General features: G+C 41.2%; 6 protein-coding genes across 9 annotated transcripts; 3 read left to right on the top strand and 3 right to left on the bottom strand.

Annotated features, from left to right (window-relative positions):
* Positions 1–9,034: 9,034 nt before the first annotated feature.
* On the bottom strand, positions 9,035–42,309 carry nnt (nicotinamide nucleotide transhydrogenase). The gene is made up of 22 exons (XM_041960775.1): positions 42,221–42,309; positions 40,524–40,739; positions 36,200–36,429; positions 34,779–34,996; positions 34,167–34,254; positions 33,965–34,053; positions 33,317–33,504; positions 32,836–32,969; positions 32,548–32,739; positions 31,332–31,485; positions 30,188–30,349; positions 26,484–26,594; positions 23,489–23,634; positions 23,028–23,223; positions 22,171–22,404; positions 20,977–21,137; positions 18,865–19,044; positions 17,918–18,077; positions 14,682–14,763; positions 13,231–13,349; positions 12,589–12,704; positions 9,035–11,793 (listed from the first exon to the last, which is right to left on the bottom strand). The coding sequence occupies exons 2-22, from the start codon at positions 40,675–40,677 to the stop codon at positions 11,644–11,646; spliced, it is 3,264 nt and encodes a 1,087-aa protein (XP_041816709.1). The 5' UTR covers positions 40,678–40,739; positions 42,221–42,309; the 3' UTR covers positions 9,035–11,643.
* An 8,604-nt stretch (positions 42,310–50,913) lies between these two features.
* Positions 50,914–57,384, top strand: ccdc80l2 (coiled-coil domain containing 80 like 2). Of its 2 annotated transcripts, XM_041960476.1 has the most exons (13): positions 50,914–51,046; positions 51,150–51,552; positions 51,636–51,724; positions 51,872–52,045; positions 52,191–52,342; positions 52,706–53,029; positions 53,218–53,458; positions 53,667–53,823; positions 54,689–54,825; positions 55,154–55,305; positions 56,133–56,236; positions 56,317–56,397; positions 56,619–57,384. In XM_041960476.1, exons 2-13 carry the CDS (start codon positions 51,270–51,272, stop codon positions 56,951–56,953), a joined length of 2,229 nt encoding a protein of 742 aa, XP_041816410.1. In that variant the 5' UTR covers positions 50,914–51,046; positions 51,150–51,269; the 3' UTR covers positions 56,954–57,384. The 2 variants fall into 2 exon arrangements, with proteins under 2 accessions (XP_041816410.1, XP_041816411.1); XM_041960477.1 differs by having other exon boundaries at positions 50,934–51,552.
* A 2,388-nt stretch (positions 57,385–59,772) lies between these two features.
* fybb (FYN binding protein b) lies at positions 59,773–73,288 on the top strand. Of its 3 annotated transcripts, XM_041960673.1 has the most exons (19): positions 59,773–59,985; positions 63,337–64,342; positions 66,549–66,675; positions 66,785–66,867; positions 67,257–67,279; positions 67,494–67,546; positions 68,368–68,494; positions 69,076–69,235; positions 69,488–69,608; positions 69,947–69,966; positions 70,093–70,165; positions 70,347–70,433; positions 70,935–70,975; positions 71,592–71,673; positions 71,853–71,952; positions 72,205–72,367; positions 72,490–72,523; positions 72,652–72,683; positions 72,789–73,288. In XM_041960673.1, the coding sequence occupies exons 1-19, from the start codon at positions 59,983–59,985 to the stop codon at positions 72,809–72,811; spliced, it is 2,358 nt and encodes a 785-aa protein (XP_041816607.1). In that variant the 5' UTR covers positions 59,773–59,982; the 3' UTR covers positions 72,812–73,288. The 3 variants fall into 3 exon arrangements, 2 of the variants coding, with proteins under 2 accessions (XP_041816607.1, XP_041816608.1); XM_041960674.1 differs by lacking the exon at positions 70,347–70,433; XR_006007824.1 differs by lacking the exons at positions 71,853–71,952; positions 72,205–72,367; positions 72,490–72,523; positions 72,652–72,683; positions 72,789–73,288 and having other exon boundaries at positions 70,347–70,450; positions 71,592–71,671.
* Positions 73,289–77,227: 3,939 nt separating this feature from the next.
* pde6b (phosphodiesterase 6B, cGMP-specific, rod, beta) lies at positions 77,228–89,968 on the bottom strand. Its single transcript, XM_041959633.1, has 24 exons — positions 89,838–89,968; positions 89,479–89,744; positions 89,015–89,326; positions 87,616–87,768; positions 86,946–87,035; positions 86,659–86,799; positions 86,482–86,556; positions 85,743–85,807; positions 85,413–85,479; positions 85,263–85,310; positions 84,993–85,142; positions 84,701–84,844; positions 84,496–84,561; positions 84,200–84,349; positions 84,015–84,122; positions 83,730–83,839; positions 82,464–82,551; positions 82,268–82,368; positions 82,065–82,172; positions 81,925–81,988; positions 81,760–81,834; positions 80,102–80,185; positions 79,748–79,901; positions 77,228–79,593 (listed from the first exon to the last, which is right to left on the bottom strand). Exons 2-24 carry the CDS (start codon positions 89,635–89,637, stop codon positions 79,535–79,537), a joined length of 2,571 nt encoding a protein of 856 aa, XP_041815567.1. The 5' UTR covers positions 89,638–89,744; positions 89,838–89,968; the 3' UTR covers positions 77,228–79,534.
* Positions 89,969–95,403: 5,435 nt separating this feature from the next.
* Positions 95,404–97,432, top strand: rbp4l (retinol binding protein 4, like). The gene is made up of 5 exons (XM_041960315.1): positions 95,404–95,494; positions 95,865–95,987; positions 96,072–96,208; positions 96,711–96,823; positions 96,909–97,432. The coding sequence occupies exons 2-5, from the start codon at positions 95,871–95,873 to the stop codon at positions 97,130–97,132; spliced, it is 591 nt and encodes a 196-aa protein (XP_041816249.1). The 5' UTR covers positions 95,404–95,494; positions 95,865–95,870; the 3' UTR covers positions 97,133–97,432.
* Positions 97,433–103,327: 5,895 nt separating this feature from the next.
* si:ch211-243g18.2 (uncharacterized protein LOC559906 homolog) lies at positions 103,328–112,966 on the bottom strand. The gene is made up of 10 exons (XM_041960346.1): positions 112,920–112,966; positions 111,195–111,467; positions 110,909–111,034; positions 110,326–110,408; positions 109,923–110,079; positions 108,454–108,621; positions 107,739–107,864; positions 106,440–106,657; positions 104,923–104,951; positions 103,328–103,926 (listed from the first exon to the last, which is right to left on the bottom strand). The coding sequence occupies exons 2-10, from the start codon at positions 111,456–111,458 to the stop codon at positions 103,811–103,813; spliced, it is 1,287 nt and encodes a 428-aa protein (XP_041816280.1). The 5' UTR covers positions 111,459–111,467; positions 112,920–112,966; the 3' UTR covers positions 103,328–103,810.
* Between the last annotated feature and the right edge of the window lie 6,145 nt (positions 112,967–119,111).

Below are 119,111 nucleotides of genomic sequence, written 5' to 3'. Positions count from 1 at the left end.
TATTTTCTGTCATAAAAGAATATGTTGAAGAACAATGTAAAGTGCCAGCAGTAGAAGCAGGAAATTGGACAAAACGTGGGGCCAACTTATGTCAGAGGTCAATTCATATTCAGAAGAATTTTTTATGTTTGTACAAGGGAGCCCACAATTATTTTTTTAAGTTTAATTAAAATTTTAATTATTTATTTCTGCATGTGCAGACAATGTTTTTAATCTAATTAAGTGCCAATGTTTATGTTTTTATGCTGCAGTGTTATTTTAGGCAGTATTGGCAGTTTTTTGCCACCAGGTCGTGCCTGTGAGTGAGTAGCAAGATAAAAAGTAGAGGTTGGAGAAGCAATATTCTTCTGTTTTTGTTACCTGTCATTTTAGCAAGAAGATAAAGTTTTACTGACAGCAGAGGAAATGTGCAGGCAGACTTAAGGGTGGGAATATATGTTGGTTTGTTTTGTTATGTACAGAAATAAAATTCACACAAGTCAAACTGCATACCAGCATCCACCGTGCCCCCATTTTCACACTCTCTGTTGTCACTGGGATGGTACTTTTTAAGATGATGGAAAAGATCTGATGTGTTTCCCACCTTGGTTGGCACCAACCAACGGCATACTTTGCAGAACATCTTTATCTGCGCTTTGTTGTTTTTGAGTTAACCAAACCAAAAGCGAAGTGAACTCGCATTATCCTCAAAAGCTGAGGAAATTGTTGAGAAAAAAGGTAACACAACGTCAATTAAGTGGACTTAAGCAAAAGGTAGAAAAAAGGCAACACAATCAGTTCCACTCACTTCCATAGAACATTCACTTTCACATCCACTCTCTTCACCCGTAGCTAAATAGATGCTTTGGAGTAGGAAATGGGCACTTTGACAAATTTTATCATGATCTTGGCACCACTCAGCCCGATCTGTTTGTTTGAATAAAAGCGTGCTGACAACTCTTGAAAAATTAAAAAGCTGGCCCATATACCCTCTATCCTCCTCATTCTAACCCACCACTGACAAATTATTTGATAATCATATGTGTCTATTTTTCATATTAAATTTTGTTAACAGCACATTCCTCCCTTCCTCAAGGTGAGAGTCACATCGCCACAGACAAGTCTTTTTTAATGGACAATAATGAATTATTGGCATATTTTTTCCTGATTTGCTCAGAGAGTTCAATTTAAAGATATTATAAAATCAGAAAACAACAACATTATGAAGGAAGCCAATTCATGTCTTTTTCTTTTACTCATCTCATTTTAGATTGTACAGTTTTTATTTATTTTTTTTAATATATGTCCTGTCACAGAGGTTGAAGAGTAACACAATTTCAATTCTCTGTTTGTCCTGTACATACTGCAGAATTGACAATAAAGCTGACTTTGACTTTGACTTGACTTTGATCTATACGCCTCACTCAAAAAGCTATAATAATATGTAACAAGGAGCAGGTGAATGAGCAAAGGGGTGAACAAGCGGCAGCGACTAGCGGAAGTCCAAGGAAAACACGTGAGAAAAAGAAGATGAGAGATGTAGTTATGTATTTGTAAGATATCGCCCGCTCAATTTCATTCTAACGAACCCTTAGGGGAGTCCCGGGGAACCTTTTTATTGTTAGGGTGTCCTCGACTGCCCTGACGCAAAGGTGAATGCATTCTGTAACCAAGCCCACTCAAGTCCATATACCAAAACATGTAGAATTAGACCACAGCCAGAAAAAGCTAGAAAAGGCTTCATAATTAATAATTACGTGAACGTTTTTCCCAGTGCCATGTGATCGAGGTAATTTCTGTCCATAAGAAACCCATATCAAGCTTAGTGTACAAAATACAGTCTCTTGCTGTTAGAGGCATTTTGCCACTGTCTGCTGGAACAGCTGTGAGTGTATATATGAGTTATGTTAGTCTGCAAGCAGGTTTAAATCTCATAACTATGTGTCGTGCTGTGGCGTCAGATCATCCAGGATCAAAAAATATTTGAACAGACCAATGACACGGGCTGCTCCAAATATTGAACGGGGACCAGCTGGACCACAGCAGTAACTACTGAGCCTGTGTTTCTCTCTGTCTGCATACATCAATAAAAACAGATCTGTTCTAGGTCACACACGACCACCCTACAGATGATCCATTTTACAACCGGACTGGCCCATGTTCAGAAAGTCGAAGTCAGACTCCAGCCTCAGACTATCCTATGTCTGTGTATGACTATGTTTTGCTTTGTGGGTAATTTTTGATCTTTAAAGCAATGACTATAAAATAAAAGTACGTTCCCTCAAATGAAACAAAACAAGTGAATCAGTTTGATAAATATTAGCACATTTAGCATGGAATACAGCCTTGATAAACCACAAATCTACATTGCTATTGTTTTACTTCTTCACATTATAAAAATATTCATCTTTAGCCAGCATACAGGATACAAACAGTGCATGTCTAATAAAACAGCTAGTAAAACAACAACTTCTACCACATCCACTGTATATAGTATGACACTGCAATGACAGCTGCTTTCTTTTCCAGCTCACTCCATAGACTGTAGGAAAAACCCACAAAGAAACACACACACACTTCTGGGTAGGCATGGATATGCTATGGAGACACATACAAGCACATGTTCGAAATAACAAATACATCCTAATTGTGTCTCAAGACCTTCATTTAAGATCCTAATGAGTCAGAAGTCTCACAAACTGGGTAGGTCTTCTTTCACTAGAGTGAACTTTCAAAGGAATTTTATGAATGTTTGACTTTTCCACACAATGCTGTCTCATTCTTTTTCATATGTGAACAATTCAGTCATTACTGTTATATTTTAATGTCTATAAATGGGCTTAGGGTGACCAATATGAATCTGACCAAGAACACTCATGTGTTCATAAGAGAAGTTAAGAAAATGTCTTAAAAACACTATATGTATAAACAGTAAACACTCAAGGAAAGACTACTAGTCACTTCTGGTCACTAGTAACACTGCAGACAAAGAGCAGCTGATAGAAAGAGATCATATTATACAGAGAAATATTAGCTTTTTCTGGGTAAATAATTGTTAATGTTTAAGGGAAGGTAAAACCAGGGCAATGAGAATTAAGTTTTGAAGTTTACCAAGTGTTTCTGTGGAGGTGTAAAACTCAAAAAATATATATACAGTATTTGAATTAAATGGAAACTCCCTTCGAAGGGGCATTATGGCCACATGTCAGGGCATGCATGGCACTGGCTGTTTGGCCGAGGTATAATTCCTGCCCTGTGAAGATTATGATTAGTTGCAACCCTATTCAACCCATTAAGTATAGTAATCCCAAGTGAGGGGTGAAATAAGTAGAATTTATGCTGTCAAGACAGACAGACAGACAGACAGACAGAGACACAGACAACCTATTATGATGACAACTTGCTGAAAACAATAAATGATAACAAGCAAATCAAAAAATACATACTGAAAGGCACAACGGTTGCATAACAGACATGTTTTCAAGGATTTCCATTCCAGTGTTTGTGTCTGACAGCCACAGTGAGGCTACATCAGCTTCAAAGCCTTGTAGTGTGATCCCCCTTAATTTGCATAGGTTGGGTTTCCTAACCATTCTGCATAAATACAATTTGTTTCTTTTTGCATTTCTTTTTGCCTCACAACTCTCGCCTAGCCACAAGACAATAACAAACTGATGCCAAGTGGTCTGAGAAGATGTTTCACTAAACATTTTGTTCCTCTGAATTTTGTGATGCTATGCTTTAATGATACATATGCACAAACATACAGATGCAGGGAGATATACAAACACAGAAGAACCACTCTAAATGATTCCTGCCTTACTTCAGAGAAAATCTCATCCCCTCACTACTTACCACTACATTAACCACCCCCTCACCTCTTTTCACCCCCGCCTTACTTCCCTCTTCTCTCATCCTTCCATCCCAACCTCTCAACAATTTACATCCAGAGGTTAAGAAGCAGCTGGACAATAAAGGCAGCTTAAAAGGACACACTCCCACAATGTTTATGTTAGCCAGCCTTGAGCAGCCATGAAACTGAACAGTAAAGAGGACAGTTGTGTTGCTTGCTGGCCAGGTTAGTGTGTCTACATTTATCTCTGGCTGTCACAGTCAAAATGGCTTTAGGACAGTCTGGGGCAGACACTGTGTATGTTTGTGTGTGTCCATGGCACGATGTATCCAAGAGGCCTGGGTCTGGGGGCTTTTAAGATACCGCTCAATAACACAGTTTCTCCAAACAAGCTGTTAGGACGATCAGATTAGACACTAAGGGAAGGAACAAGCTTGAGATCCAGGATGAAAGAGATTCTTCTCGTTGAGAGGTCCACCATTCTTACTACACTGATGATACAGCATCACTTTACCTCTGGATACAAGACCAGTGCTGTAGTGATAGATTAGGATAATGGATCTCCTATTTGATACATCTTATAACCTTTACTCAATGACACTAAAACACATCATACAAGCAAGAAGGCTTTATTTTCAAAGCTATACATAAATGCACTGTTTTATTTATTTTTATTTACCCTTTTTTTTAAAAGGCCACTTTTTGTCGGAGTCCTATTTAGCAGGGGAAATCTGGGAAGAGAGCAGCATAATAAATCTTGGACAAAAAAACATGGGAAAATAGAGTCCATAAAGACAGATAATATTTGACCAAAACTTGTGTTTGTCCAGGATATTGAAAACTTCCAGCAAACTTCCATTAGTTGAAAATGAAATCTGGGTCAAAACTGAAATGAGCAACAACACGGTTTAGCACATTCTTTTATTTGTATATTTTTTAAAAATGTTGTTTCAGTCATAATATTGCCATATTTAAGCTTATGATACACCTATGCTTTTACTGTGTTTGATTTCTTCAGCTATGGTTACTGTAAGCGTGAAACTGAATTACTGGGCCTAATCCCATCAGCTGTGTGCATATTTTTGTTGAGTATGAAAATAAAGAGTAATAATGAAGTTTAATGAGCCTGTGCCATTGGGTCACAAGAATAGATTTTTATGATTTGGGACCTAAGTTAGAAACATTTAACCACGCCCCCTGTGGTGAGGTCAGGCTGTATGTCTGTGGAGCAGCAGGTACAGGATGTAATTCATGTTTAGACTGACAATTAGTAGGAAGACCCGTTAACCAGATGTTGATCCTGGTATAAAGGCTTACTGGAAAGGTTTCATCTTGTAGTGCAGCCACATCCTCTGGTCTGATTTTCTTTTTTGCTCACGCACACACACACACACACACACACACGCACACACACAAGCACGCACGCACACTCACACACACACTTGTGGTGGGGGACCCAGCTACAAATCTCTCCAATCACACATAGTTTCATCTGCACGCCTTTCAACAGGGATTACTTCATGTACACAAGGCTGTGTGTTCTCTTGCTCCCTCGCTCTCTCTCTAACACACACACACACACACACACACGGCTAACTAGGGTCTGTGGGTTTGGAGATGCAGATAGTTTGAGGGCTGCGGGGTCTGAGGTTGGCACTCCTCACACGATCAAACACAATGCAGAGACTCAAGTCTGTCTGAGCAGCACTGATTTAAAATGTGCTTTTTGAACTACCAGTGCTGGAAACAGCGTGGTTCCTACAGTGGTGACTGAGGCAGAAGATGAGATGTTGCTGTAGCATTCTATACTATTTGCCCACAGTTTTAGGGGACTGAAGAGTAAGTTCTGTCAGCCATCTCACAAGGAAACCCATGTTTTTATGAAAATTCAGAATGTGCACATACTAGATATTTGGTGTCTAGGCTATAACCTTATCATTACCCACAAACACACAACAGACTAAACACAGAAGAGATTGGGGGGGAGAACAGAATACTTCCCCCTGTATGTGGCTCATTCCCAAACACAGCACCTGCCAACACTGCATGACATATACAATCAAGAGAATTGAGTCAGAAACATTTTAAACCCAGCAATCTACCTGCTAGGCAGCATCTGGTAAGACAAATCAGTAACATAGCAAATCACTGGCTTGGAGCCAACTACCCCCTTTTGAAACTGCATGTGAAATTACAAATATCAGATTATCATCAGTAGCTGTATGCACTTAAAGGTTGGGATTGAGAGAAATTGAATGTAGCAGCTTAAACCTCAGAAGAAGAGGTCAGCATAAGAGGAAGTGAAGTGAAGCAAATTAACAGACACAACATTTCTTCCGAAGTGAAAGATGTCACCAATGCTCAGCCGCATATTAAGCATACAAACTAAAAAAAATTAATGTGAAAAAAGCCATGCTGAGTCGTTCCAATGAAGCAAAGGGAAACCAACCGGCCAAAACAACAAGGACAAAACCAAGTAAGCCCATCAAATGTATAATACTCAACCACTATGAGTATTTGTGAGATCAACTGCGTCATAACGCACACATCAAACAACAACCACAGGAAAACTGAAGACTACTCCACCACAAACGAAACCTCCATACATGAAATTAATTCACAATAACAGCATTGGCAGCCAGCGGGTGTACAGAGCAAACACACGTTAGCACAGTCTACAAACAGCAGTTAGCTTACCTTAGCTAGCTACTTAGCTAGGTGACAAGGAGGGTCTTTGGCATCTCAGGTAGCTTAGAAATCCTTCCGGAAGGCTTCAAAAAGCGGGACAAGGAACTCCCTCGGCACTTGACGTTACAATTGAGGCCCACGACGGATAATATAAACTGTGTGAAAAATATTATTTATCTACAAAGTCGTCCGTAAAGCAATAAAAACCAACGGACGGAATCTGACGTCCCGCGTTAGCATCTTCACTGAACGCTACTGGAGCTGCTGCGTAGCAACATTAGCGCAGTTTCACAGCGGATTAATTAGCTACAGGACTTCACGCGCAATTCAGCAGCACTGACCCCAAAAGAGTGGGCGGAGCAATGACGGTTTAAATTTGCCGCCTTTTTGCAACAAGTTAAAAAAACCTAAGATGTGTTTGAGAAACACACACTTTTTAACGATATTAGTAGCACCTATACAGGCAGCCGTAAACACATATCTATGTACTACAGAGGTCTAAATACAATAATCTGAAATAACATTGGCCCTAAGGCAGGTTCTTGGTTGTTATCTGTCTTGTTGCCAGGGGGAGCCAAACAAGGAGTCAATAGGAGCCCATAGAGCATTTTTGCCTCAGGCCCCCTATCATGTGTAGAATTTAATGAGTATTTTTTACTTTCAATTCTCATGTATATAGCCAATAACACTGTACTTTATTTCATTTTGAATGCAGGGCGTATTGTGCCATTTCTACTTTTTAAGCAAAATAATCTCAACACTTCATCTACAACTGCATATTTTCTTCACACACACATTCCTGCTTATTGACCTTATCAGACATGAAATCCATGTGTGTCTCATCATCAAATAGATTCAAAAGCATTCACTCACCATAACACGCCCTCGTCATAAATAATTAAATACCAAATTGCATGCGAGACCAGGCAAAACAGTGTTTTTTGTTGTTTTTCTTTCAGAGAGGACAGACTATCCCAGCAGGCAGGAGGGATGGAGGTTTATTGTGGCTGGAACATGCTGGCTATCCTTTAGTGCTCTGGGTAAATACTGGCAGTGTGACAATAGACCAGCTTGAGCTGAGGAGGCTGTCACCTCAGCACTTATCAGACCATGGATCTTCATGCTGTCTTTTCCACTTATCACTCACTCTCTCTCTCTCTTTCTCACACACACACACACCATTAGGACATACATGACCGTTGTTAGACCTCGAAATCCTCTAGATGCATGTTCCACAAGAAATAAATATCTGCAAGTAGTAACTTGGATAAAGAATTTACTTGTACTCTCATTCAAGAAGGTAATCATTTGAACATAATTTGATAATAATTCCTCACTCTTTTGTCACTATCGCTACATCTTGCCTCTGCTGTGGGAGTGACAGTTCTCCTCAGATCTCCTCCAGCCTGAGAGCTGATAACAGCCTGTCTGAGTGCTACTTGTTACAGGATGAAGCCACCCTCATCGCGCACGCATGCAATCCCCATCCTCATAAATCTATCTACGGTCTAATCTACTCCATCTCTATAGGCACCACTCCCCTTCTAAGTACCTCCAGTTCACTCTCCGCTGATGAAAAGCAATCAAGTGCTGCTTGTAGGTGAAAATGTTGCCCAAACAGATATTTGCGTTTGAGTCATTATCACAGCCCTCATGACGTACTCATGCAATCTCATTCTGTTGCACAGGGACACTTTGAGGTTTCAGCGGTGGCTTTCTTAACCAGCGTGCGCGTCTTCTCCCCACTATCCCTCATCAAGGCAGAGCTATTGTGTCCATTGTCTACGTTCATTTTTGGAATAGAAGAGATGCTCATTGCATGACACTGGTTGCAGGAAGGCAAAAAGAAACCCCCTCCCAGGTGTGCTTCAATGGCTTATCCGTGACTGGCTTTAACCTTAAGTTTTGGTATCTTTTGGAAAAAAAACATGCTGTAGTTGTACAGTTATCTTGAACACTTCAGCTGTATTTAATTACTGTTTCAGTGTGATAACAATTTGGAAACAGGAACATGATGCTATACAGTGGTTCCTACAGATAAGCCTCCCTGAAATATTTGGCCTTTGACTGTATTTCCTTTCTACAGTTAAAATAATTTATTTTTCCTAGCAGATTCACCTGCACTTTTGGCATGTTTTAAACCCCATCTTTGCCTCATCTTCTCAGCTTTGAAAACTCAACTATCAGAAGCACTGATTGCCAAATATAGCTCAAATTCTTTTGCACAGTATTTATTGTATAAAATCCCTTTCCTCTGTAAAACATCACTGCGTAGAAAAAGTATGTGTATGTGTGTATGGGTTGGGGCACAACTCTTTCCCCTCATGATCATCAAGGTAATTGCTGCAAATATTTGTGTTTTCAACCCCACCGTTTAAAACTGAACTGGTAACATTGCCATCAAAGCTGAGGTAGACCTCAGGGAAAACCTTGCAGATCAACTTGTTTATCATCAGGGATTTCAGTTGCACCTTTAAGAGTGTGAGGCAAGGAATGAGAACCTCAGGCTACATCTAGTGTAAATACACATTTATTAGGGATGAAAATGTTCCATGACAAACAAGAGGGGGGAAAACATTCACAGTACATCTCATCTCCCTACATGGTGCATTGAAACGTTGTACAACTTCAAACCCCCTTTGTTGCTCTGCACAAATAGCCTCTTTACAGAAAAAAGATAAGGGCACAGCGGGGCATATTGGCCATTGCAAAATTTGATTTTCCACCTCCCTTAAATTGATCAATACCTATACAATACAAAAAAATGGCAAGAATCTACAACTATTAAGCAGACATGCCAATCTAATAATCCCTAAAAACTGTATTTGCTTGTGTTAATTGACATGTAAGAACAATAACCCCTCGTGAGCAGTAATGACATCTGCAGCTCTTCACTTGCACAACATACAGTAAACTAGCCAGCAGCAAACTGAGGTCTGATGGTTTCAAACACAACGTGAACACACAACAGGAGGCAATTGGTCAGGTTAAGGACACGTTAATCAAGGTGTGTGGTGGTCCGTTACACATTCTGTGGTAGATTTCAAAGGTTATTGGTCAAATGAAGGTCCGATGGAAAGTTATTGGTCATTTTATGGAGAGGTAGGATAGTTGTCACGGTCAATGTATCAGGTCCCAGAATTAAACTATAATAACTTTCTTCTAACAGTACTGACTTAGTTATTATTAAAGTACTTGAATAGATATTAAAAGGTGTCAAAGACTGCCGACCTGTCACCTCATGAGCTATTGTTCCTCAAACCATATACCAGGAAAATGTGTTACCAATTCATTTACTGTATCATGATCATAAAAACTCACAGGATGTAAAGTAATAAAAAGAATGGCAGAAATCCTGAGCCAAGAAAAATTTCACTCGATGGACCTAAGTCTCTGGTGTTTTAGTTCGGTCGGCTCAGCTGTGTAAAGACAGATGTAGAATGGAGCTACTGCTATTGTGTCAGTGATCTTTCAAGAGTTAGCCACATGGTTATACAACAACCAATCAATCTATATTTGTGCTGTGGAATCTATCAAGACTGAGTGCAAAAGGGGACGTTTTGGCACACGTTAAGGTTTATGGCAAATGTTGGAAGGAAAGAAAAGAAAAGAAAGGAAAAAAACATTTAGGACTGCACACATCATAATAAAGTTGAACAATTCATGTATTCTGAAATGTGGCAAAAAAATGTAATTAACTGCATTGTAGCGCTAGACTCTTAACTAACAGTCAGGTTAACATCTGGCCCTACTTTACAAACAGTAATCCTTCATTTCTCTCCAGAGCAGTAATGAGGACACACATATTGGAGTGGATGAGCCACATTCACTTTAAAAAAAAGCCCCCTTTCTTTACCGTAAAGGCCGGCGGCTAGCTTCACATGTACTGTGATATCAGCACCACACAGGATGATGGGACACACCTGGTTCAAAAACATCATAAAATCCATTCAGCTATCAGAGCTACAAGAGTGTTTGTTTGTAGGGGTAGTGCAGCCTTTACTAGCCTCACAGGACAGCTGTGGCCCCATACTTAAAAGAGCCATTTGGTTTATTGCATTAAATGCTTGATAGACGAGGTTTGAATGGATTTTTAACTGTTTTTGGATCCATGTGTGATTGCTGGACTAGACTCATAAATGGAGGACACAAGACACACTCAAGTGAAAAGAAAAAAAAGCAAATAGCATGACTAGATTTCAATAACTGGCTATGGCTTCTAAAATGTGATCACACTAACATTTTCCAGGTTTCTGATAATTACTAGACTGTATACAAAAAGCTCTTAATACAGTATAAATCTGGAACTGAAAGAACTTTACAAAAACTTTACATAAACTATTCTGCTTTTTTTCTTTTTACTTGTACAGAAATGGAAGGCATGACTTTAACATTTCAGCAAATAGATCTATCAAAGGGAACATCAAATAATCCTACTAAAATAAGAGCAAACAGGGGCAAAAAAGGGGAAAGAACAGTCTTTACAGTGTGGAAAAAAACATTAGAGCTTAAGTGTCTCACACCGGTTCACCTTTACATATCTCTGCTTTTGTTCCTTTTCAATTCCAATGCACCTAAGATTTACTTTTCAACTGACTATTGACTATTTCCTAAAATGTCCTAACAGTGAAATTTAACACATCTAACATCTTAATGCATCTATATTTCTGATTGTTTTCCATTAATATAAGTGCCTAAAATGAAGACGACACTGTCAGATGCTCTCCAGATGACTGACCACATGTGCATGGTTGATCTACCCTTCCTTTGATTTCTAGAAATAAAAGACGTGTCAGAGAAAAAAAGAATCTGTATTTAGGTACACTGGGGTGGGAGCACTAATAGAAAAACTGCTTTCTGCATTGATTTGCTCCTACTGCACAAGTGTTTTTTGTTTGTTTGTTTTTTACAACAGACATTACAATTTCTCTTATCTACAGGTGATGGGAAGGGTGTGCCAAAAACCTTTTATCTTAGTGATCATCTTTGCTCAATCGGCTGACTCACAATCGGACAAAGAGGATCTTCATGCTGAGATATTTTTGGAATAACTTTGACTGGTTGTTTTCTACCTCCATGAGTGCTCTAAACGGAGGCATCTGCTAGCCCTGGAGTCCCCAGCCTTACTGGCTCTGGCTCTCGCGGACCTTGGCTTGAAGGGCATCGCAAGTCTTCTTGGCGTCGCCAAGCAACATAGCAGTGTTGGGCTTGTAGAAGATGGGGTTGTCAACAGCTGCATATCCCACACCCAGGGAACGTTTCATCACAATCACCTAGAGTAGGGGGGGACAGTCACATGCACACACACGTACACTCATTAGCCTCTAACTGGATGATCAGAAATGACAAACTGAAGAAGCCTTTTAAAAGAATGTCCGGCAGATGCAAACTAAAATAAAACCAGAAATGTAATGCAGATAAAGATTCTAACCCGAAAACCCTTTATGGTTTTTCTGTCAATCATTTCAATAAAAATTAGTTTTACTTTAGTTTCACTTCAACAAAAGTCTGAATGTGGTGTATGTGGAAGTAGTACATGTTCGTGTGTGTTCTCATGTGACTCATGCATGCATCACAGGGTACTTATAAATGCCTATTTAAAAGCATTTCATATTTCTTTTTTCATACACCCAAATTGTTTTACCCAAATAATCTGTGCACGTATCACTGTGTACATCTGTACGAGAGCGTGTGGTTAGGTCCGCTTTGATTTCCCCGGGGGGACAGTGGGTGGAATCTAGTGGGAGCGCCGTATAAATCCCAGATCTCGGAGCGGTGCCAGTGGGATGCTCTGAATGTCGTCATTCCAACAGCGACACAGTCACCGCTAATGGGATCAGGATGGGACTGCACCTGCAGCTGGAATTGTGTCTATGTATGTGAGCCTGAGCACATGTGTGTGCGTGAATGTGAGTATGCATTTCTTCTGTGCCTTCGAATGGAGGCCCCTCCACGGGTGTGGACAGCGATAAAAAGCAGTCCAGTTGTTGTAAAATCCTCCATTCCTCTTATCTTTTTGGGCTTCAGGACAACCTCATTATCACACATGAATGCACCAGATGTCTCACCTGCTTAGACTTCCAGACCTCCAGCACAGGCATACCAGCAATGATAGAGTTGGGATCTTCCTGGGCGGCTGAGTTCACTGTGTCATTGGCACCGATCACCAGGGTCAAGTCAGTGTCTGATTGGACAAAAATTAGAAAACATATCAAAAATCCTTTAACCTCATGTGCATTGAGTTTAATTAGTCTCAGCCTTGATCTCCATGATGTTATATCCTATCCAGTCTTTCGCTTTTCAACTCACATCTTATTTTGTCACACATGGGCCAAGCCCTAAAATAACAGTGCCTTTTAATCCTTTGAGAACTTCGACAACATGCCAAATTGCTACCGCTAGCAGCCACTTAGCTAAGCTAATTTTAGGTTGTGATGTTAACTTTGCTAAAGTAGGCAAGCTAAACTAATTCCATCTTCCCATCAGCATCTCTAAGGCTCACAAATAAATACGTTATATCTTGTACAAATCTATACAAATCTATACACAAAACCTATACAAATCTAAGTGCTAAAATGACAAGTTCATGCTAAGCTAACTGTCTCCTGACACTTTAGAGTGGACGTGAGAGTGGCATCGTCTCATTTAACTTTTGTTAAGCATTTCATAGCAGGTACAGTATGTAAAATGGAGAGAGGACTGGATCTTACCAGCGAAGTCTTCATTAATCTCATCCATTTCCAGGACAATATCATACGGGACACCAGCTTCAGCCAGAAGAACATTGAGCTGACCAGGCATACGACCGGCCACAGGGTGAATACCAAACCTGTGGAAACAAAACTGAATGAGTCCTGTAGAACAGTCCCTCCTCTAAACAGCAGATCAGGTTATTGACCAACATTAAGTAAAACCTCACTTTCTTAAATCAACAAGAAAGATGTGAAAAAGAGAAAGAAGGTCAAAATAACCAGTTAGAGAAAGAGACAAGAAGATGGGGATTTTGGAGAAGTGGAGTTGAGAGATGTTGTTGTGATTTAAGTCTGGTTACTCACACTTCCTACTGCACTACTCCACCATGTATTATTTCTCAAGTGTGTGCACATGTGTGTTATTGGGTGAACATAGCTCTCAAACTCAATTAACCATGTCATGTAATCAGTGTAGGAAAATTAACACCAGCCACTGAATCCTGGTGGCTGTCTCTCGCTCGAGCACTCTCGTTCCTTCTTTAACCTTCCCGCAGCTTTGTCGTGTGACCGTCAGACAAAGCTGTTGGAGATTTATTTTCTATTTGTTTGACGAGTTTAGGAGGATACACAGTGCAGATGGCCCGTCAGTTCTGGGATCTATTTGTGACTGTGGCTGCCGATTGAAAAAGTTAGTTTCTTCCCTTCATGTAATCCAACACAGTCTACAAGCATCTACAGTGGGAGGATGCAGAGGCTTCGGTCTTGTGCTTCCAAACTTCATACTGCTAATACACGGTAGTGTCCGAGGAAGAGGATTAAAATGGTGTGTAGTTCATTACAAAGGTGGAAGAGGTATAGAATGATCACACAGGCAGGTATGAAGAGTAAGAAGCAACAATCAAGAGAATGCATTGGAATACAGAACAGAGAAAAAGAGAAAATAGGAGAGATCAGGGTGAAGGTTTTTTTTCTGACCACCCACTTTCCTCTAATCAAGCACAAATGCTCTAAGTAGCAGCAGCTGCAACAGCCAGGATCAAACGACTGAGGCAGGACAATTACACAAGCTTCCGCTGTACCTTGTCCTTCCTCTCCTCTCTTTCAATTTCCCTTTTCTCATTCTTTCATCATATGTAAGTCTCTTCCTATCTATACTATCCCATCTTCTCCTCATCAAGCCCTAAAACCTCTTCTTTTCTGTCCTTCATGGTGCAGTTTACATCTTGTATTGAATAAAAATGTTTTACTTTGTTTCCTTCCCTCTCTCACGTACATGTGCATTCATCTATACTGTCTATATCTACATGTATACATACTGCCTATATCTATCCATCCATCTGTATTAATAATAACTTTTTTTATGGACATGTCTCAAACTACATTTATCACAACTGTTTACCTGAGACGCACTAGTTGCTGCAGTTTCTTTCCATTTAATGCGAACGACTACATTTTTATGACGCCTTTACCTGACTGTCTTTCCAGCATCTGTCAGCAACTTCACCAGCTCGGCGATGGGGTACTGGGCCTTTGCAGCACAGAGTCCATAACCTGAACGAAAGTTTAAAACAACAACAGGTGAAAATGAGTTCAACTTCTGCCACGATTTGACTGTCCAAGAAAATTTTGAGATGTGAGAAAAAGCACTTGTGTTGATGCCGATTTGACAGCAGGTTGTCTGGTGCCAGACATGACTGCTTGACCTCAGTGTACCCCACTTTAAAATATCTTCATGCAATGCAGTACAGTGTCTGAGCTGCAACAGTTGGTGATTAATCGAGTTGTTGATTGACAAAAAAAATAAACACCTTTTTCTGATAATTGATAAATCATTGGCTAAAATGCCAAATATACTCTTGTTCCAGCTTCTGATATGTGAAGATTTTCCTGATCTTATGGGACAGTAATGCCATTTAAATTTGTCACCTTCAGTGCGGAAAATCTGTGATGGACATTTTGCACTATTCTGTGACATTCCATTGACAAAATTAATTAAGAAAATAGTCTGGGGACAAATCGATAATGAAAAAAAATGGTAGTTGCAGACCTAGGCTGCACTGTTGCAAAGAAATGGGGTAAAACGCTCAACAGCACACAGTGAGCAAGCACATAAAATAAGCATAGTTACAAATGCTTTCTAACCTAAATTTAAAATGCTATCTTGAACAAATGCATTGTGATATGCAGCACAGCAGTCTGATTGACAGAAATCAACTTTCAACTGGACAACCAAGGTTGAAGCAGTTGTTTTAGCAAGGATTTAACCTACTGATGTGTCCTTGAGTAGAAGCTCAGGAGTCCTGTCCCCTCACTCTTTGAGCCTGCTCCGTGACGCCTCCTGCACCTTAATATGTTTTAATCATCACGCCATCGCTTCTGCGTCCGTGGAGCTAGACAGAGCTAGTGTGTGTCTGACACTTTACACATTTAACACATGATCCAGCTGGCTTCAAAAGTTGGGAAGTAATGTCTGTTTCTAAATAAATAACTAAATAAATCCTTCTCAAATATATATTTATTTCAATGAACTATTTATTAAATTATCTATTCATTTTTCTAACTTTATTTTTGTGATTTTGGTTATGGCTGCTTTCATGTACTTTTAAACACATATTTCATATGAAACATTTGGATTATATACATACATAAAATCATGCTACTTGCCTTTTAGTATAAAGCTGGCACTGAATTCAATACACAGTATATGTGTTTTTTCTCCAAGCCTCAGACCTCTTTCATGTTTAATAATGCTGGTGTGTGGTACTTGATTTTTATCACACATCACACACACAAACACACGTCAAACGGTCCAGTGGTGTTTACTAGCCTTGTCACAACAACCAGTCAGAAAGTGTCTTGTTACGACACACCAATCAAAATGACAAGGTTTCAGACTCGGCGCGGAGAAAGAAAAAAAAACAAAACGTGGTTTCAAGCACAACGATTTAATGGTTTTCACTTTTTTTCCCTCTCCATCATCACAATTCTTTCATTCCTTGTGCTTCCAATATTCTCTCTGGAGTTTTTCTTTTCTACAAGAAAAACAAGTGGACCCAGACCATGTGGAGATGGGCCAGACGAAGCCAGGAAAACACTTATGTTTATCAGGCAGAGTCTTAACCGTTTCCACAGATGTCAATCAGGCAAAGTGACTGTGACGGCTCCAATTAGGGCGAATGGTCAAAATGGAAACAAGGGGACTGACTGAAAGTCGAAGCTGGGTAACAATAGCATAGTAGAACTTAGCTACAGAGAAGAACTACACATTTAGATGGTACGTACTCTGAAGCTGATGTCATTTGCAAAGATTGCCTGTACACACCTTCTGATGTGATGTATGAACTTTTAACAAATATGCTTGGCATGTCATTGTATCAAAGACTGTGTAATGTCATATAAACTTTGCACTGACATTTCATACAATTGTTGTGACTACAGAGGGAAACGTCTCGGTAAAGTTATAACACTGCTGCACCCGGATCTAATCCCATATCAACAAAGTCTTAAGACCAAGTGTGTGACTTTCATGTCCTGCTTTAAAGGCTTTGTGATGCCCTGACTGACCTTCAGAGCCTGGGTAATTCATAAAAGTACTTTGACAGGTTCTATTATGATGTGTTTCTGCTTATTCTGATTCTCATATTTCACTGGTTTAAGTTTTTCTATAATCCTTCAAAAAAATGTCTGGCATTTTATTATTGGTCTTGTCTTGGTGTGGTATTGTTTGTAGACCATTTTGAGAGAAATCTTAAAAAAAACATAATTTTTCATTTCCACTCTTTCATTTCTCCCACTCTTTCCAACTCAACATTTCTTAGGCCTATTTTCTGTGTTTAAGCTTTTGTGTTAGTCTCGCAAAAGTAAGAAGGGAACAAAATGTTATCCACATTGGATGGTGTTCCATGCATCACTTCTTCTTCTCAGTCACGTCACCACTTTAAGTTTGCAATTCTTGTAAATTGCAGAGGTTTCCTCTGAAGAGTTTTTGTATATAGGCACTCAGCACTGTGACTGGAATCACCAATTTGCAGGCCTTTAGTCTGTGTTTACATGTACCCACGTGAGTCAAACAACTCCATGGAACTGCTGGGGCTAGTTCACATCAGTCTGGCGAGAGGACTGAAATGTCACAGGGCCACACAATGATGATTTTAGGACAGCAGCACCAAGGACTTTCGTCATCGTCCGAGTGGGAGGTTCAGACATGTATTTATGGTCAAATACTGAAAACATGTGAAACGGGGAAAAGCATGAAGCTGGAACAAAGGTTGGACCCTGTGCTGTAACCCCCAAAAAAGGAACTAGAAGCCAATTTTGAACGTAGTACTTGAATTGTCAACAAAAACCCAGCATGCCCTCATTCCATCTAATTTTCCCTTGACCTTGCATATATATGCTGCACTGTAGAATGTCTATTTACCAGGGACTGACGACCACACAGAGACCCAAGAGGGTGTGTGTGTGTGTGTGTGTGTGTGTGGCCACTCTACCCATGACTTGTCAATTAGCCTAGCAAAATGGTGATGTAACATGGTTCAGGAAAAGGTTAAATAAACAGAACACACACTTTGCTAATGCTGGAAAAAAAAGTGACTGGCAAAGTCAAAGTGCCATGTTTTTCCACTTGCATACAAGACGTTTGAAGTTTGTGTGTGTGTGTGTGTGTGTGTGTGTGTGTGTGTGTGTGTGTGCGTGCATGTGTTACCTGGAGTGATGATTATGTTCTGGGCCTCTTTAATCATGTCGACGGTCTGATCCACGTTGACCTCTGTGTGTGTGCCCGTGATCTCCATTGGTTTTCCTGTGCCAGTGGAGGATGTGCCGTAACCTCCCAAGATCACGTTAGCCAGTGAACGGTTCATAGCCTGAGAGGGACAGAGAGGTATTTTGTATTTCCTTTTGTTTGACTGTTTCACCTTTTGCTTGCACTTTATTGACTGTGTGCAGCAAAACAAAGCAATCAGAAGAAATTTGAGAGGAATATTTCCTCAAAAAAAGTGGGACCTGAGATTTTACTGTCCAGCTTCCAAAAACGCTGGGGCACTTTTGAACAGATTGTACAGAATGCAATCATTTGCAAACAAACTGTGTTTACCGACAGTGGTAGTCCATGAAGTTCTATCCTTTATCCACAAAGTGGTGAAGCTCGCTCCATCCTTGCTCGTGAACGACTGAGCCTTTCCAGGATGCTCCTTTGATACTATCACCTGTTACCAATCAACCTGTTCCAGACAGGTGTTTATGGAGCATTGCACAACCTCCACAGTCTTTTGCTACTCCTGTCCCAACTTGTTTGACATTAAATTCAGATAAGCAGATATTTACAAAAATCAATGAACTTGATTAAATATATTCTCTTGGAATGGTTTTCAATTGAGTATATGTCAAAAAAGGATTGGCAAATGATCATATTCAGTTTTACTTATGTTTTACAACAGCGTCCAAACTTTCTGGAATCAGGGTTGTAGTCAGGATAGGGGCTATACTATGGCAAAGTTAGAGTCCCTCCTGGTGGACAGCAGAGGAACAACCGCACAAAACTGTGCGCTGATCTACAAAACACATCAAATGCTTCACTTTAGAATTTTGAACAGTGTTGCTGAGCCTCAAGGCAGCGGCACTACGATGTATGTTCTTCAAACTGAGACTCACCACACACATAATATACGACAGGATGGCTCCAGATGAACCAATGAGAGCTCCGACGATGGTCAGCAGGTTGTTGTTGAGCAGGAAGCCTTCGGCACACAGGGCCCAGCCTGAGTAACTGTTCAGCACTGTGATCACCACCGGCATGTCAGCACCTCCGATAGCTGCTGTCAAGGTTATGCCCTAAAAGGATAGAAGAAGAAAACAGGATCTGAGTTTTCATCTACTGCTGTAATCAGATTAGCTATAAAAGAAGAAGAAGAGGAAAGATTAGCAAAAAGTTGAAAGAATTAAGAAATTCTCCCTCCAGTGATGCACTGGTTGACCTTCATAAGGATGCCTTTAAAAAAATATTTCTCTTCCATGAGAGAGAAATCAGCCTCTCCAGCTTCACTTACATTTTTCATAATCAAATCCACTTGTTCTCTGTCCCTCCATCATCTGTACACTTTTTGTTTAACGAGGGCCAACTGTAGTTATCAGTTACTTGTTTCAGTGCGCACAGGTGCACATCATCGATTGCTCTCCTTGACACACTGTAGACTTCTTTTTAGGAACGTGTGCAAGTAAAGACACATGCACGCACGCACGCACGCACGCACGCATGCACACACAGTGGATGATACATTATACTGCAATCTAAAGTCTGATTAGAGATCAGACAGCTATTTTAAACCAGTTCATTTACAACTGAACAACACGTGGGAATATGCAGGTAAGCAAAATGCTGAAACAGCAACACATTACTGCATATTCTATTTTCAGAGGCTGTAAAAGTCAAAAATTTAACATGAGCAGGGATAAACTACCAACGCACATCAAGACTACAGAATTTCGCAAGAAAAACCTTTCCTGATCTGGTCAGTTGATGTATTTTCTTCTGATCCCACAGTGTAAACTGATGGCTGAATCACTGATGACCTGTCATGTTCAATGGCGACGTGACTGCTATATGCAAAGTTAGGAAATGTTGCTTCTTTTTAAAATTCTCTTTTTTAATGTTAATGTATAATCATATTTTTTGTATTCTGCAGATGCCATTTTTAATTGTCTACTGCAGAAATAGGGCTACATGTCAAAAGTGGCTGAAGTTGAAGTAGCAGAATTGCAGTTTAGTACTACTGAGGAAAAAATATCTGCATTGCAATGTTGGATGTGGACATCTTTGTCCGTACCATGTTAACAAAAGTTTAAGTGCCCCACCAGTGGGAAATGTGTTTTTTTTCTTGTTCCTACAGTTGTTTAAGCTTCACTGTGCAGGTTGATGTTTTTGCTGAGTTTGACACTAGAAGCCTGTTGTCACTGTTAAAGTCCAAATTTTCTTTGTGCTCATTGAAATTCTGCTTTCAAGAGGCGGGCCCACGAGCATGATTTGTGACATCATAAATGGTTTGGAAGCCAATCCCCGGTCCAACATTCAGCATATGCAAGTATGGTGTGGAAACATGAGGCCTCCACATAGCCACACACACTGAGAGTGCACTTCACAGTGAAGCAGGAGACTTGCTGTGCCCTGCAGTTAAACTTGTGAAATGAAAAATATTTGTATATTCATATATTCTGGAATTTTTAATGAAGGAGAAGGAGTAGGTGTCATTTTAAGGATTTTAATGTGGTGATAATACTTTTTTTTATGCAAAACCCATGTCAGACACACATTGGACATTTTTATGTGTGTCTTCATACATGTGTGGAGGGGATCTTTAAGCATGACTCAACAAGGGTGGAGACCAATATAAGTGTCAAACACAAGCAGGAACTTGGCAGTTTTACAAAGTCCAGCCTGTTTGCCACCATAGCCACCAGACTATTAACAGCTCTGTGCTCAACTGACTGAATTTCTGGGCAGCTACTGTTACCGTTGCAATAAGCCTCTTGACTTGTTTTTTAGTTTTACTGTCGCTTTTCTCACATATTACAACCTGGTCTGTCTTCCAACATAATTTTTTCTGACTCTTTTATGCCTTTTCCCCTTCCTGAAGTCTTTTAACAACACATGTTCTGGCTGTCAGCATGTAAGAAAATTCCAATCTGCAATATTTACTAAAAGTTCAGATTTTTCTATTGACGGGTATCACCGAGTGCAAAAACAGACTCCAGACACACACGCCATACCATGACAGTGGAGAGAACAGAGACAGATCCGAGACAGGTGAGGCCTGTGGTGTAACTGGGATCCAGCATGTAGGGAATCATCCCACCAACGCTGGCTGCCATAAGGGTGGCGTTCAGAGCATGACGAGCAGGGAGCATCAGGGGAGCGCTATTCAGAATACCTGCATGGAGAGAAGAGGGCGGGAGAGCAAGGATGAAAGGGAGACAAGGGAAGAGACTAATAACTGTGAATAAAAATGTTTAGCTATTTAGCATTCAGCTGTGAACCTTTCTTTGAAAGCTATAAATCAAAACAGATGACAAAAGCTAATTTAGCTTGTACATTGAGCATTCCTCTTCAGATTTATCCTTCAACAGCCACCGCTTCAGACTTCTCATTACCTGCATGTCAAGTTCATGCATAATTTGCCCTTGTGAAACACTTGCAGCCTACATGGAAATTGTAGTGTGGATGGCCAGGACTGGTGCCAGCACATGAACTTGATGAACCCTTTTTTTTTTTCCTCCTTTTCCCTTCACAGCAGGGAGAAGTGGGTATGAAGCATCAGACCTTCTCTTTTTGATAACTACAGTGTAGTCAAGCTGATACATCAGCCGTCTGCAGCGCTCTTAAGAAATAAAGTATGTACTTTAAATCTAGTTTTGAGGCTTCACATTGACAAAGATAGTATGCTGCAGTTATTACCCCTAAATATTAAAGTATGGTGATCTGTACAGCTCACTTAACTGCTGGTAATGGACTGGACAAAGAATCCAAAGATTACACCAAATAGATGTTTGCAATTGTTCAGACAAATAAAATACAATGAAATACCAAGTTGGAATGAGCTACAACCATAACCAAGGATGCATCACACTAAAAAAAAAAAAACTGTCTTGGTTTGTGAAAACACAACTATAGTAATGAGAAGAAGAGAGACAGACATTTTGAGAATTTCAATCGAATTCCCATCAAAGGTTTTCCCAATGTGTATCACGCAATGTAACATCTGTAGTATATAGAGTCAAACAGCAAATTTATAATGGGCTATATTTGATAAGCACTTTAGGCCTTCTCTTTGTCTTCCTGTGTCATCAACTATGTGGTGAATGTGCCTCAATACATGTTTGTCTGTATGTCTGTATATTAGTATACTGTAAGTGTAAAAATGTTTGCTTTCAGGGGAATCTGAAGTCTGTACAACTGCGATTCACCTTGCAGTTTGCCATATGCCACCAAAGAGCCACTGAAAGTGATTCCACCGATGTAGGTGCCGAGGTACGCGACTATCTTGGTGAGGTTGGCTGCAGGGTCGGTGGCAAAGTGCGGGTACTCGACCATGTATTCGGCCACACAGGTGAGCACGGCAGCCAGGCCCACCAGGCTGTGGAAGGCGGCAACTAGCTGGGGCAGGTCAGTGATCTGGATCCTCTTAGCAATGGCCAGACCTAAAGTGAGAGAGAGGGTGAGCGAGATAGCAAACAAATAAAGTGCAGTGGCCCTGAAGGACACAAATAACATGCAAATCACAAGCATGTGCACACACACTCAAGAGGACTGCTCGGAAGAGGGTCCGTCTGAGGAGCCAGGTGTTGCTGATGAAGCCTGTTCGGGGAAATTCCATGTTTGTGAGTGGGTCTGCACTTTGTGCGTGTGTGTGTGCTGTGGGAAGCCTTACAACATTACTGTATCTGGAAAAGAGCATTATTATCTGTGTGGATAGTTTCGTCTAGGTTTCAGCTTTGTTACTGGAACAATTAGCATTACAATGATCAAACTGTCCTGTGCGAGCGAGAGAAAGTGAGTAATACATGATGATGACCATTTCAACAGACCTCCTGGGTCTAGCGGCTAGTTAGTCATGTTGCGTTTGATGAAACATCAGAGTCTCTGTGCTCTGCACACCTGTTGCTTAATCTGGCCAAGATTGGAATACATGCACACACACACACAAACTATGCAAAACCAGCATCCATTAATTTACATCTGCTGCAACACATGTCTGGAAGTATTAGAGTTTGCCTGTAAGCCTGCCTTCTCCTACGTTCGACATGAATCCATACAGACTCACCGGCAGAGCCACCTACAGCCATGGCTGCACTCATCTGTGCCAGGAGCTCAGGACTCGGCTTGAGGGCGCCCAGAGTGGCAGCCAGCCCCCCTGCAACTCCCATCATACCCAAAGCGTTACCCAGGCGGGCTGTTTTCTGGTTGGAAAGGCCAGCCAGGGCACCGACACAGAACAGACCTGAGCCCAAGTACATCATCTGGTGAGAGAAAGAGACAGAACGGAAAAAGGGTGATTGCAGACAAGGATTGAGGGACCACAGAATGAGAAATAAGGCCAAATGATTTACTTGGATGTTCTTGTACAACATCTGGGCAAACAAAGAATACATTTGGAGGATAATTAGCTGACTTTTAAATAGTCGTGGGCTCGTTTGCGCCAATTCTGAGAAACTAAGAGAGTATTGGTACGAAACCACAAATACACACACAATATGTGGACACGGCATAAACATCCTCTCACACCTGCTCAATGTTGTATCCTGACTGCAGAGCAGCAGCGTAGCCACCGACAAAGACACCACCAGGAAGCAGATAAAGGTAGTTGTACTCTGGAGGATCAGTAGGACGCTTGAACATGTCCAACATCTTCTTAGTTACAAGGAAACCACCTGGGTGAGAGAAAGAGAAAATGAATACACCTGTATGCACAGTGGCACTAAATCAGGTTTAACGCTGCTTTACAGAACAAAAGGAGCAGCAATATGCAAAAAAAGATTAATGATAAAGTGCAAGATAGCAACAAATGAGAGTAAGAGGTGTTGAGGCAGAGATGTAAAGGCCGGGAGTCAAGGCACATGAAGGACATGAAAAATATCTATTTTTAGACAACAGGTGTTTTAAAGCCAATGGCTAAAAACAGTTGCCAAGCTCAATAACCAATGTTAGGAATTTAATGAGTCTACTTCACGTCAGTGTAAATATTTCAAGAAGAAAACCTCAAAAGTGTCAAACTGGGACCAGACGGTGTCTCACTGCTTTACAGGAGGAGATCACATTACCGTGTGTATGTCTCTCTTTTTCCCCTCTGGCACGACTGCAGCCTCGTGCGCACACATGCACCCATACGTACAAGGGTGAATCGGAGGCTAGCACCTGTTTCTTTCCAGTTCGTGTAATTTTAGTACTAGACTGTTAAAACATGTAATAATAATAATCTGAATATTATTGCAGACCAATCTGAGTCAATATATTAATATGGAGGAATGTCCACGTATTTGAACAACGCAAAGGCAGTATACTCTCATTTCTTTTGGTTATTTATTTATTTATTCTTTTAGCTTTACCCAGAATGGGTCTGTTGACACTTTGTTTGGAAAGTTCTTAGTTTAGACTGGTCACATGCTAACATTAGCTGAGGTGAGGGTGATGGGGATTACCTGATTAGTTTTCATCAGGTATTTGGTCATAAAACAAAGTCACCTGACGTTAAAAAAGTCAGTGCTAAAATTCAGCTTGATGGTGACATCAATGTCTGTAATTAATGGCATTCCATTTTTTTGTTAAGACTTCTCCCTCAAAATCACCAATGTCAATCTGTTGGAGGGTCACCAAACTCATTAGCATTAGTCAGCTGCAAACTATGACTAACTATACTAAATAATGTCAATGTGTTTTTTACGGTTATTCAGTTCATATTGTTTATTCAGTTCATTGGGGATATTTTAGAAGTACTCCTTTTCTCTCAAACTTCTGACGTTATCGGTGCATCTAATGGAGTTTGATTGACAGTAATTTAAAAGTTTGAAATGAAATGATTTGATTGTAGATTAAGATCATTTTATCCTATAACCATAGACTGAGAACTTATGGCTTTTCATGCTATAATACACAGTGGACGGAACCACCGGGGCCATCCATTGGTTTGTGCACTACTGTTCTGAAGCCTCGAGGTTGGCATAATGGCTGTCACCATCTTTTGGAGCCAGATGTGAACATATTTGAACAAGAGGGCGGAGATGGGGAGGATATGCATTGCTATACCTCTAGTCTGATTGGATCTGACTGAGAGGCTGAGAACACCTTGTCAATCACAAGGTAGCCACAGTTTTATTAGGGTTTTTTTGCTCTAAATGGAACAACAACTTACAAATGAACTTCATGTTAAGGAGACTTGCAACTGAGACCATAAACTCATTAGGAAACTGTTTACTGAGTAATAAATCAGGTGAGATGTTGGGTCATTTTCTCATAAGCTTACATACAAGTAAGACTTCTTGTTGCAACCTGTGGAGTCGCCCCTTGCTGGCCGTTACAAAAAATGCATGTTTGAGGCATTTCCGCATTGACCTGTATGCTACGTTCACTTTTTCTACTGTCTAAGCATAAAATATACAACTCTTCCTCTGAGGTTATGATTTCTTCTCAAAGGAGAGCACAGGACATGTGATTTACAGAAAACATGCATGCTGGAGCAGAAAAAAAAAACATGCAATATCAAAAAATATAGACTCTGATGAGACCTGATAGCGCACATTGACATTTGGGTTATGAGAAACTGAACATATTTAGCTCAAGATATTCAACAGACCCAGGTGTTTTCCATGCATTCACACATCTTACTACTGTGGAGACACGGAGGGAACAAGAAGCTATGGCCAGGGACCTGTTCCTCAAAACAGACACAAACCGAAAAATGTCAGGGTCTGTTTTATTAGAGCCAAATTTCACTATTGTGTTTTGTCAATTTCCATGGAATGAATTTTTCTGTTCCCAGGGGTTTATGGGTAATGTGGCAAACCACTTAGAAATGTGCGTGTGGAACCAAACCCATGGAGAACATCAAAAATGAAATTAAACCACCGGTAAGAAACTAGGTATGTCTATAAAGGCTGCAGTATTTCAGCATGCTTTTGTTAACGGTAAATTTAAAGAAAACCTTAAAAAAAAACTAATAGGTGGTTTGTAACGTCACAGAGCTTAGAGGGCCAAAGACTTGCGGCAGGCTTCACAGCCTTGTCTCGAACTTCAAACTGCAACACTCACACATAAAACTCAAAGACGCTTTTGGTGCATTTTTAACAAACAAGCTGAACTGCTCGATTAAGCAAGTTAACTTTGTTCGCTTACATCAAAGTCTCCCCTGGTGTCTAGCTGTGAGCTAATAGGAGAAATTAAAACAAATTTGTGGCTCGGCCCTGGAGGAACACTTGGTTTCCCAGGACCATTAGAGAGTGATGAGTATTATAATGACTCCAGGAACACTTTGTCATTATAATGGGAATTATTCAGGGTAATAGCAGGAATGAATGTGTGTGGTCCGAGCCAGAGCCACCGACTCTGGTGGGAGCAGGTGGGTAAGACAGGGCAGCTGCAAAACTTGGGTTTCATGTAATTTCATGGGTTTTTTTTCGATCAATATAAAACCCTTCAATCTTCAGCCCAAGTTGATATTTTGCTGGCTAAAGGTTGCTGTAACTGGCAGGGATCACTGTGAGGTGTCTATGTGCAGGTGACTCACCAGCAATGTTGACTGAGGAGATGAAGGCAGCCAGCAGAGCCAGTGTCTCAGCAGTACTTGTTGGGGTGTAGCCACCTCCCATCAGGGACAGACCACCCACAGCTGTCAGACCTGCAGAATGAGGCTATTTTAGTATTCATGAACCTCCACTTTCCTAATTTATTATACAGGACATTGAGAACTGTGGTGAAGAGGTTACAAAATCAACACGGAATGCACATCTACAGACATTTTATAGTTGTCGTCTTAAGCTCAGAGGACTCTGTTTGTTTCCCAGATTGGAAACAGAAAGAAATAGGAAGATTTAGAGATAAAGAAAAAGAGAGGGAGAGAGAAAGAGAGGGAGAGTGTTTACCAAAACAGGCTTAGGAAACCTTGATAACATCAGCCCTGTAATGACTTACAGGCAGTAAGATGCAATACACAGCACCCTGGGAGCCTGCATTCACACGGAATCGTGTTTGTGTACAATTTAGGTTGACTAGCAGGTACATAGCGTGTATGCATGTTTTAGGTATTACACATACCTTTATAATGAGGCAAATGTGAAGTTTGACCTTCTCTCGCTAGTTTCCTTTTTTCAAGCTTTAAAACCATGTGTGCATCACAACTCCTAAGCAAAGAAAGTTTCAAATCGCTGCCAAACATCATTTCACAACTTCTACTACGTGAATACCATGCAACATGAAGCCAATTGAAAATTCCTATTGTTCAAAGGCAAAAGCAGCAGGAAACATGCATATTATTGTGATGAGCATATAAAAAAAGAGACTTCACATGAAAAACAAGTTTTCATTTTGTTTCAGTTTGGTTTCTGACATTAAAACACCTGAAAATATGTCCGGATGCCATCAATCCACTCTTTTCTCCTCTGACTACTATTAAGTGTGTTTTGCTCTTTTTCTTTGATACCAAGTTCATACAGATGCTAGTGTGCCAACGTGCATTGGGTCAACTCTACCTGTCTACTCACACACAGCTCACATCCCATCTGCAGCTTGTTCAGTATGCTTTCAAAAATACAAGTGTTTTTTGGTGTTCAGTAGCTGTGCTGCCTTCATTTTTTTTCCGGTAACTAACAACCTGTTTGTAAAAGCATCTAAAAAGATTTTAAACATTTACAGATGCCCATCCAATTTCAACTTTAATTGCATCTTAAAGATCAAGCATCTCCTGTCCAGATATCTCTTGTGTTCTAGTTAGAAATTATCTTTATCCTAAGGCATCTTTGTGCTTTTATTAGATAGGTAACGACATGCAGCAAAGGTCCCCTCTGGCGAACTAAGATAGTACCTGCACCTTAAACCCCTCAGCAACAGACTCACTGTGTTTTTATCTGCATTGTTTTCTTTTCTTTGCTGATTTTTGTTGTCAATGCAACTGATGTCAGTAAGTCAGTCCCTATGTTAATGTTGAAGCCTTCAAGTGTTGGACAAAGAGCTGTGCTCTGTTGAATAAACACAGTAGACACATCTCAACAAATGTGATTAATAACGTTGCACAGACAGATAAATGGCCTCATAAAACTCAGGGCTGTGGGCTTGGACATTCGGATCTTCATGTTCTTTTTGTATTTATTTTTGCACCTCTGATCTCTGAATACGCTGCTTGCTTAATAAATATCAAGCCTTTTGTGTACATTTTAAAGTCACATCTGTATATACTGCTAAACAATTCTTTCTTTAAGCCTCCTTTTGCTAAATGATAGGGAGTTTAAATTAACTGAGAAGGTTTGGCTTGAAAAGTGTTCTGACTGAAGGGAAAAAAAAAGACTAGAGATATCCTGATCCAAGTTTTATTAGACCCTGACCTCCCTTTCTGAGTCCATTAATATTACGGGTCTCTGATACAGAAACCAATCTGATACTTAGATTTACCTAAATGTTGAATAGATATGTATCTGACTCCATAAACTAACAGGTGTCACCACCAAATTTGTCACATTTTATTTTTCACGAGCTACTTGATCCCAAAGAGAAATAAGGTACAGTTACAACATTTAGGAGGAGATGGAGACAAGGCTGGCCACCACAACACACAGACTAGCCAGAAAGAAAGCCAGCAGGCATCAGCGGTCATGCACGCACACACCTACTGTGACACATACACACATTATTATACTGGGTGGGCCAAAGTCCTGTAGGTGCGCCTCTGTGACAAACATCAGCTGCCAGGCTGCAGGCGGACCGCCACGGTGAATCAGTGCTCTCAAGTAGATTAAAGCATTTCTATCAGACACCAGATATGAAGCCACTGAAGAATTTAAGATGACCCACCGGTCACAGTCGCTACTGCTTGTAACATTATAATCTCCCCATGAAGAATATAACTGTCCCTCACTCAAACCCTAAATTCCAAAATGATTCCCTAATGTCTGAGTGATTGTGTGCGTCTTTATGACGCCTGGCACAACAACAACAGAATTCTGTTGGCCTCACTGTTTCCATAACCACAGTCAGTCGGTGACAGACATAAAAAAGGGTAATAAAGGCCATGCCAAGTATAAAGGAAAATACCTGGACAGGGAGGAAAAGGAGAGGAGGACAGATGGAGGGCAGAGAACACAGAGAGAGGAAAGGAAAACCTTCAAATGAACTTCAATGCATCTTCATTTCTTCAATTTGTTGTTTCAAATTCTATTGATTAATGATGATCTAATAAACTTGCGTATTTTGGAGTGGAAAAAATGTGTGTGTGGGGGGGTCACGTTTATTGTTGGAATTTGTCAAATTTAACAGATTTGCAGACAGTGAAATTTAAAAAGAGAGAAAAGAGGGTATAAGAGGGTGGAAAATAAAGGGGAGCAGACCCAGAGGAACAAAAAAAGTTGTTGTGAGGATGGGAATGTGAAAATAGAGTCTAGGTGTAAGTAATAAAGTTTTAAAAGGATGTGAAAACTATCTTAGTTGTTGTAGACCTCTTGTGTCCGGCTGTGTGCACGTGTAAACGAGCAGAAGACTTCCCTGACCCTCAAAGATCACCGACGGTGTGTTACTTCCTACCCCAGAGTGTGATCAAAGCCAGAAGAACACACACGCGCACACACTTACATCTCTAACCTCTTAACCCCTCTGTGTTAAGCAGCAGCCGACAATAAGGACACAATCTTTAAAGTTTTTATTTGGCCTCTGACTGCACAGACCTGCTGGACTGACATGTGACATGTTTGATCCTCTAGCTAGATCTTTGATTTATTGGTTTGTTCTGCATTTTTTTCTACAAGCGCACTATGTGCAATGCTGTTTTGGTACAGTATTTGTTCAACATGTTTCATGTTGCTGTGCTCTTTTTCTGTTTCGGTGAGACAATTAAGTTGCATTGTCTTCTTTTTGAAGAGGAAAATGATGCTATGTGTAAGTTTGATATAATTAAACAGGCCACATTCATCCTGAAGTCCAGAAACTGGACATATTGCCATTAATCCAGAGGAATACATAAAATTTAAGTAAGCAGGAGAAAGGGAATTCAAACTGCTGATGTATTATTAAAAAATAAAAAAAAAACTTACTGATATAAAGACCAATGTGACACTTCATTTCGATTTATAACATACCTTGTGCCTGTGGCTGGCAGTATTGGATTGCATTATACTGAAAAGTGTTTGTAAAACTTTGCCCACAACCCTTTTGCTCAGAGTGACGCATTCATGTGGAATCACTACTCAAAAGCTGAACCGTGTAAGACGCATTAAACACACAACTAACCTGAGATAGCGTTGGTTACAGACATGAGTGGAGAGTGCAGAGCAGGAGTGACTCCCCACACTGTGTGGTATCCCACGATGCCGGCCAGGCCGAAGGTGGTGACGATCTGAGTGAAGGCGGCGTTAGGAGCGCACAGACCGAGACCCAGCAGGGTGGCAGCGCCTGGTGCAGAGAGGGAAAGTCTTTAGTGGCTCTTGTCTCAACTTGTTTGAAGCATGTTGCTGGCATCAAATTCAGAATAAGCAGATCTTTACAAGGATCAATGAAGCTGATGAGGTAAAGCATTAAATTTATTGGTTGTACACAGGTCTCCATAACACAAAAGAAAACATTTACTTGCAACACATTGTCCTGGTTGAAGTCATCCATGAATTCAATAAAGTAAAAGTAGCACTTTAAACAGTATAAATGAGTTTGGATATAGTAGATTTCCCCAACCCAAGTTGACTATAAAATGCGGTAGGCACTTGACCACCCATGTTGTCCTTACTTCCTGTTGTGAGTATAGTTATCAGTCAGACAGCAATTTGTCTGGTTAGACTTGCAAGACCGGTGACAAACGTTCTTTTACAATCTAACAGCTGTAGCAAAAGAAGTTATCTATGTCAATCACAGTCAATCTAAAATGATTAAAATGACTACGTTAAATGACACGCTAATAAACATGCAACCAGCATGAAGCAACTTCACACTTGAGCTGCTAACTTGAGCAGCTGTGTGGTGGTGATAAGTAGGAAACTACTGGATCACCTAAACAATGTGTGAACCACATTAACTGCGTGTGGTGCACTTACACAGAGCGCCGTGTGGCACCATGGGAACCACTCACTCCAGCACGACTTCAAACACACACTCAGTGTGACACTGTTTTTACAACGCACACTTCCTGAAACTAACTGAGTGTCTGTGTGTGTCACTTCTCGCCTCCTGTGCACATTCCAGCGGTGACCTGAAAGGCTGATTATTAACCTGTCCTTCACCTTATGGCAGACCTCAACCCCCTCCAAGACCCAATGTGGACAATTAACGAGAACACACCTTGTGAATGAGCACATTTCACAGACAGAGCAGCTTCCTGATTTCTCTCCATAACCAGAAAATCAAAATTTAAATGGCACATTTGGTTTCAACCACATCAACTAACCTCCGGTGTACGCGCTAGCAGTGGTAAGTGTAGCCTTGAAGGGGGAGATTTGGGTAGCCTTCTCCTTCTCCAGCTCCTGGACGGACTTGGGTTTAGGAGGAGCTGCAACGGGCAAATTGTTGGGCTGAGGAGCGGGGAACAGATTCTTTCCATTCTGGAGGTGACACAGTGTGGATGTGAAGGGAAGAACAAACAAAGTTTATATCAATGCTTCCAAACCATCATGTTAACAGCTGGAGCTTTGGTTATCTACACCTTACAAAGAGAGAAACACAGAGGAGAGAGAAACAGCTGCAAAAAGTGATAGAAATGAGGGTAATTGTCAGTTATATCAACTAGATCAAATGACACTTATTAAGAGCTGATTTGATGTCTGCTTTTTTTCCCTGATCTCATTGCCGGCTGATGTATGATGACCTCTGCCGCATTCATAAATCTGTGAAATATTAGACCATGCTGTCAAGATCAAAGTCAGCAAACTAATGATCCGTAGGTACAGTATGTAACATCTGAATTTCGGCATCATTTATAAGATGAGTGACCATCATTGTGATCAGATATTGGTCAAATTACTATTTGTAACCTCAACAAATGAACACAGCTTGAGTGAGACTGATTAAAGGAAAAATAATCTCCCCAAAATACGATGAAGATCTATGACCGATATGAGGACTGATAAATGATATGTCTCCACCTTACCAAAAAAAAACAAAAACAAAAACAAAACATGTTATTAAAGAAATGAAGCCAACAGTAATACTACAGTAGCTGTGATGGTGGGCCATCGCTGCCTGGCACACTTAGTAATGATGCTTTGCTTCTATAATTAACAACAAGTTTCATTTTTATATTACCACATAATATAAAAATGAACATTTTGATGAGAATCCCTTTAATTTGATTAACTGTACAAGATCTGGACTGAGCACAACATTTTACAGTTGAAACTTTATACAGAAAATGCATCCATCATCTATAATCGCAGATGCTGAATTTGTTGGCACATTAACAGAGTAAAATTCAATGACTCCCTTGGCAGCTGTTAAGATTATCTAAACAGAGAGAGTGAGAAGAAAAGTTTGTCCTTAGGGTGACATCTAGTGACTGTGAGAGGGAGCTGCAATGCATTATGAATGATTTCCTACAGGACAGCATGGATACTCAGGTGGACATGTATGTATATTTGTTGGGCTGCTGGCCACGTGAGACCTCATACCTGCATGACAACACTTCCTCTGACAACGTGGTCCATGGTCCCGTAGTCAAACACCTCCTTGACATCGAGGTAAAAGTTGTCCTTGTCGGGGCTGATTGCTCGTACCAACTTTGTGATGTTGTTGGAGTACAGAGTGCTGGACTGTGTCGGCAAACGGCTGGGCAGGTCTGTGTAGCCAATATGGGTCACTCCCTAAAAATAACAAATAAAAAAGACAGATTACACTAAATTGGAAGAGAAGTTCAGTGACTTCTTGGCATGGGTGTGGGCATGTGTGCATGCCCTGACCTTGTGTACTGAAAGCTCTCCAGGTACTGTGGTCTCAATGTTTCCTCCAGCCTCAGCAGCCAAGTCTACCACCACTGACCCATCTTTCATGCTCTCTACCATTGGTGTGGTGATCAGGATGGGTGCCCTTCTACCTACGATGTGACAATGGAAACACAGACTTGAGCCACAAGAGGTTAAATACGTTCACTAAGCTACTGCAGATAAATGACCCCAGAGTAATGGAACAAATGTGAAGCTGTTGAATATGTTCTGGTACATTCCGGTAAAGTTATTTTTAATGTTTTTAAATTCTGTGACTCCTTGTTATTTCTAAATTCTCCGAGTACCTGCCCAGAATTCATGTCTCACATTCTTTGATATTCCAGATATTCCACGACCATGTGACCTTCAGTTTGAGGATGGTCTGCCTGCATTCTTTACTTTTTACATATATGGTCGGTGTCTATGTTTACACATGAGTGTGTGCTTCTGTGCATACCAGGGATAAGAGCAGTGCTGATGACAATGTCCACCTCCTGACACTGTTTGGCGAATAGCTTCATCTCTGCCTCTATGAACTCCTTTGACATTTCCTTGGCATAGCCTCCCTGGCCCTCTCCTGACTCCTTTATGTCCACCTCTAGCGGCTCTGCGCCCAGAGATTTAAACTGCTCCAAAGCTGCAGCTCTGGGAGAGGAGGGAGAAGTGATTTCTTAGTCAGGCAGAGGGAAAATATCTCTGACAGAACAAGAGAACACAAGCTTCAAATAATATTAAAAATCTCCATTCTCCTAGAGTCTCCCGACTCCACCAAAATCACGGCTAATGCAAAAATGGGCAAAGAGATGAAGGAGAATGGGTGGAGCTGAAGCAGGCTGCTAAAACTAAGCATTAAGGCTTAAAATAATGCATCATTTTGAGCCTTAATATAACTTAAACGAGTGAGTTAGATAAAAATTCACCCCTGTAGCCCATCAGAGACTGCTGCTGCAGATGTCTGTCTGTCCTATGTAATTTAACAAAGCTGATCATATGATCTGATGAACAAGACAAAAACCCAATTCTGCACTTTTGCTCAAATACAATCTTTCAAAGCCAGTGATCAGTTCAGTCGATTCAGACATGCAGTATAGAATCAAAAACAAACCTGGTGTCAAATCCTCTGACAATGGCTCCCATGGCCCTGGCAGTACCAGCTGCTGCCAATCCAGCCACACCGCCTCCAATGATCAGAACCTACTCACATGAAACAGTTTGAGATGGCCATTACAGTGATTTAGCAGGTTAAAACTGGCACAGATACATTCACACGCTCTATCTACAGAAAGACACACATGCATACTACACACCTTTGCAGGTGGCACTTTGCCAGCTGCTGTGATTTGTCCAGTGAAAAAGCGACCAAAACTGTTAGCTGCCAGAACAACTGCCTTGTACCTGAAATGAGAGAGAAACATGAGACAGGAAATGACAGAAAAAAATGTATATCAATCAGTAAAACATGTCCAATTTGGACATTAGGAAATCTTGTTTTAATATTTGAATACACTTGGAGGTGGGCAAGATATATGACTACAAGTTGTGTTTACACCATCAATGCCAAGCAGACTCACTAGAGTATGCACATGTACAATAGATACAGTATGCCTGTGTTTTCATGCATTCTGTTCCCTCCTCCTGCTAAACTTTAGCCGATTGCATGTATGTGGCTGCTGCTGCCTTCAAATACAACTTGTCACTCAAGAGATTTAAGAGGGAACGGGTCAACAACAAAGTCAGTTATTGAAAAGTCCCAATTTAACTTCTACGCACTCCAACATTTGTAAGACTTGAGTCATGACACATGAACTTCTGCACTTTGTGAAGAAAGTTGTGAAAATCAAATCAGTGAGTAACGCAAGTAGACTTTTGGTCATAAACACAGTCAACAAGACACCTCTTTGAAGACGCCGTGTACACACCCTGCGATGTTTGCCATGGAGCTAAGTGCATCATAACCCTGGGCGATGGTGACTCGGGGCACCTGGTCCATAGCCAGGACGGTGGCCTTCTTCTGGGACAGCATGTCCATCAGCTCTGGGTTCTGAGCTGGGTAGATGAAGCTGATTAAAGTGGATGCATCCTTCATCATGTCCACCTCGTGGACGCCCAAAGCAGGGTTGAAAACTGGAGCGCGGACCTGGAAGCAGAGAAATTGGTTGAAAAAGATAAGGACATGGGAAAGCATGAGAAAGAAACCTTCATATTCAGCTAAAAGCTGTACATGTTAAAGCGTATTCTGTTCATCCTGCTTTTCATTTTCTGCACTTTTCATTCCTGTCCCTTTCCCCGCTTTGACCACCATATTTTAAACAAGTCCTTTTCACACATGCACTGCAACCCTGAATTTTATCTAGAAGTTAGATGTGACGACAGTGAGAGAAGCTACTGTTTGTTTGAAAACAACAATGGCGGCTCCTACAGAGGTCAGTATAGATGTTGCTATAGCATCAGTTATATCAGAACTGGAGAGTATTTCTTCAAGAGGAGCAAATACCAGCACTAAAGGCTTTTCTCAAAGGAAAAGATGCTTTCGCTCATCTCATGTTTATCACTGTGATAGACAGATGACGAAAGCGCTTGCCGTTTTCTGAGCAGTTCCCATGGATGACTGTGAAACAAACATGGTTTCTGTGTAATAAACCATTTGCCGGGTCAGATTACCCTGCCAGCTCCCTGGTACAAAGTCCATCTAATGTCGACTGAGCCCACGTGTGAATAGAGCAGGTCATTATCTGGAGAATTCACAGTGAGCGAGAATTAATAAATGCAAACACAGCCATCATTACAGATGAGTCCTCCTCATCCTCCTGCACGCTCTACCCAGATGCAATTCCTCGCTTAAGCCAAACAGAGTATCTCCAGTAGGCCAGAACGCATCTGACACAAACAGTCTCCTGTCATGTCCATCCAGACATGATTCTCTGGACTCTGGATTCAGGATTGCATATAAAAAAAGGAGCTATGGAGACATACTTGACAGTTAATTGTCGTTCTGTTCTGGGAGCACTGATTCTATCCAACATTTCAGAGTTTTCCTCCTGCACCTAACAAGGCAAAAAAGCAGACGAGGTGCAAAAAGCTGCTGCTGTCTTCAAAAACGCTGACTGGCCCACCCTGTACCTTCCTTCCCTTTCCCTCTTCCGTCCATTATTCCTCATTATCTCGTCTTAAACCTTAACCAGCCCTTCAGAACAAGAGACATCTGGCGTTTTCAACTGCTTGCAAGGTTGTTTGAATCATCCAACCACCTAATTTACCTCCTCCTCCCTCTCTCTGGCCTTGGTGAACTATTAAACAATCCACTTCTCATTTCCCCTTCCGCACCGCACCTAAATCCTACCTTCACCACCACATCAGAAGAAAAGACATCTTTAATGTCTTTAATTGTTGCTCCAGCCTGGGCGTACTGTTCGTCTGGGAACTTGGAGGGCTCTCCGGCTCCGGACTCCACGACGACATTGAAGCCCTGCTTGATGAGCGCCTGGACACCAGCGGGAGAAAGCGCCACACGACGTTCACTCTGGAAAATTTCTTTGGGTACACCGACTGTGAGCTGTTTGTATGGAATACCTGCAGAGGCGAAACAATACAGGAGCATGTGACAAAATGTTGGATGCTTTAATGATAACTAATGAATTCATGCCAGGCTAACAAACACTAATGTTTTTTATAACAACAGCCTATAAAACCAAAGTACTGTTAACACAGTCTGGGTTATCAAAGGGTTTTCCACAACATATTATACAAAGTGTTCTAGTATATTTTAAAGAATACCACAGACATGATAGAAATGTGCGCAGTGTTTTGTGTGTGTTAAGTGTGTATCTTGTCCTGGTCCAAAACAATAAAAATCTACACAAACATTACTCAGGATAATAAACTGCTGTTTTACTGAACGAATGCATCATCACATTGTTTGTTTTATTAGAAAGGTCACCTCAGCACAGAGCACAATACTTTTTCATGCAAATCTGTCCTCTGCAGTGTCAAGGAGAGTCAACACCATGTTTACCATAAATACAGTACAGTGTATGCATTGGCCTTTGTAGACAGACGGACAAGGTCAGTGTCCTGTAACAACACCTAGAGATTACAGCTATGTCACTGGCTCTGTGAGGCTGTACTTCAGCTGGTTAGCGTGCAAACACTTGCTATCTAGTACTAAATACAAAGCACAGCTGAGGCTGATGGGAATGTCTTTAGTTTTGGAGGTATTTGACCCTAAACCAAAGTAATGGGCAAAGTGAAACGTCACCAAAGTCATTAGGCAATGATGAATGCCTCTACCAACCTTTGTGCCAATTCATCAGGTAGACATGAATATTTTTCACTGGATAATTGAAAACTGTGAAAGTCTGACCTGCTCTTGGCAAGAGAAGAAAAGTCAGACAATCATCAAAGTCATGAGGATTTATCCTTTGAGGACCACATACAAAATTTAATGGCAATCCATCCAATAATTATTAAGATATCATAGTCTTGACCAAAGTATTTAACTGACCGACTGACATTGCTCTCCCTCAACCCCACAAGCAGCAAGAAAGGAAATATTGCAGTTCTGCAGAAGCCGAGTTTGCAATTACTCTTTTTTAGTGCCATTATCTCAAGATCACAAGTTAATCACTGCATTATCTCGGGTTAACGATCTATGTTATCTAAATATAACAAGATAATCAACCCATTTTCACCAGAAAACAAAAGAGTGCTTCCTCTTATTACTTCTGATGTTTATCAGAGATCTGGACTGTCATGCCAGCATGCATAGATGGCATCTCGACAACTGCGGCTACTGATTTAAGATAAAAATGTTAGATCAAGGAATATAATTATTGATCAATGCATCAGACTGTACTTCAGTCTTATTTATATACATGCTTTACTACACATTCAAACACCCACCAATATGGTAGTTTCTTTTCCAGTTTCTCTATACCAGTAACATCTGCTTCAAGTTGACCACTGCATACAAGCCTATCTCATACAATAACTAGCTATTATGTAAATACCCTCATATGAAATCACTTGGGAAAATGTTCTTATAATAAATGGAAAAGGTTCATAAAAAGTTCATATGGTTTGTTTTGAGACTTCCAAACCCACCCACAGAGCAGTGTGTGTACGTCATTGGTCCACTGTGATGAATCTTATGAAGTCTTTTTCTCATAATAAATTATTTTGTTATCTCAAGAAACTGGCCTTTTGTTTTCTCAGGGAGAAAAGAGCTTTGTTATCGAAAGAAACACAGAGTCCATGAATAGCCAAATAGAGATGCAGTGGGTATGACAAAGACACTGATCTATTATTAGTCTGTGTCTTTTTGTAGTGCTCTTAATCAAGACTAGTGTCCGAGCGACAGGCAGGTCACATGTTGCGTCCTATGGAAAATTCCACTGCAGCTCTTTCCCTCCGTCTCCTCGTCTATACATAAACACAAGAGCATCTGACAGGCTGCCTCTCCTCTCACTCTGCTGCGGTGGCCTGTCCTCTAACAACCTCTGCTTTACGATAAGCTCTGCAACACAAGACAGCCAACAAACTACAGCATAGCGCTGTATGTGCCGTATGGCCCATTTGTTTCTGCCAACACATCCAGCAGTCAGGTAACAATCAAGAGATTAGAGCCAGAGAGCTGGGCATTCTATCCCACGGCTATCATATTGCTGAGCAAAAATGCAGTTTAGATTAAGTTCAAAATGAGGAGACAGCAGCAGATACACCCGACCACCACCATTACCCTAAAAACCCTCCTCTGGTATACTCATTAATACTGCAGTTATTACACTGTAGTTATATATATATTGTAGTATGATGCAGATTAAATACTCTAATTGTTCTTATTTTCTATTTGCTGTACTTTCTCTATGCTGTAATATCTTTCTTCTTTCTTTTTGGTTTGGCTGGGAGTTTGGTAGAGTCAGGCACTGCCAAGATGACGACGGCCGGAGCCACTGTCACTGAGCTTTATAATGGGCATATATTCCTGGAATATATTTCTCTGCTTTACCAACACAGTTGTGGTGCTGTTTCCAGCGAGCGTTTTGACACAATGTGAATATTGACAGATCTGTGTAGGTGGCATCTGCTAATCATGAAGCATAATTATATGCTAATTATATTATAAATGTCTTAATACTCGTCCCACCAATAAACATCTTCAGCACATCTAAGTTGGTAATGCTTCAAAGTTTGAGATTGCCAATAACACCGTGTTCAGAAAGCACCAGCTATGTGTCCAGGTCACAGTTCACAAATCCAGTTTCACATCAACACGCTGCCTCAGCCTATACTGTACTTCTATAGGCGCCCCAGAGGCCACGTCCATATGAAGTGTGTGGTGTGGTCCTCCTCTCGCCTGCAACCCTATACGCTGACACTCCTCTGTCCAGAATAGACGCTGCCAGCTGTTACTGAAGCCAGCTGAACTGCAGAGATGTCTCCGTGAACCATGACACAAGCACCAACACCCTCGACATACAGAGAGACCTCCAGCACAACTGTGACCCAGCACACCCAGGCATGAGGCACCTGCAACCAGCTGGTACTGGTTTTCAAAGCTCTCACACATGTAGACACCCACACACACACTTCTGCCTGGTTACTGAAACAGAGTGAGGGCATGGAAAATGGAAAATAATGCCTGAGGGCTGCAGTATCCTAAATGTGACCTTGGGACTGAAAGCAACAGCAGCTAGCAACACTGACCTCCACAATAAACTTTTAAGACAAGTTAAAGGAAAAGCTACAACATGGAGTTACAGGATGTCCTCAGTTTGGTTTAATTTATCTCTATTTTACCTAAACAGGAGATTATCTTCTTCATAACAATATATACTGACATAAAAAAGGAATAAGCATGCAAAAAAAATTGAGATATTAATGAATGTGCAGTGCTCTACATTGCAGCATATTCAGATCACAATGACAGATTTGTTTCAACAGCTGCCAAGGCCAATGATATGAACAGATTACTTGTCTGTCCATTCTAATGCTAAGTAGTACCACTCCATCAGTGTTTATGTAATGAGTATGTTTGCACCTGCCATGTTGCACCTGATGTACACGTACATGAGAACGCACACAGAAGCTACAGGTGGTGTTGCTATCAGTAGTAAAACCTTAATCTATCAACCTCAACAGCTGTGTGTCTGTACAAGTTATTTAAGTTGAGATCCCAACAGGAGGAAAACCAGACTGGTACTCATGAATTAAATCATTCCTTCAGGGTCTCATATTTGTCTATGTTAATACTTCCGCTATAAAAAAACATAGCGTGAATACTGACAAGTCAAACTGCCGTCAAACTGGGACAGAGTGTGTTACCATCATCACCTCTATGCTTTCTATTAGGGCTGAACAATTAATCGAAATATTGTCAAAATTGCAATATGAGCAAGCACACTATCCAAATCGCAGGAGCTGCAAAACTTTAATGAAGGTCAAATTCACACTTCACAGAAACAACACTGTGCTGCTTTCTCATGAAAGTTTGATCCCTTCAAACCAGAATTTTCATGCATTGTCTTACTTTTACTTACTTTACTGACCATTTGTAAACGAAATGTTAAATTATCACTTGCACCAACTGTAGCATTAGAAGTTTCCTGCAAATTACTTATTATTATTATATACGCTCATGAAATCACCATGTGTGTACCGTGCCTTACCTGGACTGGCACAACGTCCAAGAGCTTGATGGGTCCTGAAAAAGCGAAGGCATGACGATTTGATAGCATGGCCGCTCTGCAGCTTCACACAGGGAACGCCGCTGAACACAGGGGCCGCGCAGCTGGCCGCCACAACACGTAGGAGGCTTGCCATGGTGCACACACACCCGACACTCACACACCAGGAGGAGCTCAACAGGACAGACAGCACCCCTCCTAGGGAAGAGACGGGTGGGAGATAAGGGCACCAACAGACAGAGGGGGGAGGGGGTTATGGGTAAAGAATATCAGGAGGGTGAAAATGGGAGAGGGAAAATAAAGTGTGTCAATATTTCTCCTTATCATTATCAGCTAACAGTTCCACTGCACATAATGTCACGTTTTTAAAAGTATGTACTAGAAGATGTGGCTGAAAGTTCAGAAATATGTCCTACCCTGTTCCCTGGATCAAGCACCCACTATGGCCTATGTTTATGCAACAGGTCACTTTCACTGAGACAAGACTTTCCTCCATGCATTTGTACCCAAATCAACACAAATTCTGGCTGTTCGAGCCACATTATGACTCATCCATAGATTTTTGCTATGATACAGGCATACGTGCATGTTTGCCCATTTTCAGCAAAGATCATTTTGAACAAATCTATAAATGAGTAAAATCATGGCCAACCACAGCCACCTCTTTAAATTGCAGCCCAGTGAGTGACTCTGAGGCAGTAAACAGCATGAGGGACACTATGTTTGCTTTCAAGGGAGATAATGGAACTGGGATAGACTGGGACAGCTGGGTTGGTGTAGTAGGGTTTAAACTAGAATTGGCTGGCAATAAACTCTGCCAAGCTGTGAGCACACAGCAAAGAGATCATTTTAGTTGAAAGGTCAAAAGCATACACCGATTTGAGAGTTGACTGGAATGTTCCACAGTAGTGCAGAAAATAGGGCTGAAATGAGTCAATGAATTGAATATATTAAAACAAACTGACTGACTTTCAGCAGTATGTGAAGGGGACTACTGAGGACCGTTATCATGGAAACAAGTCCGCTGTAGACCGGACAGTGTGCTGTGTTCAGGACTCAGGAAAAAAAAAGAAAAAGAAACTACCACGTCACCAAAATTGATCCTTCCTCAAAATGTGGAGTTAACATTTAACATTAGCACATAAAACCCTTGCTTAAGGATGACCACGGAAAAAACTGCAAACCTTTGTTACTTGAATATGACGGGTTAAACACGGGTCAGGACTTCAACGACTGCCATCATAAACCGCTGGCATCATTACCGTAATGACCCAATAAATCACCACTAAAACAACGTTTAATTCAATGACGTTCATTCGACATCAGTCTCACAACTTCGTGTCACCCGGAGAGGCTGTAACGTAAAAAGTGAAGGATTAAATGTGTTTTCCGTAGGGCCAGTGCTCAGTGCAGTTTCTCTATGAGTCAGACACCAAAAAGATTCATCCAGGCGGGCAGCACTTCTCTCTTTTGTCTGCGCTCACAACAAAAATCTAGCGGGGTGAAAGCTAACCTCAGCTAGCTAGCGCGCTAGCAGGCAGCTAATACACATCTGTTTTGTGCGGGAGGGCGACGTATGAGTCAAAAAGCCCTCACACACACGCAGGGAGATGCACACAGAGACAAATGCATGTTGGAAAGTGGGAGCAGGAAAGTTAACGGCACTTAATTCGACTGACCTTTGCAAATAGTCCTGGCTCTGTGCAGCACAGGCGAACTCCGTTAACCCGGAAGATGTCTGGACAAGCGGCCGGCATAGGAATATTACTGGATCATATGAGACGCATCAGAGGATATCCGATGACTTTTAATGTGCTGTCACTGAAGAGGCATGGCCGGCCATGACAAAAACATAAACATTGCATACATATGTGTCAGAGTAACATTCATCTCAGCATTTTTTAGTTGACAGAAATATTAATGTTTGTATTTTGTATTTTTTTATCCGATTTCCTTTCAGACTTAATTAAAGCACACGTTATGTTTGAAGCTTTTTGTCGGAAGCATGCACACCAGTAGATTTCCAGGTTTACAAGCTACAACTACACACAAACGCATGTGCAATGATAAAGAAATGAATTAATGAGCACATTTACGTGTCCACTGCTGTATCAGATATGGCGTCCCAAAACTGAAACACACTGGAGATGCATTTCTGTATACTTTCCACTGAGGGGCGCTCTTTCACCATTTTATATCCACCATTGCGCTGCTGGATGAAAATGTGGTCTTATTGTGGATCTATTCAGGATTAATTTTCCCTCTACGCCAACATTACTTGCAGGGTACCAGGCCCCAAGTTCGCAGTGTGCTAATTTGATTATACAAGTTAATTTAGGAATATACAACATCCACATAAGCATTATTTATACCAGCTTATCCTTTACAGAGTTACAGGGGACAGGAGCCACCTGACACAGTGTGTGGACAGGGCCTAAGGATTTGTTAATATTTCGGGGTATTTTTTTAAATTCAAATTAACAGTGACATGAGGTGATGTTAAATCTAATCTAAATAAATAAACATTCTGCTGTGATTATTACACTCATTCCCTTTTTCAGCATTGCTTTCATACACACATTAACGTCTTGTCGTAATAAGAGCACGATACTAATCCTTGAACGACCAAAGCATTATGGTGTTTGATGAGTTCAAGTGCACTATTTCATTTTGTTCCTTCCTAATAGAATTTATTTTCTGTGTTTCTTCTCTGTAAGGTCACTGGAAGGAGCCTTTGTATCAGTAGATGTTAGGGTTAGGGTCTGTGTAATCTCAAGCATCACGTCATAATAAACAGATGTGGGCTAAACTGCCTATAGTCCAGGATTTCACCCCTAGTTGACCTGTGGTTGGTCCCCTGTGGCCCTCCTCATGAACTAATCATCTCCTTTCACCATACTTGCAATAGCACATGGGACACATGTGGGACTCACATTTCACATTTCATACATATATATATACACACACACACACACACACATACTGATCATCTGCTTCTCTTTATCAGGCTCAGAGTGGAATGCATTGTTGCTACGCCTGGTTCTCATTTCAGCATTTCACCCTAAAAACTCATCTAATTGACTTTCCTTGTACATCTTTCTTCTATAATCTCTCTTCGTTTCTTCTTCTTCTTCAGTGATATTAAAACTATAAAGTTAACCAAAATTTGTCATTTTTAGGTCAGGAACAACATTTCAAATTGTAACGCCACTTGAAAGACATTGTTTTCAGTAGTTGCATATCATTTTTGTTGAAAAACAAAAACAACCCTGTCTGCTCTCTCTTTCAGGATGTGTGTTTTTCTCATGTTATTATTTTGAAAATTAAGAATGGAATAAAGACCCTTTACACTCGTCAAATGTTGTTGGAAATACACTTAAAACTGCCACCCTGTGACGAGGCTAGGGAGCTGGACCCAAATGCAAACAAACAGACGTTGGAAAGGTGACTAGGTGAAGGTTTATTGAGGCTGCGGTGAGGAGGGAAGCGTAGGTAGAGGTGGTGTCTCCAGACACAGGGAAGACTGGGGAGGCAAGCAAGCAGGCGGCGAGGGAGGTAGGCCGTGTGGCACAGCGGTGGCTCGAGCAGACTGGTACAGGTGCTGGGTGGCTTGAGGGTAACGAGCTGGATCCTGAACATAGAAAACACAGGTAAGTATGGGAAATCGCAATCGAAAATTCTTTTGAGCACTAGCATACGATCTACCACAAAGCGGTGACAATCTGGCAGCGAGAACACAGGCAGGCCCGCCTTAAGTAAGCTCCTGATGAAGATCAGGCACAGGTGTGTGCAGCCAGCTCCTCCTCCAGCCCGCAAGCCACACCGATACTGTCAGAGAGAGCACACACAAAACCCAACCCCCAGCCTCACCTACACACACACCACAGTACCCCCCCTCTAAATGACGCCTCCAGGCGTCTTCCCAGGCTTATGGGGAAACTCACGATAGAAGTCCTTCAATAACTGTGGGCTCAGAATGAGTCGCCGAGAAATCCAGGATCGCTCCTCCGGACCATACCCCTCCCAGTCCACGAGGTACTGAAAACCGCGCCCCCGACGTCTCACATCCAAGATCTTGTGCACCACGAAGGCAGGATGGCCATCAATGGTCAGGGCGGGGGGAGGGGGTTCGGCCGGAGGGCTAAGGGAGCTGGAGGATACAGGCTTAAGCAGAGACACATGGAATGTCGGGTGAATGTTCATAGACTCAGGTAACTTCAGTCTCACCGCAGATGGGTTAATAACCCTCTGAACTTCAAACGGACCAACATAGCGGGGTGCGAGCTTCCGTGACTCCACCTGCAGGGGGAGGTCCCGTGTGGATAACCATACCTTTTGCCCAGGCTGATACTGAGGAGCTGGGGAGCGATGTTTGTCTGCCAGCAACTGGTTGCGCCGGATAGAGCGAGTAAGTGCTGCTCGGGTGGCTTTCCACACCTCTTGAACTCGGCGGAGGTGAGCACGGACCGAGGGCACTGCTACCTCACGCTCCTGGGTGGGGAACAGAGGTGGCTGAAAACCATTAGCTGCCATGAATGGTGACATACCTGTGGCCGAGCTGACGAGAGAGTTGTGGGCATATTCAATCCATGGCAGCTGGAAACTCCATGAAGCGGGATGTCTGGCAGAGACACACCGGAGGGCTGCTTCCAAATCCTGGTTGGCCCGCTCTGTCTGGCCGTTAGATTGAGGGTGGTAACCAGAAGTTAGACTGGAGGTCGCTCCGATAGCTCTGCAGAAAGCCTGCCACACTTGAGAGGTAAATTGGGGGCCTCTGTCAGAAACCATGTCCACTGGGATACCGTGAATCCTGAAAACTTGTGACACAAGGAGGTCAGCAGTCTCGAGAGCAGTGGGTAACTTAGGGAGGGGAACAAAATGAACAGATTTAGAGAAACGGTCTACTATAGTGAGGATGACAGTGTTACCTCCAGATGGTGGTAGACCAGTGATGAAGTCCATGGCAATATGTGACCAAGGACGGCTCGGGATGGGTAGAGGATGTAGCAGACCAGCTGGAGGACGATGAGAGGCTTTACCTCGGGCACAGACAGAGCAGGCAGCCACAAATTCCCTAGTGTCCCGTGTCATGCCCGGCCACCAGAAGCGCTGCTGGAGGAATTGAAGGGTTCGCTGAAACCCTGGATGGCAGGTGAGTGTAGACGCATGTCCCCATTGCAACACTCGGGAGTGAACTGCCTCGGGAACAAATAGACGATTAGCCGGGCCACCACCCGGATCAGGGTGGGTCTGTTGGGCTGCTCTGACCACGGACTCAATCTCCCACTGCACTGCTCCCGCAAAACAAGAGGAGGGAAGGATGGGTACTGACTCTTGTGAAGATGAATCTGGGGAGAACTGGCGAGAGAGAGCATCAGGTTTGAGATTACGGGAACCTGGACGATATGAGAGCATGAAATTAAAGCGGCTAAGGAACAGGGACCAGCGAGCTTGACGGGAATTGAGACGTTTGGCAGAATGAAGGTAAGCCAGATTCTTATGGTCTGTCCAGATGAGAAAAGGGTGTTCAGCTCCTTCCAGCCAGTGTCTCCACTCCTGTAATGCCAACACAATAGCCAACAGTTCCCGATTACCAACATCATAATTTTGTTCTGCCGCAGAGAGTCGCCTGGAGAAAAAAGCACAGGGATGAAGTTTGTTAGTCTCTGGATCTCGCTGAGAGAGGACAGCCCCCACTCCTAATTCAGAGGCATCCACTTCCAGCACAAACTGTCTGGAAGGATCAGGGTGGAGGAGCACCGGAGCACTGGTAAATAATCTCTTGAGTTGAAGAAAAGCCCGTTCAGCTTCAGCAGGCCATGTGAATGTGACATTGGAGGAAGTGAGTTGGGTCAGAGGGACTGCTACTTTACTGTAATTTCTAATGAATCTGCGATAGAAATTGGCAAAACCAAGGAAGCGCTGAAGTTGTTTGCGAGAGGTGGGGGTTGGCCACTCTGCCACTGCTCTTATCTTGGCTGGATCTGGTTTGAGCTGACCTTGTGCCACAATGTAACCCAGGAAAGTGACTGCCGACTGATGAAATTCACATTTCTCTGGCTTTACATATAACCTGTTCTCCAGGAGGCGCTGCAGAACGAGGCGGACATGCTGGATGTGATCTTCCTGTGTGCGAGAAAAGATGAGAATATCATCCAGATAAACAAAGACAAAACGGTTTAGCATGTCACGGAGGACATCATTGATTAGGGCTTGGAAGACAGCAGGCGCATTGGTGAGGCCGAAGGGCATCACCAGGTATTCAAAGTGGCCTAATGGGGTGTTAAATGCCGTCTTCCATTCATCTCCTTCACGAATCCGGACCAAATGGTAAGCATTGCGGAGGTCGAGCTTGGAGAAAACTCGGGCATGACATAACGGTTCAAAAGAGGGATCAATAAGGGGAAGAGGATATTTGTTTTTTACAGTTATGTCATTTAACCCTCGGAAGTCAATGCATGGGCGTAGAGTTTTGTCCTTTTTCTCCACAAAGAAAAAACCAGCTCCAAGTGGGGAGGAAGAGGGACGGATTAGACCAGCTGCCAGAGAGGAGTTAATATATTGCTCCATGACCTCTTTCTCAGGACGGGACAGGTTGTAGAGACGGCTAACGGGGTATTTGGCACCGGGGAGGAGGTCTATAGCACAATCGTAGGGTCGGTGGGGAGGGAGAGACAGAGCCAGATCTTTACTGAAAACAGCTGCCAGGTCATGATACTCAGGTGGAACATTAGATAGATCAGGAGGAGCTGGTGGGGGTGACTGGGGGGAGCTGGAGGTAGGGACGGCAGCGTGGAGACAGTAGGAGTGACAGTGTACACTCCAACTGATGATGGAAGATGTCTGCCAATCTATATGGGGGTTATGAAGTTTTAACCATGGGAGACCTAGAACCACTGGCGTGATGGGAGAGGGCAGAACATGCAGCTGAATTTTCTCATGGTGGTTGCCAGAAATAGTTAGCGACACTGGCTCTGTGCGGTGAGTCACCGTGGCTAACAGCTTGCCATCTAGTGCATTTGCAATTAGGGGCTTGACCAGAGGCTCGAGAGGGATTTGCAACTGAGTAGCTAATTCACAGTCAATGAAATTTTCATCCGCTCCAGAATCCACCAAGGCTTGGAATGGGAGGGTCACACCTACACAGGCAAGAGAGGCAGGCACACTTACTCGAGGAGGAGAGCTGTGCTGGGACGTCGTCTGGCTCACCAGGGCGCTCTCGATCACTGGTGAGCCCGGCCTTTTGGTGTCTGGGGGCAAGAGGCGATAAAATGTCCCGCCAGGCCACAGTAGAGGCAAAGTCTGGCTTGCATCCGCCGTTTACGTTCATCCGGGGTTAGACGAGCTCGTCCAACCTGCATGGGTTCCTCAACAGAGAGAGAGGGGACTCTGCCAGGACTGGAGGGACTGACTGGGGAACTTGTAAGAGCCAGAGATTGGGGAGGAGGGGGGGAGGGGCAGGCACTCACTCGGGCCTTGCTGGTTCTCTCTCTGCTTCTTTCCCTCAGCCGGTTGTCTACCCTGATAGCCAAGGAGATAAGCTCGTCTAATGAGTTAGGCTCATCCCGAGTAGCTAATTCGTCCTTTACATCATCGGAGAGTCCTTTAACAAAAACAGCTTGTAATGCCCTGGTGTCCCACCCACACTCTGCGGCTAAGATACGGAAATCTATGGAGTAGCTAGCAACAGATGAGGACCCCTGATGTAGGGACAGCAGACGTTTTTCTGCTTCCCGGCCCTGGACAGGATGGTCAAACACTCTGCGTAGCTCGGAGATAAAAGAACCATAGGACTCTAGGACACTGGATCTGCCCTCCCACAATGCAGTTGCCCACTGACCCGCTTTCCCTCTAAGTAAATTAATTATATACGCTATGCGAGATTTATCAGAAGGATAACTAGAAGGTTGCTGATTGAAAACCAAAGAGCACTGTAAAAGAAAGCGGCCACATGAGCCTACATCGCCTGAATAATGCTCTGGGGGAGGAACAAAAGGTTCCTTAACGGCTGAGGACGGGTGTGTTTCGGCTGGAGTGGGGGCAGGGTTACTCACTGCTACCGGGGGAGTCCGAGTGGACAGCTGAGAGGCAATTGAGGCCACGCTGGAATTCAAATCCTGCAGGGAGCTCATGACATCAGCAAGTAATCGGTCATGCCTTCCAAGCAATATTCCTTGGGTGGTGAGGGCTTGCTGAAGAGCGTCTTGGTCTGCTGGGTCCATAGTTGGCCAGATTGTTCTGTGACGAGGCTAGGGAGCTGGACCCAAATGCAAACAAACAGACGTTGGAAAGGTGACTAGGTGAAGGTTTATTGAGGCTGCGGTGAGGAGGGAAGCGTAGGTAGAGGTGGTGTCTCCAGACACAGGGAAGACTGGGGAGGCAAGCAAGCAGGCGGCGAGGGAGGTAGGCCGTGTGGCACAGCGGTGGCTCGAGCAGACTGGTACAGGTGCTGGGTGGCTTGAGGGTAACGAGCTGGATCCTGAACATAGAAAACACAGGTAAGTATGGGAAATCGCAATCGAAAATTCTTTTGAGCACTAGCATACGATCTACCACAAAGCGGTGACAATCTGGCAGCGAGAACACAGGCAGGCCCGCCTTAAGTAAGCTCCTGATGAAGATCAGGCACAGGTGTGTGCAGCCAGCTCCTCCTCCAGCCCGCAAGCCACACCGATACTGTCAGAGAGAGCACACACAAAACCCAACCCCCAGCCTCACCTACACACACACCACACACCCAAATGCAACCGTGATCATTATAGATACCTGATTTTTATGCTACAGTAAAAAAAAAAAAAAAAAGACAAATTCAACATGGATACAATACCTTCTATTACACCCCACATAAAAACATATTTTCTTTTCATCTAAGTCTTATTCAACTATAATATGGCTGGAAAAAGACAAGGATTTTTATACATCAAAGGCCATCAAAAGGTGGACTTCTGGACATTGACTCTGGGCTTAGATCGAATAAGAGTAAACAACAGGATAATGAATAAGTCCTGTTCCCATATGAATTTTATGAGAAGTCAGTTGATAATCTGACTCTAATGAATGCTGCTGGCAACTTTAGATGTTTTTGGTTTGCTTCGTGTTAGGGTGCTCTTGAGATGCTTCTATTCTTCTATTGGTTACAGAATTAATTCGAGGAATTTAAAATGCAATGTAAATATGGAACATTATTCATGTATGTTTACTTCTGTGCCACTTGATTAACAGTTGTTTGCCTTGCAGGCCTAGAAAGCACCACATTTTGGACATCCAAGTGTTTGAGATTACTAACAAGCATCTTGGCTGGAATTAATTATTTTGTCTGTCAAATTTATGGTTACATATGGCCAGTTTTGTGGTGCCTCGTGGTTTTATGGCAATAACAGCTGTTTAAAGGGACAATTGGTTTAATGTGGTTCAGATTTTAGTCAGTGCAGGAGGTAGTAGGAGTGATGAACACCTCAACCTTGGCAGAAGGTCTTCAGGGTTTCACACCAGTTCAAAGTTTCACGACTTTGAAATGTGTGAACTTTCCTAACCTGCAGCGTCTGTCAGGCTGTCTGCGTTATTTATGGTTGCTGCCATTTCCCTTCATTTAAAAGCCTTAACTCCTGTTGAGCAAATGGCTTTGAGCTGAACTGCTCTACTCCTAAACTCCCACTTTTACTCCCTTATTCTGTCAACACCCAATGTTTTTAACCGCTTTGCTTAGTTGTTTTCCCCTTCATGTGTGAGGTAGCCTGCAACAGTTTGTGATTAACATCACTCAAGTTGGAGTCACTCATGTTACAACTGTCAAATACAATCAAACCTGGTATAATAATGCAAATTATTTGATGTTGTACTAATCCTCGCAAGGATATTTCTTCTTCACTTGCCCTTTACTAGAGGCAGGTATCACAACAGTAACCCTGATGAGGGTAGAGATTTAGTCTGTTCATCAAAGACAAAGTAGGTCAAACTGTTCTACTAATGTTATGTAATGTAACAATGAGTGTATTTTTGCATGTGTGTGTGAATGCACACAGCTGGGTTCACTGGCATCCATGTGCGTGTCTGTATGTGAGCTTGTGCTGTTTATATGTGAGCGATTGTTTTTCTATTGGTAGAGCACACCAGAGCAGTCAGCTGTGAGACAAAGCAGCAGCACAAGCACACACACAGTGAATGTGTGTGTGAGAGAGAGAGACAGACAGAGAGAGACAGACAGGGAGAAACAAAGAGATTTTTCAGCGATAAAATGCTTTGAAGTCACAGAAAATTCCAGGAGTTTCCTGTTAACAAGCCTGGGGTATAATGTGAACCAGGAGTGTGTGTGTGTGTGAGTGTGTGTGTGCGCACACACAAGGAGAAGAACTCTCTCCAGTCAGTCTGCTGTGCTGGTGAGAGGGGTTAACATCACTGCAGTTAGTTGTCCTTTTACCTTTGAGATTCATGGCAGATTTAGTCCACCTGTTTTCAGGGATACACAACACTTCTACCTTTAAAGAGGTTTTCAACATGGATTCAAAGTATGGAGACATCTCAGCTGGGAGTTTTCTGACTGACGATCGAGATCTTTTTAACTCTTAAATCACTTTTAAACTGCTGGCGGTTCCATCTTGTCTGTTTCAGATGCAACGCTGCTGCCGGAGAGTGGTGAACACAGTGCTACAAAGATCCAGGGGAGGATTTGTGAGCTGCTAGCCAGTTCCAGCTAATCAACAACCCAACCCCTCAGCCGTGTCAGTGAGGATGTTTCATTTCTGTAACTCACGCTGGCCTCTGCTGTTGTTTGCTGCCCTGTGGAGCCTCAGCTACCCGAGTTTGCTCACAGCCTGGCCGGGCATCAGTCGCAGCAAGCCCAAGGATCATCTGGACCCTAATGTCAGGGACTGGGGGGACTACTCAGACCTGCCTCCAGGAGTCGAGCAGGGGTTGGGGTTGGACAAAGACGGGGAACATGGAGACAACAGGGGAGCTGGAGAGTCATTATCAAGCCTGGCCCCAGAGATGGATTTCCTGGCTGACTTTGCAGGCAAGGCGAATGAAGTGATCAGCTGATCTGCTATTTGTCTGTCTACCTCCTGACAGTGCCCACACGACCCTTCTTCCTTCCAGGTAAAAAGCGTCTGTGGGTGATAACAGCCCCATCATACAGTGACAACTACCTTCGTATGATGGAGAAACAGCTGGAAGACATGGAGCAGGTACTCTATATACACCATATTGATTCAGAAGCAGATTTCTTGGTCATATTTGTTTATCAATTTGAGAAAATATCAGGAATTTCCCTTCTATCCCTCCTGTTACTCTTTTTTTGTCTTTTTTCTCGCGTTTCTCTGTCTCTCTCTCAGAAAGGGCTGAACTGCCGTCTAGCAGAAAGAGACACATTTATCATCACCATCATCCAGAACGCTATGATGGAAGGTCGAATCCAGAAAACAACTTTCCAAGGAGAGGCCACAGTAGAGAACCTGGACCCTGACACAGTTACCAAACTGCTGCACTACCTCGAGCTCACTGACCAGGTAGCCATGTTTATCTCTCGACAAGATACAAACAAGTTACCGAACATTTGGATTATTTCTTTCAATTTAGAAATTCCAACAATTGTCTGTTTCTCCTCTGTGGGCACCTTGACTTGTAGTTTTTATACCACACCAACTGTTTCAGGAGCAAGGGTTCACCATGCTGGTTCTGAAGAAGAACCTTCTGGTCAGTGAGCGCTTCCCTTATCCGGTCCGGGTGGAGGCAATTTTTGAGCTCATTGATCAATTCCCCATGAGGAAGCTGGAAAAGATGACCAGAAAAGGATCCAAGTTGAGGTTCCATTATGTCCCTGTGTTGTTCACTTTACTAATAGAAAACTGAGGCAGGATTTCACAAGTTCGTTCAGCCCACTTTCAATTTAAATGGTGTTTTTGTTGCAGGAAGAACAACCAAATTTTCAAAGAATATAAAAAAAGTGAGCAAAACTGTGCTAAACTATAAACATTTACCTGATTGTTATGCGTGGCTATGGGTGTACTATTGGGTGTGATACGGTGTAAAATTACATGTCAAGTCACGTGGGGCTTCACAATCAGAGCAAAAGACACCCCTTGATTTGGAAAACTTGTGTTGTATGGGTCCTATGTTATAAAGCACAGGCTCAAACCAAACTTGCTCCTTCATGTCTTTTTATTCAGGTGTAAAACCACTAAAAAGAAGGTTGTGGTGACAAGGAAAAAGATGAAGAAGAAGATGGTGCTAAGTCCTCAGAGGCGAGGGAACGTGACATCTGTCATGGCATTACAAAGAAAAAATCCCCTGCACAAAAAAGCAGCCCTGAAGAGCAAGATCCAGGATATACTGAGTGGACGGTCGAGGTTTGTTATTCGTAAGGTGCCTGCAGTGGGGTCCACTAGGGGAAAGGACTCGAGCGGTGGTGGTCGGGCCTCTTCTGACAGACAGGAAAAAGTGCACAGTCCTCCACTTGTGTCGAAGAGCAGTGACGACATGAAGAAAAACAGGTGCAGTCCTCATATGTTTTGTCAGTTTTTGTCAGTCAAATGAGAGTGTGGATGTCTGATTTTACTCAAACCCATCTTAGGTTTTGTGTTCCCATCTGGTGCGTCATGCCTCCTCATCCCCTTACACAGATGTATTTTTTTAGTGCTGGATGAACATCAAAGTGTTTTTTTTTTCTGTTCTACCGCAGGCCTGAGTCCACTGTTGAAGAGGGAAAGAAAAGACATGGGGGGAAAAACAGTGAAGATCAAAAAGCGGAGAATGTAAAGGAGGATATACAGGAAAAACAGAGCTCTAAGAAAAAGGGCAAAGGGAAGAAAGGGAAGAAAGGGAAAGGCAGAGGGAAAAAATCCAACAAAGAGGCCAGTGAGAAGGATAAAACAGCTCTGAAGGAGTTTTTGGACAGTTTGAGGGGAACGAGAAGGTTAATGGTGAGAACTTTCTCTTTTCTTTTGCCTGCATTATCCCTAATCCTGATGTACAGTATGTAATATATTACAACATGTCATACATCCACATTATACTAAATGCATGCAAAACACTGGACTTTTGACACAAATCTGCTCCTGATCTGCTACCTTCCCATCATTGACCTGGAGCGATGCATCTGCTTGTGTGTGTGTGTTGTCCTGGTACCAGCTGATGTCAACACCCAGCAGAGATGCAACACTGTACATCCAGCAAAAAGAGGAGAACGAGAAGCAACACTGTGACCTCGCTATCAGGAAGATCACAGTGGCGACCATTGTGGGTGAAGGTGGCGACGCCACGCTGACGCTGCAGCACCACCAGCTTGGTAGGGAGTGTTTGTACGTTCCTGTGTGTGTGTGTGTGTGTGTGATGTATGTTTGAATATTTGCATCTGAAACATTTGGTTAGGTTCTCTCCAGGGGTGATCCAACTAAAATATTGTGCAGATATTATCTTTCTTTTACTACTGTTGGAATAATTTAAACCAAAAAGAGGAACACATTGTATTTTTTACTAAAGCATGACCAAAGGCAAACATAGTGCTTCCATAGTTACAGCAGTGGAGGTTTAATGCATTGTGAAGTGCAACAGTCTGTAACTGTTTTAAAAAGGATCATGCTGGTGTTTTTCATGCTTTATCCTCTTTACTTATTCTTTAAAAGGTCTGCTGCAAACTGCTCTGTGATTGTGTTGCCAACATTTGTTATTGTGCTGTGTTGAGTTTATACGCTGTGGGTACCTCTGACTTCCAAGACTTGAGAGGCAGCGGCTGAACAGCAGCTGTTTTAATGAAAAACAAGACTGAGTCTAAAGCCATGCTAGAGGCTCTATGAGGTTGTCCTTTGGCACTACAACCACAGTGGTGCTTGAACTAAATGGCACCACATCTTAGTTTAGCGTGTCAGCATGTTAACATTTGCTAATTAGCGGTAAACAGGGACTACAGCTATGGCTGATGGGAATGTCAGGTCGTTAACCAAAGTATTGGAAATCCAACATAAAATTATTGCAATAAATACTGTTCTTGAATGTTCAAACTTTGTGCAGAAGTCATTCAACTTTCTGCTAATTTTGCAGTTGTTGTGGTTGTTCTAGGTTACACTACAAGGTGTGGCCGTTATTTTGTCTGACCCATTGACGTCTATTCACACACATTCATTCATATATGTTGTATGGTGTGTGTGTTTCAGAGTCGGAGCGTCCACTCAGCGGCCAATCAGAACATTTCTCAGATGGAGGCCTGATCTCTCTGTTGAGAGCAGAGCTCGGCCTGTCGTCATCAGACCTCTTTTCCATGACTGTCTCAGACTACGACATGAAGCCCAATGTAAGAAAGCCTTCTCTGCACTTGTTCTTGTCCTTTTATTTGAATCTGATAAGCGCTAATAAATGTATATAAATATATATTAGTTATAAATATAAACTATATAAACTAAATAATTGATAAACATGTCTTTTATTCCAGCTGTCTAATAGATGTGCTTTTACAATGTTCCTTTCTTGTTGTTGTCAAACACTCTGTCAGAAACAGTTGCTGATGTAGGCTTGCAAAGACCACTGAAATGTAATCATTAAATAACAGGAACAGAAATAAACTTGACTAGGCTTGTTTCTCTGTTTTTTTCTTGCCTAATTAGCTTTTATCTTTCCCCCAGAGAGTCTTTGAGGCTCCTCCATCAAGTCCTGCTCTGTTCGAGTACATTGACAACTTTCCCTCAAGGCGCTCAGAAAAAGAAAAGGAGAGGAAGAGTCCTCCTGCTTGCTCCAAAGGAACGCAACAGCCTGGAGCAGAGAATTCACTGCTCAGGTAGAGGACTGTGATTTAGTGCTCATTACTACCAAATACTATATGGAGACTCTTCAGAAATCATATAACAGATTTTTCTCTCTTTAATATGCCCCGATGTTATTATTTTCCAAAATTGAATTCCACGTGTCCTCATTATTTGTGGACTATTGATTAGACCTTTTTTGCCCTCCAAAGCCAAAACTAAAACTACATATTTAGTTAAGACTGACTTGTTGACCTTTATTTTGCAATATAACATTTTTTTCATGCCATAGGATAATTCAAGAATGTGACGTTACATCAAAACACAGCTAAAAAACAAACCAGACGGTCAACTACTAAAGCCAGTCCTGTTTAAGATAGCTAAAGCTAGCTTTGATTAAGCTGGCCTAACTGGTGTATATATATATATATATATATATATATATATATATATATATATATATATATATATATATATATATATATATATATATATATATATATATATATATATATATATCAATCTCTCTGAACATCTTGGTAATTTAGATTGATATCCCAAATAAGTAAAGCAGAAGTTGAATAGCTAAACTAATCTGACTAAAAAGTTAAAAATATTTCATCCTACCCACTTATCCAGTTAGCTTAAACCTTATTCTCTCAACTTCAGCTTTCCTGGAGTTAATGTTCTCTGTCTTTGTATTGGCTAATAGTAGTCATAGTAATAATAATAGTAAGATACGTTTAGCTTTTACTTGTTTATAGATATTACTACACAAAAAGTGTCACATCATGTCTGAATAAAAGCCATGACCTTCACCGACTCAAGCCACAAACACATCACCCTCTTTCTCACTGTCAAGGTTCATGTCTAAGAGAAGACTGCTCCTCATCTCTGCTCCCTCTGAGGACGAGTACTCCTTCCAACAGCAGCTCTCTGCACTCAATGGACAGGGGTGTCACCTGGGTCAGTAACATACCACACTTACATCTACAGCTATTTGTCACTTGCATTTACCCAATTAGCATGTTTGGATGCCTCCTCAGGTATTCGCCACTTTGCCATGTTGAAGCTGACTGGAGTTGGAGACAAAGCGTCAGGAACTGTTGAGCTTTTTCCCCTAAATGGTGAGTCCCAGTCATGAGGGGCAGTCCAGGTGCATGAGACAGTGATGGAAACTTTATTGCCATTGTTGTGCACATCGTAACTATACTACTACATAACATAAATACATAGAGATATGTCCATCTTTTGAAAAATCTAAGGTTGAACTAGTCTATTTTAATCACTTTTTACTGTGTTTTGCAAAGTGCACTACATAGTTTTCCTGCTGTTGTTCTTCTTCCAGGTCGTAGTCAGAGTGAAGTAGAGCTGTTATCCCGTGACACGGTCAACAACCTGAGAGAGCAGCTAAAGATCAGTAAGGACTATTTCAGCATGCTGGTTGTGGGGAAAGACGGTGATGTGAAGGCGTGGTTCCCATCACCCATGTGGTCCCTGGAAAACATCTACGACCTGGTGGACTCCATGGAGCTCCGCCTCCAGGAGGAGAAGCTGCAGAAGAGACTGGGCATCCACTGCCCTGAGGACAGAGGGAAAGGAGGCAGCGAGGGGGGGCATTATGGCGGTTATGATGAAGATGGGACTGAGGAGACGTACTTGTACCACCGGTCAGAGAAATGATGAGAAAGAAGGAGGAAGAAGCTGCGGATTACAAACTAATAAAGACAGAGGAGGAGGACACAGGATTCAATTTATGCATAGATGGTGATGATGCGCAATGATAAGTTGAATATTTTATGTTTGCAAGTAATAAATATGAAAAGTAGAGCAGAAAATATCGGAATGTTTCATTCAAGAACATTTAATGGAAGCATATGTTCACCTGTCCACTGATTTGTTTTTTTAATTTTGTTTTTCCAGATAAGTTGGTGCTCCGTTATTATTTGTTGATTACAGCATCGTTGTAACAGGAACAAAGTCCATCCATCCACTTCTATCCTCTTTTTCAAACACAGTCAGAGTATACAAATGGAAAGTTCCTCTGTTGAAATGTTGTGACGCAGAAATTGAAAGTGTATTCAAAGGAAACAAATGTTCTTTTCTTCAACAATGAGCTAAACATCTGTTTTTTAAAGAGCTGCAGTCTTCAGACACCTCAGGGTCAGTAAAACAAAGAGTTATTGATGGTCGACTCACTACATGCCTCAGGACATTCTTTTATAAGAGTTCTTTAAAAAACATATAATTTAACTCATCTGCAAAGGCTCCAAATGGTTGAAAAAAAAGCCCCATACCATCTGCGTACCCAAAAACTGTACCAGATCTTCTGCAGTCACTTTAGTTTCACTGCCCAACCAGGAAAGGTTTGGTTTTAAAGCAATGCTTTAGTACAACATCAAGATGAGAAGATATGCAGACTCAGTTCAGGGGAAATGCATCTGTGTGAAAAAAAACAACCACACATACGCATAAAAGTGGTTGTTAGTTTCTGCATGTAGAGCAGCATCTTAAAGTAAGAAAGAGGGAAAGAGAAAATCTACATTTTTTCTTTTTGTAATTACAGGAAAATATGGAATCTGTTTGTCCAAGGCATTGACCTGTACAACAAATTTTGCAAAGTAATAATTATGAAAAATTATTATCTGGCAGCTCCCCCAGATAACTGTAATAATGTTGTGTGGAGGAAGGTAAGCAAAAGCATAACTTGGAGTAAATGTTTACAGCAGAGAGTGCAAGAACTGATGCTAAGAAGGAACAGGGAATGTGTGAACATGAAATAAGAGAGAGTAAAAGGCTTCAAATACAGGAGAAAGAGACAATAATAGATGTCTTCACAATAACGCATGCATGTATGCATGAATTCTACTGCAGGCTTGGCTACTGACATTCAAACAGCTTCGTGGAGAGTGACGAAGTGAGAAGTGGAGACATGAGTGAGACTGGATAAGAAGAATTGAGGGGTTGGAGTGAACACCTCTTTGTGTCAAATTTGCATGCTGGTGTGATGTACCTCCCACAGTCCAACTAAATGGCAGCCGGGCAGATTAGAGACTTCAGACTGTGTCACGTCATGGCCCCGGTGAGTACTCTCCACCCAGTGCATTCTGGGAGAGTCTGCACGCTACAACCTGCTGTGGGCCACAGTCGGTTTATGTGGCTGGCAGCTGCTCAGCTCTCTTTAGGTCCACTGAGGTTGAGATAGTTTCACAGAAAGCATCTGTCAACAACTGCCCTACTGTTGTCTGTTTTTTCTCTTCATTCACAGGCATCAAAGCAGTCTGATGCTGATGTATTTTTGTATTGATCGTTGCCACCTGATTTCCTCTTGCCCATCCTTGTACCAAATATGCAATTTAAAATCCCAAAATATAGAAACATTTTCCTTGATAGGAAAGAAAGTTTTATTGAGTTGCAGCATATGTCGTCATTTGTCGTGAGTTAATGGTGCCTGCTCACAGTGTGAAGAACCGACAGCACTTCAGCCCTTCGTGTTTCTTTTGCTCAATACCGCTCAACGTGAGGGAGTCAGATGAAGTTTCAGATGTGCTACGTGCAAACAATGCAGGCATGAGCATAGCCCTACTAGTTACTGCTGTGTACTGCCGGAGCCAACCAACACTGAAATCTATCTTCCTCTACGTCATTAAACTTGGATTTGTACCCACCATAGCTCATTCCTAGCTTGTTTCCTTGCTAGCAACCATGACTGAAGATAGCTGAAGGTAGCCAACAGAACGTAAAACTTTTAAAAGCAGACTTTAAGACTTTTTAAGGAGCTGCGAACCCTGAGACTGAGCGCCAGATTCATAGCTGGCCCCCAAAGGATGAATGAATCTCAACAACTATTGGATTGACTATTGGATGGATTGCAAAGAAATTCAACCCAGACATGCACATGCTGGTCAGGAAGAATCCTAATGACTTTGGCGATTCCAATGACTCTTCAACAAGTGCCATCATCATCAGTTTTAATTTGTCAAATACTTTCATTTATGACCACCATCACTTTACAAAGCTTTCCCATCAGCTGCAGTTGTACATAGGGCAGAGTGCTAATTAGGAAATGTTAGAAAGCTAACACTCTAAACTAAGATGGTGAACATGGTGAACTTTTTACATGCTAAACATGAGCATGCTAGCACTCTCACTGTGAACATATTGCCATGCCTGCGTTAGCATTTAGCTCAAACCACTGCCGTGCAAAGGTACAGCCTGACAGAGCCGCCAGTTCTGTCACATTCGTGTTTGCCATAATCGCTTAATCATATTTACAGTGTTTAATGTGGTTGCTAAGGAACAATTCTCGCCGTGGTTTGTCTGTCGATCTGAAGTGAGTGAGCATCAGTTGTTACGCACGGAGCGGGAACTGCACGGAGTTTGCCAGGGATAGGCAAATGCATGAGATGAAAACTCACAGATAACAGAAAGCTGTGGGACTCACACAGAACACATACTACTAAGAGAGGAAGTTGTCAAGCAGCCTGCTTATGTCACTGACAGAACTGGAGTATACATCCCCCTCTCTCGCTTACAAACACACAGACTCACACACTCAATGCTTTGTCACGCTGTTTGTTATTTGCAACCCCTTGTCACCTTTCTCTCTTCGACAGAAACTCACACAGATACGCAGAACAAACACACTCTCCACCACTTTTTACACCAGCCATTTGGACATAGCAGAGACGCCGGGGAGCGTCGTCCTCAATATGGTGAGTACAACTTAACAGCCAGCTAAAACTATGTGAAAATCAGTCTCTAGATATTCAGTCATTCATTCCTGCACACATGAATTTGACAGTACCATTTGTTTGAGCAAGTTGCTGCATGTGTGATAAGAGTGAAAAGGCTGTTAAATTTGTACCCTTGCATTCAACAGAACATTAGCGACTTGTGGGCTGGCTTTTAGTCACCAAGGTTTACCATACTGCTTAAAAGCCATGACATTGTTTTCATCTAATGTTTGATAGTCAAGGCGTTTCTTCACATATATTGTATGAAAACAGGAAAAGTCACCTTCTTTCTGGTTTTGTGATTGAGCAAGACAACTGATCTCTACTTTTCATCACACTGGAAACTGAAATCATGGTTCCTCTTTGCTCTGACCAGAAGACGCCTCTCAGTCACTTCAGAGCAGGTCATTGCACTTGAAATGTACTTGTACTGAATAACTGCAAACACATCAGCATTAAAAGCGAAACAAGCTCAACATCTCAGGGGCTGACAGTGTGCTGTGGTTTGCGCTTTTACCAATAAAGTTTCACATGATAAAACTGACCCTGCACTAAAACACTGGTTTGTATGCATGTAAACCCTTCTAAACCTATACTGTACTTACACAGAATGTACAGTCAGTTGCCAGGTTGTTGGGTGCACCCAGTTAAAACCGATGTAGTCTAACACAACAGCCCTGCGAGAAATCCTACGTTTATGAAGGTTATAATGGTGGAGTTTTGAAGTGTTGATTATACTTATGACTGTATTTTATGGTACTGTTGAGTTGTTTCGCGTTATTCTGACAGGTGTTTCCAAAAAAACATTTAGAGAAGCAGTAATTGCAGCTGCCGGGACAGAACATATTGGGTAATTTTTAGTTTGCTGTGGTTGAGAAACAGAAGCGTGATGAGGGAACTTTCCGCAGTTTCTTGACCACTGATTTCATATTCAGCAACATGTCAGGCTCCTTGTTAACACACTTCGTTGTGCCACAACTGCAAAATGTTACTGGCACCATTAAAGCGATACGCCGTCCAATCTCACTCAGTCTCAATACTGTGGTACAATCTACTGTTTAGAACAAATACTCATTAATGGCGAGGAGTCAGCGAAATAAGTAACATGATTCTATGAGTCACCCTGCGGGACAGTGAAAGAAAATACAGCTAAAATCAAAACAGAATGGGAGAATGATGTTGGTGTTGAAATTGAAAATGAGGAGCGGGATGATATGTGGCTCAACTTGTCTGGTTGTTTTACCACTCATAGCGCAAAGGAACTACAGTTTAAGATAAATCATGGACTACAATTTAACCAATGAGACACAATAAAAATTAACACAGATCTATGAAGATCTGTTCTATGGACTGTGTATATATTCACAAATCCTGGAAAGATTCAAGAAATCAGTGTCATCCAGAAATGCATTCAGCAGTGGTCTTTGCTCTTCTTTCAATGAAGAAATACTCAAGTTCTGATAGAACTGATGCTATAGCAGCATCTACACAAAACCTGTTTAGGAGGTGGCATTGTTGTTTTCAAAGTAATAGTCTCACTATCATCACATCTAAACAAGCCTGCCCTAGCTGCCAGTAGTTCCTCATTGGACGCTGTCTGGTCCAAACAAGGTTCGGCCATAAGTGCAGAACTTCAAGCCTGGCGAGAGGGATTCTCGTGTCACGAGATTTTGCGTAATGTTGCAAGTCTAGAGGCCTTGCAAAGAAAATCTTTTAAAAAAAACAAATTCGGAACCTCAGTTCTCTTAAATTGGCTGTCACCTGCTGAACGAAGTGAGCAGCTGTGGCTTGTACAATATTAAGTGAATGCATGACGGTTACAATGGATTCAAATGGTGATAATCAGAACTTCTAAAACCGACATTATCCACCTCTCCACTATCCATTCATTTGCCCAGTATGCTATAATATATTTTGCTAAACTATGGCAAAAATAAATAACTTCTGGGTTACATCAATGCCCATACAAAGCTCAGACACTGGTTTAACGTGCCACTTCACTTCATACACTTTGTCCTTTCCGTTGTACAGCTTTCCCTCACTTTTACTGCTCTGCTGTTATGTGTCCTCGTGCTCTTATCTCCACTTCCTGGTATGGCGTCTCTGACTCCAGTCAAACCAGCCTTATTAAAATAGGTGTGGCTGCTACTTGGTCAGCCCATTGTAACACTCTCCTGCTGTGTAGTACTGGATCAGACTTGCTGTTTTGGGCATATTTGGGACGTAACTTGTAGCTAGTGGTGTAACTCTCCCAATATTGGGCCATTTAGCACACCTCTCGGTGCTCAAACTTTTAGATGCCAGATGTTTACATAGCCCATCTATTCATTTTATAGACAAAGCAACTCTACAGACTTTTTCTATAGATTCTATAGACTTCTTTTCAGTGTAATGCACTGCAGTACACTATATACGATTTTGTTGCCAAGGTTCACCCTCAAAACAGGAAGTTATAAATATCCATTGCCCTCTTCTTAAACAACAATCACTTGAGAAAAAGCACTGTTTGTTTACTGACACTGGAGAATGTGCACAAGGTATATAATCAACCAGTTTGTCTACAACAAAGATAAACAAGAAAGTCAATACAAACTGTGGTCTGAAAGGTGATCAAGCTCTTTATGTTAGTTGATTGCACAGTAGTAAATGCTTTCACTCCTGAGTTTATCTGTTTTATGATACTGTATAATTATTAGAATTTGCTTTATGGGGTCTTAACTTTTATTGTTCCAAATATCACATTCACTTTTCATTACACGAATATTCCCCGAATAATTTCAAATGTTTCGATATCATAGAGGAGAGCTAGTTCGATAAATGACCAGACTCTGAAGAGGAATTTTTGCTCCTTATGGTGCTTTGAATGATTTAATTCCAGGTAATTAAGTAATGAAACATAATAAATTCTGTCATTTGTTAGCATTATGGGAAGCTCCTATTTTATACAGTCATGTAAGTGGTGAGAATATTACTTTGCTGCTAAAACCAAAGAGAATGTAATTAAAATTGATAAATGACCATATTTTTCTGATAGAGGCTAATGTGGCAAAAACACCAGCCCAAACATTTTTCCATTATTACCAGAGTGACACACACATACAATTTACAACTTTCCGTTCCTGTGTGAAATTTGAAGTCAGTCTAACGAAGTGTGTACTCTCTTATTCCTCTTTTGCTTTTGTCCAGCAATTTCTATTTCTGTTGTTTGGGTTTTGTTTGCTGACGTCCTTTTATATTCTAGCACGCACAGCACATCGTATCTTTATTTTAGATTTTGGTTTTGTATCCTGGTTATTAACAATCTCTCTCGGCCTCTTCCATTCTTTTCAGCAAAACAAAGCTGATGTAAAGGCCATCATGGCTCGCTTCCAAGCAAGTGGGGCAAGCACTGACGAGACCTCTTCCACACCTGCTGGACGTACCAAACAGCCCCTGCACTCCACCCTCTCCTCCGGCCCAACCATACCGACAAAGAAACCTGTATTGGAGAGCCTCTCAGGCAGTGCTATAAATGTTCCTCCTAAAGCTAATTTTCTGAAAAATACAGTATCAACTAAAAGTGACACAGACGCCCATGAACCAAACAAAACTAAAGCCCTGGCTAACAGGTTTGCAAACAACCAGGATGACATCACCAACAGCAAACCCTTCATTGCTAATAAACAGCACATAGCCTTGAAACCACCTCTTTCACCAGCTCCTGAAGATAAAGGCCCTGGACAAAAACCCCCTCTAAACAAGCCCTCCCTCAGCTCTACCCTGTCTGACTCCAAACCTGCTTTCCCTAAACCCTCTCCAGCAGCCATCTCCAAACCCAGCTGGGTGAAAGAAGACAGTAGTGAGGGTGGAGCCAGCTCCATACCACCCAAAATACCTCCTTTACAGCAAAAACCGAGCAGCAGCATTTCGAAATTGCGTCAGCAAAATGAAGAGCTGGCAGGAGCTAACACGGACAGCACAAGCAAACCTTCACTTCCAGCAAACTCCACCTTTAAGCCCCCCTCCAACTTCAGGACTGCTCAGAATATGTTCAAGGAGAAGGACAAGACTGAGCAGTCAGATAGTGGCATGAAAGCCGATGGAGCCACCAAACCGGCCCTCACTGCTACTAGCTCCATCCCTCCACCCAAACCTCCAGCCAGTAAAAAACCTAGCTTGAAGAAGCCAGCAAAGCCATCTCTTCAGACCATCAGCGTAAACGGTGATGTCACTTCAGGCCCCAAGCGCAACCCCCTGCCCAACAGCTTAGCTTTGGGCCCTGCTCCTGCCAAACCCAACCGACCCCCAAAAGTCAACCTGGAGAACTTTAAAAGAGGTGCTGAGGCCTCTGATGAGGGTAAGTTGGACTTGTATTAACAGCTTTGTTTGTATAATAGTGACACCACATGCTTATGACCAAAAACTGAAACTGATTAAAGGAAGGTGAAACCACAACCAATCCAGTGAGTGAAAATATATCAGTATTTACACAAATTAAATCAATCATCAGTGTGATGCAATGCAATGCGAGTGTCAATCAGGCACAATCAAAATAATAACGGCTAGCCATTTGTTTATTTATCTGCCTAATTTCACTGAGTCTTTTTGGGTATTACTGGATTCTAAACAGGCACAATGGTATAAAGTTCAGGCCTTGAAATTTAACAGATTTGGATAAAAAAAAAATGATTTCTTAACTGCAGAGACACGTTGCAACAGGAACAAACTGCAACACACTAGAAGTTTGTGACACTAAATCCTCTTGAAGTGATGGTGTCTATATGTAATTTGTGATGACTATGTGCCATTGAGGACACTGAAGACAAGTCCTCTGTTTTGTTTCAGGGAATTTAGGGTTTTCATTAACCTCAAAAGACTGATTTTTATTCTTCTGATCTCAATGGCAAATTTATATCATATTATATTGTGAGTTTAAATAAAATAAGTATAATATTTATACGTATAAGTATATTTTATGGGTTTTTCAGTAGGAAATGTGTTGAACAAATGACTTAAGTTGCTGGGAACAGCTGAAAGATGGAGGGTGAGACAGAGAAAGTGGGTTTTAGGAGAGGAATTCTGGCAGCCAGACGGGACACACATGTGGCCCCACAGGCAGGAATACTTCAACCTAATCTGGCTGCATTTACATCATTTGTTTTCCATTTAGCATGAGATGTCATTGATCCCCAGCTTCCAATAAGGATGCCGAAAACACAGTAAATCACACACTGCAAAACACGATGGCGTGATTTCTTTTCAAATAAACAAGCATCAACATTTTAGATAATCAACACACTCTCTAAGTTACGCCAGGGCCTTGTTGTCAAGAGGATTCAATGACAGAGGGCGACAAGCAGGTCTTGTTACAGTCTGAAAAAGAAGGGGTTTCTCTTTTTTGTTGTCTCAAGTCCATTTCCTCTCTATCACGAGCAGCACAACTTTGTACAGACTGTGAAAGCTTGTCAGAAGTGTGAAAAACACTGTGAAGCCAATGTGGTTAAGTGACATTGGCAATGTGTGGCCAGCAGTTTACTTTGGGTTATCTAGCCAACGCAAACAACTTCTGTTCTTGCATGATAGCACTAAAAGTGCATTCATTCCAACCATTTTAAGATATATATGCATGCAGCATTGGAATTTGTATCTCTTACATTCTGTGCAAAACTAGTGTGAGTTGAGGAAAAGCTGGTGTACGGTTGTTTGGAGCTTCAGATAAGAGACCAAAGTCGCACAAACACACTTAGTTCCTCTATTTCCCCCAGCCAAGTTCCCTGTCCAGTTTCTCCTTTCTCCTCCCCCCTCGCTTTCTGCACTGACAGCTGAGTTTGCCTCATGACACGGGGAAGTAAGTCTAAGCAAACAAGGATAGTCTTGAGTGAGAGGCTCTATTTTTAATCATATACCTGATCTGAATTGTTGAACTGATTTCTAGACACAGGTAAGGATGACTGTTGGCTGACATGCATCATAAGTGTTGCACTTTGTCTCCAATTTTTGTCTCCAATTTTTTTTTCTCTGGACCCATACTGTTAAAAACACCTGTTTGGATCATTCCACAGGTAAACAGGTTGATTGGTAACAGGTGATAGTATCATGATTGGGTATCCTGGAAAGGCTCAGTCGTTCACAAGTAAGGATGGAGCAAGGTTCACTTTGTGAACACGATTGTATAAAGGATGTTACTACATGGACTCAGGAACACTTCGTAACACCATTGTACGTAAACACACAGTTCGTTTGCACATTGCATTCGTTTTATTTTTCTTCCCGTGTTAGACAGCATCCCAACTTTTTATGAAGCCGGGTTGTATTTTCTTCTTTATTGGGTTTTTGTTTTGGGCGCATGACTTGTGACTTGGCATTTTACTGGTGGGAAAATTGTTATGGCTGCTAATGTAGAATGTAATAAAGTAAATTTACAAAAAAAAAAAGTACATTTTGTACATTTTTGAAGTACTTGAAGAGTCTGAAAAAAAACAAAATGTGGAAAACTTGAAAGGGTCTGAAAACCTTCCGGATGCACTGTAAATCTATTTTAATGCAAAGCGTCTTTGTTACAGGTCCTGGCGCCTTCAAGAAACCCATCATCCCAACTCCTCTGGCCCTTCACCCCAGTAACCACGTGGCCCCAACTCCACCCCCTCAGACTGCAGTTCCTAGTCTGCCCCCACGACACCCTGGAACCATGCAAGTCACACATTCACGCACACACAAACACATTTACAAATGATATATTCTGTATGTTTCCTGGATAAAGCTACTCCAGTTAACAGCAGAAAAATCCTGTGCTTCTCAGGATTCAGCAAGATGACTTCTATGATGACGTGGATGAATTCAGCAGAATTCCGCATTCTCCTCCACCTCTACCACCATCCACAGGTTCAGTAACGTCACTATTTGATAAAATAGGTTGTGTGTTGTCTACTGCGTTGCAAGCCGTTAAAGTTTTTAGCATCACAGGAAGACAGAAGAAGACTGTGTGGTGCTGAACCTTGTACCATATTTACAAATTGGTTGGTTATGGTTATTTTGGTTTGTTACTTATTATTTTTCAATAGTTGTCTAGACAGCCTAGTTTATTTCTCCCTGTATGCAATTTATCACATAAATGTTACTTTACATAACTCAGAAAAATGAAGAGATAAAATGTTTGAGCAACTAAAATACTAAAAATAGTCTGATCTGAAGCATGAGTCAGATCATGATGGCTGTAGCTATTCCAAAAGGATGACATTCTCTTGTAACATTGATTCATTGTTTGTCTTTAGGTCACCCGAGTCAGAGGGCCAAGGTGAGACATGCTGAATTATTTTCACTTACATAATAACAAGCACTCAGACAAGAGCAAGCATGTATAAAGACAGATGTTCAGTACATGTACGAACAAATCTCTGTCGACGGTTTTTCAAAGTGAACCGTTACTACTGAATCACCGTTGACTCACTGACCAAATCCATAACTAACTAACTTTATTGCTGCTTTCCCTCATGTCTTCTCTGGCCCAGGAGGAAAGTGATGATGATGACGGAGAGACGTATGAAGATCTTGATGAACGATGGTGAGACAGTCTTCCTCATTAAACATTGACATGTTCATCCCACACCTCACTGACTCTGCCACTGACACTTCTTAGATTCAAACTTATTTCTGCATGTATAGACTAGCGGAGTGCTTACTCCATATTTATGCATATCTATGTCCAAAGCTGAAAATAACTACACTTTCAATGTACTCTTCACTGATTTTAATACTGTAGGCATGTTAGCAGTCCATGTCTGCACTGAGCTCCTTCACTTAAATAATGGTTTTAATCCCAAATCAGATGTATTTGTGTAAACCTTTACTAACACTCCCCTCCAGTGGTTGTTTTGTGACACTGCAACAAGTCATTCATTCTGATTGGGGGTACTTTCAATAGCTGACTATAGCGAAGCAGAAAAACTCTTTCAAATGGCTTTGTCTGTTCAGGGAGTCATTTAGGGATCCTCACTGGGATATATCCTAGTTGAAACAGCTTTTTAGTGATGATCAGGCATGTAATTGTAATTTTTTTTTTTTTTTTTTTTTTTTAGAAAAGCCTGTGTTGTGATGTGCTGCAGAATAGCTTTGGCTAACATACTATGATATTTGCCATTTTTAAAAATCAATACAAATAAATGAATAAACTGGCCATTTTTAAGAGAGTGTAGTTTGTATTTTGTCAGTCTTTCAGCCCATTTGTCAAATCATAAAAATGAGTTTTGTAGGAGTGTCTGATTTCTGCAACAGAGGAAGCTGCATCTTGCAAATGCATTTGATTATCTATCAGTCTCTCATTACTTACAATTTACTGTCTATTTCCAACTGTCTGGTGCTGTCTTTCGCTCTCTCTCTCAAAAGGGACGCAGCAGAACAAAAACAAGAAAAGATGAAAGATGAGAAGGAGGAGAAAAAACGACTGGAGGCTGAGAAGAAGGAGCAGAAGGAGCGTGAGAAGAAGGAACAAGATGCCAGAAAGAAATTCAAAGTAAGTAAACAAGACTGGAACTATCAGTGAAACCTGCTACCACACCTTGAAGGAATAGTTTGACATTTGGGAAATATTTTGGGCTCTTTTTTTGCCAAGTGTAAGGTGAGCACAGCAAGGTGACTAGCATAGCTTAGCAAGCAGGGGGAAACTGCTAGCCTGGCTCAGTCTAAAGAGTGAAAAAATCCAACTAACAACACTTGTAAAGCTCATTAATAATTTGTTATACCTTATTTTGTTTAAGCTGTATACAAACAGAAATGTGAAAATAACATGTTTTTTTTAAAAAGGAGTTTGTGCTTCCAGCGTTCATGCTAAGCTAAGCTAAGTGAAGCTTCATATTTAACAGACTGGTATTGCTCTTCTCACCTATTTTGCAGAGTATCAAACAAACTTTCCTATTGTCAGAGGTCTGTTGTAGTATCCATTAGTTATATCCATTTTGTACAGTAGTTGTGCACAAATGAATCCACTTTGTCTGCTCTGGTTTTTATTTACCTCCATATCAAAAAGTAACACATTTCTTTTATCTATGTCTGTGTGTGTTTGCGTGTGTGTTTGTGCATGGCTGTGTGTGTTAGTTGGTTGGCCCCCTGGAGGCCGTCCACCAAGGGAAGGCTTGTGTGGATTGCCGGGGCGGTAAGACTGACCTTGCTCTGAAGCAGGGAGACTGCCTGGACATCATCCGTGTCCAAGGCAACCCAGAGGGAAAATGGCTGGGACGAACGCAGGATGGATCCAGTAAATTCACATTTTTATCCCTCTTTGGTCTCACTTATTTTGGCCTTTGCTTCCCATCATTCACATGTCTTGTTGTTGTTTGCCATGACATCCTTGCAGTCCCATCTGTAAATGTATGACAAGACAATGAGTTAACCTTGTTTTTGGTGTATTCCCATTTTTCATTTATTGGATGCAATAAATTCTACCAAGAGTCCTCATCAGGGACAATGAATCCAGACAATATTTCACTTTGCTCTTTGTTTCTAACAGTTGGTTATGTGAAGACCACTTCAGTGGAAATTGACTTTAACAGTCTGAAGAATCGTAAAACTCAGCAGGCGTACGACCCTGAGGTATACGATGACATCGATGTGGCCTCTCCTCACAGCAGGTAACAAAATTAGATGTAGTAACCAAACAAAGAGTAACTGACTAAAACTGCTGAATTAATCCAACATGTTCAATTTACCCACACCAGCAGGATGAAAAACATTTTTGTACGACACCACTTTTACGATCAGTTGGCTGCTTTTGAAAATTTGTGATATGATTCAGTCTCATGTCCCACCAAGAGGAAATACTAAATGGGTGTTCATGTGACATTATTAGTGGAATAAATGAATAGGTTTACTTTTGGAGCCAGTTTAACTCATGTTACAGTTCTCCAATGTAGTGAGAAGTGAAAGGTTACTAAATTCTTAAATTTTTATGTTAAATTCTCCTCTACAGTGTGATCAAAGGACCAGGAGGTATGCTTAAAATCTTACATCATAGAATTGATTCAATTATATTCATTGCATTCAATCAATACCAAGGTTTTTTTACTGAGATAAACATGCCATCAATTACGTAATGTATTTGCTTTTGTCCTGCAGTTGTCCTACCGCCGCTGCCAGGAGAGGGAGGAGAAATATATGATGATGTTGTTGATCCAAACCTGGAAGTCAGGTAGGAACTGATTTACATATTTACAAGAGATGGATAAATGGAGAATGAGTTTTTCAGTACAATATGCTACTCCAACAAACAACAAACTTTGAATACCAAATTTAAATGGATACAAGGGAAAGATTAAAAAATTAAACAGAAAAAGCAATGCGGGTCTTTTCATCCTTGATTGGCTCTTCAGTCCCACGGACGCCAGGTCTTCTCCTACGAAGCCTCGTGGCTTCCTGCGGATGTTTGACCGGAACAGACGTCCTGCCAGCACTAAAGTGTAAAATACACTCATTAGTAAGACTGATCACAGATCTACTGTCCACTGTTTTTAATTCCCAATCTTTCAGCTGTCACTCCCTTTCACTGCCTCTTTCACAGTTCCTCTCAGATGAAGCTGACCCCCCCCCCCCCCCCCCCCCCCCCCCCCGCCGATCAGATTAACCACTTTACCTCTTACTGAATAACACTGAGGGATGCTAATTTGAAATCTTGGTGCTGTTTCTGTGATTACAATCAGCTGATTATCTGTGATGTTACTAATCTTCTCGAGTCATTTGCATGCCTGTAACTCATGTGTGACTGTTGACTCAATCAGAAAATCAAGGCATCATCTGCTAACACCATCAAAGCATGTTTTAACGAATATACTAATTAAGATATTGTGTTGCAATTCATGAATATGATTATTAATTTGGGCTGCTTTGAATCATATTATGCTAATTTTAATTGATGATATAAATTATATAACATTTTAGTATTTTTTCTTCTGTTGTGCCAGAGTGCCTCCACCCAGCCAGTTTACTGCAGAGGGGAATTCAGGTATCACTCACTGTGGGAATGTTTTGAATGGATATTTATTGAAAAAATAGACACTTTTTTCTCAGTATTTCTGAGTCCTTCTTTGGGTTTTCTTTTGGCTTCTCTGTCAAAAACAAAGTAGACATGTGCTGGTTTGAATCTCCACGCTGACTATAAGAAAACATACTCATAACCTATGTGGTCGTGCCCTTTAAGAGGGCATTTAGTCACTTAAAGTACTTGGTCGGCATTATTAATTGTTATAATTGAAAGAAGATAAAACACATTCTTCCTCTTAGAAATAAATGTGTAAGAAATGAAACACAATCTTGTACTTGGTCTCGTATGACCAGTAGCTCACAGTGGCTAATGTTAGCTACTAAAGTTGGTTTTCCCAAGTCATTTTACTGACTTTACTCTTCTACTTGTGCCTCAGTTATGCCACATTTGAGCTTTCACCATTATTCTGTCACTGTAACTTGTAGCCACAGCAAATGTTACATATCCTCACTTTAAATAACATTCCCTCAACACTGCGTTTTCTCTCTAACAGCAAATGTTTGTTTCTAAATTCATTTATGACTTCCATTTATGTTAAGTTTCACTAGCCATTGACTTCCTCCATGTGTTATTACAGATCAGCTGGGAGCAGCAATTGATGAAGAGATATACGATGATGTCGAGTCTCAGAATGTGCCTCCCCTTCCTCCCCTCAGCAGGTACAATCAATCAATCAATCAATCAATCAATCTCAAAACTAGAAAAAAAATCCCATCTATCTAGATTCATGATTTCCATTTTATTTATTAAAATACTAAGCAACAAAAGAACCATTACTATACTTTTGTATTGTTTTAGTTTGTTGGTTATGTTTTTGCTTGTTTTTTTTACTCTCCAGCCTTCCAACCTTGAGAGGCAAAAGCAAGGCAGAAGAGATGGACCCAAAGAAGCAGAAGAAGTTTGAGAAAGAGGAGAAGGAATTCAGGAAAAAGTTTAAAGTTTGTCTCTTCATTTTGTCTTTAAGCATCTTTGTCAATCAATTCCTTTTACTGTTACCAGGATCACACCTGCAGAAAAACTTGAAACAGCTCTATAGTGCTCTCTAATTTGAATATATGAATACATAAGAATCATTTTCAACATAACGTTAAACTCTTTTTAACGACTTTTGTGTGCAATCAAGGATGTAAAATGTATGTATTCCTGTTGACAAACTCGAGATTGACAATGTAATTTTCAATCTCTTTCAGTATGAAGGCGAGATACAGGTGCTGTACCAGGTGACCATTGTACCGACACTTACTAATAAGAAGTGGATTGGGAAAGAGCTATCAATCAAGGCAGGAGAAAAACTTGATGTCATTGTTAAAGCCGTGGATAACAAACTGATCTGTCGGAACGAGGAGGGCAAATGTGAGTATCTGCTGCTTGATATTGAGGAAATGAATACATTCAAGACTCAGACAATGCTGCTTTCTCATTCACTGATCCACACAATTGGACCAATTGGACTCACATTTTTCTGTATTTTACAGTGGGTTATGTTTCGACCAGCCACATTGTTATGGAGTAAGTACCAAAAGCATTCACACACACACAGAGAGAGACACAGACAGACACACACACACACACACACAGACTAAGAAAGAGACTTAACAATCTACTGTCCGTACTAATTATTTGGTTCCTGATTACAGCGATGGTGATATCTACGATGATATTGGAGATGGTATGTATCCCAGTTAATCTTTCATAATTTCATTAAAATATTGTCAGAGTAAACCTAAATCACTATCAAATAATATTTCTAATTAATGTTAAAATGTCCTTTCAGACTGCATCTACGACAACGACTGAGAAACATCCTCCACTGTGTTTATGGGTTTACACTGATATTATTCATGTTATTTATTTTGTTTAATGATGACGATGCACTGGGAGCTGCTTATGGTTACCCTGATAATCAGACTGAAATGTCATGTTCACTTCATTATTTATTAATCAAAATTGAAATTGAGGAATAAATTGGACATGTGGGCAATTATTTGGAGATCTGGAATCAGGCTGCCTTTAATTCCTCTAAACAATGTCATCCTTTTAAATGTTGATTCTTCAAAAAACAGACAAAACTAGTGTGGTTACGTTACTTGCAACATCTCAGAAAATATTTGTAAGAACAGCAGTATTTGCATATTTCTGTTTCAAGTTTTTTTTTCTCTTTTGTACTGCCTTTGGAAAATCCACAGCGCTTTATTTACATTTGCGCTTCCACTGTGTTTTGCAATTTTCTAAGAATAGCTACATGTTTACAGTAAATTAAAGTTGTGTATGCTACTTGCTGTATTGTTTTAATTAATGCCCATGATGTGATACTGTGTGTATATTCCATTGCTATCCATCTATCTATATGTTATCAGCTCCTTAGCTAACTCTAGTGTCTTTGTGTCAAGTTTCAACATGTTGGCTAAACAACTGTTTTAGTGCCAAAGTGCCTCTAAAATACTGTACATACAATTATGTTATACATACATATATAAAAGGATAAAGGGTGTGTTTAATTTTTCTCCACACATCTTATTTTTTCCTTTTATTGAAGTAAGAACATATCTGCTATAGAGTGCTGATGTTCAGTAAGCACAGTATATCTCACAGTAACATGAAAAATACACTGTTGGGTGATGCTTGTGAAGTTGAGTGACATCTGTGCAGGTGTATGATGTGTGTACAATTAATTGAAGAGAATCTTAACTGGCTTGTTTTTCCAAGTCAATAAATCAACAACAAAGTCCTCAATTATGACCTTCTCAGTTCAGTTTATGTTTAGGTGAGAAAGGAGCCGGTAACATCTAGTGGCAGCTATTAGGAACTACAATTGCAATTTTCACAATGATTTGGATTTCAAGTAGAGGTTTCATTTTTGCTATCAGGTTATTGATAAATACTATAAAGATTGGATATTAAAAAACGTGTTTATCTACCCAGTGTGACTAAGTTTACATTTACCTGTAGAGCTGAAACAATTGGTTTATCAACAGAAAAATAATTAGCAACTATTTTGATAATTATCATTTGTGTCACTTTTTTGGGGGGGAAATGCATGTCTGCTAATAACAGCTTCTTACAAGTGAGTAGTTTCTGATTTTCCATTGCTTTTGCATGTTTTCATTGTAAACGGACTCTCTTTAGGTTTTTAGTTTGGAGCCAGAAAACTGTGATGGACTTTTGTCATAATATATTTTTTGTTAGTTGCAGCTCTATTTGTATACAAGTATTTACCAAACTCAGGTGAGGTGACGTCACAGTTCAGGTGGAATCCAAGCCATGTCCCTTAGGCTGGAAGCACAAAATTGTGACCTAATGAGTGACATAACCATCACATCACTGAATTCAGGGGTGCCCATCAGTGCCAAATGCTAAATGATTCAGGGGCCCTGAAACATGATTGGGATGATACATATGTACTGTGTTTGAGCTGTTTCCAGCAGAGGCCAGCTTCCTAGCAGCACACCTGCATGGCTTTAATACAAAAGTGTCTCAAATAAGAATTGATAGATGCATTTTTCTGCCAAGTACGAACAGGAAGTTTGTATGGAGTAAGGCTAAAACTAGCTTATCGACTGTTGTTCGAGTAATTTGCAATATGTCCCTTATTTGAGTAATATAATACTACATATTGATATGTTAGTATGACACCCAATTCTTCTATCTGGCTAAACTGAGTACATTTCGATCTCTACTCTTACAAACTGTTTATTTCTGTCTTTATTTTGCTAATTATAACGTTAACGTACATTTATTTGCTAACTCAGGTCTGGCGTCGTTACCTTGAAATTGTGCTTCTATAAATTGTTGCTTTAGTCCATTGTTTGAAGTAAAAAAATAAAAAAACATAAAATGAAAATATCAGAAAACTACGTTTGTCTAACAGTGATATTTAGCTCCTGTGACTTCAATTGTGGCTTTTACTGGGCTTTAACTTTTCTCTCTTATCAAGAAAAAAGTAAGCAAATACAGAATTAAAAACGACTTCCGCCCGATCCGGAAGTCACTTCCTCGAGTCACAATGGTTCCTCCGGTTGTAGTTTCGCCGCTTATCAAGGTAATAATACGACTTATTTTCTCTCACGATTGTTACTGTTATAACTTAACTAAATTGAAAGTGAATAAATTGACTGTGAACACTATCCTTTCTCTTCAACCACCGGCGAACTGGCCGTTAGCGTACGTTCTTCTAGTGGCATGTTAGCTACTGTTAGCTAGCCCTGACATTGAGAGGTTGTACAGGTGAACTTTACTCCTCAGAGACAGCTTTAAAATCTCGAGAATCTTCCACATCTGTCTGATGCGAAGTTCATGATTGTCATTACCAGCTAGTTGTAGGGCTGCTATTATTCCAATATGTCATTTTAGTCAACATCTGCTATATTAGCGTTAAGGGTCAGAGGAAAAACTCATCTTCGCCCCTGTCACGGCTAACGTGACTTTAGCGTGTTTTTATGTACAGTTATCTGTTGTTTAGGTAAACGGTGACAACACCCTTAAAGACAGAACTGTTTAAAAAAATCAGAAATGTATTTATCTTTCAGTTAGTGCTCTTTTTAAGGTCACAGTCACCCTAATGAAGTATCGCTGTGGAAATATGAAAAAAAACTGTTGCAGCTAAATAACTTTATCGACAACATTTTGCAGACATGTATCAGTTCATTAAGTTCTGTCGTTATTTTTAATTGTTTCACGAGTTAACACGTTTGAATCACTGTTATTTCAGACGGCCAGGTGGTCTGCCTTGCTGCTCGGCGTGTTGTATGGCAAACAGAGGTTCGGTAAGTTCGTGTCTGCGCATGCGCCAGCCAGTGTCTCTGTCAGTGACCACATTTCAAGGGCAACATTGAGGGAATCAGGAAATTATCTTCATGATCTTTATGTTTTTACTGACACCTGTGCTTTTCCTACTATGGCAAGTCAAATGTCTCCTGTGAAAAGGGCCCATTATAAAGTTGCCATGTTGTACACTATAGTGGGAGCTGTGTACACTGTGTACACATGTTACTTTGACAAGTTAAGATATGCAACAAGTCAGGAGACACCATTCAAAACTACAGAGTAAAGGTTAGACGCAAAAGATTTTCTTCTTACTCAAAGTAAATACCAAGGTTACTTCATAAAGCAGATTCACCATGACCATAAAACCAGAAATGCATTTAGAGTACTTGAACAGTCCTCCTATTACTAAAGTACTGTATATATGAATTTGTGTATATGAAGTATACTGTTAATCTAGGTGTGTGCATGACACTGGACCCATAAGTTGTCACTAGGATATTCTGCACATTGCATTAAGCTAAACAAATATGTGCAGTGTTTGTTCTGATAATAATGCCCAGTTGTTGTGTTATTCTTGTTCAGAGTACCTGAAGCCCATCGCTGAGGAGGAGAGGAAGGTTGAGGAAGCTGAGAAGAAGGCTAGAGAGGAGCAGGAGCGCATCTACAAACAACTGTCTGAGGGTAACAGAGGACCACACACTCTTTGTCAATGTTTATTGTTGTTTATTGTAATGTGGCAAAACACATTTTAACATTGCTTCTATAAATGTCTTATTGACATGTTTTTCTATCTTGTTCTCTATCCTCTCTGCAGCAAATTCTGACACCATCCTCAAATGAACAATCTTTGGACCTGAGTTGTTATGCCCCAAAATGAATAAAGAACAGATATTTTTCATGCAATAATCAAAGTGGTCTTGTCATTTGTGTTTTTTTGTGCCCATTTAACTTTATACTACAATAGAAAAAACATCAAACCTGTATAACTAAGGTGTTCTTTCAAACAATTCACAGTTCTACATGCTAGTTGCATGTAATCCAAAAACAACACAGTGTAGTACACACATTTGACTGTGACTGGAGCGCAGGTGTGGGTGTGCGTGTGCATGTGTGTGTGTTGCGTACCTGTCCTTCAGTAGGAGATGAGCCTGGGGGAAGAGCATGGTTGTAATCCTGGCCTAGTTTAGCAGCAATCCCAGGATTGGGGTCAGGGACCAGTAGTAGAAAGTGCAGTGTGGACAGAAGTGTTCCCTCAATACTCTTGTGTGTTGTGTAATATTATAACCTTTATTACGAACTCTACATTGCCTTATAGCATCATATAGTACATGCTACTGCATTATAATTGTGATGGCTAAGTGACTGCAGATAGTTGACACAAACTATGGTAAACTTTTTTTAATAAATGTGAAGCTAGTGTCTTATAGAAGTGAATTTCCTCAAGTGGTGAACGTACTTAATCAGTGAATAGTGAGTTGTCAGACAGTAAGTATCAAGTTACACAGTCATTTTACTGTGTTAGCAAGTTTCGGAGTCGAAGGCAATCAATTCACTCAGCTCGTAAAAATACATTTGCTTTATTTAGGTCATCGTTGTACACATGGAGCACGTGAAGAGGCAAGCTTTAAAATACTGACCATAAAGTAAATTAAGTCTATTTAAAAATGTTAATGGTATATCCACAGCATAGTAAAGTACATGTATTACCTAATGGTGCGTGGTCATGTCTGATACACCCACTCTTTCTTTCCATATGTGGAATACTTGTACATCATTAAATCGAGGCAAGCATAATAAAAATCAATCTCAATCATTTAAGGGAATAATAAATTACTTGACTCATTTGCCAGTACTTATAAATCACACTAATTTCACTATTTTAAAAAATAAGCATCTATATTTCAACTAGAAAAATATCTTTTTATATTTACAGGGAGGAAGGAAATATGTACAAGTCATTATTACAAAAAGTTGTTCTTTTGCCTCACACAGCTTCTCTGTCTGTCTGCAGAACTTGTTATTGCAGATACATTTTGGACTAGTGGTTTAACAGTGCTGGTATGTGGAGTCTTCCTGTTCTCCACTTCTATGTTTGTGTGTTTCCCGATTCCTCTCACATTAAACATGCCTTTGTCAGCTATTATAAATACTCCTATCATCGCCCTTGAACAAGACACTAGCCTCAGAACTGGACTCCTTGGGTGGTGCACTAGGGCAGACCCCTGCTCCTGTTTATGATGGGTCCATTGCAGAGGATGAATTTCCCATCAGGGATTAATAAGTGATATCTTTCTGCAGCAGTTGGAGGGAGACGGCTGCTCCTGCTACCATATAATGCTTCAAAAAAATTGCAATTACCCTTGATGTCCAGTCAATCAGTTGATAATAATATGTTAATCTTATCTGGTACCCACTAATTTCCAGAGTAGTAACTGTTTTTCATTGTGCTCTTATAAGACAGTTGTATATTCATAAAATATAACATTCTCAGCTACTCTCTCAGATGTATGTACAGTATGAAGGCATCATAAAGGAAGCAACTACAGGCTTGTCTGCAGACAGCAATATTACACTTCTATGCCATCACATAAATATTCATACTAACCATAACCATAGCCTTAAATACAACCAGATTCCAAAAGAGTCAGGATGCTGTGTAAAACATGAAAAACAGGATGCCCATTTCATACCCAATCGTGATACTATCACCTGTTACTGATGAACCTGTTTACCTGTGGAATGTTCCAAACAGGTGTTTCTGGAGCGTTCCACAACTTTCCCAGTCTTTTGTTGCTCCTGTCCCAACTTGTTTGAAACATGTTGCTGCATCAAATTCAGAATAACCTCCTGTTTTAGTTGTGTTTTACACCCTGTCCAAACATTTTTTTTGGAATCAGGGTTGTAACATGTATCTCTTACTGCAGCAGTTTTGAGCTTGTCATCTACATTTGGCTCTCTGCAATCAAGGTAAACAAACTCTCAGTTGTAAATGGTAAGTGACTGGAAGGAGTGAACATAAAATTGCCATTCTGAAGTATTGGAATATATGTACACTAGTTCAGTAGTAGTTCTAGCTACCCATTATCTGCATTTACATTCTGAAATCCTTATTGAATGTTACATTAATGTACAATGTCAAGTTTGTTTGAAAACAGAGCTCCAAACATAATATACAGTCTACAATGACTTGGGTTTAGCAGCAAGAAATTACTTGGGTATCACTACACAGATGTATGTACACATTTTATCTCCTCAATGAAATTGTGAAAGGATTTATATACGGTTGTCCCACAACAAATAAGCACACACTCACACACACCTTTCCATCTGAACTAACACAAATCTTCAAAATACAAGGAAACTAGTTCTGAAGATTTAAAAAAAAAATCAACTTGACTCTTGATCCTTATTTAAATACAAAGGGGTGGGTAGCTTTGCCTTAAATGTAACATGAAGTAGAAATAGTATTGTTTTTCCAACTTGTTGCTGTCTTGCCTTGTTTTACATTCATTATTTGGCTTAAAGATAAGTCACTGCTCTTCTTAGTGAGGATTCTCTCCTTGTGCAGGTGTTTTCTGATCTGAACCAGTTTTTCTGAAGAAATACTACGGGGCTGTGCATTCACTCATGTAGCCGTCTTCCTGACCTTATTGCATTTTTTTCCTTGGCGGTGAGACTGACTGACTGGGCCGGTGAAGTCAGACGGTCATGAGCCGTCAGTGTGCACTCCCATCGTGTGCATGGCTTTTTGACCTTTTAGCACACTGAGCAGGTCTTGGAGCCTGAGCCTCCGCCACTGGGGTTGTTTGCAGGAGCTGGTGGACAAAGACACATTAAACAGAGAGTCAGTATTTTTTGCATCATGGGAAAGTTGGTACTTGCGCCACAGAGTCACAAAATAGCATGCAGTGGCACAAATGATTGGACAAATAATCTGATACATGTGATTATTCCAAAGAATCACTGCACCTTTACTGGCTGTAGCTGCCTCTTTAGCAGCCTTCTCTTCCTCTAAGGCTTTGAGCTTAGCCTCATACTCCTCTTTTTTAGCATTCCACTCCTTCCTGTTATTCAGGATGCCATCCAGCATGGGCTGGATTTGAGGGTGGAAGCGAGAAAACTCCTAAGAGAGAAGAGTCAAAGACAAACTACATTTAAAAAGTTTGCAGAGAGGGTTTAAGGGATTTGTTCACACTTGTTGATGCTCAGACTGTTTTTTATTTTTGTCACACCTATAATCAAGGTTTATGTGCAAAAAGGTTTAAACTGTAAAGAATCATCTACTGTTTAGTTAATGAGTCAAAATGCAATACTAAACATTACCTTGTAGACAAACGTGCAGACAAAGTCAATGAAACCACACTGTAACTTTGGAAGCTCCGCTGCCTTGTTCCTGTCCATCATGGGCTGGTGGGAGAGACAGGAGGTGTTTGAGCCACACAAAAACATCATATATCATCCAGGAAATCAATAATAACAGCTGCTGCTTCAGTGACCGGGAGCAAGAAGACTTTTTGTTTGTTTCTACATCAGTGCTGTTGCAATAAAGCTTTCAGCCATTGGCGGCAGCACTGAGCACAAAGCTGCCAGCCAGCACTCCAGCGAGTGGGTGAGGAGGAAAGTAAGCGCCACTTCTAATTATTACATATATTATTATATGTTGAACTCATGAATGTATTGTGAGATTTGGACAGGGTTCTGTCCCTCAGCATGGTCTCTAATCTTTTCCAGCAGCCACTATTATTATTGCAACAGAAATCTCCTCCTGAAGCCAAAAGAATGTTTTCCCCGTAGACCACCACTGTAAAAAAGTCTGTAAAACTGTTGACAGGACACCTCCTGTTGTAAACATACTCAATTATTACTAGAAGCGTCTTCTCCAGGTAGGTTCACATAGCCTGGCTGGGCCAGAGGCATGATGGGATTAACACTACTGTGCATGGTCAGTGGGTTGCATACCTCCTGAAGCAACCGGGAAGCTAGAAAAGATTTTGGCGTATGAGGCAGGCAAGCAATTCTTACTGTCTGAACAGACACCATCTTTGGGTCCACTATTCAGCTCTTACAATACGCCCCTGGTTGCACTGGCTTGGAAATCGCCTGCACAATCATGTTTCTGTTACTAATCATCTGACTAACATCAGCCATCTTCTTCTGGTAAGTTGCTGAGATATTTAAATTCCCCCTGGTGAGTTCATGTTCGTAATATTCTTGGGTTAATAAGCTTAAGTGCACAACGCCTGAAATGGTAGAGTCTGTTCAATCCAGGGCTCCATCAACACTTGATATTTGTGCAGCTGTAGGCCAGTTAAAGATATTACAATGAGCTGAATATATCGGGTTCTGTCTCTGCAGAATCACACCAGATTCATCAGATTTTATAACACTCCATATGTTGACAAGGCGATAGTCTGAAACTGAAAGGCTTGAATTTTTGTTAAATCAAATGTGCAAAATATTTCATTTTCTAATTGATTTATCAGAATCAGGAACTACTTTGGTAAACAACATATTGTTTAAATGACAAATGTGTAGGATTTAGGAGGATCTATTGGCAGAAACAGAATGTAATATTCATAATTAGATTTTCAATAGTGTATAATTAGCTGAAAATAAGAATTGTTGTTGCCATGTTTCTACAGTAGCCCAGAACAGCCAAACCGAACACCGGCTCTAGAGAGTGCCTTTCATGTTTTTTAGGCGGCCACCACAAGGGACAGTGAGGTGTGATGTGTCACAGCTAGATACCACTAAATCCTACACACTGGTCCTTTGAGTACATCTTTAAGCAAAATTGCCCAAATCTGGTTCCAGTTTCTCCAGTATGAGCATTTGCTACTTTTCTCTGTTTTATCTGAAATATTTGGGGATTCTATCAGTCAAAAAAACCCTAGTTATTTACTGACACATGCTTTCACATTCACAGATTCGACCACAGATGCAAATACACACATATTCACTACTACAACTTGTAAACTCACAATAGGTTGCTGTTCCAGTACTGTCCTCTCCAGGTCGCCCTGCTCCCAAAACTCTGCTGCTACGGACAAGGCAACCTGAAAGACACACAATCACACACATCTGTAGAAATGCACATCACAAACACTCAGCGAGCCACTAATCTATGACATTTGTGTGCCTCCTACCTTGCTCTGCACCTCCCAAGGCTTGGTGATAGCTGACAAGTCACATGCGGTCATCATCATAGCCCTGCAATCCAAAAGATTCAGGGGCTCAGAGACAACGTAAAAGAAGAAAGAGCTACGACCATGCTCGTTGTACTCACATGACGATTTCTTTTCTGGTTGTTTCTAGAGACATGAAGTCGACCCACTTCTTTTCATCCTCATATGTGTGTGAAAGGTCCACGATCTTCTGGAACATGGTTCTTTTCCTGGCAAGGTACGAGCAGAGGAATTCTTATTACATTATAGTCATAACACAAAGAGCAGGAACCAGTAAAACATGACAATGAGAGATTGTGCTGACTTGAAATAAAGAGCCAGGTCAGTGGCAATGATGGCGATGTCCATGAGATGAATCACATGGTCTACCTGTCGCCTGTGAAGGTTCTGGTAGATATTTAGTGACTGCAGGTGGGATGAGAGGAGAGAGACGGACATCAGCTGAAGTTAGTGACTACAGATTTTACAAGTTATTTTCCAGGTCACCTCGTCTTTCTCACCTCGTCAGCCAAGAGGAACTTTCCAAACTCCAAATGGTGTCGTTCCAAGATGGAGGAGCCGTGCAGCTTGGCCAGAGGGTTGCCAGATCTGTTGGTGGAAATAAAATTCTTCAGATATGAACAAGAAAAAGTAAACAGGAGAGGATCAACAATCACCATCAGTTTCAAGTATAAGGCTTCGATATTGACACGCTGAACGACTTTCATACCAAAGTGTTGTTTGTTTTCACCCATTTCCTACAAATTGTCCCTCACTTTCAAAACATAAGGCTTCAAGTGTGGTAAACCTGTTTTCTTCCAGGCAGCCAAAGAACAAAATGATATTTGAAAGGCTTGAAACTTAAAAAAGGTGATTCACCACAGTGAACATTATGTAACATTATTTATTGCTATTGTTATTTTCAGTGGATGGTTGTGCAGCTTAATGGCTTCAGATGTATTCAAGGGCATCGCAAGCAAGTTTCAAGTCTTTGTAAGTTGATTGCCCTGCTGTGCCAAAATGAATGGAAGCTAATGGCACCCTGGACTCTCAGAGATAACTCAGAGATATGAAACACTTATATGAGAAGTCCCATCTTAAAAAAGATTCCTCCTTTTCATTTGAAGACTATTGCAATTGAGATGGGGATTATGTGTAAAAGGAAAGTGACAAGTGTGTACAAGAGTATTACATGATTGTATGAAGCTGTCCCAGTGCATTCTGGGTAACATTCCATTCCTATGTAAACAGTGCAGACAGTATTCTAACATTATTGCAAGTGTAATACCTGGTTAATGAATTCTCAGTAAAACTGGAAGTCTTTGCACTATAACTTGGATATTATAGTAATATATACACACTTTCTTAGGTACTCCTGTACAATATAACGCAATAAAATACAAAAGCTTTGCCATGAATTCTAGTTTTATGAAATGTATAATTTTTCAGGTTTGTTTCCACTGTACGAACAGAACACTTAATTACTGATACACAATTACAATTATCATAGTTGTCGGTGATGTTATACTAGGGTGCATTACATTGACAGGTGTTTCTAACACTCTGCCCCTCTCATGTATGTAAATGGTGTGGCCAAAATATTGGGAACACCTCTCAATATAACGCAGTCCAGTTGAACAGGGCACTCAGACACAGCAGTGTTATTATTGTACCTCCTTGAATGGGACTGATCTTCTGTTTACCCAGCTATGGACATTGCTGTGCAAAGTGTGGTTTTGGATTATTTCTTCTACTAAGTCATGAAAAAGCTTCCTAACATCACTTACTTGACTTGGTACAAGTTGTTGGTCCCTCTGTGATCAATATCGTGGAGGAAGCCTGCAGTTATCATGGCCATTACCTCCAAGTCAGTGTAGTACCGCTTCAGCATTCCCGTCTGAGCACACAGAGGACCGGCACACATAAGGTGGTCAAAACAAAGAAAATATACTCAATTTGTATATATACACTTTCCTTATTTTTAGGCATAGAAATGTGACATAATAGTGCTTTCAGAAGTGTAAATAGCTTCTACTGTAAATAAAGTACAAAATAATATGAAAGAGCAATACCGTTAAGAGTGTGAACATGGTCTGTCCCACGTTGAAGCCATGACGCCAGTTGTGGTAGGTGATTCTTCTGTAGCCTTTACTGACTGAGTACATGAACCGAACCAGCACCTGAGAGGAAGAACTGATTAATCACACAGACTTGGTGCTTTATAATGATATATAATAATGATGTGTGTCTGGATCACCTCTTGAGGGACCTGGAACTTCTTGACCACCCCGACCTCATAGTACATCTGGATCCCGCACCTCACCAGGTCCATCTCTGTGCAGTTAAAATCCGAAAAGCGGAACTCATAGATCTCAAACTTTTTGATCAGTGGAGGTAGATCTTTTTTCTAGGAGGGAAATGAACAGAACAAAAGCAGAGTCTGATAAAACAACAATACGAGGCACAAGGCACATTCATGTCGCTGTCTGAAGTTGCAAATATTTGAAGAACTCAAATTTAGGCCACTAAATTACAGACAAGTTTCAGTGTTACCAGAATATCTAGGAGCTCGTCCTCTTCACACTCTCTGGGTTCACAGTCGTAGACCTCTCTGGTGTTCTGCGAGACATGACATTGTAAGTATGAATTCACGTGCAAGTGCAGGTACAGAGGTAGTTATAGGTAGTTAGAGTGAAACAGCCACACTGAAAACAAAGTGTACTGTAACATGGACAAACAACAAGTATCCAACACTGACCAGGATATTCTGAATCTCGTCATCCCGACATTTGACGTGGTACAGCACCATGTCTTGTGCAATGTCTTTCCGATTCTCCAGCTTGTTCATCTTGTCGTAAGTGTCCGTGTTCAAAACGGACCAGCCCAGGAACTGGGTCAAAGCCTGGGAAACAGGGATCGGGATCAGGATGAGTATTTCATCAACAGTGAGGGACTATATGATGTAGAACTATTCAGTGCACACAAATTTAAAAAAAAGCACATTGAAATGCTGTATGTGATGGAATTCAGCGTTAGGAGGGTTTGTTTACTTCCATGAGCTGCTCATCCTGCTCATCAAACGGCTTTCCATCTTTCCTGTTGTAAAACGTGGCCACACCCACTATCTCTTCTTTTTTGTTGACGATCGGCAGCGAGAGAACATTTTTAATGGTCCAGCCACTGTTGTCAAGTGGCTCACTCTGCAACATTGGCACAAGCAAGCACAAACACGCAACACCGCGTGAACATCTCTGTCATTAATATCCCTGAGCTGCTTTTTGTAAAGTCATCTCTTCCTCCTTTTAGCTGAGCTTTCTTACCTGAAACTCGAACGTCTCATCGGCAGCTGCGTTCATAATGTTACAAATCTGAGGGGCATAATGAAACAGGCCGATTGAGGTGGAAGATGTGCACATTCATTTGGTTGTAACTCAATTCAACAGCTTGTAATGTAATGAAAAGAAACTCACAAAACCACTCTCTGCAACATAGGTGGGCAGGCCGCTACTTAAGGCCCAATGATCTGGAGTCGGGTTGCTGTGTGACAGAGGGGCACATAGACATGAGAGCAACCTGGGACTGAACTACAGACCCTCTGCTTTCTGATGTATTATTAATGTTTCTTTAACCTATCCTAACAACCCATAACAAGGAACATAAATATACTAGTTTTTCCTCAAGCCATGTCCTGTAAATTACAATAAATAATTAAGGCTGTTTTTTTGTGATAGAAATCCATGACAATATTGTCAATAAAAATTCAGACTAAGGCAAACTGTCAAATGAAAAGATTTACTTACGGTATGACCTTGATGTCTTCTTTGCCATGCAATATATAATCAATCACTTTGTAGAAAATGATTTCCTGGAGGACAAATAAAACACAGAGATTTGATTTAAAACAGTCATACGACCCCAATTCCGTGTTGGGACGCCAGAATGTGATCATTTGCAAATCCTTTTTGACACATACTTTTACTAATTTAATTTACTAACTTTTACATACTAATTAAAAACAGTACAAACATAATTTAGTGTTTTACCTCATCAATTTCATCGACGTTTTGTAAATATCAGCTTATTCTGAATTTGATGCAGCAACATGTTTCAAACAAGTTGGGACAGGTGCAACAAAAGACTGGGAAAGTTGTTGAACGCTCTAAAAACACCTGTTTGGATCATTCCACAGGTAAACAGGTTGATTGGTAACAGGTGATAGTATCATGGTTGGGTATGAAAGGAGCATCCTGGAAAGGCTCAGTCATTCACAAGCGAGGATGGAGCGAGGTTCACCACTTTGTGAAACATATGATTGTATAAAGGAGATTACAATATGGGCTCAAGAATACGCTGTAAAACTGTTGTAAAACTGTAAACACAGCTTGTTTGCAAATGCTTGCATTCTGGTTTTATTCATGTTTTACACAGTGTCCCAACTTTTTCAGAATCAGAGTTGTGAAATCAAGTTCAAACTGTAGATATCCACAAAGAAGCGGAGTGTTGATAATAATGTTAGACAAATGACATGAAAGAATGTACCCTGCCATCGGGAGTGACGGGGCCGGCGTACGGTGCCTGCTCTCCCATCAACACTGGCCAAATATCAAAGAACTCCTGGAAGAAGGATAGACACAAGGATGTCAGCACTTCATGGTGATGAATGCATGAACACAGAAGATGGGATATTGCAGAGAAACACGCAGAAAGACACAGTACCTTCTCCTTTGTCATGTCTAGCAAACCGACAGAGTAGCGGTCACAGTTGAGGTAGGCTCGGACTGTGTACAAGGCTTTGTGAAACTGTCGCTCAATGTCTGTCAGCTCTTCAAATACCTTGTTGGCAGACCACAGCAGCAGCTAGGAGGCGTAACACACACACACACAGCAGTCATGTCAAGCGTTCAGCTCGTGCAGCGTGAGTGCAGCATTCCTGTATTCACATCAAATAAGCAGAATGAAAAGCCAAACTTCCATCAAAGCATGTGCAGGTAAGCGTGCTTCACCTGTCCTTTACGCGTCTCACAGTTGTGGAGGTAACTCAGGTGGAAGATCTTCAAGTTCAAAGAGGCAATTTTCAGATACTTTAAGAAAAGCTAAAAGAGGGAATAAAGCAGTAGAAAAACATGACATGACACAGTGTCAGAACAAAACCCCTGATTAGATTACATAAAGGACCCATTATGACACAGTATAAGATGTGGTGGTCATGTGTGAAGATGTACAGCATAATCTGATCACATTCAATGACAGAATGGGCTTTTGATTACATAAACTACTGACTATATAGAGTAAAGGAAGATAAAGCATTAAGCTAAGCATATTTCCTTCCTATGCTACTGCAATACTATGGGGAATGGTTAACAGAAAATCATTTTTACTCATGCTTAGTCATCCACTATCTTACAGGTAGATGCTGCTCCTTTTTGAAGCTTAGTTCATTCCTAAATGGGATGACAGCCTCATACACGATGGATTAATGCCCTTAATAATCTACCCGTCAGCTTGTGGGGAATTCCCTCCCAGCTGTAGTGAACCGCTTATGTCAGATGTCTTTTAGGAAACATCATCACAATTTTAGGTTTAAGACACTGTGACTTTGTTTTGAGGTCCATGGCATCGCCTCTTTATATGTGCTTTGTCTGCGTTTGCTTTGTGCGTCGGTGCTCCGCTCACATCTTCATCCTCAGCAGTGAAATGTGGTCCCGTGGTTTTATTTAGAGCCATGATCACAGCCACCAAGTCTTTGCCATTGAGGATGGGCGTCGCCAGAACGTTTCGGGTGTTGTAATCTGTGAGTTCATCGACGAATGAGCTGAAGTGCTGGCTCTAAATGACAGAAAATACATGTTTTATACTCACAAACCAACATTTGTATTTACTCCATTTATTGTCTCTAATCTTAGTATTTTAACTTGGCAGGCAGTTTAGGCCTCTAAAGTATGTGCTCTACCAACTTTTAACAGAAATCCAGATGACCAATCACCTGACAATAATGTCTTTGGAAAACTACTTCAAATCACTGAACTGAACTTTGCAAAGAAGGAAGTAGCAGGCATGCCTTGGAGGAATTATGTTTTTTTAAACGATTTACAAAAGCAGAATGTCTGACAATCATACAGGACATCAACCCGCTGTTTCCCACTGCTTGATCATTTGCAAATCAATCATGAAACTAAAAAATTTTAAAATGGGAACAATATATATTCAGTTGAATAACTGCTTGTTAAAAGCCTGATATAAAGGCATCCTGTGGACACACTGTGTGGAGGCAGAGTAGTGTAAACTAGTTTTGATCTGTTTTAGATTCCTGCTGACTGCTGACTAAATGCCAGAGGCATCTAATCCACAGCTAGAGCAGAGGCTGATGGGATCGGGAAATAAATGGATTATGTCTGACAAGGGGATTTACTCACTTGGTCGTGTATGCATACGAGTTACCAACTCCTCTTTTATTTGTCTACGGCCATAACTGTTTTTAAGCATAATATAACATAACATGTCGTTGACCTTTATCAGAACTTTACATTCATTCAGTCTGATGTAACCATACACCAAAACATTGATTTATTTTTACTTCATAAACAGAGGAGTTGGTGCTTGGCTTGGTTGGTTGATGCAGTGCATTTCACACAGCTGCATTGTTAAATGGTTTTCCAACCAAGAAGAGCTCATTTTCTTTAGCTATTTTATATCTGTTTTTTTTTAATTGTATGACATTAAAACCATGTCCCACATGAAATGAACATGTCAGTTGTCATGGATACTTTTAAGCAGGACCTTTTCTTCAAAGACAGGCCGGCTGAATCTATTGAATGAGTTAAAATCATTGCTCTGACGTTGCTCTTACAAGCAAAAATGATGTCCAGATACTAAAGAAGATAAACATTTAATTATCAGTTAAAGCCGCCATGTGTGGGATTTGAAAATTGAGGGCTACGGCGTCTCCTGGTGGTGGTATGATGAATGACACTGTGACAGACACGTATGCTAAACATCTGCATCCAGATAGAGCTTCACCATTAATCTTAGGATTACTGCTCATGACAGTGTTTTTTCCCCACTCCACGCTTACCTCTGTAACATCTTTCACATTAACAGTCTTCTTGGTCAGGGCCACGTGGCCGACTATTCCCAAGTCCATAGGATAGACGATCTCAGAGTCCGGCGGCACCACGCAGTCGTCCAGCTCTGCCTCTGTGCTGACATTGAAGAGCCTTGTGGCGAGCTCTCCGATGCCGTTCCGCTGCCGGTACATGAACAGGCTGCACCGGTCAGCGTGGATGAGTGCGCCGATCCTCTTCAGGATCTTGAAGACCACTTTTTCCATGTTGATGTTCTCCTGCATGTCTTTGATCAGGTCGTACATGATTTGGCTTTCTTCAAACTTGAAAAACATAGTAAAATAGAGAAGAATAGGACTTTCATTGTAAATACAGACGTTTTTCAAAGGTCATACTGTATGTAGATGACTTTAGGTAGCCTACCTCTGCCCGCTCTTTGTTCTTAATGAACAGGTTGTGAAATAATAAAATTTACCTGACCCAGCTCCTGGAACTGGCTGAAGTCGATCTGTTTTTCTGGGAGTCCTGACACCTTCGCTATGGGGGCAGGGCCCATCTTCTTGGCAAAGTACTGCTTAGCAAAGCTTGGGTTCCCTTGGAGGAACTTTTCCACATCTGCCTGTTGCACACCCATGGTTCCTTCTTCCCGCTGCTCTCCCAAATGCTCCTGTCTGCTCCCTCTTCAGCTCAGTGATGGAGCTCCCGCTTGGTCCAACGCTGCTCTGCACGAGATACCTCCAACTTCCAGAGTACAAATAAAAGAAGAAAAAATTAAAACAATGCATGCAGCTGCTTGTTTCTCAGTTTATCCACTGGAGAAAAAAACAATCTTACCCAGGTAATACACAGAAAGGGGGAAAACAGAAGAGGACACATTCAAATGCAGGTAAAAAATAATCCCCCCTGTTAGTGGGATGAGTGGACTGAATGAGGGAGAGCCCTGAGGAGAAGGCAGAGGGCTGAATCCAAACAATCCTTCTGTCATCAGCAGATAGTGCTGAAGGTTAGCAGGGATCTGCCCATGCTAAACTTGTCAGCTGATCATCTAGTAACGGATACGTGGGCCAAATGATCCAGTCTGCAGTCGGCTTCAGTGCATTCAGTAACTGTGCCACAGTGCAGGTGGAACAAATAAATTATAAGAATAAATTCTGCAGGAAAAAATACTCATGTTTTACACCAATAAACACTCAAATACCACGATTTCACACAAAAGCTGCTTTTCAACGCAATTTTGAATTCTAGTTAATCCAAATTAGCACTTCTCTTAGATGAACAATGTATAATAATGTAGATTTACATTCCTTCCTTTGGTCTGAAATAAAAGCACACAAACACATACAAAATGACCAATGACACACAAATAAAACGAATCAAAACAACAAAAAATACAACAAATGTAAAATAATCTTGGCTTGGTTACTACCAATTTAAACCCTTAGAACAGACAAGAATACCATTATTAGACTTGTTTAATAGGTAATAAAAATAGGAGAAATCTGAGGCCGGCTTTGTGTGAGGGATCAAAATGTAGTAAACTTGTATTCTGATAAATTTCCTGTTTTATCTGTGACACAAATACAGAAATTTATGAAATGTAATTGTATGCCTGGTATTTTTAGTTTATCCTGTTCCCCCCGTGTTATATCTCAAGTGGTTCTGTGTCGTCTACAGTAAACTGTTTCTGTGTATCTCCCTCACACAGGCAGGTCTACCTGTACAAGCTCTTTAAGTCCTTATTAAACAAGGCCTCCTCTGGCATAAGCCCTATTTAGTTAGGACACTAGCTGATTATCTCAGCACCCCGACTCTCCACCTTTCTCCACATGCAATCTTTAATGCAGTGTCCCTGCGGTGCCTTTCTGCGTTTCCCACAGCAACGACTGTCATTATCATGCCTAAGAGACTGATGGGCAATGACATCCTGCAGGGCTGAGAGAGTCGAGCCAGCTAGAACATTGACACTAACTTCACATTCACAAGGTCGTCCTCTCAGCAACAAACTCACAGATACACACAAAGTGGAAAAAGAGAAATGTTCTGCAAGAAAGTTAATCCTTCCACCCGGAGCAGGCAGGACCTGTCTATAATAAGGTTCCATAAACACCTTAAACAAAAGGTCAAATAGATAATCTGCTTCCACTATAATAGATTACAGCAGGTCCAGAGTGTGTGTGGTGCTGATTGAGGCTGGTCACTTTGATAAGAGTGTGATTTTGTTGTCTGAGCAACATGTGGTCTTTACTTAAAGCGGATTTATTTTTGCAAGTAATTTTGCCATAGCTTAATGGGGAGGCCTAAATATGTCATGTTTTCATGTATTAATATAATATCTGTATATCATAGTGGATCAGCTAGCAGAGCAGCCACGCTAGCAGCTCAGTGAGGCAGTATGCACAGTGGTGCTTTGAGCTAAAAGCTAATGTCAGCGTCTTAACAATGACAATACTAACACGCTAATCATAAGAGGGTGAAATATTTGCCATGATCACTATCTTTGTTTAACATGTTAGTATGCAAACATTAGCTAATTAGCACAAAGTAATGTGGCTTCATGGCCGCCATCCAAAAGTATGGAGACATTTCATATAGAGTCAGAGTCATTTGGATTCATTCCCTCTGAACTATTAAAGTCTGTTCAAAGGTTTGTGGCCATCTGTCCAGTAGATGTTGAGATATTTCTCTCTAACTCTGATAAGCTGATGGTATTGGAGGAGAAAGTCAGGGGATCACCACCGTAAGTTTATCCTGTGGGAGTCATTAATATCTGTACTAAATGTCATTGCAATCCATGTAAGATATGTATCTTGTTGAGATATTTCAGGCTGGATGCAAGTGGTGGACTGAACGACAGAGACTGCGATCCCTTGAGCTGCTTACCATGGCTAAAAAATACCAAGTTTTTGATGTTTTGATGTCTTCAATAACTGAATGCGCACATATTTGATCTGCAAAGTTTGATCCCTGCTCCACCTCCGCAAGCCAAATTTCCTTGACACGCTAACTTGGCGATGAGGATTCACACTGGCAATTTTGATATAAAGGTTATCAAACCTCTTTTTACCATAAACACCACACTGAGTTTGACTTTTTTCTGCTGAACACGTTTGACTACTCTGTTTTCAGTGATGTCTTTTAACTAAAATTAAGTCAGTGCTTACTGGCATCCAGCCCTTGCTGGATGCCTATGCTGTTACTCTCCTGCATACAGCTGATGGCATATAAGCATTGTAAGGATCTCTTCAGGGCAAGCATGGACTAAAGGAACAACTACTATAACAAATATATCAGTGCCAACATACACTGAGGCCAAATCTTCTATCAGCTAACTTGGATTTATCGATCCCCATCACTGCTATACTGAATGCTTACTACTAGCGATGCTGACATTAACCACAAGATGGCAGCAGACCCACAATTTACCAATTGTACTCATTAATGCTCTCACACTCCACCCTATGCATGTCCTCTGACTTAATTTGCCTGATCAGATCTCTTCTCAGGACTGTGTGGTCCCGCACAGAATACATGAAAATAAAAACATATGTCACATGTTTAGCTGACTGATGTTCCCCCTATTTTTGGCTTTTATTATAATGGATGGTAAATGAGGAATGACAATGCAACAAAGGTGCATTAACCCCTGTGGGTCACCCGGGCTCCCAAGAAACTATTTGACATGCCAGATATAAACGTAACAATCAGTGTGGATATTTAAAATATAGCAGACAAGGTTATGGATATGGGCAAAGAATCAATACAGGAGGAGGCTCTGTGTTTGTGGCTAGAGGTCAACAAGAAGTGCAAACACACATGTTTTAGTCAGATCGTCCAAAACCTTTCTAGCCTTAAAAATATATTTTTCACATCACAATATACCAAACAAAGGGCCACAACCCAAAATACCAGGAAATGTCTCCATATTTTGTGAATGGGACTTACAGTATGGTACAAGCTGCAGGTTTTAGGTGGAGGATGTTTGCACAGTCCCTGAGGGTGACAGTTCTTAAATAGATGTAAGTACAGTAGTTGTGATGGTCAGCAGAGGGTGTGACAGTTGTGTTGGCCCTGCCCTGCGTCTATCCAGGTTATCGGCCAATCAAAAGCTGCTGATGATCATGACCTGAGGCTTAGTCAGTGAAGCCACATTTGGGCTCATGGGTGTCCTCTGATCAAATGTTTCGAGATTATATAAATGGTTTTACGGGATCAATAGAACTACTTGTCACCAATTCTTTTAAAGTAAACAACCTCAAGAATGGAGGTAGGGTCACAGAATGACTCAGAATGGCATTTTGGTATGCTCTCACATTTACCTCCATGTTTTAATATGCAGAATTTTTCACACTTAGATCTAGATATAAATGTGTATAGTGAGTCTATTTTTGTCGATGATCCATTTCAGGCCAAGCAAGTAGGATTATAGTACTGAGAAGCACAGTCGGTGGAAAAAATAGATCTGATTGGCTTGTCTGTCTGTATTCTCACTGAGGGGAGACTGCTGTCAGTGTGGGATGAGTCTGCAGGCAATAACTTACTCTTTTATTCTATGAATAAAAGCCAAAGATCTTTAAACAAGCAAAGAAAAACGCACAACAGAAGAATAAAGCTGCACATGGTGAAGACTGTGGATGTTATGACATGATACATTATGCCAGCAGTAATCTCAGGTGACCGAGGTTAATCCATGAAATGAGAGTTCAGTAGTTCACAGCAGATTTGTGTGTCTGTGCGTAGGTGCGTGACTGAATGCATGCGGGCAAAGCAATAGTGACTCTCACTTCTCCAATTTGATCTTTTCTATGGTAAAATCCTCCTCTGACACAGTATAGTGTGTATTGTAAGCCCTTATCAAACTGTACTATCAGTGTTGATGTTATCATAAGCGGATCATTACGTTATTTGGACATTTTGGACTTGCTTACAGGCTGCTTCTTAAAAGATTACACACTGATTGCTCAACCCGAAGGAAGACAAAATCACTAGGCAGTCCAATTCTATTTACTCTATCAAGTGTTTACGTCATCCAGTACAAATTTTAGCACCAACAGTGTATGTCTTTGCATGTGTGTGTACACGTAAGAATAAAATACAGTTGTGTTAACATTATCAATAATAGCAATAATGAGATAATCCAATACTTTTTGAATTGGTCATTGTTTTTGCTGGTTTAAGCCATTCTGGAGTGTTAATCTTTTATGGCACTTTGTGTGAATGCTGTCCGTTTGGATGTGGCCAATTTTATGTATGTGGTGAGCTAACCAACTGTATGTTGCATTTACATTCCCCTGTAATTCAGCTGGACTTATGATGGTGATTTTTGGTCTGAATTGTTTGCCAAGAAAGGCCATGTAGGTGTCAGGAAAATAAAATGTAAATGAACTTTATAATTGAACTTTGCAGTGTTTTTTTTTTTTAAAGATGAATATGGCAAATGGTGAGCAATAAGTTAAATCTCTGTTGATTCAAGATGTGAAACGAACAAAATACTTATCGTTTGGACGCCCACATTATCATACTTCTAACCGACAGTGGCTTTATATATCGAATTATATGTCGACTTTGTATTTTTTTTTCTTTTGTCTGCTAAAGTGACAGCACTATAACCTGCAAACTCAAGCAATGAGAATCCCTCTCTTGCTTTGTCACATGTAAGTTGAGTTGAATATCAGCGTTGCAGCTTATAACTATTCTAATTAGTGCACTGCATTTAAACACACTGCACCCTTAGACACTTTTTAAGGCATGTATAAATCCTATTATCTACGATGTTGTGCTCAACATTTGTGAGTGCTTTTTTCATAAGCCAGACATGAGAGAACAAAGGTCAAAAGGGTCTGTTTCTGTCGCACTGGCCATTAATAAACAGAGATTGGTTTGGCTCTACTGATTCTTTTTTGTCCAAAATAACATAAACCCTAATTTTTCAGAAAACTCCCTCTTGAGAAAAGCTTGTTCTTCCTCAGATTCATTCTCTATTGTCTCAGATAGTGTTCTCCTTTAAAGATTCAAGCAGCAACGCTGGTGAAACAGGACTCCTCCAAATTCAGGGAAAAACATAAATGACCATGTATTGATGTACAATCAATCCAATTCCAATACACCTTTTGTTTCCATGCTCTATATTCAAATATTATTTACGTGTGTGCACCTGCATCTGCTCAGATATGCATGTGCCTGTTTAATTGCACTTCCAGCCAGTTACATAAAGGACTAATTGTTTTTATAGTAACTCTTGGTCAGGTTTGAACACAGAAGACAGATTACGGTAACTTCAACCCAACAGGATTACGATTAAGTTACGCATTTCAAGACAACAGGATTACCTCTAGATTTAAGCACCTTATTTAGTTCCAAGCAATGAAAATCAGCCATAAGCTTGTCTGTGGAGTGTGTATATAAAGGCTGCATCAAGCACAGGACACAGTCTGGTGGAGAACCACATACAGTACTACACTCTGATTCACTGTCACTTCTTTGATCCAAAACAGGTAAGATACTGAAATTTGGCTCATTTTAAGACTTCTTTCTAGTGATTTGTTCTCAGATTTCAGAATTAATCAGCAGAACATATGTGATTTTATGTTCTGTGACATATGTAAACTTCCTGCTGTGTCAGCGGTGACTTTAGGAATAAGAGACTTAATGATCTCTGTACTGTATAATGTGGTGCTACAGTTCAAAAATGTATTTTTGTAAGCTTTTAACTTTAACAATTGGTGCATTTATAGAATTTTAGAATACAAGAGATCAGGGGTTGTTGAACAATTTAGTCCTGTGTCAAGTAATGATGCTTAAACTTGTATTCAGCAACCACAGCGTATTTCTGGTCCTAATGTGTATGTTACTATGTATGTTCAGTACAGAATGGGATCCTCTAAGCTGGCCCTGCTGCTGGTCTTGCTGTCCTGCGTAGAGCGCTGTCTGTCTGCCTCCTGTGTCGTCGACAGCTTCACAGTCAAAGAGGACTTTGACCCCAAGAGGGTGAGTGAAGAGAAACACACAAACAGCATGCATGTTGGAAAAAGTCAGAAAAACAACTTGTGACTGTCTTCCTCCTCATCGCAGTATGCAGGGAAGTGGTACGCACTGCAGAAGAAAGATCCAGAGGGCCTGTTCCTGCAGGACAACATCTCAGCTGAGTACACCATTGATGATGACGGGTCCATGACCGCCTCCTCCAAGGGACGCGTCACTCTATTCGGGTAAGCCTGAGGACCAGCTGGGCAGTTTTTGCACTCACAGGGATGACAGACTTTTTTCCATTACTAAAAAGTTATATAATTCGCTTTAACAAAAGCGTCTCTTTAAACCCCTCCTTTTTAGGCCAAAGGGTCATTTTAGTCACAAAGACCCTCTTGGCTCTTTAAGTTCAGGGGAGAGAAGCTCAAATATTCAGTTTCCAGGGTCAGCAGTTAAGAAAGGTGCTCAGGTTCTACTTGGGTCCACTGAAAGGTGTAATTTTCCTGAAGCACATTCTGAACAGTATTAGCTACAAGACAGGTTTTTCCTGGATTATGGAGGATTAGGATGAATTACAGGTTGGAGACGTGGGTTTTTACACAGGGCTTCAATACACTTTTACTAACAAACTTAAAGATTTAAAAGTTACTTAAAAGTTCTTGTAATTGCAGGCAGACAAAGACTGCTGATTTTGACATTTTTCACTTTGATGCTAACATGTGTGTTCGTATCATCCTGTTGCAGCTTCTGGGTTGTGTGTGCTGACATGGCTGCCCAGTACTCCGTCCCCGACCCCAACACCCCCGGCAAGATGTTTATGAACTACCAGGGACTGGCCAGCTACCTGTCTAGTGGAGGTGAGCCAGGCACAGACACCACCCTCACAGCCCTCTTTTTTCACCTCACACCGCTTCGCTAACCTCCCCCTGTCTGTCCCACCAGGTGACAACTACTGGGTGATCGACACCGACTACGACAACTACGCCATCACCTACGCCTGCCGCACCCTGAAGGAAGACGGCAGCTGCGAGGACGGCTACGCCCTCGTTTTCTCCAGAAACCCCCGCGGCCTGCCTCCCGCCATCCAGCGCACCGTCCGCCAGAAGCAGGAGGATATCTGCATGGCTGGAGAGTTTCAACCCGTCCTGCAATCCGGAGCCTGCTAAAGAGAAAGGAAGAGGAGAGCAGGGGAGCTGAGAGAGCCAGCTGGTTGCAGTCTAGGAGGCTTGAAAGCAAGAAGAGGGAGAAGAAGAGGGCGCATGTGACAGAGGGCATGTGTGTTGTGTATGAGAGGGATAATGTGCAGTGAATGGACAGACGCAAAAAGCATAAAAAAGGAGGGGGAAAGATATTAGAAAAAATGACATGAAATGAAAAAAGTGTTCATGCATTGTTCGTTCAAGGAAAATGTTACTGTTGCATTGCTGTGTTGAGTGAATGTGAAAGCGAAAATAAAAAAATATTTTTCTAAACAAATATGCAGTTTTGTCCCCTTTTTGCTGTAAAAAATGATCGTGTGCAAGTTTACTTTCCAAACATGCATTTGTGAACGTGCGCAAAGTAAAGCTCCTTGAAGCATAAAAACACAACAACTCAAGCAGCTCAGGCTTGTTGCACTTTGGCCATGTAACGGGCTGTGATCCCTCCTGAGCTCAAGAGAACGCAGCCAAACCCAACACAATGTGCACTGAGCAGTAATGGGCTTACTGGTGGTCTGACGTTCAAAGACTTTAGTCCTATTATACTAACTCGACTGTTAGGCCACTCAGCGTGCTGCAGGGGCCAAGGATCATACAAGGAGCTTTCTAAAGCCACGTTTTGTTTGGATTTCAAAGATGACTGGCTGCATACTCTCGGGTTAGAAAACAACCTTGCGTCTCTTCTTTTTCTGTCAGTAATCGATTAAATATTGGCAAATTTAGGTAAAAGGAAGTGAGAGGCAAGATGGCTGACGGTGAGAGACTGAGAGAGAAAGACAGATGGAGGCTGTTTGTTTGTTTGCTGCATAATCCTGTTGATGTAATGCAACAAGCTGCAAAGCAATATGCTAAAACCAACAACAGCATGACTGTAAATCAATACGCCTGTTCTTCATAATACACAACACTGATGTAATATTTTACTGGACTTTGTTTGATTCGAATCATCTTATTCCATGAATGTCCTGATTCAAGTCATTTTAATGCTGCTTTTAGAAATTAGCTCTTTTATTTCGTCTTTATATTATTATTATCATTAACACATTGGAAACATGTTGAGTGAATTCATTTTAGTTCACCAGGGATGATTTAAGGCTGTCTGTCTAATGCTGAAAACATTATAGTACAATATGGATTGGGCAGCACATGAAAAGCATATTATGTATATGCAATGGGGGGGTGGAGGGGGCTCACTTGGCGACCCCGGTCACACTAAAATAATTGAATACAAGAATCACACTCACCTCTGTACTGACTGGAACTGCTTCTCTTTGGCGAGGCATCTGATGTGAGATGGTAGTGAAGATGGAGATGATGATAATGCTTGTAGGGGGTTTTCCAGGTTTGGGTCAGTCAGTCATGAGCAGAACTGAGTCAGTTTTGAAAAGAGCAGCTCTCAATAGCAGGTTGTTGCTTTGCAGCTCATTGACATTTGAAAGCAGAGAGCTGAGAAGCTGCTGAAGCTTGAGGTTCAGCTCTCAGAGGTTCTTGGTCATGTCCACCATGAAGGTCAAATCACACACACACCTGCTATCACTGATTTTCCATGTTAGGTTTTCCTCCATGAATTATTCCAGACAGACTGACGCTTTGAAACAGTTTTTCTCTGTCTGGTATTAGCAGCTCAGCAGCAGCAACAAGGCTCACCTTTGCAAGTTCTCCTTCTGGATGAGGTTTTAACTTCTTAGCTATTAGCTCGCTCACCACAGAACTTGCCTGAATAACAGCGTCTCTGTCAGGATGTGATCTTTGGAAAGCTGCTTGTTGGGCCTCCAAACTCCATCAAAGAGAGTTCACTTTATCCAAGCACATTTGTCCCTGCAGCTCATCCAGTTAGCATGTTTGTCATGTTTGATGACGCTCAAGATTAGCCTTTTTCAGCACTGACAGCGTGTCCAACTAACTTCAGCACGCTGATTTGTCTTTTACTTCAACAACAACAACAAAAAATTGTTTGTCTATTCCTCTTGGACAGCAGACACTCCACATCTACTTCCATTTTGTTGACAAGCATTGCGTTGATGTTGCGTTGCATTCAGGGACTACTCGGAAAAATGTGTAGTTTTGCAACATGGAAGCACTGATTTTCCTTTTTGTGTACATCTTTTCATCAACAGTACACCATTAAAATGATCAAAATACCTGATGAGTAGCAGCATCAACGCCCAACCCTTCTCCTTCTATGTACTGCATCATAAAACCTCTTCTGACTTACTGGGTTTTGTTCAGTTCATTTGGAGGGCATCACAGTGGTGAAATAGGGATGTGTGATAGAGCATTATGGGTAATGACACTGTTTGGCGGGACAGCGTGTAAGTGGCAGCAGGCCAAAGCTTTAGTTATTCTGCCTGTAAACTAGCTTAACTCTGATTGGATCAGCTGCTGGTCCTTACTGGAAATGAGACCATCACTATGATGCAAAAACTCATTAAGCATCTGTCCTAGTGAGTCCTAGGATCTAGGACAAGATGGACAGTAAAGGAAACTAACATCACGTAGGCAGAACTTTGGAAAAAAAAAACAAACAAAACAGAAATTCAGAAAAGACTTTAGACTTACTGTTAAAACCCAGACTGTTTTCTTGTAAATAGCTGCAAGCCTGAGGTAAGAATGTAAGTGGAATTATGTGCTTGAGTCAGGAGTTTGGTCTGTTCATGGTCTGCCTCAAAAAGTGAGTCATTCCCCATAGACCCCCATATTAAAATGCCAAACTTCCCACCTGAAATAAACATGTTCACAACTGTTTTGGTTTCTTTAGCTAATTTCCCTGTTTGTGATAAATGTGAGGGGTTGAATTTTTATATAACTCACTCATTTAAATTATATTTAGGCTTAAAGTTATGCAGCTCGTGGTTAGGTTTCAGCAGCCAGGCTTCATTCAGACTGCCTCAGCTAAGCCCATGCTCCACCTCCTTGTCCACTTTTCCTGAATAAATAACTTGTCAAGTGCTATAACATGATTTGTCCACCAGGGAGCAGCCAAACCCCACTTAACATTGAAAACCTGTCACAGTTTTTAAATAAAGACAATTACATAAATGAGTCATAGTCACACATCTTAAGAGCCCATCATTTTCCTCTTTGGTCAAAACTTACTTATTTCATAATTTCGCTCCTCTCTCCGCCTCTAGTGGATCAGGGGTCTACATGACACACTTCGGTGTGAGACTGGGCAGAATCACTTTAGTAACAGTACACAATGATCCACCATGATTTTCTAAACACGCACTCTTAATGTTATCATGTGTCTAAACTGCTGCTTAATATTTCTAATAGATCTCCAATCTGTTGACTACTGAAATTGCAAAAACTCAATAAGCAATAGTTTTGAGGGTTTTTTTTTTAATTTTATTTCATATATCTCTTCAGCTTTATGCTGAGCTGTGTTTTGTATTATACTGACTAGGCTGTAGCTGCTGGCTATAGATGGCAGAAGCCATCACGGAATCTGAAGCAACATGGCACAAAGTTATACTTGCTCCATCTCCCTGAAACTGGGACAGCGAATTATATAAAGATAATTTCTGGGAGACAGAAATGATGTTTTTCTAAGTTTGATAACATGGCACCATAGCGGTGTAACAAAGGGTTTACCTTGCTTCACCAAGCAGCCAGTCAGCCATACAGTAACAGAAGTTCTGCTTCTGTGTCACTGAAGGATAATTGGTGCTATTGTGTTTGTGATTGTGGGTTCAGGGTGGGGATGAGACTTGATCTGACTGGGGGATTTCTGTGGCACCTTTAAAATGTCAGCCTGTTCTTGTACACATAACCAATGAAGGAACAACACAAGAGAGCAGAGAGGAAAACAGGACACTGTGGTACAGTTTGATTTAAAATCTCAGCATAATTTTCTTGTGTGCCTCTTTTGCTCAGATAATTGAAGACAAAGACCTACAAATATTCTGAAGCATTGTGTTGGCATGTGATTTAAAAAAAGAAAAGGTGCCTGAACAGTCTGAATATCTGAAGGCGTGGTTGTTTTTGAAACATGGCCAGACCACTTAATCCAATGATCTGTCTGGCTCCAATAATGTGCTCTACAGAGGAAAAACCACAAAGCAAGACTGAGCACAACTACAGCATTTACATACTGTAGCCTTTCTCTCTCTCTCTCTCTCTCTCTCTCTCACACACACACACACACACACACACACACACACACACACACACACTGACAATTAAGGTATTTACACATACATAACAAACATAACGAAACATAACATCCACATAACGGCGAAAATGCTTCAGTTCATTTCTGGCTAACCTGAGAAGGGTTTTACTCTGAAAATCTGTCTTCCTGTGTGGTTGTAAATAACACATCAGTGTGCAATTCAACAAATGTGGAGGAAAAGCTTTTTCTACTCTTAATAAATATTTACTTGGTTTACCAAATGGATCTGTGTGACTGTTTCCAGTTATTACAGTAAGACCTGCAGCTCTTTCTAGGAATTCCTGCTGTAAACCTATTGTTTAGGAAGCAAAGCACGGAAAACGAATGCTGTGACAAAATGTTGCATATCTGCCAGAAACACCTCTTACTGCTGCCTCAATATGTACCAAGGTCTCTAAATCTAATATGCAATTATGTGCGAATGAATGATCCTGTTTCCAGCCTCGGCCTTCAAGACTTCTTTCCATTACAATTGAGAAAAGGTAATAGGATGCTGAGTGAAGGGATGATGTAGTCGTCCTTGTGTCAAGAATGGGTGTCTGTATCTTGTACTGTAATAATAACAACCAGCAGATTGATACACTAATTAGATGTTAGATGAGAAAACCCAACAGGTTAAAGATTTCTCTCATTGGCATTGGATTTTTCTGTTCAAAATGTTTGAAATACATTTTTGGACTTCAGATAACATTTTTTGCATCTGTCTTAAAACTGGCTCTGCTTCATGGGCCCAGAATGTAAAGGGTCCTGAATGCTGTGAGTCCTACAGAGCAAAGACTCATTTTATGTTATTATGTTGTTTTCAGTACACAAATGCTTTCCACTTGAGGGAAATTGCATCTTCAGGGGTTACAGATTGAATTCTTGTTTTCTAAGATAGACACCTGAACATTAGACGTCAGGCGTCAGCTGGATAAAAAGGTGGATGTGCAGGCCATTAAAATCATAAATGCTGCTGATGCTGGTTAAATGACAGGTTATGATCACAGGGCACCAGCAACTGTCTACCTGTTGAGACGCTCGCTAACTTTGTTGAGCCCCTGCGGTGATGGATGGGTCTGTTATCTGTGTTCGGGCAGGATTTGCTTATTAAGACACACATTTTTTATCTGAAGCGAAACAGTGAGGAAAAATCACTCATAGAGGAGTTGGATCTCTCACCTATTTTACAACTGTGTCTCATCATAGTAATTTTCTCCGTATTTACGTCGTTATTACAGGAGTTGTCTCTGAAGTGTCTTTGATGAAAGGCCTGCAGTCCATTTTCTGACAAATGAAGACATTACTTCACACCTAACCTCAATGACAACAGATGTGTCCACCCTCGTAGCAACTGTGGGGAGTAACCGACGACACTAATCATAAAGCAAATGTTTGCCATCTGTTTTCTTTTAATGTCATGTTCTAACCATTTTTTAAAATCTCTGTAGGTACTTTGATCTTCCTAAAAAACAATGTCATGGACAGAGATTAAAACTTTTTCTGCAGTCCATTTAAAAAAGAAAACTTTCACCATTGAAAGTTTCCATTATTCATTACAAGAAATCCTAATGATATATATGATAAACAAGTACTTTTTTTTTAAATATGCGTAAATGTAATTTTCTCTCATTCTTTTCACACGTACAAACAGACACAGCTTAACATCCCAAACCTTCAGAAGATGTAAAGAAATAATGTGTAACTTATGTAGACTACTATAGCACTGCAAAATTCAAAATGTGTATCGTAAATAGTTAGAAGTTGGTTGTGAAAAAGTGAAAACTATTTGATGTGAGTTTAAAATTCTCTTCTAAGTGTGACCTCATATTCACTGTTTATGATTTCTATGTGTAGCATTAACAATAAAATAATGAAAAAGTTTTATTTTTCAGTGCAAGTACAATTTTAAGTGGTTTAATCACAACATTTCCTTTTACAGGTCACTGTTCTGGCACCACACAAGATACAAGGACAGAGGAGAACAACGAGAAGACATCCGATGGATTAAAGAAACTTTATTTAGACAGAGTACAAACACGAAACCAATACACTTAAATGATATTTTTGTAAATGGAGTAAAAGTATATATTGCATTTACTAAAGTAAACTTATCCACACTAAGAAATAAATATGTGGTGTAACTACAAAACATTTCATTAGTAAAACAGTATGAAGGCGGTTAGTCTGTTGGCCTCACACAAACACACACTCACACACACACACCTCTTTTCAAAGTAAGCATGCACAGCTACAGCAGTACTGGACACATGTTTGCTGCGTTTTCTCCAGAACCAAACAGCTGATCACAGCAGAGCTGACAGGTCAGCTGTGAGAAAACATTTCTCTGAAAACACAAACATAGTCAAGCAACGCCCCCCCAAATAGAAGATGCCCCAAATGATGATCCACAGCTCATGTGTAAGATGCTGACACTAATCTTTTAATTTCTTTTCTCTCTCTTTGGAAATCCCACTCTCTGTTTTCAATTCTTATTTCTTGGTCTCCTCGATCTGCTCCACCTCGCTGGACTCGTCCACCACTTTGCCGTTGACCATCGTCTGGGTCACCACCTTCACAATCTTCCTGGTGCGAACGTCAGGCTCCTCTGCACAGAAAGAGATGAGGTTAAATGAAATGGGATGAGAAGGGAAGCGAGGGAAGAGGAGAGGTGAACAAAGGGAATGAAACTAGAAAAGAGATGAGTTTGAGTGGGGTCGCATGAGATTTACGCTGGTGAGAAAGTAAGCTGCGATGAAAAGAGGTGATGCAGGATGAGATGGAAGGGAAGAGAAGAAGAAAAAAGTGGGAGGATCATGTGACATGATGTTAAATAAAATGTGAATGGCAGAGATGAGATGACGTGAGGTGGAAGAAATGAGAGGAGGAGAAGAGAAAAGAGAAACCGTGAGATTAATAAAAAGGAAGATTAGCATTAGACATTTTAATCTCCTTAATACTCCTCTGTAATTTGAATCATCTGTTCATTAGCGTGCACGGCCTGCAGGTCTGTTTCATCTCTCCTGATGCAGTTTGATGTCTATGAACTGCATCAAATAAGATGTCATGTCTCGATAGCTTCTGGATGCTGGACTTCAACTTCACTGTCTTTGAGTCTGTGTTTTAAAAACAGCTTGTTGATCCAGCAGCGTGACTCAATCAGATAACGACACGGTTGCGACAGCGGGATAAATGTTTTCACGCCCACATCTGTTGCTATCGGAGCTGAGCTGTCAGCGGTTTTTGCATTGTTTTGAGGTTCATAAAACAATCATTAGTCCTGGGCCTCTTGGGTGTGTGTGATGTGTCTGTGTGTCGGCCCCGCTGCGATGCTGTCGCGGCTTCACATCCAAATCCACGTAAGGTTGAATAAACATTTGTGAACAGTTTGCTCAAATTATCTCTTTCATCATTACAGCTTTTGTCACTCTTTACCTCCCTGACGTGGGCCTCAGGTTGGGATAAGAGGCATTCAAGATGAATGAATCACTCGTCGCTAATGAGTTATTACATAATTCTGTGCTTGGATGTTCTGTTATTCTGTACATTCAAGTACTGACTTCACTTTCTTTTATCAGTCACAAATCAAAAGCCAAGTACTCACTTTTTGGTGGAGGAGGAACTTCCTTGACTCTGAGGGGCAGAAAGGAAACATGTTACGCTTGAGTTTAAAACAAGAGGAATACATTTAAAGGAGCTGTTCAGCATTTTGGGAAATACACCTATTCGCTTCCCTTGAGAGCTAGATGGGAAGATTTATTCAATTCTCGTGTCTGTGGTTAATATATAGCTGGAGTCAGGAGCAGGTTAGCTTAGCTTAGCATAAACAGGGGGGAAACAGCTAGCTTGGCTCAGTCGAAGGGTAACAAAATCGACCTACTAGCAGCTCAAGGGCTCATCACTTAACAAGTTATGTCTCATCAGTACAAAAAGTTAAGCGAAATGAAACAAGTTGTGGTTTTACACAGGTTTTGATTGATCCAAGTTGCTGTTTCCCCCTGCTTCTAGACTGTATGCTAAGCTAAGATGATAGCCTCGCGGACAGATATGAGAGTAGTATTAATTTTCTCATCTCTAACTCGCATCTAAGTCCAATTTAAATAATGAAAGGTGATGAAAAAAAAGCAGAAACCTGAAGAGAAATTATGGTTCATGACAACCTGGGTCATTTTTGCAGCATTTCCCATCATTTCTCTTGGTTATGGCAAGAATATTCTTACTAACATAACAGGTGACATTCAGGAACACAATGCAAAACAGTGAAGCATGATGGGGTAATAAATAAACTGAATTTATATGCCCTTTTGTGTTTTCATCTATATGATGCAGGGATGTTCACGCTCAACCAGGCATCTGATTCTGACCACCTGACTGTAGTCACTTACTTAATGCAGGACCTACATTTTAAAACAAGTGGCTGCCTTTTGATGATTTTAGGATTCACTGTGTGCAGCCTTTTCTAAATGTTAGGGGCGTGTGAACAGCGGTAAGGGTGGTGGGAAAGCCTAGGGCGAGACGCTGGAAAATTTCCCTTATTTTCAAATCCCAGAGTTGACAGGTTTGGCTATGGCGCACCCCTGCTGTGGTAGATGCACCGCTGAAAGCCGTGCTGAGCTGTTGCAACACACATCACAATACTGGAGGAGGCGAACGCTAAAAGCTGTTTTTCTGAGACGACGTCAACACGCCTTAAGAAACACAAGCAGCCAGACTGTCAGATAAACAAGCCAGCAGTGTAACCAGGCTGTCGAAACCACTTTGCAGGTAAAACCAAAATTGAGCATGTTCTGCCTCACTGCAAACAAAACTGATAAGTATGGTAGTCTAACAATTTGTCCTGTAAACTGTGATGGGTTTTTTTAATGTGTAGTTTAACATTCTGCCTCTGTTTTCTCTTCCAAATGAGTTTGAATAACGTGCGGTTTGTTCAAAATCTGTATGATTGTTTGACTGGTTCTTGCTCCATCAAAGTGGAGCCACTTTTTAGTGGCATTCCAGCATTCCCAGATATTTAACTTACTCTTACCGATAGGAATTATGGGCTCACTTATATTGTATTTAACCATAATTTTTCTGATGCATTAATTTTCCCATCTCCTCATGATCCTGGTGAAAACTCACGTCTCTTCTCCCTCCAGCAGGCGCCTGTAGGTGGCAATCTCCATTTCCAGGTTCTGCTTGATGCGGAGGAGCTGCTCGTAGTCGGTCTTGGTGCGCTGCATGTCCAGCCTGAGCTGGGACAGGTCGTCCTCGAGCTGGCTCAGGGTGGCCTGCAGCCGCTCCATCTCGGCAGAGTACTTCTGACCCGTCTCACCCAGGTTACCTTCCAGCGCTGCTATCTGAGGAGAGGAGAGGAAAATAAGAAGAGAGCTGACCTTCTTTTTCGGCACACCTGGGTTTAATATCACCACTGCGTGCTTGAATGTCGCCCACGATCATATCAGCTTATCAGTTAAAAGACTGCAGACCTGGGACACTCATAATTCTGTGATTACAAACGTTTACCCATCGTCACAGTATCTATACAGACTGTATTACTGACTGTAGCCTGCTTACAGTAATGTAATGCTTCAGGTTGGCTGGTATTAGAAGCTCTGGCTTTTCAACCTCCTCACATTTCCTCACAATTTATTTGCCAGTGGAAATCAAACCTCTGTGTCTCCTGATTCTGAAATTACTTCCCAAACCGTTATCAACAAATACCTGCAAACTGACAAAGCCCTGGCATCCAAAACAAACATTCACTGCTCAGACAGGATTACTCCTCCAACCAGCAACTGGATCCTGTAAATTCTTGCAAGACTTACCAGCATGGGAGAACATGTTTACTGTCAACACTGGAGAGAAAAAGCAAAAAAGATTTTTCCCAGCTCTTTCCCAGACAAACGATGCAGCAGCACGGACACGTGCGCAAATCCAAAAACTGGTCTAACTGAGACCGAATCTGAAGCTCTGTGAGGATTTTCTTTGTGGTCATTCGACAAGTCTCAGATAAAACCAGCCTGCCTTTAACACAACACAATAACTCACTGTGGCTTTGTGAAAAGGTAATACTCACAACCGTAATGTAAAATCATGGTTGTGGTGTTTGCACAGCTTTATGTGCATTAGATGTTGTTTGCACAGCTCTAAATGCAGAAACATCACTCGCACGGTTATTTTTGAACCAAAACACGACCATGTCAGGCTTAGTCAGCAATTAAGTAAGTCCCTCCTGGCACCACAAGCACATTTTTTCAGTTTTCTACTTTCAAAGCTACGAAACCTCACTATGTGGATACAGGAACACCTCTGATAATCTCTTCCACCAAATTTAATCTCGCTGCATGCAGAATAAAATCTTCCTCTGGTGTCTTTTTGTGTGTCTGTGTTATCGTTTCGCTCCACTTGCCACCTCACTCCTCAGGTGCTGCAGCTCACCTGCTTGTGCAGACTCTCCAGCTCCACCTCCAGGGTCTGCAGGAAGCGCTGCCTCTCGATCAGCTCGCCCTGAGCTCCTCTCAGAGCCTCGTTGCTCTCCTTCACCTCGGTCTGCACCGTCTCCAGCTGGACACAAAAAATGAACAGGAATGCACACAATGAAATTGATTTAATGATTGTGTGTTTCCCCTCAATTACTCTTTCATTTCTCAACTGAATACAGTAATTATATATAATTACTATAATTATTATAGTAATAATATTCTAACTTTGTTTGGGCCATTTGATGACTTTGATACAACAGAATTAGCCTGACAGGTGTAATTGGCAATATATTTTAATGTAGACATGATTATACTAAATTGATCAGTTAAATATAAAAGAATAAATCACCAATTATTTTGATAATTGATTCATAATTTCAGGAATTTTTCAAACAAAAACTGAAAAATTGCAAACATTCTCTTGTTTGAGCTTCTCAAATGTGAGGATTTGCTGTTTTTCTTTCGTTTGGGGACATTTCAAGACTTCACTGTGAGTCTTTGGAGGTCGTGTTGAACACCTTTCCCTGTTTTAAGACATATCAAACACTAAACAATTAAACGCTTAGTTGAAAAAATGATAGATTACTTGCTAATAAAACATAATCATTAGCTGCCCTTCAATTTCAATGAATCAGTTGATAGAGGAAAGACGTGGCAGTTTCTCCCCACACCTTCTTGCGGTACCACTGCTCTGCTTGCTCCTTGTTCTTCTTGACGATCCCCTCGTACTGGGAACGCAGGTCAGACAGAATGGTGCCCAGCTCCGGCCCGCTGGCACCAGAGTCCACCTCCACGTTCACCTCATCTCTGGCAATGCGAGACTTCATCTGCTCCAGTTCCTACAGGGGCAGAATTACCAAATACTTATGGTTGCACCGTGTCGTCGCTAAATGAATTGTTGTAAAGTTGCACGTTTGTGTGAATGGACTTGTGTGTATGTCCGATAAATAGAGCCAGGAATACTACACTGCAGGGTGGCAGAGAAGATGTGAGGCCATCTTCATAATTTAGATGTTCTCCATCAATAGTTGATGAGGCAGAGCTCACCTTACCCGTGGCTTTTTAGTGAACACACACACACCCAGACAACCTATTCGCCTGCTCTCTACTCATGCATGCTAGCTGGATCTCTTTCACTCTCGTTTCTCTGTGACATTGTGCTCTGTCCCGTTTGTTTGAATCTAATCTAATCTTGATATATATTCATATTTATGCACAGTGGTTTTATCCTCGCCCAGGAAGTGGAATCATGAGAGAAAACAGTGTTATCCAGTTTCCCAGCAAACCCTAAGAGATGCTGCTTTTCTTATGAGCCAGTTTAAAGGGACCAACCACCATCGCATCACTTTCCTCACTCCAGGCAGGAGAAAAACCTTTCTATGACGTCAAATAAGAGAAACATGCAAATGTAAGATAAATATACATAGGTAATACGCATGCACATTTGGTACATGTGCCACGATCTATTACGAAACCAAATTCTCCTGTTTCATTTGGTGAAATGTGCCTCAACCTCTGCAGCAGGTCACGATTTGAGTGTAAAATTGTGGCCCTGAAACCTTAACTGACCAACACCAAATCTAAACTCTGCACCAAATTTTTGTTGTTTTCTGTGAGTAGCCTCAAATATCTTAAATGAATTGGATCCGTGGATCCTTGTTCACATGTTGTTTCAGTAAGTAGGAGATCAATCCTTCCTTTGGCGACAGAGAAATATTTTATCTTAGTTTCTCATCCTCCCAGAGGACCGTAGTCCGGACACCTCCGATCAGCTGATTGGGCTGAAAGAGCAGGTTTGGGAAACTAGATCTACCAGCTCCTTTTGTCTCTAGTAACCAGAGGACCACCACGATCATCCTCCCCCCTCCCTACATGTTTTTTTCTGCAGCTTAGCCTCTGAAAAGACCTCTTGAGTCCACCAAATTGGGTCAGTCCGATATCAAACAACTTGTTGTTTCTGAGGGCAGGTTGGAGAAGAGGAGAGCGGGCCAAAATGAAACCAAAACGAAGCAAATGTCAAGTAATGGAGAAGGCAAAGTAAATGTGATAAAACAGTGTTAAAAGACCTGCATACCAACACGCATGCGGGCGAAGGAGAGAAGGGACAAAAAACGAGCACAAACAGATGGAGGTAACAAACCTCCTCATGGTTTTTCTTGAGGAAGTAAAGTTCCTCTTTCAGGCTATCCAGATCTCCCCTCAGAGAGGCGATGATCTGCTCGTGGTCGGTCTTGGCCTTTTTCAGAGCGACACAGTCTCGCTCCACAGACTGACACATCACCAGCTCAGTCTCCCACCTGGTCAAGTCCAGAAAAACACACACTTGGTGCTTATTTACTTCATTTTTTTAGCTGCAGTAGAAGGTGCCTCATAAAGTTGCAAAGACATTTAAAGCTGAGATATATGTGCAGATTGATGATGGATTGCTATTGCATGAAGCTGATGGGGTAAAACCTTAATTAAAGACATGGATTAAACTCTAAAGGGCTCAATTAGTCTAGTTTCAGTTTGTCATCTTCATACTGTAATCACTAATCACTCACTTGATTCTGAAGTCATCAGCAGCCAGTTTAGCGTTATCGATCTCTAACATGAGACGAGCATTTTCCAAGGTCTTCTTCCTCACCTGACAAACATTAACACGTTATGTTACAGTCATTTGCATCCTTCATTACAGCCAGTCTTCACACTGCCTTCTACTACATTAACAGGTTCTTCAACATTCGGTGCTTCATGTACCACGTTCCTGTGTCTATACTTATACGCTTAGTGGTTGCAAAAGACAGAATTTGAATCCTGGATGAGATAACACATTCCAGCTTCATTAAACTGTAACTTTTTTCTGTTTAGTTAAAATAGCCAAAATAATCATTAACTTCACTTGGGCTCTGTTTGGTACAAGTTAACTCAAAGAGCAAGTGTGAGTCAAATTCTGCCTCTACTCTACTGACGCAGCTGCTGCTGGAAGACGTGACGTGTCAATGTTTGCATGAACGTTTTGTCTATGTAAAATGACCAAAGCTCTTATAGCCTTGAGCTTTGTTGACTGACTCCTGCAGTGCAAAACTCCAAGTGACTGAGTGTGCCTGTCTTTATACATGGTGCGGCTGTCCCCGTGTGGTCTACCTCTTGCTCAACAGCATGAGCTTGGGCCATCATGGAGTCGAGGTCATGACCTTTGGGAATGCGGTCGAGCATCAGCTGCTTGATCTTCATCTCCAGGTCAGCGTTGGAGCGCTCCAGTGATCGCACCTGGAGGGGGAAAAAAGAAAAGAAGCAGTATAATAATCAAAGTATCCCAGCTTGCTGCTGACAGAATCATTTCCTTGTCTGCATGGCGGGGATGAGAGTCATCACCCATTTGGCTGCCGACCAGCAGCTTAACAGTGCGGTACTGTGTCGTCTATCAGACCTTGTCCAGGTAGTTGGCCAGACGGTTGTTGAGATTCTGCATGGCTTCCTTATCGTTGGTGCTGTTGCCGTGCAGTCCATTAAGCTGCAGGCTTATCGGCCCGTTGAGGTCCTGGCTGATAGAGGCCGAGCGGCTCAGCGGGCCTCCGGTGGCGAAGGACACCGAAGCACGGGACCGAGCGCGGCCGGTGTCCATCAGAGAACGGCTGGAAAAGGAGGGCTGACGGCTCATGGAGTAACTCCTCACTGACATGCTGGAGTTCATGATGGGTGGCTGTGAGGGCGGAGGACACAAAGAGCAAGGGACTTGGTATTAAACGATGGCTGTGTTGGCGAACTTAAAGACAAAATGGAGGCGAGACGTGAAGAGAGAGGCAGAACAATCACATGCGTTACGTCCATCACGGCTCCTGAGGGTTCATCTCTCTGAAGACAGAGTGGATGGATGCTCAGATTACATATGTCATACAGAAAATGCATCACTTCAGATGCTTCTGTTTGACCTGGTGCAGTCATTTAAAGTAGTGTTACATGAGATCGGGCTGTAGAACAGCTCTTCTGTGGCGCTTAACCAAATATGTTTTATTCTAGCATTTGGCCAGACTTACAAGTAGGGCCTCATAGTCAAGACCACTGGACGCCCACTGAAAATGATAAAAGGAGTCTTTAAATGAGCGTACGTATGCCCGGCTAGTGGCTTTTCAAACTAACAGTCTGCATCGAAGAGACGACCGACTTTATGGTCAGAGCCTCTTCAGTCTGTCCATCTCTGCTCCATTCAAATACAACCACCTCAAGTCAGTGTAAAATCAAAATGTAAATGAGCACGGCTCAACCCTGGGTGGAAGAAGAGCCTCTCACTGGGACGGAGGACGGAGAACACTCTCCTGTAGTCTATTACTATGATAATAAGATGCATTTTGAATTCAAGGAGAAACTAAAACTCAGCAGGCTCCAAAAAACCGAAGCCTTCCTAAAGGTTTAGACGAGTGAAAACGTGAATAAATGTTTTTAAATTGTTGTGCAAAGAACATTTTTCAGCAATGTTGCTCTTCTACTTTTTTAGCCTCATTTAATGTGAAATTTAACAGGTGCTTTCACATTACTTTCTGGTCTACAAGCGTGACTGGCTGGTGTATGGATGTCAAATGTTCAGGACAGTGTATCTTTGTCTGTGTGTGTGTGTGTGTGTGTGTGTGTGTGTGTGTGTGTGTGTGTGTGTGTGTGAGAGACAGAGAGAGAGAGAGAGAGCTTGCTTTTGTGCGTTTCTGTAGATTAGCGTCCAAGGGAACCTCTCTGTCTCCCTGTCACTTGATCCTTGCAGCACCGTTCCCACAACACTACAAAGGGCCCAGCAGGACACAGACGGTCCTTGTTCAGATGAAAGATAGAGCTTGGGAAAATGATGGTGAAAATATTCCAAATGAATTCCAGTGACACAAGGAGGCACTTTGTTCAGCAGGAAATGGACTTTCATCTCTCTTTCACCTTTTTTTGTGTGTGATGACAACTTTGAATGACGGTGAATGATAACATTAATTCTACTGAGTGAAGAGGTAAAAACTTTTGCCTCCAATCATAATTATGATTTAATTTTTTCATAATCTCAACAATTAATCAATAAAAGAGCAAAGCAGAGTCAATGAAAATTATTTAAATCATCAAGTCGAATCAATCCAATTGCTGAGAATAAAGTAATAATTTCTTTAAAAAGCATCCAACTCACCAGGTTTCTTCAGGAAGAGGTGCAGTGGGATCCAGAGGAACACAGCAGGCTCTGTGCAGCTGATGCTACAGGTGTGCTTATATGCAGGTGTGCAGGAAGTGGGAGGGGCTAGCTCTGAACATGAGGTGTGTTTTCTGCACCTGAAGGTTTAGAGAAAGGCAGGTGAGACAGAAAAATGACTGCACTGCCTCTTGAATAACTCGCTTTAACCTTCATGCGCTCCTTCTGGTAAGAATAGTTTCTTTAAACATGCTTGTTTTGGATAACTGGTTCTGGCATGATGTTTAGATTATTAGATGTGCACTGGAGGTTTTAAGTTCCCACATCGCACACACATCCCCCTACACAGTGAAGGACAAACACTAGAGTAAAGTAACAATGCACCAGATGTTAACAGAACAATGGCATATATGAAGTTGATATGGTGAACAGTTAGCAAAGAACTTCCTATTTACACATCCAGCAGGCATGGACAAACATTAACATTGATTTGTACAATACTTCCAACATATTGTCTCAACAAACATTGTGACAGTACCCAGCTTCCACCCAGCAGCATCACCGATCCCAATAAAACATGCCCTCTCCTGTATCTGTGCTATTAAATATCTCATTACCACCTCCTTACTGTGTGTATCTGGGCGGGTGGAGCCCGGCCTGCAGTTCTCCTGAGCCCTCCTGTCCTGCAGTCAGTCATCCTGTCGTAACTTGATCCGCCTTCGACCTGCCGGAGATAAAATATTCAACGAGTCACTCTGACGGAGAAAACCAGCTTGGAAGCAAACATGGAGTGTAGAGGCTCGATTCATACAGGTCAAGATGGCCAGAATGTGTTTTACTGTATTTTACTCCCAAGCAGGTACAAAATATATTTAAGCTTAAATTCTACACCCTGAAACACTCAAACTATTTGTCATGTTAATAAAGTTGTGACTCTAAAGATGGGGTTGCTGTGTTTGAGCTACAGGGGCAATATTTATACCACTTTCTCTCTCTCTCTCTCTCTCTGTGTGTGTGTGTGTGTGTGTGTGTGTGTAATATCTCATAAAGATCTGTAACTAGACGTTGCTCTGGTCAATATTGACTTCCATGTATTGACAGCGCATACACACACTCTTATGCTTACACAGCACACACACAGCAGACCTGATGCTGTTGCTCCTCTCATTTGCCCTCTAACTATAACTCTCGTGAACTTTGTCCATGCAGAAACACGGAGTGACGTGTGATATTAAAAATGAGTGGGTGAGCCACGTGTTTCCCCACATATTGTCATATTCAAATTAAAGTGAGGTGAAAGTATTTCTTTGTATCGTTCAGCTTTGCAAATGACTCTATTTGCATTTAGTTCCTGCAAGTTGTATTTGAGCAGAAAGTGAATAGCTGTATCATTTTATATTAGTTTGAATATAAACTGGTCACTGCACTTTTCTGCAATGTATCTGTGGCCTTACAAGCTGCAACATTAGTGACAAATCAGCTAAAAATCCTCTCAATACTCCAGCCTCAGTTGACATTTTATATTTCAGTAATCAGGCAATGATCATATTCCAACAAAGTGATGACACCACTCGTGTGGTGCTCTCATGATGGCTGCTGTAGCTATTAGAGACATTAAAATGTGGACATTGAAATTATTGAGAGGCTAATCGTAAAAGATAAATTCTGCAGGAGTGATTTAAATGTAGTAATTTAAAAGAAAATCATGATCTTCGGTGGAATCCATTGTCCTAACCAGTGATGAAATGAACAACAGAGCAAAGTTAAAGTGGGATCACTGTCACTGATCTCCACTGTTACAGCTGGGATCTATCTCCTCTGTGTGGTGAAGGCTCGTAAATACAAGTGAAATGCACAGAAAAGCAGGTACCAGCACTTCCCAAAAGAGGGCAGCAACAAGCTGTACTAACATAGTGTTGCTGGAGTCCTGTTACCCTGAACTCAACGACTGAGTGGACTTCTCCATGTTTTTAAGTGCCTGGCAAATTAAATGTTATTTCAAATGGGTTTAGATTTCAGCAAGAATTTAAAAAAAATCCTTCAACCCTTAATATATGGTATTAACTTTTATGTTTAAGCTTCGTGTTTAACATATGCAATGGCAAACACTGTATTTTATTATCTGTGTCCTTACATGTGCAATTCCAATATTCAAGGCAATGTTATTTTTTATACTCTTTTTGTAATAAAATATGCATATATACAGTTGATTTTAATTTGCATCCCTTTTTATTGTCTATTAGTTTATTTCTACATCTCCTTTTGATTCTTTTATTCTTAATTTATATAATAAGTAAGTTATACTTTATCTTATTTTAATTTCCACTTTAAGTAGCTTTAAAGTTTGAAAGTTAACTTGATCTACATTATCTGACAGTATGATATATACAATATATTGTGTATCTTCTTGCTTCAGCTCTTAATTGAGGCTAAATCATGTTTACATCCCAAACTCCATAATGGCTGCACCAAGATGTCCCTTTACACACATTTCCTCCAAATCCATATTAATTTCCTGACATATCTGGAAAGTTTGTGATCTCCACCAGACTTTTAAAGAAAGTTTTGTACATTCGGCTTTACAGCACAAGTTTGTGAGATTCAGCCTGAATAGTCTGCTGCCTATCAAAGGGTTGAATAAGCTAAATACAAGATGCACATCCCAACGTGAGATCAATCATGATCATCAAGCTGAACCTTAATCAACCTCTCCTCTTACTTTCACTTTCTTTCTCGCTCTCTCTCCATTCGGTCAGTGTGGATCTGAGTCTGGTTGTTAAAAAAATAAACAGGTGATTAGACTGGCAGGATGTCAGGATGCTACTCGTGACCCCACTTGATCCCTCGTGACCCCTGTCACAAGCGATCATGTGACCACACCAGCAAAATGCACACACTCAGCACAAGAGGAGCACAAAAACACAGTGGCGCTGACGACATCCAGCTCAGGCCGTCACTCTCCCAATATTACGAGACGTGAAACCACACAGACAGAAAATTTTCTGGTTTATCTGGATGATGAAAGGTGGGTGTGAGTATGAAATCAACACGACAGCTTCGGACATGATCGCAACATAAACAATAAATCCCATTTGTGATTTATCAAATAAATGGGGGAAGCTGTAATGTAAGTTGATGACACAAAACCAAACCTCCTTCAGAAAATGCATTTTAAAAAAAGTCCTCATTAGTTGGATCAGGTAAAGTCCTGAAAAAAGATTTCTTGGAGAAAGAAACCTCAACTGATTTCAGCATCAAGCTGTGCAGCATCCTCGCTGCTCTGGCCGTGACTGATGCCTCTCAGTGGTGTTTGCTTCCTGCAGCAATTCTGCTGCTGGCAGGATTCACTTGCATTCATGCTGGCTGTGTGACAGACGGACAAACAAACACTAACACACAGACACACAGACAGACAGACTGAGCCAAGGATGAAACCTTTTCACTGAGTCTTTAGTCCACATCAGCAACATTACTGTCCTGCTCAGGAGCGTTTTGTACGAAAGCAGGGGAAAATTGTTGCTACCCAGATGAAAAGGGAGCTGCATTTGGAGTTCACTGGGGGGAGAAATGGCCTCCTTCTCCGATACAACACAATAACTCAAGTTGAGCACAACATTCAATCACAGATTTTTGGTGCTGGTCAAAGTGATGCAAGTGAGACGGCAGAAGCAAAGCATCGCTGTGCTGTGACTTGTCGACTTTTAATGAGCTAAGAGACGCAGCTGTGTGACGGAGAATTTATCAGATAATCAAGTAGCATTTTAAATGTTTCAATAAGATGAAAGGGAGTTCTCTTAATCCAAGGGAACACATCAGTTTTTCCTCAGGAGTTGCAATGATGAACACTGAGAACACTAGTTTGGAGTAAAGATGTATAAAACCTCTGAATACTTCAGTTAACTGGAGGAGAGTTTGGTTAACTGTTAAGATTTTTTTGAGAAACATGAATCATCAATTGCTCCATTAAAAATATACTGTATTCACAAAGCACATTATACTCTGGTTCTACTGGGACATATGATCACATGGGAAGGCCAAGAAGTGTCTATGTTTTAAAAAGTGGTAAGAAAAGGTATATTATAATGTTATCATAATGATTCTGTGTTTAATTTATAACAACAAAGAGTGTTGTATAAGTTCTCATTTGTTAAGTATATGAAATGTCTGGATATGTATGTATATATGTGTTTATATCAGCCAGTCCTCACCAAAAAGAAAGCTGTCTGTGCAAGAAGGTGATTACAACCCATATTTACATCAATTGTTAGGTGGCGACCTCTAGTGGTTGTAATGATTATGACGGCAGTAAAGGAGGAAGTCAGGTGACGTAGCATAAAGAGCAAAAAAGTCGTCATAATGAGGAAAGGGGATTGGATGGATAGGTTAAACAAACACATGACTTTCACCCAGAAGACTTATTTTATCTTAATCCATAATCTTTTCTTGAAACGTAAACAAGTAGATTTGTTGCCTAAACCAAAGCAAACTGTGACTGTTTTACAGTATTAACACCGTGAAGACGATGGTCTGTTATGCCTGTTGCTGGTATTCTCAGACGGCTGTATGAGTCGTTTTGGGAACCTTCATATACTCAATTTTGCGAGTCACTGTCAGTTTATTCAGTGGTTTAGGTATGAAGACGTGTTTATACATTATGTATAAATTTAATGTATGCATGTGCAGATATAAGCATTTACTGAAGTGCATTGCAAAAACAGTCTTATAACAAGGCAGTTTTTTGTCTTCTTGCTTTATGTGTGTTTGTTTTCAATCTTGTGTTGTTTGTATTATTTCAAATTTAAAAAATCAACGTAACCATCATTTTGGAGATACAAGGTTTTCACCGGACATCGATGATGGACAACAATGAATTTGGGCATCACGTGAAGCAACTGTTCTGTTACTGTGAAAATCAAATATGTAAATGTGTTATTATTGACTGCTCTCTGTCAGCAAAATGAGCCCTCAGGGACATCAATAGGAGTCGATGTATGCATGCAAATATTTACATTTTATTAAGAAAATCTGAATCAGATCACTGAAGCTGTTGTTAACAATCACTTATATAAATCTTACTGTATATTCTTTGATGCAAAACAATCCATGGTCTCAACTGCAGGCTGTTTTTTTTAAAAATATTTCTGCTGTTTTTCTACCATCGCTGTTTCGTTTCTCACAGTTTCCCATCAAAAGTTTAAATCTAAGGTATCGCATGGAAGTAGATTCGTTATTCCACCAATTTAAGGGACTCAAAGCACCGCTCCACTCCAGAGCCTGATTGGTGCAATTTGGGCCTGCGAGTCACTGTTTGATGGGGCGGACGTCAGTACACCAGCCACTCTCTGATAAGAAGATAAGAATCTGCAGCAGAGTAATCACACACAGATAACAACATATGTGAGCAACTCTGGAGGTCAGCACCTGCATTCGCTCCCTCTTTTCTTGTGCTTTAACTATCAGTTTTTTCTCTCTCCTGCAAGTCCCCCCCCCACCCGCCTCAGTGCAGGTTGTTTTGTGTGACGGAAACACGTCAGACTGCTCAGTATGTGTGTTGAGATTGTTATCAGAAGGGTTGGTAATATTTAAGATATGGATCTATATGCATAGCTGGTGAGTGTATGAAAAGTTGAAAGGGAAAGAGGTCTCTCTCTCTCTCTGTGTGTGTGTCTGAGTGTGTGTGTGTGTATGTTAACTCTTATTTAACAGGGGAAATGTCGCTAAGTAGAACACACTCTTATCCTGTTCATGGGGAAGTAGCAGCAGGAGGAGGGAGGGCAGCACCCTTGAGAGCTGCTCAGTGGTTCAGCTACAGTCCTGTTGACAGCTGAGCCACTGAAACAGTTATGGGAGTTTGCTGTCTTGCTCAGTGGCACCTCAACAGTAGTTGTAGAGGACGGTTTCAAACAAACTTCCAGCCGTGAGGGTTTAAGCTGCAGAGGCTGCAGTGACTTCAGCTCATTCAAAACTCAGCTCGGCCCTTAAGCCCAACCAGAAGAGGAGGGAGCACATCAGTCCAGCTTTAGCTGCTCTGCACTGGCTTCCTGTATCATTCACTATTGATTTTAAGGCCCTCCGCCTCGTATACAAAGCCCACAGTGGACTAGGACCAAGCTACATCGTTAACTCCCTTCTTCACTATTTGCCTTCAAGAACACTGTGATCATCTGTTGCTGGTTTATTGGCGGTTTCCAG

The sequence above is a fragment of the Chelmon rostratus genome, chromosome 19 (assembly GCF_017976325.1).
Source record: "Chelmon rostratus isolate fCheRos1 chromosome 19, fCheRos1.pri, whole genome shotgun sequence".
Classification (NCBI taxonomy): domain Eukaryota; kingdom Metazoa; phylum Chordata; class Actinopteri; order Chaetodontiformes; family Chaetodontidae; genus Chelmon; species Chelmon rostratus.
This window is presented reverse-complemented; position numbering and strand designations above follow the sequence as displayed.

What these genes read in the sequence shown, in the direction of transcription:
- nnt (XM_041960775.1), bottom strand. Translation starts at nt 40,677, where the DNA reads ATGGCAAGCCTCCTACGTGTTGTGGCGGCCAGCTGCGCGGCCCCTGTG. An exon ending in TGCTAGCGCGTACACCGGAG is followed by an intron (nt 30,350 to 31,331) that starts GTTAGTTGATGT and finishes TCTCTGCACCAG; the next exon opens with GCGCTGCCACCCTGCTGGGT. An exon ending in TGTAACCAACGCTATCTCAG is followed by an intron (nt 26,595 to 30,187) that starts GTTAGTTGTGTG and finishes CTCATTCTGCAG; the next exon opens with GTCTGACAGCTGTGGGTGGT.
- ccdc80l2 (XM_041960476.1), top strand. Translation starts at nt 51,270, where the DNA reads ATGTTTCATTTCTGTAACTCACGCTGGCCTCTGCTGTTGTTTGCTGCC. An exon ending in TGGACAGGGGTGTCACCTGG is followed by an intron (nt 56,237 to 56,316) that starts GTCAGTAACATA and finishes ATGCCTCCTCAG; the next exon opens with GTATTCGCCACTTTGCCATG. An exon ending in TGAGCTTTTTCCCCTAAATG is followed by an intron (nt 56,398 to 56,618) that starts GTGAGTCCCAGT and finishes TTCTTCTTCCAG; the next exon opens with GTCGTAGTCAGAGTGAAGTA.
- fybb (XM_041960673.1), top strand. An exon ending in TGCTGAGGCCTCTGATGAGG is followed by an intron (nt 64,343 to 66,548) that starts GTAAGTTGGACT and finishes TCTTTGTTACAG; the next exon opens with GTCCTGGCGCCTTCAAGAAA. An exon ending in TGTGATCAAAGGACCAGGAG is followed by an intron (nt 69,967 to 70,092) that starts GTATGCTTAAAA and finishes TTTGTCCTGCAG; the next exon opens with TTGTCCTACCGCCGCTGCCA.
- pde6b (XM_041959633.1), bottom strand. Translation starts at nt 89,637, where the DNA reads ATGGGTGTGCAACAGGCAGATGTGGAAAAGTTCCTCCAAGGGAACCCA. An exon ending in ACGAGCTCCTAGATATTCTG is followed by an intron (nt 84,350 to 84,495) that starts GTAACACTGAAA and finishes TTTCCCTCCTAG; the next exon opens with AAAAAAGATCTACCTCCACT. An exon ending in CTTGGGAGGTGCAGAGCAAG is followed by an intron (nt 81,835 to 81,924) that starts GTAGGAGGCACA and finishes TGTGTCTTTCAG; the next exon opens with GTTGCCTTGTCCGTAGCAGC.
- rbp4l (XM_041960315.1), top strand. Translation starts at nt 95,871, where the DNA reads ATGGGATCCTCTAAGCTGGCCCTGCTGCTGGTCTTGCTGTCCTGCGTA. An exon ending in AGGACTTTGACCCCAAGAGG is followed by an intron (nt 95,988 to 96,071) that starts GTGAGTGAAGAG and finishes TCCTCATCGCAG; the next exon opens with TATGCAGGGAAGTGGTACGC. An exon ending in CAGCTACCTGTCTAGTGGAG is followed by an intron (nt 96,824 to 96,908) that starts GTGAGCCAGGCA and finishes CTGTCCCACCAG; the next exon opens with GTGACAACTACTGGGTGATC.
- si:ch211-243g18.2 (XM_041960346.1), bottom strand. Translation starts at nt 111,458, where the DNA reads ATGAACTCCAGCATGTCAGTGAGGAGTTACTCCATGAGCCGTCAGCCC. An exon ending in CTCATGCTGTTGAGCAAGAG is followed by an intron (nt 110,409 to 110,908) that starts GTAGACCACACG and finishes AATGTTTGTCAG; the next exon opens with GTGAGGAAGAAGACCTTGGA. An exon ending in AGCAGTGGTACCGCAAGAAG is followed by an intron (nt 107,865 to 108,453) that starts GTGTGGGGAGAA and finishes TTTTGTGTCCAG; the next exon opens with CTGGAGACGGTGCAGACCGA.